At 41.6% G+C, this 144,179-nt stretch overlaps 1 protein-coding gene across 4 annotated transcripts; it reads left to right on the top strand.

Moving 5' to 3' along the window:
• Window positions 1–70,821: 70,821 nt before the first annotated feature.
• LOC117559034 (pre-B-cell leukemia transcription factor 1) lies at window positions 70,822–140,617 on the top strand. Of its 4 annotated transcripts, none has more exons than XM_034235644.1 (9): window positions 70,822–71,405; window positions 72,197–72,270; window positions 122,700–122,947; window positions 125,810–126,000; window positions 129,419–129,554; window positions 130,936–130,984; window positions 133,154–133,266; window positions 134,112–134,201; window positions 137,660–140,617. In XM_034235644.1, exons 1-9 carry the CDS (start codon window positions 71,218–71,220, stop codon window positions 137,750–137,752), a joined length of 1,182 nt encoding a protein of 393 aa, XP_034091535.1. In that variant the 5' UTR covers window positions 70,822–71,217; the 3' UTR covers window positions 137,753–140,617. The 4 variants fall into 4 exon arrangements, with proteins under 4 accessions (XP_034091535.1, XP_034091534.1, XP_034091537.1 ...); XM_034235643.1 differs by having other exon boundaries at window positions 70,824–71,405; window positions 130,936–131,095; XM_034235646.1 differs by lacking the exon at window positions 133,154–133,266 and having other exon boundaries at window positions 70,826–71,405.
• The last annotated feature ends 3,562 nt before the right edge of the window (window positions 140,618–144,179 follow it).

Here is a 144,179-nt window from a genome sequence, read left to right as displayed (position 1 = left end):
ATCGTTCCCCGGAAGTTAGCGCCAAGGCTAGCAGAGCTGTAGAGTTGCAGCATAATAAACCGTTCTTGACGGACTTTTAAAGGTAAGAAGAAGTTTAAAGATTTATATTGCGGATATTATCAGTACATCTGATTCAAATTAACATGTGTATTAAAGGATGTCAGTGGATTATCCCTAAATTAGTAGATTTAGGGAACGTTTACAGATAACAGATTCAACTAGGATACCGAAGCAAGTTAGCAACACACGTTGAACAGCCTTTTAATTGTAAATTCCGTTCTCTTAATGTCTATTTGGTCCAACGTTGTTGAATTAGAGAAGAGGGTCTTCTAAACGGGATTGTATGCGGGGGTGGAGGGAGTTAAATATTAGATAAATATAACTTTGGTGCGTGTAAGAGTGAGTGTTTTTAGCAGAGCCATATTGTGTCCTTGTGATTATGTTGATTATTACCTGTCTGTATAATGTTGCAGCTCAGCTGATTTTGGATTGATGGCAAAGGGAGAGAGACTTAAGTGAGAGTGAAAACACAAGGTAAGTTTAATACTACTGTTTTATATAAGTAAGCATACTAAACATGTATTCTATCACTGTATTATATAAGTAATCTTGTTAGTAACCTACTGTATGGCAGGTGGAGGGGCAGTGATGTTACAGGTGGAGGAGCAAAACTGCAAGACTGCAAACTCACAAGACAGAGAAATCAAAGTTTGTTCTCCAGAGAAGAGGTTGATTTCACTTCAATTTTTTACTTCATATTTTCTAAAGATGTGGAAATGGCAACAAAAAAAAAACTTGAGAGCTGTAACCAAGACAACTGTAACAACATGAGTAGAGAGCCACCAAGGTTTTTCAAGTCCCTCTCTTACTCCATTTTGCCAACCCAAACTTCCAGGTACATGACGGGACACCTTGCTTGTTTTTGTTGTTTGCGCTCCTCTGGCTGGGTGCTGGCAGGTGGAGGGCAGTGATGTTGGCAGGTGGAGGGGCAGTGATGTTACGGGTGGAGGGGCAGTGATGTTAGCTGGGTGCTGGCAGGTGGAAGAGCAATGTTTAGTCCAAATATTTCCATTGCAACGGCTAATGGAAATGATTGCAGCTGTGGATCTGTTTGGGGGTTGCTGGATGTGGTAGCTTGGCTGATGTTGTTCCTTTTCACCTTTTTGGATTGGCTCTTGCTTCCAAAATGGCCATCTTTTAATTTAATTTGTTTTCTGTCATTTCTGATTTGTTTGGCCTCAATTCTCAGCCTCAGCCGTATGAATCTTTTTATGAGTTTTTGTTGTACCCACAGCATGACGGAAGCCTGCTGGAGAGGGCCTGAGCTTCTTTCTCCAAGACACCCACTGCGTTGGGGAGCTGCATGAGGGAGGAACCAGTCTTGGTCCTAAATAGTTCCTCAATTTGGTGAATGAAGTCAAAGGCTTCTTGGGAGGGACGACAAAGAGCACCTGCCTTGAAGTCTTTCAAGTCCACTAACAAGCTGTTGTCACCAGAAGGACTCTCATCATGGTGCTCTGTTGCAATTTTGCATTTTTCACAGATGCTGGCAAACTTGATGATTTTGTGGACGATGTAGCCTGCAAGATGGAAGAGAATACATTTCTCAGTTTTTGTGAGGTCAGGTGCTGCTGCTCTGTTCACCGCCATCAGCTGTTCCACTCTGACTGATGGAGTGATTTTTGGCTCCCCTGTGTCCAGGAAGTCTGCCAAAAAGCTACTGTGGTCTTCCTGGTAGCTCACAGAGCTGATGGTGGTGAGGAACTGCCCCACAGATATGATTCTCAGTGCATGATGGAATTCCACTGGAGTTGGGACAGGATTTTTAGACCTCACACAGCTGAATGTATTTTCAAGGCAGTCTTGTGTGAACCTTGACGTTAACACAAACCTGTGTCCTTGTGTAAGCATCTCCTCTTGTATGGCCAAAATTGATGTTGTTGCCATTATCACCCCTGTTTGAACAGGCTTCCAACCTCCCTTTTGACCTATCTTTATCCCACGAAACAGATGGACGATGTTCTGGAGGAAGGTGATGGCCTTTTGGTACTCCTCCATCTTGAGCCTGCTCAGGGCTGTAATTGGATGGCGAGATGACATCAGATCAAACCAACGATCAACCTGCTCCAGGAACCACGCTGTCCTCAGGTATGACAGAGGGCGGTTTTCTACTGAACACATTTAGAGCAAGACCAACCTTCATCTTATCAAAGTGACTTGGCTCGATGGCTGCAGCTGAAAGATGGGGAGCTATTTTTAAGGCCATCCCTTCCTGAAAGGTCAATAAGTCCTTAATGGGGACCACAGAAACCTCGTTAGAGGGGAGGTTCTCTCTGTTAACAACATCCTCAGGAATTATGAAGACCTGCCCACGGACAAGGGCACTTTTTAATTTTTTTACCAGATGTGGGACATCGGGCATGAAATAGAGCTGCCTGTCTGGTTTTGCTGGATGTGGCACCAATGTTTTATTTTGGTCCACCCCAAAGGATTTCCACATGGCTCGGTTAGGGCTACCCATGTCGGTGGTGACATCAAGCACATGTAGCCCTATGGATGCTGCCCTCTGTATTATATCAATAATGATTGGCCTGTACTCTGCTCCATTGGTAGAATTGCCAGTGTAATGATATGCCACTACTTGCTTCCACCGTGTTGTGTTTCCAGCCAACATAAACACACAAGCATGTGTTGCCACCCCTGTGTGACCTGGTAAAGTCACATCACCGTACAGTTTGCCCGTAATCATGTCTAACTCCACACTTGGTGTGATTGCCATTTCATCCAAGGTCAACACACACTCCCTTTCAAGGTCTGTCAATCTATCTGCCTTCAATTTTAGGAAATCAAAGACCTCTGTCAACACACCAGGCTCAAACTTAACACATTGCATCCTTCTTTGCAGTGTCCTTATTCCTGGAAGGGGAATCTTCAATTCCTGCAGAGTTTTGTAACCCGTTGGTCCGCTCGCAAAGCGAATTTTTTAAAGCCTTCTTAATTGTCTCATTGCTCCATTTCATCCCCTTTGTGGTGAGTCTGCCTAATGCCTTCAGTTGGTCTTTTGAAAACGTTTTCTTATATTTCTTGTCCCTAATTTTCATTGTTTTCTTGAGAGCTGCATTTTCCTTCCTGATTTTTCTTAGTGCAGCCTTTGCTTTTTTGGTGATTCCTTCTTGGCTCTTTAATTTTCTCTTTAATTGTTGTAATAGATCTGTTTGACTGGCTGCTGGTTTCCTCGTATGCTGACTGGCTGCTGGTACCCTCGTATGCTGACTGGCTGCTGGTTCCCTCGTATGCTGACTGGCTGCTGGTTCCCTCGTATGCTGACTGGCTGCTTGTTCCCTCGTATGCTGACTGGCTGCTGGTTCCCTCGTATGCTGACTGGCTGCTTGTTCCCTCGTATGCTGACTGGCTGCTGAATGAGTGGGTGGTGTCCGCCCTCCCTGTCTCTCCTCACTAGCCATGTCCTCTCTTTCTTCACCCTCACTTTCCTTTCTCTCAGTATCCTCATCCCTTCTTCCCTCAATCTTTGAGACTAATGTAAGTAGAAGACATGGCACTGTACATTTTCGAACATTTAAAATATTATACCACTTAAAAATAACATATTACTTTTGTTACTAAGAGTTCATACTTATTATACCTGTGTCACCTTTCACACTATAGCTGTGATCATGAGCTATGGGCTTTGTAGATACAGGTCCCGGGGTGAATCGTGGTGCAGGGGCCCTTCTCTTTTTGACCACAGGGCGATGCACGAAGATGGTGGGTATAGCCTCTGCTCTCAGCCTAGTCTTGCCCTTTTTTGTCTTGACAAACTGGTCTGCATCAAAATGTGCCTGCGGAGTGACTTGAGGTTACTTCACACACAGAACAACTGTGTCTGAATCTTGTCTGCCCACATACATATTCCATAGTGGTTGAATACACAGTATTAGGAAACACTTTATACTTACTGCTGGACATGTTATACTCATTACATACTGTATATAAAATATGACCAAGAATGTGAGACAACTTTATAGAAATTCATATCACATCTGTTACTGATGCCATTTGTCATACTTTGTTAAACTCACAAATAATAAAGTTCCATAACTTCAGTTGGGAACAAAGACCACACCTTATCTCCCCAAGGCAATTTCCCATCCAATAGGTGTGCTATATAGGTGTGTATAACCCTTTCTCCTGTCTGTTACTCCCTCTTTCAGCACAAGAACCAGAGGGGGATTCAATGGAGCCTGAATACCTGCACTGAGACCCTCACCCTGCACCCTGAGTCTCAACTCTGTGTTTTTCAAGCCTTTCCCTGTTTTTTTGTATTAAACAAAACATTAAGCTTTCCCAATGGTGTGGTTTTCGTTTTGTGAAAAAGTGCAAATGCAGTATATATTATATAATTAATTACATCACTTTTTTTTTTCTGTTGGTCGTGAAATTGCTCCTGCTGACTTGAGCCAGCCATTTTTTCCTCCGCTCTGTGTCAGTGGGGAAGCCGTACATTCGTACTCCTTTCTCGGAGCGATTTGAGCATCCCCAGGCAGCACAGCAAACCATGGTGGCGACTAGGAGGCAGCACAGCAAACCAGGACAACACGGAGGAAAAGGCACAGACAAACTGCATGATATGCTATTAAATGTTTATTGAATTCCATGTATTTGCAATGGATGTTCCTAAAACAACACATTTAACATCATCATCATGCTGCTGCTGCTGCTGCTGCTAGTCCTTTGATAGTCACCTGTCGGTCTCCTGTCCTTTCTGAAAGCCATAAAGATGACATTAGTCATTTAGATAACTTGTGTCCTCAATTACCATGGGATTACTGAAACTACCATGAATTTAAGAAAATGGTAGACATTAATCTAATCTGAATTTTAAAGCATTACTTTAGATCCCCTCCCTCTAAATATATCAATAAACATTAGAAAGTGATGCTCCTGACTACCATACAAGTTTAAGAAGATAATATTGGTTTTAAAGAATTCAAAGCTATAAATAAACAGCAACAGGCTCTTTAACCAAGGCACTGTTAGCCTAACATGTAAACTAGTTGTTCACACTAATCCTAATATTATCACTTAATATTAGCAAATTCTATTTTATTTTTAAAAACATATTGATGTAAATACATACACATATCGATTTGTTGTATAAATATTGCAAATCAAAACCTTTATTCACTAATAATTACTAAAAATCTTAGTTCTATCTCCTGTTATCAATGCATTCACATTGCCCGCCATGAACTTCCGGGGAACGATCCTCGTCTACATGAACCACGTGACGATAACCGTTTTTGGACTTCCGTTGTCGTAACTCTTCCATATGGCTCTGCTGCAGTGGAGACGCTGCGCACAGCTGATCGACAGCTGGAACACAAACCACCAAATACGAAAACATAATTCAGATCCAGTCGTCATGACTCCACTCCGGAGGGATTCCCCGTTCACTTCTTACAGTTTCTCATCAAGGGGGTGTCTCCTGTCCCCGGTACGAACACACTGCCTGAGGAAGGCTATGTGTATTGTTTTTGTCATTAACCTTTTTCGGGCCATTTATTTATTTATTTTGGTGACGATCCAACCTCCATGCTGCTACTCTGGTTCAAACTGCATCCACCAAACAATATGATTTATCTCCACCTCCCCAAAATAACCAAAATCTGACACGGTGTGAGATGTCTTTTTTAGCTGTTCTGTCGTCATTTCCTGCTATGTTCTTCATAACGTCAGTCAGAATGAATGAATGAATGGGCGTTTCTTTGACTATTTATAGGCAAATATGGGCGTTACGTGAAGCCCGCAAAAGCTGCACCGCATTTCGAGTCGGTTGTGATTTATAAAGGGAAACCGGCGTAGGAAGTGCTGTACGCACTTTCCTCGCCGGTGCGCAATGTTTGGTGAATCGGAAAATGTCGGAACATTTCTGTACCTATTTTTTGGATTTCTACTACGTAAGCAACCTTCCCACGTGAATCCTACGCAAGGCGTTATAAATGATTAAAACAGCGGGCCCAAATCCTGGATGGGCGGGCCCAAATCCTGGATGGGCGGGCCCAAATCCTGGATGGGCGGGCCCAAATCCTGGATGGGCGGGCCCAAATCCTGGATGGGCGGGCCTGGCCCCATGGGGCCCGCCCATGACACCGGATCTGTGCTTACCGCATCATTTATGAGAAAACATTTCATAACATTAACACAACATATTCGAGGTGGTTTTAAATAACATCCGTATTTATTTATTTCTCCAAGTTATGTGTTTGTGTGCACTGAGGAGTCGCAAACAGGCGTTTGTTTAATCATTTTAAGATTGGCTTTAATCAATGTTTGAAAATGAATTCTTCATATGATAAATGAGAGGTAACATTTTATTTATGGTATTATTTCCACATATTTCTCTCCATTCTTCCTTCTGCCAACGCGGTGTCGCAGTTTCTCGTCTCTCCCGTTTTTGTGCTTAGTGCGTACGCATGGGTTCGAGTTTGCGGGGAGGACCGCACATTTTCCCGTCAAGTTAGTATTTTATAAATCGCAAACATTGCGTAGAAACTGGCGTACGCCATTTTTTGAGCGTATATCCCTTTATAAATGAGGCCCCTGGTCCGGACTCAAGTCCAGAGGTTCAGGTTCAGGTCCGGACTTATAAGTCCGGACCTGAACCCATGGCTTGTGTCAAGTTGTGTGAGTAACTAAAGTGAACTTATTGTGAGCTAATTATCAATTGAAAATGAACTCATAATCAACTAAAATTCAAACTCGTCAGGTTTATTGTGCTCCCTTCCAACTTGTGTCTACATTTCTCTACAAAGTACAAATGTAAAAAAAACACTTTTTCTACTTACGGCCTGTCCACACAGCGGCGTTGGAAGCTTCTTCCAACGCTTCTGCCCATTCACTTTGAATGGGGTGACGTCACTTTTCGCCTAACTGCATTGTGGGAAGCAGAGCGGAGCTTTCCTGGCATTTCAGGCTGCAAAAGTTGAGCAATGTTCAACTTTTGAAGCTTCTGAAGCTTTCGGTGGAAGCGTCAGCCAATCAAATCATATGTCAGTACAAGCTCTAGCCAATCAAACCGCTGCTTGTGTGTCAGGGGCGAGAGATTCATGTGATTGGTTGTTGGTCGAGCTTCAGACACGCCCGCCGGCAAGCTTTTTCCAAAGCTGCTGTGTGGACGGGCCGTTAGTCTACAAATGACTTATGACAGCAGTTAAAGGTGGGGTAGGTAATTTTGGAGAAACCAGCTGGAGTGCGCTAGAATTTGAAAATACACAGCCGGAAAAAATCTGCCACTTCCAGAGCCCCTCCTCCAACACACACGAACGCGCACATGACCAATGAGGGCACGAGATAAGTTTGTGCCCAGATGGAAGGCTGACAGGCAGGTAGGCCATCCAGTTACTTTAGCCGGGCCGGCTAAAATGATTGGTCGTGCTTTTTACAGCGCCACGGCTTCCACAGATGACATTTTTTAATGGATTTTTTGTCAAAGCACTTAAGATATTCATTGCTATCTGGATGTTAAGAGCATTCCATGGAATATAACAACAAGTGTATCTCGAGCCGGTTTCTCAAACTTACCTACCCCACCTTTAACTACTACAAAGTTCAAACATTTATTTCATTTACCAAACTAAAGTAATCAAACAGTCCCTGAGCTGACTGAGCCTAAATCCCTAAAACGTTGCTGAAAGGTAGAGTGTAGAGTAGACTATACGCATTACACTGTTACACACCTACTATACAGTATACACTGGACTGTAGTCAGAGTGTACTGTACTGTCTGTACACCATGTCTTTTCCACAACTCTACATGTGTACATTATACAGTACATACTACATACATAGTGATCTACATACATACTGTTAGTTCAAAGTTCCGGTTAGCATTACCATGTGGCGAAATGCTACGTTTTCAAACCGTGAATCGAAGGTGAAATGACATGTGATGTTGTACACTGAGCACACTGGGATTAGCACTCATTTATTGACGCTGAATAACGTTTATCAGGGAATGTTTAAATAACCACAGACACCAGAATGATGTAATTTAGCAACAGAAAAAGGCAGGAATTGCATTGGACCCGCCCCCCGACGATGCCGGCCAATAGGAGAAGACCTCAGATGACAACAGGAAGAGCAAGCCAAGAATTGATCTAACTGGATTTAACTTCTGTTAGACAGCTATCATACTGAATACATATTTACTGTGAATGTGTGCAAAAATGTATGGCATATACGTCTAACAGAAGTTACATTCATTTCTCACTTATTCTGACAATGTACTTAACCCCAAATAAAAGAACCCAATAAAAAGAGTTGTTAAATAATAGTGAAGTCACGTTGTAATAGGGCTGTGCGATTATGGCAAAAATCATAATCACGATTATTTGGTCAATAATTGATATCACGATTATTTTGACGATTATTCATTGACCATTTATTGAACTTTAAAACAAATAATATTTTACCAATAAACAAGATCAATAAATGTGTTGGAGCGCACTTCCAAAACCATACTAAACATATATTAATATGATAAATAAAAATAAATTAGACCAAAATAAATTAAATCAAACATGTTGCAGTGCACTGTCACAACCTACTGAAAACTCCTTAACATATAGCCAACATTTTGGTAAAACATATTCAACATATTCCACTCAGTTAAACGTTGAAGGCTGGCCAACCGTCATGGTCCAGAAGTAACAGGAAATACATATTGAACTACAATTTAAGACCAAATAAAAATGTTTAGGCCACCATGGCAAATGCTGGTAGGGCTGCTCATGTCATCTCTTAAGATTTTTTGCAAGAAATACCAGCCTGTTTACATGGTCTGGTTTCAGAGATGAGCGCAGGCAGGTGACAATATTGCCACCTGTACTGAAGACCCTCTCTGAAGAGGAACTTGTGGCAGTGCTGCCACATATGACACAGGAAAAAAAGAAAAGACTCTGAAGAACCCTTTCTTTGCCATTATATTAAAATAGTGTTGCTACAAAAGTATAAATTAGGCTTACTAATAAGACAACTCAGATCTGAAGCTACACAGTAATCTGCTGCAGCAACAGTGCAATAAAAAAGACAACATTAATAGAATCAAACCCATTTTTTGTTGCATTTTATTAGAGTATAAAAATAAATGCCTTTAAAATAGGATGCAAGCAACACTAGTTTCTGAACTGATAGACTATAATCAATTTAAACAGAACAGATCTTAATGTTTGCATTCTTATACCATTTTGTACAATAATTATCATGAATAAATTCAAACAAAGCAAAACTTACAGCAGATTAATAACGGTATCTAAATTGAGTTTTTATTATATCAAAAACCTGTTGAAATGCTGCTGTTATTTTTACTGTCCCACAAAAGCGCGTCGCAGCCTCCAGGAAAGCTTCTTTCATAACTTCGCCGTCTTCGAAAGACTTCATGTGTTTCGCAAGAACGTGACTGACACGATAAGATGCTCTGGTAGCAGCCTTGCTCTTGTTGTTGGGCCTGGTGAAAATGGACTGCTGTGCATTTAGCTGTGCTCTCAGGCCCCTCCCCTTTTGGAGCGTAGGGCAGAATTAGGAGGGAATTCCGTCTCGTAGCGTTTGTGCAGTTTTGAAATGCCGCTCCTAAATTACCCTTCTTCGATAAAGCCACGCTCGCATTGCAGATGAGACAGATGGACTTTGAATTGGAATAGATACAAAAATAATGATCCTCCCACTTGGAGTGAAAATTATATATTTTGGGCTTTTTTGCTTCTGCCATAATTGCGGTCTTGTGTGTGTGCGGACTGTCACTCCTGTTGACCATCCATGCTGTTGACACGGACAACGTCAGCGAACTAGTGCACTGCTCACCAGCCACGCCCGGACACATAGGGTGAGGCCGGCCAATCACAAAGCTTTGATGCGTTCAAGTGGCATTATTCTGGCACGGGAACATTATGTTACAGGACATTAACGATAAAACAGAATATTGTTGTTCTATTTTTAGACACATCTCGCGATCGACTGGGAATCTCCCCCGCGACCCTTCTTTTAACTAGTTGCTGCTCTTGTTCTGACATCTTCGCTTGCGCTGAACACTCACAACACATGTCACTCCCACGTGGCCGAGTGGGCTTTAGGGAGGGGCGAAAGCGCACCCAGCAAAATAATCGTATTTTGTCAATTATGCTGTTTTCCTAATCGTCGCAAGCCATAATCGTAATCGCGATTAAAATACGATTAATTGCACAGCCCTACGTTGTAATAACAACGTAGGGCTGTGCAATTAATCGTAATCGAAACCCTGCTATCTTACTAGTTCTTACGCCTCTATCTCTCTCCTCTCTCTCGCTCTCTCTCGTATAGTCCTCTATCGCTATATGCGCTCTCTCTGTATCTCTCGCTCAGATCTCGATATGCGGCCTCTATTCTCTCGCTCTCTCTATCTCTGCTCTATCTCGATCTCATAGATCTCTCTCTCTCTCTCGTTTTCCTTTTGAGCTTTGCCAAAAGCCACTGTGTCAATGTTGTCCTACTTGGGATGCCGTCCGGCGCTGTCCAATATGGCGGACCATGTCGCACATGCGCACTGCAGATCGGGCAGAGCTGCAGATCGGGTAGTGACACTCTTCTACCCATGTCTTCTACCTGCTGACCTGGGCTGACGGGAGATGAGGAGAGCGCCTCCTTTTGCAATTTAATTTGTACTCCACCACATCTTTTGTGTTATTGAATGCTGTTAACTTTTATAAGCTTCCCTTGACTCTTTTCAGTCTCTCCTGCCTTCAGGGAGGTTTTAGATGGTTTAGAACAAAAAGGAGAATATACGTAAGTGCTAGTTTTTTTGCGAGTCCAAGTACCGGTTCCCGACGTTCCGGTTTTAACCGGACTTGAACCGAAACTTTTTACAAGTCCAGTACCGGTTCGGCGTACCGGTACGTAGCACTACCCACCAGTGACGTGCGGTGAGGTTCATGGCTGGTGAGGCACTGACTCTTTCAGAGTCAGATTTACAAATATTATATTTTGACCTTAATCTAAATATTCGGTTATTTTCAAAAGCTTTTTTAGTCTGATGCTTCGATTCATTTTAAACAGACCGTTCAACAAAAGGATACCCAAAATCTAAATATTGGATTGTTCTTTCTTAGTAAGACCCCATTTTCATTACAATTGGGGTCTTACCTTGACTTGAAGATTAAGTCCATGCTATCCTTCTGGACAACAATCTCCATTACATTTTTGTAAAAGTCCTCCTTATCTTCCTCTAGTTTCAAAAGTCTAGCTTGTTGTTTGCGTCTACCTCTGCGTAGAATAACAGTAGCAACAAGAACTTGTGGGCTCACGTTCGCCCCCTTCAGTGCGGCAGAGGTTATGGCTGCCTCTCCTGGTGCTTTTTTCATTGCCGTTGTGATGAGACCAGCGAGCCTAAATATCATATATACATGAAATAAGTTATTTAGAGACTATGGATGGCGAGGATAAATGTAATAAAGGGATCTACAAACATTACATTGGTGACATACAGTGAGATGGTGCAGGCATGCGCCTAGGGCCCGCTTTCCAGCCAGTTTCTGTGGGGTGACGCATTCTGAGTTGAGGCAGAGCATATCAGTGCCTCACCTCACTCCACAGTAACTGGCTTGAGCGCGCTCACAAAATAAGTGCCCGCGTTACATTAGTGCCCGCGCTCCAGCCAGTTACTGTGGGCTTACGAGAGGCAGAGCTCGTCCCTGCCTCACTTCTCATCACTACCCGTAGTTGTAGCGGAGCTCGGCAAATTTGCTGATTTTGACTATAAAAAGCGATTGGAATCAAACAGAAATCACACTTACAACACAGATCAGTGGAGACATTTCATTATTATTACTATTTAGTTTTTCTTTAGTTGTTTTTCCTTTACATTGGAGTATGACAGGTGAGGCTCTGCCTCCCCTGACTGCACGTCGCTGCTACCCACGGCCCTATCAGAAACGTTGCTATCAGAAACAATGCCCGACTGTTTTGGATGTAATATGGTCGGTGCATGTTTACATTAGTATCGCTAACACTCAGAGCTTACCTGTACTGCACAGAGCATGTGTGTGAAGAAGCAGGAAATAAAAAGGAACTCATTTTGTCGACTAATAATGAAGAAAATTAACACATTTGTTGCAATAGTAATTTATGCACTAACGTATTACTACTTGTACTACAACATTTGAATCATCAGTTCTTCCTCATTTTCCTCAATTGTTCCTATTTGGTTTATTAAAATAATGGTATTGTGGTCATTGTTAAAACATTTCTGCTATTATTATGAGTAGCCTATTATTATTTGTATAATGCACTTTCTGCCTTCCTGTCATTAGGAGTTAGAAATATTAGTAATACTGTAACGCGTTACTGTAACGCCGTTATTTTTGGCAGTAACTACTAACTAGTACTCTAACGCATTACTTTTTAAATTCAGTAACTCAGTTACCGTTACTACATGGTGCGTTACTCCGTTACTGCGTTAGTTTTTTTATATAGTCAACAGCCAGGCGAACAGAGATGAGAACTGTACTTAAGTACAGTACTTGAGTAAATGTACTTAGATACTTCCTATGTCACATGCGGAGACGGGCAGTGGGTGTGTTTGTGTTGTTTACTAACAAGACTATCATGGCGGAGGCGGAGCTCAAGTCTAGTTTCTCCACCTGGAGATATTCTCACTATTTCACTTTTGTCGAGCACAAAGAAAATAACGTTTCTGTTAAATGTAAGTTGTGTCTTGGCGGGTCAAAGAGCCTATCTACTGCCTAAACCAGTAATTCAAATCTCTTAAAACATCTGCAAAAACAACATGCTGGGACGAAGCTAGTAGCTAAGACCACAGAGACTCAGCCAACACTACTCCACCTCCACCTAAGCAACAGCGGCTGGATTTTAACCAAGGGACTGCTAGCCAGGGAAAAGTCGATAAAGCCATTGCACGGTATGTTGTAGAACACATGCAGGCTATTGCTACAGTGGAGTCACCCGCTTTCAGGGAGCTAGTTAGCATGATACCATGTCCGGGCGGCACACGGCATATGGGACGGAAAACTTTTTCCAACTACCTGGAGAAAGAATATACAAAAATGGAAAGCCAGCTAATATCGATGCAATCCAGATTGCATATAATGCATGTCAAGTTGATCAACAGATTGTATTATTCTCCAATGCAATAACAGTATTGAAATGAAGGCTATAAGGGCATTAATGGGAGCCCTTTTTTTAAGTAACTAAAAAGTTACTTTTTACAGTAACGCATTACTTTTGGGTATAAGTAATCAGTAAAGTAACTGAGTTACTTTTGAAATGAAGTAACTAGTAATGGTAACTAACTGGTTTTCAGTAACTAGCACAACACTGCTTGTCAGCATAGGTCGGCATTGATGTACAGAGCCGACAGAAGACCTTGTTTATATTGGCCTCATATTGAGAGGTGCAGCCAGTGACGCATCCTAAAACCAGGAAGTAAGCTGCTGGTTCCCTCGATAAAAAGCAATGGGATTTCTCCACAGGATTTTGGAAAATAGCTGGAAATAAGGTCTGTGGAAAACTAACCTGTTTGATAAATGCACGTTTTGTTCAGCCGGATAATCTCCACATGTCTACCCTACTTTTATAATTTTCGAATCATAAAACGAATCGATAGATTATAAAAGGGTTTTAGGATGCGTCACTGCACCACTAGAAGCCAACTCCATCGATCAAGCTGGCTGAAACGTTCTCTCCCTCTTCTTCTCATACTCCCTGTCACTCTCCTTTAACTCCTCCGGTGACTTTCTTTTATTTGAAGATTGTTTTTTGCACGACGCTTGGCCGGTTACCGCTGGTTTTAAAAACATTTTGGCGAATGGTGAGTAGGGTTGGGAACCGAAACTCGGTTCCAGATGAGAACCGATAAGAAAATGCCGGGTACCGGGTACCCGTACAAAATACACAATTTCGGTTCTGCTTAACGGTTCCTAAACGCGGTAGACCCTGTATTCCAGCGGGTCCGTCTGCACCGCGGTGCTGCAGTGACCCGGTGGAATACAGGGCGGACCTGGAGAATCACAGAACGGCCGGTCGTCAGCGGGCTGTTGACGGCCGGCTCGGTACGCTGACGGCCGGCACCGCCCTTCATTTTTTTAAACGGCATCATATAAATTGCGCTGACAGGCGACAGAGGTCCACAGTTGCCCCGCAGCGATGCTCCCCCGCCCTCCCGTAGACATTTCACGAGCTCAGTCACTTCATAACACCAAAGATAGGTCGCGGTAAACACTCTGAAGTGAGGCTCCACTACACTAAAAAAGAAAAAGAAAAGGCAAAGTGTAATGCCTGTTAATAGCTTGCCACAGGCATAGCTCAGTTAAAATAAAGCACAGCTATTGTGCAATACGTTTGTATTGCATGTATATTTTTTAGTAACAATTTCAGTTAAAGCTTTTAAGAATAAATATATTTTTGTTATCTAAACGTTTGACCTCTTTATTTTACAATTTTGGAATCGAAACGGGGAATCGATAAGAACCGGAATCGATAAGCAGAACCGGAATCGAAATCGGAATCGATAAATTTCAAACGATACCCATCCCTAATGGTGAGGTGGCGCGATAGTCTGTAGTGAAGGAGCGCGCTCCCGCTCACGGGAGCCTGCTCGCGCTGCGCTCCGTAGCAAACAGCTGTTTGCTTTTCACCCAACAACGACAACCGACTCACGGAACGCTATGTTGTAGCGTTAATAAACGAAACAAATTAACTAAATTGCTAGTCAAAATACCAATACCACAGGACAATTTTTTTAAAGCAATATTTTTAGTGGCCAAGTGGAAAGTACGTTATGCTGGCCCGGGGTGTCTAAATAGTGCTTCCGGGCCAGCGGGCCATTTAATGTCGAGCCCTGCCGGTTACCGGCCGGCCCACATTGTCTGACCGGCCCACTTCAGTACCGGCCCATCGGGATTCGTCCCGAACGTCCCGATGGCCAGTCTGCCCCTGGTGTACCGGTAACTCACTGCAGTGGCCTCTGGAAAGTATTCACTGTCTGACTGTCACACAAGCAGCTGATAAATATCCCCCATCTCCATAAGTTAATGTGTTTCAGTCTGAATTGATGCTGTTTAGCATCACAACGCTGTTATAAGACTATCTTGACTACTTATTGCTATCCTATTGTGGCATAAGCCTCTTTCTACAGGCACATTTTACCGGCGTATTTTTCATTAGGATTCTACTCGTGATAGTCAGACATGACAAACTGTGTAGTCCATGTATTGATTCCATCCGATAGCTGGTATAATACAAAACAACTGGAAAACATCTGCCTGCTCTCCACAATGATCAATAACAGCGAACCGATGGTCAAAGTAAGGTACAATAAATAGAATCACACTAAGCCTGGTTAGTGTGTGTTGCCTGACTTTAAAGTGTGTTTTTTTGTGGTGTGTGTGGTCGCGTTCTAGTCACTTTGCTCAGCGCTACTGCTTGTTAAAACTTTTATTTGTCTTACTCGCCATGAACTGTTATTGCTCAGGTTAATCTAGCCCCCCTCCGACGTAAGTGTGAAGTATTAATTCTTGGTTCTTGCCGGGCAGCCGAGTGGGGTCAGCTAAGAACCGGTTTTCGGTGCTTAGAGCCGGCTCGGCTGCGGTGGAAACAGGAAGAACCAGAGCTAAATCAGGCTCTAGCCCGGAACCGGCTTTGGAACCGGTTTGGTGGAAAAGGGGCAAAAGAGAGCCTGCGATAACCTGCAGATCAGCCACAATGAAGCAACTTGTTTGCAAACCAAGATAACACACACATTTCATTACTCTCTTAATATCAATAGTATTCTTAAGTTCGTAGGTGGAAAGTGCAAATGCATGTTTTTCATACATTTCACATTTTGTTTTTTGTATAGGATGAAGAGCTTCTGTATGCAGAAACAAGGTTTTAGGTCTCTCTGGAGCAGAATAACTGTGGACATCATAATCTGCACTGTGCCTATTTAACCGGAAGTTACCATGATTACTATTTTTCAATGTGTAAAAAGTAGTTGAGTAAAACACATACATATTCAAGGATAAACAACCTGTGGCCACCGAGCCAGTCATGTGTAGGGATGGGTACCGAGCCCCGGTATTAAACGGGCCCCGGGAGTGAATTATTAAAGACCCTGGTACCATTAAGCTCCGACGTTATCGGTCGGTACTGGAGGAGACATGTAAAAAATATATCTCATATGTATTTTTGCTACATAAACATTACATTGCAGTTTTAGTGTCGCCAACTCCGTTTCTAATACGCAAAAAGACTGCAAAATGCGTCTATGATTATTTTTAGTATTCTCGATCTTTCCAATCCAGTCGAGAGATCTCTCCCCCCCGCCTGCTTGGGAGGGGGCGGGGCAGTTTACACACACGCATCTGCTACATGCAGCAACACACACACACGGCGGAGATGGCGGAGAGAACTCGCTCCGAGGTGTGGTTAAACTTTACCCGTCTCGATGTGGACAATGCTCGTTACCAAAAGTGCAATAAGAGTTTAGCATGTAAGGGTGGTAACACGAGCAATTTGTCTAAACATTTAGCAAAAGTGCACCACATTCAGACGGAGAAATGCACCGGGTTCGACTGTCTTTCTAGTAGCGCTGTAGCCCCATCCACGAGTAACTTTTCTACGTCAGGTGTTATGTATGCCAGTTTTTGTTTTCACTGCTAGTTGATGCTTATGTTCAATTAGTGCATTAAACTGCACTTCATTAAAATCATTAATGAAGTTTCAGCTCAGACCCCCGCGTTTTGGCACTTTTAATGAGCACCACGGTCTCTGAACAAATGAGACACACTGGTTCTGTGCTCCCAGTGGGCAGGATGAACATGAATGAGTCCATCCACTCGGGGTTAAAAGCTCTGTGCTCACTGTCCACTTTCCTCTTCTTGGAGAGCGCCATGTGTAATTATTTGTCTCCCCCTGTCTGCCGCTAACACGCCTGTTCACTTTCCTCTCCGCTTCTCTCTGCCGCGCTCTTATCTCTTCTTCTGTGTTTCTCTCCCTGTATCGCTCGCTCGTCTCTTTCGCCCCCTGTCGGCGGCGGTTAAAATAGAATCGCCCCGTCAAAATGGAAATCCCCTATTAATGTATTGATTATAGGTCCGGGTCTGTATAGGTCGGCGTCTGGGTCCGGATCCGGACCGCGGTCCGCCTGTTGCCGACCCCTGATGTAGATGATGAACAGAAGGGGACCAAGTACAGAACCCTGGGGGACGCCATGATTGACGGGGGCTGTGGGGGATTTGGAGTTGTTAATGGAGATGAATTGATGTCTGTCAGAGAGATAGGATTTAAGCCAGGAGAGGGCAGTACTGGTTATGCCAATGGAAGACTGGAGGTGGTTGATGAGGATGGAATGGTTGATCGTGTCAAATGCGGCTGATAGGTCAAGGAGAATGAGAATTGAGAGGGAACCAGAGTCATTAGAGAGGAGAATATCGTTGGTCACCTTGAGTAGGGCAGATTCTGTGCTGTGGCGAGTACGGAAACCAGATTGAAAAGGTTCATGAAGGTTATTGCAGTCCAGATGGGATTTTAGTTGGGAGACAACAGTTCGCTCCAGAATTTTTGACAGGAAAGGGAGGTTAAAGATGGGCCGGTAGTTATTGAGGGAATCAGGGTTGAGACCAGGTTTTTTGAGTATGGGAGTGACAGCAGCGAGTTTCAGATCAGGGGGGACGAGTCCAGTGGACAGAGAGGAGTTAAGTGAGTGAAAGAGACATACTTGGTTTTTATTGGAGCGAATTGGTTGAGACAGGAGGAGAGAGCATTGTTGTAGGTGTTGACCAGGTCAGTAGGGTAAACATTCTGGGTGACGGTGGAGCAGAGTCCTGCACGGGTCTGATTATCAAGACCCGCTCCCGCCCCGCACCCGCGACGTGCAATACCGAACCCGCCCCGCTACCCGCACATATTGCCAATTAGTTCCGCAACCCGACCCGACCCGTCGGCACAAGATCCGCAACCCGACCCGAACCCGCATATATATGAGCAGTGAAAACGTGCAATTATTAACACACGCAGTTGCATATTTGTCTCAAAAAGCGTGGGATGTTGGTTATTTTCTCCATCTAGGAACCAAAAGCCTCCCAGACGTTGGATTTCGCTCTTGAGGAAGTGTTATTGAAAATGCTGTATTCTCCGCTAGAGAGCTTCACCTCAGCCATTTCGAATGTGGCACGCACAGCAGCAGATTGATGCGCTGCAGAGGTTATGATTATGCGCGGTCCCGCGGGGGAGAGGTCTGAGGATTTAAACATTAAACTAAATTATTATTATTTTAATATATTTATTATGCAATACCCGCGACCCGACCCGCATCATCTTTGTTTTACCCAGAACCGAACCCGGAAAAAAGCGTTTGAAAAAATACCACCCGCGAATCACCTTTTTTGCGGGTCACCCGTCGGGTCACCCGTCGGGTACCCGCGGGTACCCGACCCGATGCAGGACTCTGCGGTGGAGTCAGGGATGGTGTCACCCAGGAAAGGGAGGAGGGGTGCATGGACTTGATATTCCGGAATTGTATGGTGCGCTTCTGCTTGATGAGGGGGTTGGGGTTAGGATGTCCATGATGAGGGCCAGGTGATCGGAGATGGTGAGGTCATACTTAGGGTACTTAAGATGTCCAACCACATGAGTCTCATAATAACTGTGGGAATCTTCTATGCTGCTTACTGCCATCCCACATCACGTATAGGCAGCGTTGGCATTCATATAATTAAAAGGCTGGTTCACCAAAGTTACAAGAAAACCTATTTTTGTCTCCATCAGTCTGGGTATTTTGCTGAAGTTTTGAGATAAATGTATAAGAAATGTTTGCCTACACCCAACAGAGTGTTTTTCTCCAGTTAATTTCATTCCTGTAGTTAATTTTGTGTGCAGGTCACTCAGTTTGATCTTTTGTTTTTTCTCTTATTGTTACTCTTTTCAGAGAGCAAAATCCAATCTTACCAAGGTGACAAAGTCTGATATACTTTGCAGGTGTCCTTTTGTCCATATCATAATTAGTCGGCAATTGTCTGATAGGCAGAGAAGGCACTGAAAGCCATCTTTTGAAAACTCTTCCCACACATGGTATATTGTGTTTTCCTATGCCTCTGCTTATCTGACAAGTCATTAAAGATACAGTCAAATACAAAGGCATTTGTACGGCTCCATAAAGGCTGTAACAATACAAATGATTCTTTACATGCACCAGTATGGTACGACATCATGTAATGTTAAAACTATTGTGAAATTTATTTGTATTTAATTGTTTATTTGTTAGGGACAATGCACAGTAATGAACACTTAAAACATTAAAATGTATCAAGCTTTGAGCTAATTTCCATCCACAGTCCCTCACATAAAACATTTAAGGAGATTACATTTTACAAACATAGCAAAAACAAAATACATGATATGCAAAAAGTGCAAAAGAGCAAGAGCAGCATACACAAGTATTTATGACATGGTAATACAATATAGCAGCAACGACATATACAGTGCAAGAGAAGATACAAGAGCTACATAAAGTGCAAGAGGAGATACCCCTGTGTTAAAGTGCATTTAGCGGTGATTGCACGGATGTTTGTTTCTCAACCATTCTTTGAGTTGACCTTTGAAGCTATTGAGAGTAGGATATAATCAGGGCTGCACATGGTGCGCAGGCGCATTTGAAAAAAGGCGCATTTGCGCACCAACACACACAGAGAGAGAGAGAGAGAGAGAGAGAGAGAGAGAGAGAGAGAGAGAGAGGAGAGAGAGAGAGAGAGTGAGAGAGGAGAGAGAGAGAGAGAGAGAGAGAGAGGAGAGAGAGAGAGAGAGAGAGAGGCGTAAGAACTAGTAAGATAGCAGGGTTTCCCACACGTAGACTTTACTTGGGCCGCCCAGGTATATTAACGGCCGCCAAAGTATAATTCGCGAGCCATTTAGGTTTAATTTTTTTAATCCGTCCGCGAGCACGACGGCATCTGCGATCCCTCGCTCTACCCCTTGCTATCGTGTGAAGGGTCTGCTTTATGCGCTCCGCACAGAAACCCTGCTGCGAGGCACGGGCGAAACAGTTCATGAGCGTGCTCACTAGCGCACCCCCCCCCCCTTCATAAAGTCAAGTACCCCTCAAAAGGTCCGGTTTATTTCATTTTAAGGATGCGCACCAAGCAACATCTCCAGGTGCTCCTTTGAGTACCAGGGCAAAAAAGTTATGTGCACCCCTGGATATAATACTTGCGTACCATGCTGCGAATGGATCTGGCACTTCCTACATCCAGGACATGGCTAAACCATACATCCCAGCACGTGCACTCCGCTCTGCATCAGCCAAACGGCTCGCTGCACCCGCACTGCGAGGGGGACCCAAGTTCCCATCAGCAAAAACACGTGGGTTTGCTATCCTGGCTCCAAAATGGTGGAATGAACTCCCCATTGGCATCAGGACAGCAGAAAGCCTGCACATCTTCCGGCGCAGACTGAAAACTCATCTCTTTCGACTCCACCTCGAGCGATAGAATTACTAACAAAGCACTTATATACTAATAAAGGACTGGCTTATCTAAAGCCAGTTGAGTAGCACTTGAAATGATTTGGCTCTATGAAACCTGATGTACTTATATGATTCTGTTTTCTTCAAGTTTGTATCTTCTTGGTCGAATGCACTTATGTAAGTCGCTTTGGATAAAAGCGTCAGCTAAATGCAATGTAATGTAATGGGACAATCCCGTATCTTAGTTGGGAGGCTATTCCACAATGAGCTGCCTTTAATGGAGAGGACATTTTGTCCAAAAGTAGTCCGTCTACGGTGGACCTCACAGTCTCCTCTGGTTTCTGACCTAGTGCAAATGACAGAGTAAGTCATGGCCATTTCTACTGATCATAATTCCATTGTTGAGGTATACTCAAATAGATTTATACTGTGCAATTTTCCAACTCACATTGGTTTCTCATACAGCATCTCTGTATAGTATGTGCAGGGGCGGACTGGCCATCTGTAGAATCTGGAGAACCACAGAACGTCCGGTTGTCAAGGGCCGTTGACGGCCGGCCGGCCCTTTAAAAAACAATTGTTTAACGTCATCATTTAAGTTGCGCTGATGGCCGACAGAGGGCGACAGCGGCCGCTAATGCAGTTGTGTGGTTCTTATCTGTCAAATAATCACACACGAAGAAGAAAAAAGACCGGCCACACTAAGGCTGCAGTCGAATAGTCCATTAAGCTTAGGAACCTTCCTAACGGAGTGAAATGACCCGGAAGTCCCTCAGTGGCAGCCATGATAAGTGCCGTTCGAATTCTCTAGAATGATAGGAAAGGAGGTTTCAAACTTCCTTTATAACCTCCTTTAGCTTAGGAACCACTGGACCTCCCTAACCGAAAGGAGAGGAGAAAATGCTGCCCCACAATGCCTTGCAGCCGCAGCATTTGACGTCACACAACAGTCGGCCGTTCACAGAAACAATCGATTATGACGGAGAAATGATATCATGAAAGTTACGGTGCTTATTAAGCTTTTTAAAACGTATGTGGTAAGTTGTGTTCATAAAGCATAACACTGTTAACACAACAGCATCAGAGCACGGTGCAGAGTCTCTAGATGAGTTTACAGTAGTCCCTCGTTCTTATTAAACATCCATGTTGTAGTCCGCTGTATAGAAACTGTAGTTGCCATAGTTTCCCCACAGCAGCAGACGCACATTCATGACGTCCGCTGGCGCATCATAAACACGTCGGATAGTGAAAGTGCATTCAGATTATCTAAAGTACTGCAGTCTCTTCTCCTAAATCCTTTTGAATTCTCCTATCCACTATCCCTTAACCCCGTGATGTTTCACTCAGAGTGGTTTGGGATTGGGCCGAATGTTGCGGTCAGATAGTTTAAAAATCTGCTCCTAAATTCTAACCCTATCTCCTATCCCTTGACCTCTGAATGAAACGTCACGGGGTTAAGGGATAGTGGATAGGAGAATTCAAAAGGATTTAGGAGAAGAGACTGCGGTGCTTTAGAGAATCTGAATGCACTTTCACTATCCGACGTGTTTATGATGCGCCAGCGGACGTCATTTTGTGCGTCTGCTGCTGCTGTGGGGAAACTATGGAAACTACAGTTTTCTATACAGCGGACTACAACATGGATGTTTAATAAGAACGAGGGACTACTGTAAACTCATCTAGAGACTCTGCACCGTGCTCTGATGCTGTTGTGTTAACAGTGTTATGCTTTATGAACGCAACTTACCACATACGTTTTTAAAAGCTTAATAAGCACCGTAACTTTCATGATATCATTTCTCCGTCATAATTGATTGTTTCTGTGAACGGCCAACTGTTGTGTGATGTCAAATGCTGCGGCTGCAAGGCATTGTGGGGCAGCATTTTCTCCTCTCCTTTCGGTTAGGGAGGTCCAGTGGTTCCTAAGCTAAAGGAGGTTATAAAAGAAGTTTGAAACCTCCTTTCCTTTCATTTGGAGAATTGGAACGGCACTTATCATGGCTGCCAGTGAGGGACTTCCGGATCATTTCACTCCGTTAGGAAGGTTCCTAAGCTAAATGGACTATTCGACTTCAGCCGAAGAGAAGGGATTAGACGCCGCGGCAGACAGGGAGAATGAAAAAACATGGATACAAATCAAAGAAAACGAAAAGAAAAAGGTGGGGCCGAGAAGGCAAGAGAGAAAAAGGTGAAGTCACTAGCAGGTGAAGCATATCTATGTCGCAAATTGACAGACATTTTTGGCAGCAGCGCTGCTACAAGCACTATCAGCAGCAGCTTAGAACAAGTGCAAGATGATGAAGAGAATGATGAGGGCGCGAGTTCAGATATACAGCCAGCCTCCTGCGTTCATGTTGAGGGACAGAGTTGAGCTGGTGGAAGAACCAGCTCAACTGGCACATGTGCAGGGCAAGAGCAAGAGGTGGGTGAGAATTATCCCTTGAACTCAGTGGCGTTTTCTCCTGGAGGCCAAAGGACAACACATCCTCACTCCCAGGTCGGCCTATGTTGACGTTATGTCAAGTCCTGTGTCGGCTTTTTCCAACGCAAGGGGGGGGGCCTTAGCGTCCATTTTCAACGCAAGGGGGGGGGCCTTAGCGTCCATTTGCAGCTTTCCGGGATGTCCATATGCTTCTATGGACGCTCATGGAAGCACGGCGTTCGTTTGTGTCGGCTGCCCTTAAAGGCAATGTGAGCGTCCATTCACATTGGATAACGGAGAATTGTACACCCGGAAGTAAGTATTCCCCTTACTGTCGATTGATTTTACAGTGATATCTGCACTACTCATCGACTAAAAAACACCAGATTATCCTTGTTAATTACACAACATTGATTGGTTTAAATTGTGTGCAATGCTTTTGTATTTTTCCCCTTCGATTCGGAGAAACAAATATTTTTTCGGAGTAAAGGATGGCAGAAGACACTACACTACCCAGAATCCCCAGCTATCGTTTGGACTACACCATGTGCTCTGTTTGACAAACCCCGTGATAGTCCTCAAGCTCTGTGATTGGAGAGTGTGCTCCGAGGGTTACGCCGAGCCTCGAACGGCAGACTGTCCAAAACTGGATTTGAACGGGACCACCGCGTCCCCCCCCCTCCCCGTCCCTAGAACTACACATGCTGGCTATTCTGTTTCGCAACATGTTCTCTATCTATGGCACGTCTCTACTGGGAGTTGTAGTTTTAAAAGACGTTTTCGTATTTCCCATAATAAGAAGTTGCCAGTATTGAACTGTGTACATCCCTGGAGGTTTAGGGGATAGGAAACACTCACATTTAAAACATATAATTTATAAATGGGTGAAAATTGCTTGTGCCCATAATGGGCAGCATTATACACACATGCCAGCTAAGGTCAGAAGAGCTTTATTTAACAGCTGGTCTTATATTTGTGACCCCTGTTGTTAATTGATAACATTACAGTAATTGATAAGCCTGAAACATGCACTTGTCAAGGTTCAGAGGCACATTTTGCAAATATGGCAGTAGCCATCGATCAGCTTAAGATAAGATATACTTTATTGATCCCAAGTTGGAACATTTGCGTTACATCAGCATGTGTAACAGTTAAATATGCAGTGGTGTTTATTTGTAAATCATTTAGTATAATCACACAAATTCTGTGTTTTATATTCAACAATTCTGTGTTCTTTATTTATTGATTGTTCAATACCTGACAAGGTCGGAGATGAAATATCTACATACATCTTATAAGAGTATAATACATTATGTATAATATCAGTTAAAATAAGTGCTTCAACATAGTTAACATTGCTGGAGGTATGCACAAATATTGATAGATGTCTTGTAATGCACTATTGAGGAACCTGCGACCCAAGTTTTTCATTCAATGCAGAACTACACCATAGTTGTGTAGGCCTATATGATATGTCAATAAACCTTAGAAAATCTTGAAATCTTGAAAGGGATGTGCAAAATAGTCATTATATACAGTCTTTAATTAACTATTAGTAGAGAATAACGAGTAATGAATATACTTTATAGGGATCCTATTAATATCTAATAATAAAAATAATGAAATTCAATAACATGCTTTAACCACTAGGTGTCCCTTTATATCAGCTGTGCACCTTTATGGTGTAAATACAGCCTATCTACCAATTGGATCAAATATAAAAGTCAGCCGAATTAGTGTTGATACTGCAAGGAGACGTATTGTGTGAAAAGAAATGTAAGATGTTGTTTAATGGCTGATATATTTATGATCCACGTCACGTTTTCAGTTCCTCATGTTTGCCTAGAAGTCTTCTCATCTTCTCATAAATACAGAACTACGGCAGATATGTAATATTTAATACAGCCGAACCGTGTATTACAATGCCGGTATGTGATGACTTTCAAAGAGAAAAGCAAGCACACTCGGAATAAAGTATTATTTTATTTTTTTTAAAATGTTTTCGGTCTGTTTCCGGTATTTGTTAATAACGATGTGCTCTGAGATGTGAGACTGGAATTGCACAGGGGGAAATAACGTATCTTTAGATGTGGATTTTGTTAAACTAATATGTTTGCGCTGTGGACCAACACTATACATTGACGGGGAAGGGGGTAGCAATAAAGATAACACCATTAAACAGTTACACAACATAACAGAAATAATATCGATAGCAGCGTCCCTAGCAACCACCTTGTAACAATGAAAACGTTATGGACGCAATTTCCTGAAGTAATCTTCGTAATAACTAGCAAACTAAAGATCATGTACATCCACTGCACACATAATCTGAAATAACAACTCATATTTCTCGCATCAAATGACATCAAAACGCATTTTAATGGCCAAACTAACTTTAAAATAGGCATTTTCCACCGAGAATAAAACGAAGTTCGGCCATGTTTTTTTTTTTCTGCAGGGAGAAATTTGAAGATCACGTGACGTCAAACAGAGCACATGGTGTAGTCCAAACGATAGCTGGGGATTCTGGGTAGTGTAGTGTCTTTTGCCATCCTTTACTCCGAAAAAATATTTGTTTCTCCGAATCGAAGGGGAAAAATACAAAAGCATTGCACACAATTTAAACCAATCAATGTTGTGTAATTAACAAGGATAATCTGGTGTTTTTTAGTCGATGAGTAGTGCAGATATCCCTGTAAACTCAATCGACAGTAAGGGGAATACTTACTTCCGGGTGTACAATTCTCCGTTATCCAATGAGAATGGACGCTCACATTGCCTTTAAGGGCAGCCGACACAAACGAATGCCGTGCTTCCATGACCGTCCATAGAAGCATATGGACATCCCGGAAAGCTGAAAATGGACGCTAAGGGCCCCCCTCTTGCGTTGAAAATGGACGCTAAGGCCCCCCCCTTGCGTTGGAAAAAGCCGACACAGGACTTGACATAACGTCAACATAGGCCGACCTGGGAGTGAGGATGTGTTGCAAAGGAAGCCAGGCTTCCCCTGTTTTTTTGGGTTGTAGTTATAATTTTAATAAATAAATAAAAACACTGTGTTTAGTTTCGGTAATTATTCTGCCGGCCCGTCTCTCCCCCATTCTCTGAGTATTTTACAAAGAGTGAAACAGCGCCCCTCTAGATGTTATGGTGAAACAGTAGATTGCACTCTCTGTTGCGAGAGGAGGCTAGCCGAAATTGGCTTCCCTTGGTGAAAAGAAATCGAGGGATTGACCAATCCGATGAGGCTCACGTCATGCCTCACAATCCAATCAAATCACATCAACTTCAGTTCGTACTGTAACTATCATCACCGCCCTTAAAAAGTAGCAAGCAACTTTTTTTTTTTGCAAGTGCAATTATGGAGGGTGGAGATTTGGAGTATTTCATCAAACATAATTTTACTAAACTTCCGCTACACAGCAGCAACTACAAATGGAATCTGATGACAGGCCAATGCCCAAACTGGAGCTGTGTACAGAGAGGAAAAAAGGAGCGAATCGGACGTAAAACTTTATATAATAAACAGCGGATTTCTAACATTTGACATGTCATGTGTTCTAACATTTGACATTTCACTGGGTCAGTTTCCAGGGCTGAATTTTAGTCCCAGTCCGCCCCTGAGTTTGTGTATTCACTCTCTGTCCTAAACGGCTTGTTGGAGCTCCTGCCCCCCCCCCCCCCCCCCCCCCCCCCCCTCCCTCCCTGTGAGCCCAGTGTGCTCTGATTGGCCGGGACGTTGAGTGGCTCGTTGCTGCGATCTGCTGCGAGGAGCGGAAGCCTGTCCGCTCCTCGCAGCAGATTGCAGCAACGAGCCTCTCGGCGATACAGCGTGAACAAGCTAAATTCATCCTGAGCACACACAAACACTCACAGCCGAAGTAAAAACAAGAAGTGTGGCTTGATATTGAGTAAGAAAAAGGTTTATAAGTTATAACGCTGTGAGAATGGGTCTGCGGAGAGCATTTCTCCGCCATCCCAACTTAGTAGCCCGAAAAACGTTTAGGGGAGAAGGGGGTAAGTTGAGCCAGTGGGTACGTTGAACCACCCCCTGTAACCAGGCAACGCCTTAAAGTTGTAATCAAGTGACCAGAAATTATGCAAGCTCCACCCATTTCTCATTGCCTGTGAAAGAGAGATACTCATTGTAGTCTGGTAAGTAAACATTTTTACAAAAAAACGTTTTTTGCTTGTCAAGTACATTTTCTAGATGTCAGCTGTATCGGCTGTCATGTCAAAAAAAAGTATCCAGGTTTAAACACATATATTGTATATGTTGATGTGTTGGCAGCGTATTAAACCATGTGAATCATTAAGCTAAAGATGACTCTGAATTTTAATGCTAGGCTATTTTTTCTAAAATGGTGGCTATGGGGTAAAGTGAACCATGGGCCTTGGGGTAAGTTGAGCCAGTTTTTCAATGGAGAAATGAATGAAAGTAGGCCAAGTTGATAATAAGAGCTCATTGTAGGCTACATTTAAAGTTGAATTTACCCTGTCTTTGATTGGTTAGATGTATGAAATGGTATCACCATTTGTATGATTACTCTTCTTTTTAACATGTAAAAAAAAATCAATCAATTCAATCGAAATTTATATTAAAAATATTTGAAAAACTAAGCTTGTATTTGGTTTATTATTTATTGTTTATAGTTACCTTTAAGATGTGTTGTAGGTATGCCCAGGTTTGAACAGGTATGCCCAGGTTTGAACAGTGGTTCAATTGACCCCCTGACCTGGATCAACTTACCCCTACACTGGGGCAAGTTGAGCCACAAGACTTTTTTTTTTTAGAAGTAATATTTTCACTGCCCTTGATCAAATATAAATTATTATCATTGCCATTGATAGGAGACATCCTGAATTATAGGTGTGTGTTTACTATGTGTCATTTCTCCTTGCTTAGAGGACAGCATAACTAAAAAATGGCTCAACTTACCCCACTCTCCCCTACCCATTTAAACAGTCGTGGTAGATACCTTGGTTGTTTTAAACATCATAAATTCACAAACAACAATGAATACTTACAGGTTGTGTACCCGAATCTCCCGCTGGTCCAAACAAAGTAGGAACAGCATCGTTTTTCAGTGCCCTACGTTGTGCATATCCGGCATGAATCGCTGAAAGGTTTGGGAAGCTTTGTTTCGTGAAAGGCTGGCAGCTGGCTCTGGGTATTCACACGTCAGAGCACCCAGTAAGTAAATGAGAAATCTCCAACGAGGCGTTTTGGGGAGGTCTTTTCTGTGTTAGAGTTCTACTCGCTACAGGGTGTACTTTGAGGGTTTTGACTCTGCAGACCGTTTACATGCATAAAAACCTTCATAACACACAAGAGGACGGGTAATAACCGGAAAAGCATGACATGGGACCTTTAACTAACTACCGTATTAACTAACTCTCTCACTCACTAACTAACTAACTTGTGTGCTCTCCCGAAAACACAGTAGAACTCTTTGCCTTGAAAAGGACTTTTCCCTTTTCATGTTCAGTTTTTTCCCAATCGTCCTTGATCTCTTCTTTTGTGGCCTTCCCAAACAAAGTACATTTTCATTAACAGACGAGACTACTATATTCAGTTCCTTTCATTGTACCATTTATAACACTTTTATGTCTGAACCGTAATATAAAACATTCTTTCTGAAGTGAGTTTGCCTGACCTAAATGTGACTTTTAATAATACCTTAATTTTTCAGAACGGTATTTTAGATCAATTGTTCAGTTTGAATAATGGCAGTTTCATCATTGCCTTTTGAATGTGACAGTCCACATTTAAACATTATCTTTGACACCATTGGGTCTCTGTATTCAAGTGGAATAATACCAAATCTGTTTCCTATAGGCAACAAAGTTTGATGCACCAATAAAATGTAAGGTGGTTAACAGACACATGTCAACCTTGGCGCTGAAAATTCTGTCCAGTTAATGTTTTTTCCCCAGTTGAAATAAATGTTGTGGAAATGCAGACTCCTGCCATATAACTGCTCATATCTTACTGATCAAAATGTGAAAAAATGCTGTCATAAACTTATATCAAGAAAAAGACTATCTACGTTATAATGGGGAAAGATTTTTCCCTATTTAAAACAAGACACTGCTTCTGCACCTCATTCAAACATGCTGATTATCATTTTTACGAGACACCTTCCTGGTAGGGTTAACTCGTGTTTTTAGGGTCCGGTCGCTCATCGTGAACCTGCTATATTTAGGCTGTACTCTAATATCAGCACAAATTAAAGTGGTGAACAGGAGGAGGTGTCTCCTGCAGCATGTGGCACAGCAGCTCAAGCTGTTAGCAGCTGAACAGCCGCAGCTGAGGAGCAGTCTCGGGGGTCTCAGGGGGCCGGCAGCAGTCTGCCTGTCCTTACCTATTTCACTTCTTCTCTGCTCTCTTTGGGGACTTCTCCTGTTAGTGTGGTGTTTGCTGTAAGAGACGCGTCTGCCTTTCCATCTGTGCCTAGTTTGAGAGTGAGCTAAACTGCAGTCAATGTCACACAAGAAGTTGCTGAATTATTAAGAGTTCCAGATTTGCTGTGCACTGCACATCTTTGATCCATCTGTTGGAGGAACATTCATATATGGCAAAGTGTACCTGCTGCATTTGCTGGCAATCTGTCGCCGATCAAAATGTGATGGCTCATACATTTGTTGTCACCAAAAAGAAGTTTGGATCTCAGCAATAAGCTCCACTCCCAAGGCAGTGTAGGTAAAATCCTTTTAACTCTGAATATTTGGAGTAAATTAACGGAAACACCATTATGCCACCTCCAGCAGCACTTATTAAAAACTGTTTCCTGAAACAATGAGAAAGAGATAATAAGGCGGACACACAGAGAGACAGAAGTGTAAAAATAGCAGCCCACTAACACCTTCCTAATCGTATGGCCCATTTCCTCAAGGTGAGACCGTATAAAGGTTAGAGCTGTGTTTCCTCACTGAGAGTCAGAGGACATTGTATCACCTCAGGTTTAATCATCACAGCTTCAATCAACAGGTTTTATTAAGAGAGCAGCCTTTGTAGGATAAGAGCTGTGGGGAAGGTCTCAGCTGTCTTAATGTCATCTTCTGACCTACATCTATTGTAAAGACAGTATGGAACATATAATATATACAGTAGAAAACATTAAACCTGACTGATAGTGCTTGCAGATATATTTGAAAGATATCAAAGATACAAATATTTAATATCATTCAATATTAATCATGATATTACTGTTAACGTATAATGTAATAATATAAAAAGAAATCAGTAAATCAAAATTAAATTATTGAGACAATTAAGACAGTATGACTACAAATGTAATACAAAAAAGAGTTTCTTAGTCTTGTAAAACCTTTTGCTATAAATAAGATTGAAATACATTTTCTGTGTGAGGACGCTATCAGTCATATTTTCTGTGTTCGACCTTAAGAAAGGTTGAGGCCTCTTCTCACTTCTGATAGATCTGCCAAACAATGGACTTGAGGAATGTCTGTAAAGTAAAAAAGTGAATACAGCAGCATGATTTACAGTACAGAACACCAGGTATAAACTGCCAGGGAACATTTTCTTCAGCTTTTCTATCACTGTCCTCAAAATGTGTCCTTTCTTGACCTCGGGATCAGGATATGTGAGAAAACTCATCGCAACTTAAGGTCTACTTTTTAATTAGATTATAGCTAAAAGTTAAGAAAAGCTTATAAGTGGACCTTACATTGAGAATAGGTGTTGTTACATATTTTCTTTGCCTATTGAATAATTATCTGGTTCCAATCCTGTCCATATAACACTTGTTTAAAGCAGAAAATACCATTTGCAAAAATGTAACTTTCTATCATAAACATTATGAGAAAACCCTTACAAAAGCAAAAAAACGTAAAATGTCATGTTTTTAGAATATTAAAATGAAGTAACAGACAGGACACGTTTCCAACATTTAACAATGAACTAACCTTTCCCTAAGCGTTTAAAACCCTTGATCTGCCACCATGCAGTGTGACCACATCTCCACTGCTTGGTTGCTGTACCAAGTGTCGACAACATCGTTGTCTAATGATTGACGGTATAATACAAACACTTTGTCTAACTGTTTAGGTACCACACAATCTGGGGATATCAGTTTTAGCCTTTAATGGGCAATGGCCAATATTTGGAGGTTTCTGGGTGTTTCTCAAACTCCAGTAAAGCTGCTCCAGAGCCACTATTTCAAGCATACTACGTCATCGAGTGCCGCCGAAGGACTGTTCCAATGTCCAGCATACTTGGAATTCTACCGAGCCCGGCGTACTTCGTAGCGAGACATTTCGAGGCTGCACATGTGTAGACTCTGCGGTCTTAAAATCCCCACAATGCTTTGCGCACGGACCAATTTCCCCAAATCTGTGGCGGAAAATGTAAGGCGGGGCCTCTCATATGACGCACACTTGCACACTTGCTCGCCTGTTCCACTCTTCCGGCCCGTCTACACTACAGGCGTCAAAAAATGCTTTCAACGCTTCGCCCATTCATTTGAATGGGGTGACGTAGGATATTTTCAAACTTCGCCGAACTGCATTGTGGGTAGCATGGCAAGGCGTTGCAAGCATCACGAGCGTCTATCGGCGTCAAAAGTTGAACAATGTTCAACTTTTGAGGCTCGATGCTTGCTCGAAGCTGGCGTCAGCCAATCAAATCCCGTTTTTGCAATTCCCGCCAGTACAAGCGCTAGCCAATCAAACCGCGTGCAAGCTGGGAGAGCCAGACCGCAGTTCATTTCCTCATATTCCAAACGAGAAATTACGGTAGCAAATCACCCGGTTCTTTCCGACCAGAACTATTTACCGGGATACAAACCGGAGGAACCAGGCATGGAGGGAGGTGGCAGAGACAGTGGGTGAAACTGGTAGGTTTTCGCCTGTTTGGGGATTTTATATCCAGTTTACTTTGTTTTAACATTGCTATTGCTTTGTATGTCGGGGACGGGAGATTCATGTGATTGGTTGTTGGTCGCGTTGCTCGCAAAAAATCGCCAAGCTTCAGACACGCCCAGCTTCAAGATTTTTTGATGCCTGTAGTGTAGACGGGCCGTTCGTTTTCCGAATGCCAGGAAGTATTCTTGCCTCGCTTCTGAAGCAAGTGACTCGGAAGACATGTGCTACCAAGCAAGCATACTCGACATTGAGAAACACCCTCTGTGTAGCCTGTGGGTATCCACACTAATATGAAATGATGATCTGCCGATTGCAGATGAGTTCCTAGATTGGATTTCGGCAAATGTGTTCTGACTATTTTAGAGTCCACACCAACAGCTTACCTACATCCAACAAAAGCCAACATAAAGTTGTTCAAAAGTAAAATTAGAACACACCAACATCTTCACAATACCTACATATTCAATGCATTCTTTTGCGGATATCTGTCTATAGTTTACACAATATAACTATAAGGAACCTGGTTTGATTACATTACATGTCACTTGTTAGACACTTTTATCCATAGCGACTTACATACTCAATCCCCACAGGAGCAATTTGGGGTGAAGTGTCTTGCCCAGGGACACAACGACATGCTGACTGCAGTGGGGTCTGAACACCAACGCACTACGCATAACCCACTGCACCACACGCCTCCCTGCCTGATTACAGCCAGTGATCATTGCATGTCGAACACTCTTAGTTAGTCATTGACCAGACTTTTGGATGAGATTAACTTCGGTCTAATCTTTGACTACATGGGGATCAAATTGACAACAGTGTTGAATAAAATATCAAACTGATTATATTTGTCATGAAGAAAAGCAAAAAGGATGATTATTGCAGCAGCTCTCCTGCTGCTGTCTCTGCTGCGGTGCTCAGTGTGTTGTGCTCGGTGCCTCCCAGGAGCAGCTCCTCACTGTGTTCTGTGACAGACTTTGTACTTGACATTTCCATGATTCATGCCTGGTGTGATGGCTGGCCTGGAGGCTCGCAGAACCTTTACTGAGACAGAACCAGGCTGCGTGTGGCTGCCCGGCCAGAGAGCTTCATCAAACCCCAGCGCACTGCTTCATCAAACCAGCACACTGTGTGCATGCACATATTACGACCACTGTGGTAAGAAATCTGGCTTTTGATGCTCATCAATGTTTAAAACCCAATTATGAAGGATCTGTTTTGATCCATGGGTAAATCCTGGAATGTATTGCTTGATTCTGGTGTCACTGTTAAAGTTGCACTTCCAGCTCATAGTGAACTTTTTTCCTTTTTCTTTCCAGAACTTGTGTTCAGAGTGGTATTCACTACTTTTGAGAAGCCCTCACAGCGAATGCTCTCTTTTCATGTTTTAGAGAAATCATGAAGCAGCTCCGCATGCATATGTTTCAGTGCTTTGGGGAAATGATAGTGGCTATGAATAACAAATAGATGTGAGTCAGTGCGGTTGAAAAGCCTTGGCTTTGTTGTCGATTTATTAAAGTAGTGGTAGCTGGAGAAATGGATCCAAAGTATGCTGTTGATCTTGCACGTGACCAGATATCAAAGCCTGGACAGCAAACGAGTGGTAAGTACTGGGGGACAGGGGGGATCCCTGGAGCAAACCAAGGGTAAAGATAAAGGGATATGGAGGAGATGAAAGAGGGAGAGGCAGCGAGAAAACATAGGAAGGGAGGGAGAGAGCCTGTGTGCCTTTGTGTGTGTCTGTGTACCAGTGTCTGCGAGAGGAAGGACTTCAAAGACCCAGCAGAGCAAAGGCTGCTTCGCTTTTTCACTTTTTTCTTCTTCACCAAAGCTCCTCTCGCGTTGGATCCCCCCTCCTTCCCTTTCTGGTTATTCATCTGCCTCTGCTCAAAGGCAGCCAGGCCCATTGGATTCTGTAGGGCACCGCTGACATGAATATTTCTGCTGCATCAGAGGCGCTCGCTGTCGTTGCCTCGCAGTGCTCCAGCCGTAATTGAGTGCATGTTACCACCAAGTTTATTGACTGCAATATTGGCTGCATTATACACTGCAATGCTGATGTCTGGTGTTGCCACTAAAAGTGGAGCCTCTGTGCTAAAAAGGATTTGACCCCCATATTGGAAGTATTTTTGGGACTGTCGCTTTTGCAGGGAATATTCTCCACAGCAAAAATGGGATTAACAAGAGCTTTAAAAATAATGATATTGAACATGCATTAAATAAAAGCTTCTATAAAAGAAAATATGACTATTATAAACTAAATTGTTAGTTATGTGTTGTAATGAAAATACTTTAAATTTCTGCTTATATTTGACTTCAACGGGTCATCTATGTTACATAAACTGAAGTGGGTTTTTGTTTTCAGAATAACAGGCTTTGTGTTTAATACGACTTTTTTTACTAACTTATTTTTGGAATACGGGCCGTTGTAGCTAGTTAGCATACGACAACAGATCAACAGCTAATGCTAGTTGATTGTTTTTGTTTAATACATCACAATAAAAATTAATCAACCTTATTCCGTCTTCCGACTTTCAGACCTAAGCAGCTTGTCTGATCACTCTGTGAAACCCAAGCATTAGTTAGCATTAGCTCAGCAGCTGAGGGGGACACCTTTTTTAAGTTGACTCTTCAGTAAAAAACGAGTGTGTCAATGGGACCACTTTCTCATACAGTTTTCCATCTATACTGTACAGTATGTACTCATTTCTTTAGTGGTATTGGAAACAAAATGTGTTAAATGTTTAACATCAATCTGATTATTTAGTAGCAGCATTTACAGTATTGTTTGGATGTATAGTGATGACCCCCCTAAAAAAAAAAAATTGGCCTCCTTCCAGATAATCATGGTTAATCATTGGACAAACAGTAATTCTCATATATTTGAGCCAAAGTATTTTTTGTTTAAATACATTTGAACCGAACACATGATCACCTTAAGTTCTTTACTCTATGTAAAGAGTCACACATTTCTATGTTCATAATGGATTCATACAAAAAGGCTAATAGGTGACAGCCTTAAAAACAGGCCAGAATGCATGTTCAAGTTCTTAAGGGGGTTTACAGTCTAGCTGTTAGTGTTGTCTTTTCCGAGTATGTCAGTCTTCAGCTATGTGACTGATTTACTTTCCTCGGTCATGGAGTCTTTCAGATGCCAGAATACTGATCATGTTGCTCTTTGAAGAAGAAGAAGCCTCCCCGGAGGTACAGATGGCTACGCTCCTTCTTAGATTGTGTTCGGGGAGATGAGGGGCGACGGGGTGGAGTGTGTTCTCGTGGATGTGGTACACATGGAAAGAGAGGGGGGTTACTTATGGGGGAATATGAGGGAAATCAAAGCTTTGTTTGTGCTTAGAGGCATAGGTGAGTGGGTACAACTAGTGCCTGCTGCTGTCATGTAAGGAAAGGCTGTCAGGGCACTGATGGAGCTCATGGTTGTCTAATTCTGACTGGTTCTTCTTTGCTACACACTCAAGAAGTATTTGTGTCTCCCTGTCCCAAAGCTTGGTGTCACTTTATGTGTCTCCTACTCTACTGGAGAGTCAAAGGGGTCTGCAAACCAGGACGTAAGTTGGACTAGAAAGGGTGTCACGACCAATTAACTTTCGGAAAGCCTAAATTCATTCATATGGGTGTTCAAAGTATCTGTTTTTGGCACACTTTCACAATTCTTAAGATTGACATTGATTTTATGGTATAATCCGTTATTTTAAAAATAATTTCATGGCTGGAGCATTGACTGAACAATGTTCTTTTGGATATTTTACGGTTGCATCAAAAGTCAGTTTGTATGGCAATAGTCACGCTTCCTACTAGTTCTTATTTGAGCAAATAATCAGCTTTCCCGAGTTGCAAAGTTGCTGAAGAGACGATACATCAGAGCGCCTCTTGGGCCTCTCAACACTGCCCTCGTCCAAAGAGTTTGACAGATAGATCCTCTCCCATATGTTTTTAGAGCACCCAAAGGACTTGGTTGACTTGTGAGTGCAGTATATTGGCCCTATGAATTTACTTTAGTTGTCAAGGTGAAACACTCGCGCCTCGTTACATCGTACGGCCTCAGATTGTTATTATATTACAAATCCATGACGATGGGGCTCATCACGGTGGCGGATCAACAAAGGGGACGCGCCGTATAGCACAAGTGCACAGTTGTTAACATTTAGAGGGGGTGAAATAGTTACGAGCATATAACATTTGATTGCCCCCTTTAGAGAACTTAGCAGCAAGTGTAAAGTTTGCACTCTGCGGGATCAATGGCTCCCTTTTTCTATTGTACACTATATCTCAATATCCGTCTGCTACTTCTCTCCGGTGGGCTATAGATGTGAGTTTGTGTTGAAGTAATAGCTCCCTCTCTTAGAAATACTGTCTTCTGATGCCTCATGCTTTAGATCCACATTGTATTTATTATGGTGAGGATGCTGTAAAATATATATTGTGGGCGTAGGGAAGACCTCTTCCGTGTTCCTCATATCAGCCCTACTCAAAACGTTAATATCAGTGTGTGAAATAACCATAATTCCCTCTCATTGTCTATAAAGTGATATCTATTTTATTTTATGGCGTGTACGTGCCACAGTGGTGAAGTATATCATTGCGCGATTGATAAACAAGGCCCTGGGGCTTTGTAAAACACACTTCCACATATTCAACCTTGGTGTGCCTGATTCCATACTGTGTATACATGCCCCCCCTCACGTGGGGCTTGTTAAGTTTTTTATTTGGAGAAGGTAGGACCGTAATTAGGAGTGAACACAAAGGCAGTTTGAGAGGGGGGCGACGTGTTAATGGGTTGATGTGTGGAGTGCTAATCACCGCTCGGCCGTTAACCACACGCCGGCACCACCGGGCTCGTTCCAGGGGTTAACTAAACTGAGCCGTGACACATGGCTGGGCTTTATGGGGTCCAGGCAGGGATAGGAGGCCCACGGATGACGCTAAAGAGCCCATAATAATGACAGCAATTACCACAATCGGTTTAAACAAATGGGAGCACGCTGAAACCTCATCATACTCTGATCTGATTGGCCCTAATGAGATAAAGATGCCAATTAATCCTGTGTTAATTGCTGCGGCGCGTTCTTGGGAAAAACACTGAAATATGCACATGCAAATGCAAGACTGGGCCTGCTGCGCCGTCCAGGATCCAAACTGCAAAATGTTGGGAGCATATTTACATAATGATTATGATGATGATGATGGTCGTGTGGATAATGATGATGCAGATGAGCATTCCTTTCTGGGCTGTATTTAGTGTGGATTTTGAATGATGACCTTCCTAAACTGATCACTAGCTGTTCCGCTAATCCGAGAGTCTCTATCACAAGAGACAGAGACAAACCCAAAGTCAGACTGACATTTGCATTAAGGTAATGTTTGGTGACTGATGCCATCTTCTAATGATTCAGAATGCCGGGTCGGGTAACCTCTCTCAACGCTGAGCCTGAACCCCAAAGTGCTGAGATGACACTGTACAGTTGGTGACCTCATTATCGCTATTACTGCAGTGTGGACATTTATAACATACATGTCTGCAATGACAAATTCTATAAATCACTGCATTAAGTCCTGCTCAGAAGTCCTCTGCTGTAACATTCTCCTCAGCGCTGATGCCTCAGTGATCCATTTTCTTTCATGTTCTCTAATTGCCCCCCTCATAGTTTTGCTCTTTTTCTTGCCCGTGTTGACGTGCAGTAATAGTCAGTCCATCCAAAGTGGCTGCGTTGTCGCTTCTGCCATTATACGGGCCATTTTCATTTCATCTGCAGAGGTCCTGGCTCCTCACCACGGTGACAGCATCCCCCTAAATCATCCTCATGTGTAATTGCTCCCTACTTACCCAAATGGCTATGGCCTTCCCTATCTGCCTAAGAGCATTTACTCAGGCTTCTCAGGAATCCGTGCTCCTGGTTCAATGCTCTTTGACTAGTCCTTTATGCTGAACTCAGTGTCAGGAGCTTCATTACTATCACTCATTGTAATGTCAAACGTAATGGGTTGTTTTGCATGATGTGACTGTTGAGATGAAAACCTTAAAATGATCATGTCTTACCTTGAAGGATTACAAGGTCCTCTATGGTTAAGTGACTTCTTTGTTGACCTTTAAGAAAAATAATCCTTTAGGGAAAAACTGTTTTAATTACAGTTTTATTTTTGTAACTGCAAACATCCGTTCTATCAGTTGAAACACTAAAGGTCCAGTGAGCCAACAAGCATGGGCCATAATGTCTCTAATAATGAACAAACAGGAGTTACAGCAGCGGCAAGATGTCTGGAATGTTTTTATTGGACAACTTTGTAATTTCACCATTCTCCATTGTTTGTTACCAATTCATTTGACGCCGCAGACGACTTGTTTTCAACTTGACTACTTGTTTCTGTTGACCTGTTGGACCTATTCTTAGAGATGTTTTAGCTATGACACATGAAAAACATGGTAACTCAACATTAGCAAATGTTTTCCCCAGCATTGTTCAAAATGCACACATGCACCATATTGTCTTTCGCATTTCGTCCAGTATGTGCATGCATTGTTTTTTTTATTATCTCTTGTTCCTTGGCTTGTAGTCAGATGATCAACAAAAGATGTCCTTTATGTTTTCCTAGCTATTTTCTTTTACCCCGATGGAAGATGTCACGAGGTCAAGGAAAGATGTGTATTACAATTCTTAAGGATTTAGAAAAAGACAAAGGTGATGCTAAAAGAACTCAACTGCACTTTCATTGAAAATACGTAATCATGCGATGGTCGATGTTATTGATGCCATAATGGTGCATCTATACGTGTTATATTTATATAGCTGTATATCTATACTACCTTAGCTAAGGTTTGGGACCACAAATGACTTGGTTCTCTGGTTTTGGTCACAGCCAACAGCAGCCTCTCACTTCCCAACACTTGACCCACCCATCAAGCCTCTCTCTGCATAAGGACCTTTTGGCGTGCTGTTGTTTTTCTGGCAGTATAGCCGCAGAGGAATGCAAATTCATTGAATGGCTATTGCGTAAAAAATGCCAGACATGAATAGCATCTAAAATTGGATTTGATGTAATGAAAATCTTAAGGATTATTGCTCCTGTCAAGCTGACATTTTGGAGATTTTGGCCTGACAGCAGTGACATTTCTCTTGTATTTGTATGTATTCATTCGATCAAAGGTGACACGAGGGAAGGGACAGAGATGACCCCAACACACAAACACACTCAGGACATGCACTGGCACACACAGCAGCTGGAACATTGTGGCCACCCCATTACAATGATAATAGCTGTGACCATTGTGATGTCCCACTTTTTAATTTTGATTTCGGGGAGGTGATTGAAGTCATTACGTTGCGGCCCTCGCTTGGTTTTTATGAACAATCCAATGCCCGAGAGACTTTCTCCTCTAAACACAAGCAAACACATGGACAATAGATAAGCACACACACACACACACACACACACACACACACACACACACACACACACACACACACACACACACACACACACACACACACACACACACACACACACACACACACACACACACACACACACACACAGCGAGTCAGTCCCCTTCCCCCCAGTGATTTGCCCTGCCATTAGGCCTGCGAGTTCCAGAGGGTGGCTGAGCGAATGGGGTGTCCCAGACCCACTCAGCGTCAAAAACACATCACTTAACCCTGACGATCTGCCTCCACTCTGCTCGGCATGAAAAGCCAAAAGCCTCTCCAGTTAGGCCCTGCCTGTCTTGCCTCCATCGATTTTGTGACAATGGGAAAAGTCCAGCGTCAAATCAAGAAGCAAATCATTGAGAGAAAGTTTCAATTGGGTTTTCTTTTTCTTTCCACTCCTGAAATTAAAGGCCACAGAGGATTCGGCTCTGTCCTCCTGTCACCCGTAATAGGCTGATAGGCAAAGGCTACACAGGGAGAGGGAATAAGCCCACGGGCCAAAGCCTTTCCAAAAACATGCCTGAATATGTGAATATAAAACTTGTGTGTGCAATATACCCTTTATTTGTCTTTCAATTCATTTGCAATCTGTCTACATTAACACCTATTTCAATGTTTTTATGGTCCGATTTTTTTTATAAATATACTTCTACTTAAGTTTTTTTTACCATCTGTTATTATTTTTACTCATTGAGTTTTTGGATTATTAATACCGTATGCATCATTTTTAATATAATACGTAAGTCTACTCTTTTTACTCAATCTGCACTATACTCTTGCTGTTGAAATACCGTAAATGTCCCAGTTTCGGGACAAATAAAGGAATTATGATTCTGAATAGTGTCCGAAACTCACAGCGTTCATCAGTGAAGCAGCCAACAGTCATTTGCACATAATTATAATTATATGTGTAATCTGTCACAAACAAAACAACCTAAAAATAAAAGCAATAGGAACTCATGGCATTGAATATGAAAGAACAAGATAAGTACAAAATAACCAGTTTAGATATGCCGTGTCTGCGATTCTAAACCTATTTGTGCACATTTGATTATTTGTCACACTCTGGTGTAACGGCACATAATGAGGAGTGTGGGTTCAGCCGTGATTGGATTAGTTGAGGTTCCACATATTTTGACTTCTGCATACTTCTAATGGAGATGGAGCTGCCTTTAAAGTGATTACTGTCTTATTTAATCATTTCAGGAAAAATGTGTTCTAATCAATTCACCGAGTGTGCATCCAGATGTTTGGAGTTTCTATAATTGAGTTATTTCAGTCAGACAAACAGAGACGTGTTTGGTCTAATTAGACTCCGTTGTCAGGGAAATCAAAAAATCTTCAAGCGGGAGCTGAATGCTTTTAATATGCTATTGAGTGATGTATCATTTTTAGAATTAATTTCTGATGCAATAAAAACTTGTCTGATCTTTGGATGTTCCTGTTCATCAAGAGCTGTCAGTTATTTCTGTCATGATTCTCTCAGAACAAACTGTTTAGAAAGTACATTGTTTGTCTCCGTCTGATCTTCCCGGAGCAATCAGGCGGTCACGGATATTTATAGCGCTCTTCCTCAATCTTGGATGGAATTAATATTCGTGCAAATGAACGGGCTCTCTACTTCTGTCAGCGTATGTTGGGGGGGAATGCAGATGAGTTGTGTTGTTGTGATGTATCTGAGCATCTGATGGCGTTCTCTCAATTCATCCATCTATACATTCAAGGCTTTGAAGAGAAACCGTCTTTATTTGGATTGCAATAACGGCTGATTTTCTTCCTGGCAGCCCTTAGCCTGTGTGACTTCATTACCCCCCCGTCAGGCCCGCCGAGCGCATTGGCTAATTACTCAGTCAGTCCAGCATTGGCAGGTAGTTGCACACATATTGATCAAAGTGCTTCAGGCTGGACTCTCAAGCAGAAATTAATCAGGCATTATTTTTTGCTGAGGGAAAATGTTAAATCTCAACCACGTTTGATGCGAGGTGGATGATGTAGTGTTTACAAAGCAATATTTTCCTACTGGACCAATGTCCCGAAGATGAGATGACATCAAGGATTATGAATACAATGACATGGAGACTTGCAGGGCAAAGGTGTGCTCTGATGGCAGTCCAGTCAGTAGAAAACATACTCACATTGTTGGGTAACTTCAATATGGGTCTTAAATATACAGTTAATGTCATGATTTTTTTTGCAGTAAAACACTACTAGTTATAAAGTGATAAACTGATTTCAACACAATAAATCCAGCCTGTTGTCCTTCAAACTATATTCCCATTCAACAAAGTGGCATTGGCAATTACTTTTAAAGGGAAATGTATTTTTGTCCTTGATCACAGTTGTCTTTGACTTATCACAAATTAGTTTCTAAGTAGTCCAAACCCATGGATGTATAGCCTACAGAGAACTGGCCAGGCCTAGGTTCAGGGGCAGCGCCAGGGGGGAGCTAGTGGGTGCTGAAGCACCCCCCAGGATGGCCAAAGCACCCCCTAAGCACCCTCAAGAAATATGTGGTTTTTTTTCTTTCGAAAATTATTATTATTATTTTTATTAAATTAAATCTGAAAAATTATTGATTACATCAATGCAAATGTGAAACAAACAAATGTTTGACCAAAAACATAAAGCCAACACAGGTGATATGATTAGGCCAATGGCCAGCACTCATTAGATTTTTGACCTACCCATAGGCTAAATTACTTTGTGACACTTGAGTGACTTCCTGTTAGCTGGAGCCCCAAATTATTTGCTAACAGCAAAGTGACAAATGGATCGTTTTTTAGTCCTTAAACATCCACGTGTGGTCACTCAATCAAAACCACCTGAAAGTGAGAGGGATTCTGCACATAATAGCCTCCAAGTAGCTTACTTCTGGGTCTCTGTGTTTCATTCAAGCTCTGCTTTGTGTGTGTGTGTGTGTGTGTGTGTGCGTGTGTGTGTGTGTGTGTGTGTGTGTGTGTGTGTGTGTGTGTGTGTGTGTGTGTGTGTGTGTGTGTGTGCGTGTGTGTGTGTGTGTGTGTGCGTGTGTGTGCGTGTGTGTGTGTGTGTGTGTGTGGTGTTGTGTGTGTGTGTGTGGCACGAGCCATTTTGTGTGCGTACGCAAGCGAGAGAGAGAGAGAGAGAGAGATGGAGGAGAGAGAGTACGAGGGAGAGGAGATGAGAGGAGATGAGAGAGAGAGAGAGAGAGAGAGAGAGAGAGAGAGAGAGAGAGAGAGAGAGAGAGAGAGAGAGAGAGAGAGAGCGCACCGGTGGGTATCTACCGGAGATCGTTGTGGTTAGCATCTGGTGCTAGCTAGCCAAGACAACAAGGTGGAGGGAGAACTCTCTCCTGTCAGACTGAGAGTCTCAGATAACCTCAGCTCAGGTGAAGTAAAGGACTCAAAGTGTTTAGATAGTTAACTTTAGTCTAGTCTCAGTGGGTCTCAAACGGCTTGTTTTAAAAGGGGAGTGATTTGTAAAATATCTATAAAGAAATAGAAAATCTGTTTACAGTTCTGTTTCATATGTATGTTGAGAGATACAGTATATCCATGGATCTCTTCATTTAGCTCTCAAAGTGCACCAGATTGATGCTTTTAACTTCAATATTTAAAAAAAAATCGACCCCACTAGAGGAGGTGAGGACCCTCCTAGAGGAGGTGAGGTCCACTCCCCACTTGTAAAAATAGCACTTTACCCCTGCTTACACCTATATGCCGTGAGCTGATTACCGAGCCTTCATTGTAACAGTCGCGGGTGCACTGTGTGTGCGTGTGGGGAGTGTTGCAGTAGAAAATTCAACTGTAGCGCTGGTGCATTAATGGGAAACCCTTATGTTTGAGCACCCTCTATGAAACATCAAGCTACCCCACAGCACCCCCTAGAGAAAATCTCTGGCGCCTCCACTGCCTAGGTGCAGTCAAATTAATGGAGAGGTAAAATAACTCAGAATTCGGCATTTAGCATTTAAAACTTGAATTGAAGTGCTGTTCAAGTGATCTTACTGGGTAGTTGATTCATCTCAAATGTAAGTCAATGGGAAAAAGTATTTGTTGGGCCCGATGACGCCATGGACTGGCACGGAAGTTGTAGTACCACTTTTTCGCCACTACAAAACTTTGTTTCAACGTCCGGAGCACTTCCTGGGGGCTTTTCCAAAGCATGACGCAAGTAGTTTTGTTGTGTATTGTTCTGTTATGTCTACAACTGTAACCTAAAGTTAAACTGCATAATCCTGTACAAGATATGTTTCCGTGGGCAGCCGGATAACTCAATGGTTAGAGCTTTCGTCAAAACGTATTTCAGAATGTATTTCATTTGTATTGGAACGTAATTTGTAGAAGACAGCGTATTCATAAATCACATTTATGTTAAACAATACAGTTGGTCTAATTTTCATCCTTCCAGTAACTGGTTTTAAAAATAAACGTTGTTACCTGGTTGTCAAACCTGATAACATCTCCTCTAATAAGGGGAGGGGCTTTAGTTGTGGCAGGACACAATGTAATTCCACCGAACATTATCAGCATCATAGACATGCGATTTATTGCAGGTCTGATCAATGGGATTGAGCTGGGAGGGTGTTGCTAATAAACCTGTAAATTATTTAATAGTTTACTGCCATGTTATCCTTCCTTTGTAGGATCCATAGAGAACACACAGAAGAAAAACACATCTAATCATGACAGTTGTATACAATGTTATCTTAAGTCACAAAAGTAATTTCATGTATTGTACAATTAAATAAAAATAAATAAGCAAACCCTGTCTCCTAAACATATTCATTCCCTTACAGCTAACTTTATTCTCAATTACGTTTTAGGGAAACTTCTTTCCCAAGATTACAGTCGCAGTTTTAAACGCGTTGGAAGTGCTGTGAATTGAAACAAATACAAATAATGGAAAAAAAACTTAGTTTGGTCCCAAAATATTGGCTTAGATCCCCCTGTCATAATACAACTGACACTAGCGGTCTGTTGTATGGGTATTGCATTTTGAGGAGTCCAGGCAGGAAATGCAATGATTCTTTTAATTAATTAACATTTTATTTTAGTGTCGTAAAATATGTGCAATATATTATTGTCCTCAATGTAACAAAAATACCTAGTTTCCATGTACTATTGACTTTTCTTCTACTAATATTCCTATAATGCAATTTGTTTGTGGATGAATTAAAGTCACGAAACACTAAACCATAAGCATGGTAATATGATAATTTGTTTAACAGATGAAAACTAAACAGAATTTCCCTTAAGGGGGCTGTTAAATTATATATACTCACATTCCACGTGTAGTTTATGGTCAGTATCATAATTTGTGTGCGATGTGCATCTGTCCTGATAAGCAAAATGATGAGTTTTAGTGCGTAAGTTTGCCTGGTATCTGGAGTTCAGATGGAAGAATCTGCTCTGTGGCCCCCGTGGATTTATCTGATGTCATTTATGTAGCTTGGTGGGCTGCCAAGAAGCCTGGATTGAAACGTACGTCAGCAGCGTGATTAACGGATAATGACAGACCCAGGTGTCGATATGTTCTGCTCTCAGATTTGTAGTGTGGGCTCACAGGCTCAGGCCCAGTATATCATCCGAAGGGAGAGCAGCGAGGTGGGAGAGCTACAACTGTTTTAAAGAAGAAATGAAGAGAGAGGATTCGAGGCTCCCTTGCTTTGTGCCACGTTGGACTTTTTTCTCATTTCCGTGCACGGACAGTAAATACCTTGCTTTCTGCGCGCGCTCCTGACCTGAACCTGTGACCTGCCCTTGGTCTCTGATGATTCTCCCATGGTCCCCTGCTCAAGGCTGCCGAGCTGCCTGGATCCAGGCCTTGTAATTCACAAGCTTCTAGATCGCCTGCCACAGTCTATTGATTTTTGTTTCCCCAATCTCCAGGAGAGAGGCAAAGAAAAGATTAAAAACACTGTCAGTTTGGAGTTGAATAAGAATCCTGCACAGGGAAGATACCTTGGAGAGCAAGGGGTCAACGCTGAGGTACGTATATCTCTTTAAAGGTTTAACCCTTCCTCGGCCTGCAATCCAATCACCAGAACACAACAACAGCATAGGGTCAAGAATGTTGACCACTATTATTATTATCTACATGTTGTACATTTAATTTAATCTAGCTGTAATCTAATATTCTAAGGGCTATACAGCATTAGTTAATACATTCTCATTACACCAGTTATGATGGTTATCACGTGAATGTATTCATTAATCTATTTAGAGGAGCATGGCGGGAAAATTTAGATATGCTTAAAGTATCAGTATCAATCATAGAATTCTGTAACTTGTGAGTATATCAAGCACATGTTTTTCAATTTTCCCTGAAACACAATGCTGCGACATCCTTGCCACTTAGCATCAAAAATCTGTGTTTTATTAAAGTCTTCTACGGCCTACACGGTTGATATGGATCCTTTTAGCTACCGTATGTAAATAACCGCACTTTCAAGTAACTGTAATGTTGAATGCTTAGTTAAGATTGTTTTGAACATCCTTTTTGTTTTCAACCAAAACCACAATCTTTTCCTTCCGTACTTTTGTGGCTAAATCTAGTGATGCCAAGGACCAAGTATCTATCTATGTCAGTGACGTGCGGTGAGGTTCATGGCTGGTGAGGCACTGACTCTTTCAGAGTCAGATTTACAAATATTATATTTTGACCTTAATCTAAATATTCGGTTATTTTCAAAAGCTTTTTTAGTCTGATGCTTCGATTCATTTTAAACAGACCGTTCAACAAAAAGATACCCAAAATCTAAATATTGGATTGTTCTTTCTTAGTAAGATCCCATTTTCATTACAATTGGGGTCTTACCTTGACTTGAAGATGAAGTCCATGCTCTCCTTCTGGACAACAATCTCTATTACTTTTTTGTAAAAGTCCTCCTTATCTTCCTGTAGTTTCAAAAGTCTAGTTTGTTGTTTGCGTCTACCGTCCCTGCGTAGAATAACAGTAGCAACAAGAACCTGTGGGCTCACTTGCGCCCCCTTCAGTGCGGCAGAGGTTATGGCTGCCTCCCCTGGTGCTTTTTTCATTGCCGTTGTATGATGAGGCCAGCGGGCCTAAATATCATATATACGTGAAATAAGTTATTTAGAGACTATGGATGGCGAGGATAAATATAATCTACAAACATTACATTGGTGACATACAGTGAGATGGTGCAGGCATGCGCTTAGGGTCCGCTTTCCAGCCGGTTTCTGTGGGGTGACGCATTCTAAGGTGAGGCAGAGCTCATCTGTGCCTCACCTCACCCCACAGTAACTGGCTTGAGCACGCTCACAAAATAAGTGCCCGCGATAAATTAGTGCCCGCGCTCCAGCCAGTTACTGTGGGCTTACGAGAGGCAGAGCTCGTCCCTGCCTCACTTCTCATCGCTACCCGTAGTTGTAGCGGAGCTCGGCAAATTTGCTGATTTTGACTATAAAAAGCGATTGGAATCATACAGAAATCACATTTACAACACAGATCAGTGGAGACATTTTATTATTATTACTATTTAGTTTTTCTTTAGTTGTTTTTCCGTTACATTGGAGTATGACAGGTGAGGCTCTGCCTCCCCTGACTGCACGTCGCTGATCTATGTGTCCGGTTGGGAATGACAACTGGTTGGAAAACCTGAAACCTCCTGCTGTAATGTGGAGGTCTGCTCAGTGGCGTGTCACCAAATGTGTTGTGTTAAGGCAGTGGTTCTCAAAGTGGGGGTGGGGCGCAGAGGCATGAGAGACCAGGAGGAAAAATGGTTATAAAAAAATAAAAATCATATTTTGAAAAATTATTGATTCGAAAATAATATGATGCAGTACAGTACTATTACGTTTGGGTCTCTGAGTTTCATTAAAGCTTGGCTCTGTGTGTGTGTGGAACGAGCCATTTTGTGTGCGTGCGCGCGAGAGAGAGCGCACCGGTACCGGAGATCGTTGATGTTAGCTTCTGGTGCTAGCGAGCTACGCTAACGGATATAAGGAGTTTTTTCAACAACAAAGTGGAGGAGAGCCCTCTCCTGTCAGACTGAAAGACTCAGTGAGCTAAAGCAGGGGTTCCCAACCTTTATTGTGCCAAGGAGCGGCAGATACATTAAAAATAAATCGCGGACCGGTTGTCAATTTTAACTGATTTTAATATTTACTCACCAGCAGGTGGCAACAGAGGCTAATTATTTAACAGCCTGAAGAAATACCAATATGCATCCAAAACATATTAACAATGTTTAAAACCAGGATACAATTAAAACAAAAAATTAGGACCGCTTTACAAATATTAATATAATATATAATATAATATAGCCTAATATAGGTGGCAACAGTGGCTAATTGTATGTAACAGCCTGAACAAATAATAGAACAATATGCATCCAAAACATATTAACAAAGTTTAAAACCAGGATACAATTAAAACAAATTAGGACCACTGTACACATATTGATATAACTGAAATGTCAGTGAGACCCCTCACCCCTGGGCTTGTTTACCAGCCATAATAACGTCATACCGGGGCGTTCGTTCCGGTGCACTCCGACAGCATTTAGCACTACATCGAGATTAAGATTAAACTAACTTCTTTTGGGAACACCCACCTATGGAGTTGGCCAGATGTGTGTAAAGTATTGTTCATGGTAATTTGAAAACAAATGCCGTTGTTGGACACACACTGAACATACACACACACAGCGGAGCTGAGCAGAGCACATACATATCATGCGCCTTTGTGACCGGACATTTCCTTCATACAACGAGTAATAGGGGGAATAATCGGGCCGTTCGATGTGTGTGTGTGTGTGTGTGTAGAGGTGTGTGTGGTTGAAACGTAGCAGCCTGCAGTGGAGAACACAGTGAAGGCGGTGTGTCGCGCTGGTGCTGCACTTCTCAGAGGCTGCCTCCTGATGCTGCAGCCATTTCTTGAGGTGAAGGAGGTTTTACAAATAAAAAAAATAGCTCTACACCCCTGGCCGCAATGTCCTTAAAATGAAGTCCGAGTTCGAAATATATCTCAAATAATGTATGCACTGCCATTTCCCCACATAAACATAACAGTCTGCGTTGAAACGGTTGTCTCCTGTGTGCTCCACTTCCTATTGGCGCACCGGTAACTTTCTCTGCGCACGAGAGGCTGAGACCTTATGTTAACCAAATAGAATTTTTTTTTGATAAAATATTTTTATATATTTATAATTCTGCAAATATTACGATAAACTCAGCTATTTCGCGGCCCGGCAGTAACACCTCTGCGGCCCGGTACCGGTCCGCGGACCGGGGATTGGGAACCCCTGAGCTAAAGGACTCAGTGTCAGTGTTATCTCAGTGGGTCTCAAACGTTTTGGTCACCATTAATGTAAACAATTATTTCCGAGGCACACGTTTATATGATCATTATAGTTATAAAAAAATAAGAGAATAAATTAAAAACAGTTATGAAATACTATATGACAGTAAAAAATGAATAAAGTTTAAAAGGGGAGTGATTTGTAAAATATCCATAAAGAAATAGTAAATCTGTTTACAGTTCTGTTTCATCTGGGTGTTGAGAGATGTATCCATAGATCTCTTCATTTTGCTCTCAAAGTGCACCAGATTGATGCTTTTAACTTCAATATTTAAAAATCTTCCCGGGGGAGCTTGCCCCCGGACCCCCCTATGTGAGGCCCACACACCACCTATAAAAATAGCACTTTACCCCTGCTTACACCTATATGCCGTGAGCTGATTATCGAGCCTTCATTGTAACAGTTGCGGGTACATTGTGTATATGCGTGTGGGGAGTGTTGCAGTATAACATTCCACTGTAGCGCCCGGTACATTAATGGGAAACCCTAAATGTTTGAGCACCCTCTATGAAACGTCAAGCTACCCCACAGCACCCCCAAAATAAATCTCTGGCACCGCCACTAAGCCTGACTATTTGTGTTGAGGGGGCCGACTTTTTTTTTTCTCCAAAGGGGGGGCCTGACAGAAAAAGTTTGAGAACCACTGTGTTAAGGTAATCTTTTACTATTAAAAGGTCTAAAACAATTATCTTTAAGTATTTCTTTATAGAAAAATGATTTGACCAAATTGGCTAGGGGCTCTGGTTATCTCTCAACATGATTCATGTGATAACATCATATGGAAATCTTTTTTAATTCACCCTGTCATTTTAACTTCTTAAACGGAAACCCAGTGGCAAAAGTCCATCTGATGACATTGGCACATACAACCCACAATGTAACAACACAAAGCCATTTTAAAATCAGGGAGGTTTTAGGGAAGAAGGTTTTATAGTCACAGAAGTAAGTAACAACAACCTTTTACCATTATTCAACAAAATAAATAGTTAACAATAACACATCATTAATCTTTTACCAGAATCAGAATTTGGTCTATTCAAGTAGGTTCTCACATGCAATGAAATTGTCTTTGTGTATAAAAGAGAAAGATTTGTGCAGTTTTGAAAGTGATAATATTGCTCAGAAATTAGTAAAATAGTTAGAGTACGGCACATACCCAAATACTAAACCCTAATGTGCGGGTTCCTTTTAATAGGTTGAAATTATTCCGAATATATATGGTAATATAAATACTTTATATCTCAGCTATGACCTATATTTTGGAATTTAAATCAAACGCAGGCTTAAATAAAAGGTTAGATTACTCAAACAATCCCATAAAACAGAATCATTACATTGATCCAGAGCACAGTGCCAACAGAGAGGTAGTCCTATCACTCAAATTACAGTATCACTATACACACAGTGTGTTACCATCTGAGTCAGTGTGCATGAGTGTGTGTGTGTTTTACATTCTCAGGACGGTGTGTGTGCTTGTGTGTCTGTCATTTTGATCAAGGAGTCGGGCCCCATTCATCTCTTTGGTGTTGAAAAGGCGCCTTATTGGCCCTGAACCTACATGAAATATTGTCTTATCAGCTGGGTATGAGTTGCCATAAGGCATTAGGGCTGGCACATTTCTCCGGCTTCCTACCGAACAATCCCCGTCCGCTGGAAGGAGATCACAAACACAGCGCTGTCACTGTCTGTCCACTCTGTTTACTTGATTTCTATCCATCTATGGTCACAGCAAGGATGTCAAATCAAGTCAGCCTTGATAGATATCTTTTAAATATTGAATATTTTAAGGCTTCCTTCTTTACAGATAAATTCTTCAATATCAAGTAAGTGAATCAAATGTATATCCACCCTGAGTTTTACAGTAACACACACTGTACTCGGGCATTACAATGCACAGGTGATAACTCTAATAAAAGATGACAGAAGACATAAGAAAGCAAATTACCGGGTGCCAATTTCCTCAGATGCTGTCACCCAAGGTTCAAATGGCAGGCACTGTGTTCTATTATTTATTGAGTTAGTTGATGAAATGTCATCTTTGATGATGTGATGTTCACAGAGAAGGCTGACGTCTAAGAAGTTTAACTGACATGCATCGCCGTAGCCTTGCCAAAAACACGTACTCTTCTTTAAATATTGAAGGCCTACATAAGGAGGAACATGGAGTCCTTTGTGCTGCCTGTCATTATTATACACATGTCGGCTGGTGTAAATTAATTGGCTGGATGGCACTCTTTCTTTGTATGCTGATTAAAGGAAATTGGTTACCTCTCAGGAATGGCTCCTATGTAGCTTCTACGTACACGGAGATCCCCAGAAACACACTGATCAATATTGTACACTGCTTTAAACTGTGCTGATGTTAAGTTGTTGGTTAAAATGATTATTTTACTTCTATTTGTCAGTCCTTTTGGCTAGGTAATTGGCCTTTAATATCTCATACCACCAAATATCAGCTATTACATTACACCATCATTTTATGGATTTTGTAGTAAATGTTATAAAAAATAGGCAGCAGAAGAACTCAAAGGCAATTGACAGGATAAACAGCACCATAAAAACCCTACATGATATTGTATTATGTATGTTATTCATAGGAATTTGCCCTCAGGCAACTTCACAAGCTTGAAGTCTAGCACAATATGCAGGGCCTCCTCAAAAGGCATATTAGTGTTTGCTGTTGCATATTAATTTAGCATCCAGAATGAGTGACTGGGTACAACCCACCAGGCTCCTTTATGCCTTCCTCTCTCACCCTGGAGGGCTTATATTGCAGGATTATGAGTCCTGTGTGTTATGTTTATACATCCCCCTCTTTCCACTCCTTTTTATCTCCAGCAATTATGCTTCTCACCCCATCAATCTGTCACTCAACATCTACTTATACCCACCACACTGTTTTGCCGGGAGACTTGTCTGTTCATTCACTGCTAAACACTCAACTTTTTTGATCAATCCTCATTTACTTCCCTTCACATGATCAGCTGTGGTTTGGAGAATGAAAAGGGAATTGTTAAAGCCACTGGAAACTTGGACTTGTTCTTATATTAGTAAGCTTCTGAAAATGAGGAATTAGTTTCAATCCAAATTTAAGTTTTTTATTTGAATTATTGAAAACTTTCCTGATTTGGGGTTTAAATTGAGGCATGGTTTTGCTTGGAAACTACGCAATTAATTTCGAGAACCTACTTCTTCTAAATCCATCCATCCATCCAACCAACTAACCACCCAACCAACCAACCAACCAACCAACCATCCAACCCAACCATCACTTTACTTATTCTCTCTGATCTTTTCCGATAATTTGTAGCTAAACTTACTAGCTAACATTTATTATTATGCTTCCTTATTGTATGGATAAATTGACTGGACTTTTCTTTGTCCTCTCTTTTCTGATCATTTGTAGCTAACCTTACAAGCCGTAGTGTAATGCTACCTTAATGTGCAATGTAATTTACTTGAATTATCCTCTCTGTGCTCTTTTCCGATAATTTGTAGCTAATCTAATCACACATCGTATACATTTGAACTGACACTTTTGAGTGGGGACACACATCTCCTTTGTCGCAAGCCAAAAGCTACCTTCAGCATTTACATCCAGCTCAACAGTGTCATTGAAGAGTTGTTTCTGCCATGTTGACGTGTCTCCATATGGCTAGGTGTGAGGGGAGAATATGTGAGGAGTCTATCACTACTGTACCGCGGCGGCGCTAGTTATTTCTGTTTGTCCCGTCCTCTTTGGTGGAACACGGGGGGCTCGGGGAGCGCTGAGTGGAAAACATGCGTGTGGAGGATCAATGGAGAAAAAAAAATCATAAAATGTGCATAACAGAAGACAAACCGCAAACAAAAACCACACCTACACATCACAGGCACACACACACACACACACACACACACACACACACACACACACACACACACACACACACACACACACACACACACATTATAAATACACAGCATAAGCCCAGGTGGATTTGGTGCAAGCTGTTTTCACTGGCAGCATCCACCCCCCCACACACCCCCATCCCAGCCCTGTTCAGCAAAGCTGTCACAGCGGCAGCACTCATAATGAAGGGTAAAATATTTTATTCAGATTTATTAATTTGAAAATGAAGCATGCCTGTCGACAGAGGGACAGTTCTTCTCAATCTGTCAGCCGGAGCCACTCGGCGCTGACACCGGGATTCATTTGTCTTGTCGGCTCTGACAGTCGGATTCTCCCAGTGCTCTACGGAGAGGGATCGCCCAGGGATTTTTTGAGCCGGATAAAACGCATTCCGACAAGGAACAGCCTCTTTATTAATGCAAATTAGGCCAGAAAAATTCCAGCAACAGCTACTTGGCTCCAGAGCCCTGGCTCCATTCTCTGTTATTTTTGTTGGGGGGTGGTGCTGGGGGGGGGGGGGGGGGGGGGGGGGGGTAGTTTTAATAAAAGCAGCCTCGGAGTGTTTGTGAGGATAGGGCCTCCAGGAGGACCTGTCACACCGCAGCTGTGACACTCTCCACACACATGGGACCTAGACCACGTTTTGGAGACTTTCCTGCACTTTTAGGTACTACATCTCACGTCACAATATTTCTACCAGAGTATGTTTTAGAGTTTAATATTCACGCGCAGATGAGCATTAATCAGGGTTAACCTATTGATTTGCTTATGCTTAGTCCATATTAGTTAAACCCATTGCCTTCTACACTATTAAAACTGAAACGTTGACGTTATTTGAATGTATTATGTCAACAGATTACACATGATTAGTTGAAAGCAATACTACTAGGATTAAATCAAACATTAGGTTCAATTTAATATTACTGCTTTCAACTAACCTAATACAGTGACGTGACATTTGTTGACAAAATACACTTAATTAAAGTCAATGTTTCAGTTTTTTCAGTGTTTTATTTTTTGCATTTGGATTTCTTTCTTCTTCTTCTGTTGTCTTTTAGTGCAGAGGCCAGGAGACTCACGAACTGTGCCTGACTTGTGCCTGCCTGGATGAGTGCAGGCGAGTTGTTGTTTTATTTTGCCGAGAGTCCTTTGACATTTATCTCTCTTCACCTGCTCCGTGATGGTGATTCCAAGTGACAGGGTCTCTTCTCCTTCTCTGTCTTTCTGTCTGTCCTTTTCTCCCCCTTACTCCATCCCTCCTTCTCTTTATTCTCTCCCCCTCCAAGCTTTCCTTATCCGATATATGCATCCTAACCCCGGCCATATTGGCACAGCACACGGTAAATTGAAGCTGCTGTGCTGTGGGAGCCTTAAAAAGGAAATGCTGTCAGTCAGAGACATTTGACTGCAGACAGCACGAGATGGATTGATGCTGGCTCCTTTATAATGTTGTAAATGGGATGACCTTTCCAATCCTTAAATTACTTAAATAGACGGGATAGGGAAGGAGTGCTTGCTGCCACTGTAGCTGCACTGTAGCGCTCAGATTAGTTAATTGCCTATCCTCTGGAACAAGGTTGTATTTCACTCAAGCAGACAGGAGGCGTCACTTATTCAGAGTCTTCCCACTGTCAATATACTGTAACAGAGACAGGCTTCTCTCCGGCCTCCTGCGGTGTGGTTTACTCTTGCTGGAAGATGTATAGCACACATGTAACCACAGACTAGCTATTTCTGTTGCGGCACACATTGCTGCAGAAATCAGGAGAGGAGGCTGCTTTAATACGTTTTTATCCAGGCAATGGCCATCTCTTATGGAAAAAGTCACCTTAATTGCAACTGGCTTCAATACTTGACCTCACCATCAGTTTATTAACCCGACAATAAACGAAGCCCTCATTCTGCCGGAACTGCACCCGCTGTGCCCATTTGAAAACCATCTCACTACCACAGCCCCGTTCCCCCCCCCCCCCCCCCCCCCCCCCCCCCCCCCCCCGCCCAGAGTAAATGCCCGTGCTCCAGCCTCCCACTTCATCAATTGCCTTCATAATTTTAAAAGCCTTTTTTATGTTGTTGTTTTTCTCTCATATAGTAAATGGAGCCATAATTTAATATTTTAATGCATGTTAATGTGTTGTTTAACCTTCTAGCAACAATCAGGCGTCTCTAAAAGGTTAACCTTGAACGTGAGCCAGTGCAGACAGCAGCACAATAACGCGTCAATCTTTGAAAAACATCTCTGTCTAATGGATTAGTGGTTGATTGCACAGCCCCATCTCGAGGTAGATGCCGTATATATTGGATAGGCATTAAAACGAGCATTTCTCAATTTTCTCGCTGCGGCCCTCAGGGTCAATGGATCGCTAGGGCAACAGAACGCTGAGTCAACGCTTGCCTCTTAATTTATCTTGGGGTTTGATTATAGCTTCGTTTAAGTCTCGGGCAGCCCACCAGCACAAACACTAAACAGGTTGGATTTAAAGGCAAGGAGGGGTCTGTTCAAAGTTCAGGTAAGAGATATTTTCCCTTCTATAATAGCTCACTGCCTGGGCTATAAGGGGCTGTGAAAATATGCCCAGCCTGCACTGACATGAGAGGTAAACAATGTTGTAAGAAATATGACAGGTGGCTGAAAAAAAAGTAGTGAATGAATGATAGAAAGGGCAAGCAGCTACTGGTGTGTGAAGGGTAACTAGACTGTCAGTAACCTTTATGTGATGACTTGACATTGTATCTGAGGATTGGTCAGGTGGAAAAGCAGTGATCAGGCACAACTTCATGTCAGAATTCTATTTCAGTTAATCCCAAGACCTGAGGTAGTTCTTCTAAAATCTCTGCACTGTATTTCTAATTAAATCATTTGAGACAAAGGTCTGCAAACTTTTTGATATGAAGCACCATTTATTTGATGTTCTTGTAATCAGAGCGATATATCATTATTAAGCATAACATCAACATTAGGACAGCAATCAACCATCAACTCTAATACAGTATATTTGTACTCATTTGATCCATATAATTAACATACAAAGCACAATTTATATTAGAAAGAATATGCTGATTCTGCTGCAAAGTACACAGGTTCGACATTCCTCTCCCTTTCAGCACTGTGTCGCTAATAAAGGCACTCTGGCCCAAAAACACATTTCTCCCATAATCAGGACATTGTATTTATATATGAGAGCACTATACAAAGAAGTTGCCATTCTTATGAACTAATTAACATCTGAGTTAAATGATAACCCAACAAACTTCTTTCACTGGCTGTTAAAGACATTATTTGGCATGCGGATGAGAGTGCATTTTAACATTTCCAAAAAATCTTCTTGCACACTTATTGCTATATGTGTCAATGGTTAACCACGTCCCACTTCCTAAAGTTGCGGACCCCTGTTTTTGGGCCTGCTTCAAAGGAAATGTATGTCAGATCCATCAGCGAGAAACCCCTCTTTCCTGAAGTTGAATACTTTCCAAAATGGACCATCCAAAGGTTAAGCTCTCTTAATGCAGCGATGAACCAGGTGGGAGGAGGTGTGGTTTGAAATGTTCATTCTTCACACGACTAATTCTTCCCTCTCATGTGTACACCTAAGGGCATCACCGCTAAAATACCATCATTTGTATCTATCATCTTCATCAGGTAGCTTAATAGGCCTTTAGTTATTATAGAATACATGAAACAAGTTTGATAAGTTAGTTTGGAGAATACTTAAGCCTTAAATCTTCCTCTCAAGTAGATTCCTAGAAACAACTTTGGGAAAAGCTAATTGTAACTACTGTAACTACATACAGTAGTCTGTAATAGTTCTTATTTGCACATTTGATTTAGCTAAAACAAGTGTTGGGCAAGTCATTTAATATGATGATGACATTAACAGTGACATTCATTTCCAATACTCAGCCCAGCAGAATCGTGTAGAAGTAGAACACATGATTTGTATTTAAAGGAATAGTCTGATATTCGAGGAAATGCTCAAAATAACTTTTTCGCTGAGTTAAAGGAGAAGATCAATACAAGTCTCTAATGTCTGTATGGTGAAAATGAAGCTACCGCCAGCAGCTAGATTAGCATTAAGACTGCTAGCCTGCTCTGTCCAAGGATTATGCTTCGATTACCAGAAGCTCTCAAACAAATGTATCAATTTACTGATTGACTGGGCAGCGTCACAGTGACATAGGCAATATTTCCCAAAATGTGAATTATATAGTTAGCATATTGTTTGGAGGAATTCTGATTAAAACCTCGGCTCCATTTGACTACATTTCTGGTAACAGGTGCTTTTGTTGATACTGTTTTCAACTGCAGATAGTGCCCCTCAGGGTAGGTGGGTTTATTAGCTCATTGTCACTGTGAAGCTGCATCGCTTGCTGGATACTTAGATTAGATCAGCAACCAAACAGAGGAATGTCTGTATGTGTTCACTTGACCATGGCGTTATTAGTTGGGATACCGTATATTTCTAAAGTGAATTTTTTTTAAAAGCATTGTAGGAGACCTTACCACAGCAATCTGGGTCCCATTTATTTGGTGTCAGCTTGGTTCAGTTGGAACTTTGGCTGAGTTGGTACGAAAAAAAGGTACCAGATACCACTCAGGCTACTATTCACGTTTGCTAATGATAACACCAAATAAGAAAATGTTAAGGCAGTCGAGTCGAGCCCTGCAGTGACAATGCAACAACTGTACTGTATCATGTATCTACTGATACATGATACAGTACAGTGAACTCAATGCACTTGTGTACGATGTACCTTCCCAACCTTTGCTTAAACAGACTTGCATTTTATTATAATGAAAAAAGACAGTTGTATGAGAACCGTGTTAGCCGAAGTAGCTCAATTTGTCACAGGAGTAGTTTATGTGTCAATGTTGTGTCCCGAGTTGCTTCAGTTTATACACCTGTCCTCACATCTGTCTTTATCCTTGTTGTGTGAGATGCATGTGAGATGCCGGGGATCCACTGCTGTGACAGTGGCTGAGCAATGGGCCTGTCTTGTTCTGGGGCCCCTGCTGAAGCACATCCTCCTTGTTCTGTGATGTATTGATCCATTCAGGCCTCCTCCCGAATGTACTCCACCAGTGCTGCTCTGCTCAAACCGTCCTGTACCATGGATCTTCGTGTAGTACTATCTAACTATCTGTCGTAGTGCACAAGTCATTTTCGAGGCCATTTAAACAAATCTTGATCAAGTTTTTTTACAATGTGGTTGCTATTGACCCTAGCTTGGCTATTTACAAAATGTCGGGTTTGTGCGGGATCACCTATGTCTCGCAACGACTGACCTTCAGTAGGGCTGCACGATATTGGAAAAAACTGACATTGCGATTTCCCCCCCCTGCGATATGAAAAAATACAGGAATTGAAGAAAAGATCGTTTTTTATTCCTACAAACCATCCTTTCTTGAACTTTAATGCTATACAATTGGTATTTTCTAACTATATTTAACCGGATGAAGGATTTTAGTCACGGACGTCTGGATCTTAAGTTATCAGAGCAACAAGCTGAGCTAGCTCGGTTAGCAGCGCCAAACTGCCCTGGAGAAACACAGGAAACTACTTTATTCAGTGTTTTTATCTTTAATCATCGGGTCTGTTTGCTTTGGAGATTTGATTGTGATTGGTGGTTTGCTGTGCATGCAGAGCCTGCATGTCACTCACTCAAGTACCCCTGAGTTTTCCTTTTGTAGCAAGCAGCAAAAGAATTGTAACATGACGTGTTTGAGTTAATTTGCCTACTTAATATCGCACGTCCTACATTTTTTTTTTTTATTTAAAAAATGTTTTTTTTTAAATCGCACGTCCTGCGATGTGAATATCGTGCATGCGCATATCGCGATTATTGTCACGACACGATATATCGTGCAGCACTAACCTTCAGCAGTCTTGTAACTCTTGTACAGGCTAAGCTAGCTTGGAACCTTATCTGAAGTGGAACTAAAAAGGTAGCAGGTACAATCCACAACTTTTGCCAATAGAAAAACCTAAAAAGAGCAAGGTTAGTAGAGTTGCACTGTAAATGTGGCATTAGTCTATTATAGAAAAAGCTTTAAGGGATTATAAATTGTGGCCAAAGACATACAAGGAAATATTGTGGATATTGGCAGGTCACTCATAGTTATCTTTGGCAGCCATAGTGAATCAAAGATTGTGTAAAACAGATGCCATTTTTTAAATGCATAAAGTAAAACAGCAAATACTGTAGCTGAAGAGCTGTCTCCTGCTTTTTCCATATAGTAGTTATCTGCTGTGACTGCTGTACATATATGCTGCACTGTATGTTTGGAAACAGAGTGGACGTAGAGCTCCCATGCATTTGCTTCTCAGTCCAAATGGATTAGAATCAAACAGAGGGTTATATGAATCCATTCCATTAGTGCTGCCTCCACACAGCCTAGAAGCCGTGCAGGATGAAAGGGAGGATTTATCTCCACAGCCTCATCACATGTTGCGACCCCGGGCCTGGAGTAGAAAGGTCTTTCTCTCAGGTGCCATGGAAACCAGCCCACCACCGGCTGCTGGTCCCGTCGTCCTCCAGCCGCCCTCTGTGCTCTTCCTGTACAGATATCTGTCTAACGCTCTGCAGAGGATCCCCGCCTGTTGCATGTCTGGGTGAGTTTCCAAAGAGATTATTCTGAAATGGTGAGAACTCGTGCTTCTATTGATGCCCTGCAGAACTGAGATCTGTGGAGCCTCTCTGTGGTCACACGGTAAAAATAAAACTGTGTGAGAGAACAGATCTGTTAACCCTGCCTCAGATTCACAGAAAGGCTTATCATTTGGTTTCAGGATGTGGTATTGTACATTTACTGTATAGTGAACTCAATGAACTTGTGGGCATGGTATCATTTTAATACCATACGGTAATATACAGGAAGTCCATCTCATTGCACGTTGAAGAGAGTTTCAAGTCAGTGACCATATTACTCCCATACAGTAGCCAAGATCAGACTTACTTATTCATTTATATGTTTTAGTTTTTAGTTTTACAACAGGCAGGGACTTTTCGAAGATCATTCATTGGATTCACCAAAGTGTTTGTGTTAAATTACCAAAATTGTATTTATTTTTAGCAGACAGCTTCAGATGCATAACCACCCCCCTCTGGAAAGGGTTGGGGTTGTGCCTTCACCAATTACCGTGCAAGGCATCTGGATTCTCAAATATCACACACAAGTCTATCTTGTCAGGCTTCAAACAATGCGTTTATGCATGCCCGGAACAGCTCTACAGAGAGGGCATGTGATTTAAATGGGAGGGCCCACAAAGCCGCCATGTGCTGCGGCACAATATAATTTAGATAACATCGAACAGCATGGCCAACAGCATTGCGTAAAGACTCACACCAATCACAAATACACACAAATAAAGAGCAACATAGAAACCACTTTTGCAAAATTGTGTGTGCGGCGGCACAAACACTGGTAACACAGCACGCATGAGCAAGGCACACATTGACAATAAAAACATGACAGCAACAGTTTGCTTGGGCCTTAAACTTGGACAACCGCTAACCCAGCAGCAAACATATTAACATAATAATATTAACATAAGCAGCAGCAGTACCTGTTGGAGTGCTGCTAGGTAGCGTCTGAGGAGGAGGAGGAGCAGGATGCTGGCAGGTGTGTTACTGGGTGTGGCAACGCTGGTGGTGATGGTATAGCGGGACAAGGAGCTGTGCCTCGGAGGAGAGCGCTAGTATTGGCTGCCTCGATGGGTCAAAGATTGGATGCTGCTCTAGCAGGTGCAGGATCACCACCATCCTGCAGCTCTTTGATCACCATTTATTGTTAAAAAATCCTTAAACCTACTAATGGATTTAAGCCAATTTATGTTGTACATTTTTTCATTTAAAACAGAAATGGGAGGCTACAGAATGCAAAGTATAAACAACTCCAGAATAGTCGGCATAGCAGTGTGACGCACAACAACTTCATCTGTTCTGAATAGCGATTGGTCTAAATGTGGGCTAATCACAACTAACAAAAGACCGTATTACGTATTACTCTATGTATTTTTTGAATTTGACTTATCACATACATCGTAGTATTAAAGTGCACAGTTATGAAAAACTAAAAAAGAAACAACGTGTTCTTTGGGGGAGGGCAGCATTGTCAGATGGGAGGGCCTTGCCTGCGTTTATGTTTGGGCAGCCAGTGTCCAGAACCAATCAGAGTCCTTCATGTCTGTGAGGCAAGTCTATTTGCACCTTTCAACCCCCTACTGCAGTGTTTCTCAAACTTTTTCATACCAAGGACCACTTAACCAATAAAAAAACACTCGCGGACCACCTAACTCCACAAATATCCCAAATCACATAGTTTTTCTAGAACAGATTACAAATCGCCTGAAAATGGTACGAACAGATGGCAACATGTGTGACGAAGGTGTTGCGCTGGGCTATATCATGCAATAGAAAGTGAAACATAAGCTCGCTCCATTGCGGAGATATTCCCGCGAGAGTGCGGAAAACTTAAATGTATTTATTTATTTCAAATGTGAAATGTTACCAATATACTCACGGACCACTAGGGGGCACTCACGGACCACCAGTGGTCCGCGGACCACACTTTGAGAAGCACTGCTTGAATGGCCTAAAAAACGACGGCTCCAAAAGAGGCTCAAATTACTCCAGAAGAAGTTAGCTAAGATGCTACATTAGCATTACTTATATCAGAAATGGGTGGATTGTTTGTATTATAAGAACAACAATGCCCTAAAGGATTCTCTTGGTGAGAAAGAGCTCAGCAATGCTTCAGCCTTTCTCTTGAAAAATGACGTCTTCCACTGCGTATGGAGATTCAGAACACAGATTCTTGCATTACCGCCATCTGCTGGACTGTCCCTTGTGCCTTACCAAACTGCAGGAATGTCATGGGATGGGTGAAAAGGCGCAGGAACAAACAAATACAGTATACAGTAGGGCAGCGGTTCCCAACCTTTTTCAACTCAGGGACCACTTAAAGGGATAGTGGAAATGGAACCTCAAATAGTTTCGTTTTAACTTATATACAAGCATAATTACGTACCAAAACAATCACACCTGATTAAAAATATATAATAATTGCCTTACGCATGTTAGAAGCACTTTATTGCAGCTTCCCCGAAGTTTTTTAGAAACGAAATGTTCGACTCAGCCAAACCGGAAGTGACGAAAACTTAGGAAGACGATACGATAACAAACCATGGCGTCTATGCAGAATGAACGTGGAAGGGCAAATATACCAGACAAAGAAGAAGGATTGTACGAGGTATCCAGTGATGATAGCGAGTCAGAAACATCCTCTCGGCTTTCCTACGAAAATGTCGTTTTAGGAACTGAATCTGAATCCGGTTCAGTAAGCGACGATGGTGAGAATATTGAGCCAGACGATGGACCATTACGTCCTTATTTGTTCGAGCCCGAGCCCGAGGTGATGGTTCACGGCATGGGCAATGGCGAGGATGACCAGGACCAGGCGCCAGATGATGCACCCCTACGCACAAATAATCTTGACTGGTAGGTCCCTAAGCATAGCTCACGCATCTTAAGATCACCTGTAGCCTTTACAAATATTAATCATTGTTAACCAGTTAAGCCCGAAGGTCCCCCCAGTGGACCCCTCCCACAGTTTTTTTTCTCTCACATGTCTCAGGGCTTCTTAACATTTATGAAACTATTAATGTTTCATACCCTTTTAAAGGTAAGAAACTCCGCTAACTGACAATAAGATCAATTGTTAGCTAGAAAAAACACAAGAGTAATACCAAGCCTTTGAATTAGCATTGAGCGAAACAATGCTAACTAATGCTAACGCTTTTTTACACACAACACACGGTAGAAATGCCCTTATTACTATCTTAACTGCACAAACAAGATATACGATTTAAAGCTGAGACTCCACAGATTCCACACATGTAATGTCATCACTGTAAGACCTCGAATTCCTGGAGCTATCGGCCAGAAAAGAGAAAGTAAACAACATCCGGTTCCAAAAATATTACAATAATTACGTCTTACCTTTTTTGATTTGTGATCAAAAGTTGTGTTCAACGGAATAAAAACGCATCTCAAGGTTAATCCAATGTCGTTGTGTCACGTATAATTTTTTACTGATAATCAATCATCATATGGCAATATACTCGGTATAAAGTATTGCCGTCTTACAGTCTTATAGTATTACCTATAGTGAAAATTCTAAGTAATAAAATGATTTTTACAGTGAAAAAGGTCAAATGGAACTGTTGGTTCCCAAATTACCCAGAGGTGAGTCCGCTTGGACTTTATTTTTCTAAACCTCTCTAAAAAGGTCAAATTTCACTTGCTATTCACATGCAAATGCTATTGAATGTCCGCCATTGTTTGTGCCCGTCTTCCTATGCTCTCGTCATCACCCGAAGATTCCCGACGATTCCCGAAGTATTTCGTTTCATTGAGAGGGCGCAGTAAAATTGAAAATAAAATGAAACTAGGCGCATGAAATTAAAAAAAATTGTTTATTATGCTTATTTTTAATAAAAATACATAAGTTAAACCCAAAATTCGCAGATTTCCACTATCCCTTTAAGATTCTAAAAAATGTTTGCAGCCCACATTCAACCATAAACAATATGGAGGCTAAATAAAGTTCTCAGAGTACTTTTTATTTTATTTAGAAAAGGAGCTGGCCATCAGTAACAAACAGAAATTTGTATTACACGGTTTAGTTGAATACTCGATTCTGATCTGGTCAATTTAGAACATGTGACACGTTGTTAATCCAGTAGTACAGACCGCTGTCAAGGACTGTTGACTGTCTTACATTGACTGTAATGACCGTTGCTAAGGAGGATCAAGAAAGAAAAAGGAAAAGAGGTTCAAATAAAAAAAATCTTAATAATGAAATGTTTCCACACAAATCATAATGTTTTGCAAATTATTTGGTGGCCCACTTGCAATGCCTTCAAGGCCCACAGGTTGGGAACCACTGCAGTAGGGCATTTTGTGAATATTTAAAATCCCTAGCGATGCCTGAAAGGATATCAATTGACTGGGGACTGTTTGAAAGAGGCATCTGATCAGTCACAAATAAAGGAGGGACAAGCCATTTAAAGGTTTGGCTGCGTAGTGTAAAAAATAAAATAAAATAGAGGGATAGACAATATGTTGAATTAATGAATTTTTTATGTATGTGGTCGTTTTCCAGTCTGGTTGTGTCCACTGCTCAGTGCCAGTGTTCTGGAGGATGCTGCTGTTCTGTCCCACACCTCTGTGTTATATTTGCCACTCCTGTTCGACTGCCTTTTTAATAACTGTGTGACTGTATCACAGAATCCCACTAATGTGGAAGGGACTCAAATTCATGTATTCTGCACCCAACTCTATAATACATCGCTTACGTCTCTAGTGCAAATTGAGCATTTTACAGGACCTCTCTAAGCACTTCCTGTTTTATCACTAGCGATGGCTGATCATACATCAGCTGGCAATGAATGGATGAAGATCACTACCAGCTCTGTGATTTGTTTGCTTTGCCATGTAGCCTGAAAGTATCAGGATATATTTAGATTTCTAAAGGCTCTGCTAACGTAACTTAGCAGATGTTGGAGAGTCATATGGATGTTGGTGTAACAGAGACCCCCTCAGGTATTCTCATTATTCTACTACTGAGCAGATGGCAGGGAAACTTACGACACTTACCATTATCCATCATACATATTCTGCTCCCAATTTACATAGCCGCTGCTTCACAGGAGCTCCTACAGGGAGAATACCTAGCTCCAGGAATGCACCGCAGCTCCACCTGAGGCTCAGGAAGACAGTCTGAGATGTCACTGCCACTGCACCTCAAACTCAAATATGCTAATGGTTGTACAGAGGAATTCCAGTGGGTGCATCCCAGTTGTATATATTGAATTGTGAGGAGAAACATTCTTCAGCTTGATGATTTTTAAATAGTGTAATATCAAAGAGAATTTATTTTTTTCGCTACAAAACCGCCTCGATAAGATGGTTATAAAGTAACTTTTATAGCAATTGAGCGGTTGTATTTTCAAAAGTGTCTTAGCCTCAGTTATAACAAATTAAATGTACAATCAAGACTTAGCAATAGCTTTCTGCTGCAGAGCTCCTGGCTCAGCCCTACCTCCGGAGCTGGGACCAACCTGCATTGCATTTTGGTCTCATTTGTGTTATCACGTGTTACGGTGGAAAAAAGTGTGTTCATCAAGCTTATTTACTGTATCAGCAAAATACATGCAGCTGTATTTTAAAGCGCAATGTATTGTTTTATTATATCAGGTCTATGACACATAACCTTTACAACCTTAATTTTTCTACATGACTATAACTCATCAAGTGAGGTAACTTTAACATAACCAGAAAACATCAGCCGTTAGCTGTTAGCAGTTAGCACACAGAGATCACAGCTCCTCATATCTGTTCAGAAACTAGTACAAACCACAGACTGTCTGTGTCATGGTGAATACAGTCGCTGGTTTAGTTATGTCTGTAGGCCAGTGGTTCTCAAACTTTTTCTGTCAGGCCCCCCCTTTGGAGAAAAAAAAAAGTCGGGCCCCCCCCAACACAAATAGTCAGGCTCAGTGGCGGCGCCAAAGATTTATTTTGGGGGTACTGTGGGGTAGCTTGACGTTTCATAGAGGGTGCTCAAACATTTAGGGTTTCCCATTAATGTACCGGGCGCTACAGAGGAATGTTCTACTGCAACACTCCCCACGCATACACACAGTGTACCCGCAACTGTTACAATGAAGGCTCAATAATCAGCTCACGGCATATAGGTGTAAGCAGGGGTAAAGTGCTATTTTTATAGGTGGTGTGTGGACCTCACATAGGGGGGAAGATTTATTTTTAAATATTGAAGTTAAAAGCATCAATCTGGTGCACTTTGAGAGCAAAATGAAGAGATCTACAGTATGGATACATCTCTCAACACAGAACTGTAAACAGATTTACTATTTCTTTTTTTATTTTATGGATATTTTACAAATCACTCCCCTTTTAAACGTTATACATTTTTTAATGTCATATAGTATTTCATAATTGTTTTTAATTTATTTATATTAATGGTGACCAAAACGTTTGAGACCCACTGAGATAACACTGAGAGAGTCCTTTAGCTCACTGAGTCTCTCAGTCTGACAGGAGAGGACTCTCCTCCACTTTGTTGTTGAAAAAACTCCTTATATCCGTTCGCGTAGCTCGCTAGCACCAGAAGCTAACATCAACGATCTCCGGTACCGGTGCGCTCTCTCTCTCGCTCGCGCACACACACAAAATGGCTCGTTCCACACACACACACACAGAGCCGAGCTTTAATGAAACACAGACACCCAGAAGTAATAGTACTGTACTGTATCATATTATTTTCGAATCAATAATTTTTCAAAATATGACTTTTTTATTTTTTTTTTTAAATCTTTCTTTTTTTTTTTTTAATAACCATTTGTTCTCCTGGTCTCTCGCGCCCCCCCTGTCATGCCTCTGCGCCCCCCTGAGGGGGCGCGCCCCCCACTTTGAGAACCACTGCTGTAGGCCGTTGTTATGAGTGTGGAGTGAGCATATACAACGTTAGCTTAGCCTGGTCAACCCAATCTCCATTCAGAAAACAAGCATTTTAAAAGGTTTTTCGCCTGCCGTCTTGTCTGCAGACTTTTTTTTTTTACTAACCGGTATCAGTATGTTGTTACTTCGGCATCATTTTGAAGCGGGTATTACAATTTAATCACGGTAAAATATGTTCATTTTGTTGTAGTTGTAGCTCCCGAGCCAGCGCGTCTTGTTTGAATGACGCGAGTAAACACAGCTGGCAGCCACGGTGAAACTCGAGCGATTAGAGCGAAGCGAATATTCGCATCGCGTCCGGTGTGAACGCAGCATAATAGGGGTAAATTAATAATCTTTTTTCTCAAAGCAATGATAAACCTGTGAGTTGGATGTAGAAAAGGCAGAATCAATATAGATGTTTTTTTATTTTAAAGTAAATGCAGATTGAACATAGTAAAAAAATGTAAATGAATGAAAAAACACATTACTTATAAAAACCACCCTTGAATGATGATTTAGTAGACTAAAAGCTTTAGGAATCCCTGTATCAAGATTGATGCAAAACATGTTAAATCTTAACTTTTTAGTGAGATTTAGCCAAAAACCACACTTCTGGGGACACATTGGATTAACCCTTGTGTGGTGTTCGGGTCAAATTGACCCGATTTCCATTTTCAATGAATACAAAAATATATAAGGATACTTTCGTTCAACCTGAAACTCAATGGCCGGGGCTTATTTATTGTGAAGGACATGTGGAATTGTTTTTATTTTTTCCACTTGTGAAAAAATGCCCACCCGCATTTATGTCCTTCATAAGAGGTTCGGGTCAATCTGACCCGGATACAATACCAGGACAGAGAGACAGAGAAAAACACACAGAAACACACAAACTAAAGACACACAAACTAAAGACACACACACACACACACACACACACACACACACACACACACAATTGTATGCATAGAGAAGCTTTTCGTTTGATCTTTACCCTTTGTAATGTGTACACAAAACTATCCTAGAACATTATAAACATTTTAGATCTTCCAGAAATGTATAAACATTTTACATTTTCTCGCACTGTCCCCCCTCGCACCTGCACGCCGGAGGAGGGACTAAACAGAGACATAACCTCAGTATAGTAACAGTGTAGTGCAGAACTACAATTATCTACCAACAAAATGGCCAAAAGATATTCTGCTCAGAGCCTTGGAGCTAATAATGGATGAGAGTGAGTGGAATGCATTAGAGGAACACAGTGAAGTGGAACAGGAAGACATTTCTGAAGATGAGGATAATGTGGAGGTAAACTCAGAATTTGACAGCAAATTGGAAGATGAACTTGACTCAGAGCCAGCTGCTGGAAGACCCCCACAGCCAGCCGCAAGAAGACCCCCACAGTCAGCTTCTGGAAGACCTCACAGCCAGCTGTGAGGTCTGTGGACCCTCAAAGGACTCAAAGACACAGACTACATGCAGCAACTGCAACAAGTACATCTGTGCTATACACACGAAGAAGTTCTGTACATCATGTGTTTCCTAAACGGACTTGCCCATTGACTCACATGATGTTCTGCAGCGTCACTTCATCAATATAGTTTTCGGATATACTGTATTTTATGAATAGTGACTGTTAATTGTTTTTATTTGCTTTGTGTTTATATCTGTTCTATGTCATTTATATGGATGTTTCATTCCCTCTATATTTCACAGCCAAATACTTTTGGATGTGTGGTTCTTGTGTTCCAATTGCTGCTAAATTGCTTTATTTCCTTCAGGGCTTTGATTATTATATGACAGATTAAACATAATAAACATTAATGGAAAAATGTTTCATTTACATTTGTCCTAGAAAAGCATGAGCAAAATGTAAACTTAGTTTTTATTATAAAAAACTAATCATATATTTAATGTATATTGTTGGGGAATGAGTTAAAGACAATATATATATATAAGGAATTGTGCATGTTGAATTTAATTCTGTATTTTTTTTAAACCCTGAAATATGTCCCAGGTCAATTTGACCCGAACATTACCAAAGGGTGCGAAATGTGAACATAACACAAGGGGATTAACCTTCAGCCGCATTTTTATCGTTATAATGCCATTGAACACAACCTTTGATCAGAATAACAGCTAAAGGTGAGCATATCTCCGTGTTTTGCTGCCTAAAGCTACGTTGTGTGTTGTCTGTATTTGCTTCCCCTGTCGCGAGTTCTGATCGCTCAGTGATGATCCTTATATTTCTAGAATCTGTGGAATCTCAGCTTAATAGCTAAGCTTGTTTGTGCAGATCCGATAAGTATATCGATCGATTTATACCTAGAGTTCTGTGCTAAGTGCGTTAGCATTTTTTCGCTCAGGGTTCATTTAGACGCTTCTTGTGAGACTTGTGTTTTGTTTCGGTAAAAGTTGTTCATATAATCAGTTAGCTGAGTTTCTTCCCGTTAAGTGAGTATGACACATTAATAGTTTAATACATTTTAAGAAGCCCTGAGCCACAGTGGCGAGGTCTTTGGGGCTTAACAGGATAAGGCACTAACTTTATGAGTTTGCTAATGTTAGCTAGCTATGCTGATGTCGCAAACTAAAGTGTCCAAAAGCGCAATGGGAAAAATATAAATGTAATGTTCTAACTCTTCTTACGACATTAGCATGGCTACCAAACTTGATCAAAAACATTAGTTTAATACAAGTTATTTTCTACTGAGCTTAACCTACATTTATAAGTTACAGTTATTATATTACCATATTGTTTACATTGGTGTTTTGATGCATTCGGTGGAGGTTTGAGTGGCTTATTATTCAAACCATGGATGCGTGCTATCTGATGATGAACATCTCAGGCCCGAAAGAAAGTGAGGGAGAAGGTGAAGGCTTAACTTCTTCAGCCAGACCCTTTTCCAAAGTTTTGCAAGAGATGTTCAACTCTTCATAAATAATACCTAAGGATGTTTTCTTAGCCATGAATATTTAAAGTTACATTTCTGATCCTAGCTGCACTATGTTGCCGTGTTCCTACAAGTGAGTCCCTGCTGTGTTTGTTCTGATGCATGCGCACAATACAGGGGATGTGAGACATATCTCTGCCAGTGGTTTCTATCTACAGATGTACAGGTGTCTGTAACTTGCCAAGAAATGCAGGAGTGTAACAAGAAATGCAGGGAAGAAGACAACTATGAAGTAAACTTGCACATAAAGAATGCCGTTTTAAAAGAAAAATACACACTTTTTTACATCATAAAGATAATGTATACAAATGTAAAGCAGGTTTCCAGGGGCTTTGATTGTTTTCAACAGGAATTTAAGGAATTTGTTCTCATTTCAATGTACAGTATTTCTAAGCAACGCATTGGTTCAGCAGGATTTATTTTCCGCTAAAATGGATTAATATCACAGGTACCGGCCATTGACACATTTAACTCTGGTTTGAATTGAATCTGCTCACAATACAACCCTGTGCCACTCTTGTATTTACATATTATGTGTGTCACACATGTATACATGCATGCTGATGATTTGCACAGCACTGTTCATACTTTAGTTCCACACTGGAGCTCTATTTCTCCTCCTCCTCCTCTTTTCCCTCTGAATGGCTCTCAGTGGCGGAGAGGAGCCGCGGCAGCGAGGCAGCTTTGGGCCTGAAGGGCACTTTTCAGCCTGGCCAGACACACTCGGGCCTTGCTGCTTGGCTGCGCAACATGGGTCACCGCCTTATATTAGGAGGACCCTGCCAGAGCCAGCCAAGCGCAGCCCTGCAACATACCTGAAAATGAATGTCTCTGCTCCCATTCCTCCTGCAACAAAAACAAGCGTGTCTGATTGTGCTCAGAAATGAAATACAAGCATCACAAAGGTGCTTTCCATAAAGATGGCTCATCAGAGGATGGATTTCCAGCCATAAATCTTTAATCACATTATCTTTGTAATGATTATAACAAACTACAGGGCTGGCCATAGTTTGGGTTATATCTTGGCACAGCGTGGAGATGAAATGTTCTCATGTGGAGCGCCGAGGTGCATGGCTGGATCTAGAGGGGGGGGGGGGGAATGGTGGCCAGAGCCCTGTAACAATGAGCTTTGACCCCCTGTAATACAATTTAGCATTGTGCTATAACTAGCTGAAGTTATCTGGAATGTATTTTGTTTACCGTAATATAATTTAATACAAAATTAACTACTTAAATTATGTCACTAAAAAACCCACCAATGATATTGTATGTGTTGTTTTGTGCGCTATGACGTCATACAAATTAAAATGCTGAACACTGTCACTGTCTCTTTTGTCCCTCATTAAATGTACACTGACAAAATGGATATGTTGACTTTAATTAAATGTATTATGTCAACAGATTACACATAACTCTATAGGTAAGTTGAAGGCGATAATATTAAGTTTAGAAACAAAAATATTTGGTTCAACTTAATATTATTGATTTCAACTAACCTACAGTTGTACATAATACATTTAATTAAAGTCAACGTTTCAGTTTATCAGTTTGTCCCTCGTAAAATAACCGGCCCCAGCATGGCCCCACAAGTAAAATGGGTCTTGAACCGCCCCTGCCTGGGTGCTCCTGCTGGGGTCAGAGGGGGGGACTGGAGCAGACCCTCGGTGTCAGCTTCTCTTATTTATTTGGAGTTGAGTCTCTATTCATCACTCCGTAGAGTCTCCCACATCTCCCAGCCTCTCCTCTGCATCCACCTTTACTGTGCAATGATCGACGTTTCATGAGAGGCACCTCAAGGTGGGGCTAAATGGTCTGATATTCCCAATCATGTCGCGGAGGCGGAGTCTGCCTCATGCTCCTTGTACTGTACATGACAAAAGCAAAAGGGGGATGGAGTGAGTGAAATAAATCCACACTTCTTATTTCTCACAGCCACTTTTTTATTGTAATTTGGCAGGAGGAGCGGGATCACTGCGTCACATTACAAGAGAAACGTGTCCCAGTTCATGTTCAGCAGCCTCTTTACGCACACCCTGCTCTCAGTGAAGGCAGCAGCACTTCAGATCAGATTTCACATTCTGCTCCGACCAGCTGAGAGAGAGGCAGCCAGAGCAAGAGGGCTCGGATCTCCGCTTTCCCCCCCATACGCACCCCCGCGCCACAAGCAGCGAGGAACCACCGGGAGCAAATATTTTGAACACCACTGGGATTTTTTTTCCCTTTCTTTTTTGCCTCCTTTTTATGCATTTTTGCAGGATTTCAGCAGCGAGAGCTCCACTGAGAATTAGATAAGAGCGAGGAAGAGATGGACGAGCAGACGCGGCTGATGCACTCTCACTCCGGGGTAGGCATGGCAGGGCACCCCGGCCTGCCGCAGCACATGCAGGAAGGCACCGGAGGGTCGGACGGCGACGGGAGGAAACAGGACATTGGAGACATTTTACAGCAAATTATGACCATCACGGACCAGAGCCTGGACGAAGCGCAAGCCAGGTAAACAGGTCCATCCGGGGAGAGGCGGCAAAAACTATGCGCACATTAAAAAAGAAGGGGAAAGAAAAACTAGAAAATATATTTTAGATTTTTTTAAATCTGCAATAAAGTGGATTGTAAATGGGAGTGTAGAAATAATGGGTTTGCAGAGCGTTGAGACGATTAAACTGACGATGGCATGCCCGCACACTCCACAGGAATAAGTCGCTCCTGGAAGAGAACATTTAAGTAAATTACAGTCAGATGCCAACGTGTCGCCCACGGACCGCATTTTTAAATAACTTTAATAAAGTCAAGGTGCATTCACAAAACCAAAGAAAACAATTTATTCTAAATTTGAAATATAATTACTGACTTTAAAGTGTCTTTACGCTTGTTTACAGCAAATATATTCCCTTATTTTTGATACTCAATTATTACATTTTGTGTAATCCTCTGAATTGAGTAAAGCTGACATTTCAAATATTATTATTAAAGTTGGTCAAAAAAGCAGTAATCTATGCATTTTTTTAAACCACAGAACACCAGATATATCTAATGAAAAGGGTTCACTTGGAGAACATGTGAAGATGTTAATAAACAATTTGTATTTATTTATTATAATTTGTATCTGTAATTGTACTTCAGCATTTATCTAAAATGTTTTTTAAAATGGTTAGCATACAGCCTTGTCCATAATTTAGATGTTTTAGATGTAGTGTGTTTGTGTGTATGTGTGTGATGATGATGATGATGATGATGATGATGATGATGATGATGATGATGATGATGAGGCCACTCTTGTGTTGCAGGAAACACGCTCTGAACTGTCACAGAATGAAGCCAGCTCTTTTCAATGTCTTGTGTGAAATCAAAGAGAAAACAGGTACGTTCACATTCATTCTACTCTATAACAAGAAATACCACACTGTAGTAGAAATACTCCTTAACAAGGTGAAACACACACACACACACACACACACACACACACACACACACAATTCCTCACTAATGGTAGCTAGAAAAACCCCAGCAGCGCATGTGGGCTAGTTGACCATGAAAGGGTCATCTGCTCCTCAGATCTGAGCAGAACCTGGTGTAGGATATGCCGCCACAACACAATCCAGAATATAAATGTCCCTGACACGTGTTTCCTCCTGTAGCTCATAAAGTGGTGTTTAACTATTTCACTAAAGGAACTGTGGACAATTGTCAAAATAAGAATGACTTTTTTTTTTTTTTAATGCTATTGTGCAATAATAGAGAAGAAAATGGTCACAAGCATGTTGATGTCTCCCCTTGTGAGCTAACTGTCAAGTCTGGTGAATACGTCTCTTTCTATTGCGCATTGTGTCTCTCTATTAAAGCGGTTGTGAGGGAGCGTGTCAGCAGAATAATTGCTAGGAGAGAAATAACGTAACACAGGAGGCGAGGCGTAAGTCATGTTTCCAAATCAGTTTCCTTGTGACATTTCTGAAATTGGCACAGATGGAATTCAGTGCACTTCAGACTGATAGCTCGTCTTTTTATTTCCTGTCTTTAGACTGATAGGACTCTTCAGAAGTTACACTGCTGAGATATGGCGTTGCTTTCCGCGTGTCTCACACTCATTAGCATGTGGAATCGAGTGGTGAGGATGAGGATGAGGAAGATGTTGCTTCCTCTAAAGTTGCTCTTCATACTTGACCTTTGTTGTGTTGTTTCTGGTGCTTCATGGAAGCTCTCACTGAAGTTTCCATGGAAGTTCATATTGAGTCGGCCCCTGCCTCAGGAGGGAGCGGAGGGGGGCCTTTTGAAGCCCTCTGTTGTCTTGGTAGGTTTTTAGGAGGGGGAGTGACACAGTTATGCATAGTGTTTTACTCCCTGGCGCTCCTCGGAGTTCATCCAAAGTTCGGCTCTGCTGAGAGTACAAAGTAGCCTGGACCCTTCCTGCCTGTAAGCCATTCTTCTCTGTTTCTGCTGGCAACCTATAAATACTGAGGTGCAGCTCAGGAGCGTTACACTGGAGATCTTCTGTCCTGTTTGTGGAGACTTTATTCATCTGCTTTGTTCTAGTGAGAAACAGTTCAGACACTTTCACTTAGTTTGGTTTACTTCAGAGATGGAATGGTGCAAGTTAATAAATACGCAAGGTAAAAAAGGAAGTCATTGCCAAAAGCATTTTATTCATCTGTCATTTCTGCAACAAAAGGGCGTGCAGATTAAATATTTGAATACAGTTGTTAAAGCAGCTTCTACATATAGAAACCCATTATCCGAACCCAAATATATAGTTTAACATTTACTCTATGAATTAATTTTAATGTTAGTATTGTGTTTTACCTTGTGTGAATCTGTACTGTCCTGTTTTTCACTCTCACTCTGTTGCTGCTTTAACTCCTGAATTTCCCCAATGGGATAAAGAAAGGTCCATCTTATCTTACCTTATTATAAACCAGCAGGACATACATAGAGTTTAGTGTTGATGTTAGGATGTAGTATTCATGAGTTGTTATTGGTTACTAAAATATCTAGATGTTATTTCTTTGTTAAATGTGTGTTACATTCATTTGTGTTAAAGCATTGGCTACGGTAAAACATATCTCTATAAGTTGTGAGTGAAAACACTCATTCAACCTTTTCCATACCCAAAGCGGTGGCTTTGCTGTCACTGCCTGTAAATACTGTTAAAAAGATCCAGGTCCACATGTATCACGTCACTCAAAAAACACAACTTCTCGCGAAAAAGTCATGATATGAATGTTGTGCTTCATAAGGTCCACTCCTCCCAGATAGAGCCTGATAAGGAATGATGAACATGTGACCAGCACCCTCCTGCTGACCTCAGGGGGCTGAGGCTCACAGTCGGACGTTGTCAGTATTGTTTTGCTCATGTCTCTGAAATAGTTCGATATGAACTGACTTGTGTAGAATGTGTGTAACATAGTCGCAGCTTGTTGCTCCCTCTTGTGGATTGCTCTGCTTTGGGAATTGATTATTATCTATTAAAATGACTGACGAGGATAAAACCTGTTTATTCTCATGTGCTTTTTACTTTAAGTGTTATGGATGTCTGGAAGTTAAATGACAGCTGTGAGGGTCAATGGAGGTTCTAATGATTCTGATGGTGGGAAGTCGGTTCTATCGTAGTATTGGTAGTTTTGAAGTTTGCTGAAACTAACGGTTCATTTTATTATTGTTGATATTGTCTTCTTGGTTTGTAAATACCAAAAATATGTGTGCACAAAAGTGAGTTGTTTTGTCAGTCAAACTTTTTCAAGTATTCATTTTTTCAAGAGAAAGCTGTTTTTGTGGCTGAAAACAGCTTATTCTGCCTTTTTCCATGAAAATAATAACTAAAAACTGAACTTTATTTAAATGACTTAAGATTAACAATTGAAACAGTGGCCAATACATCTTCTGTGGATTCACTTATTTGTATTTAATGATGTCTTTATTAAACAAGGACCATGCATAAAAACACATTATTCTCAAAGAGAGAAAATATGCTATATTATAGCTAAAAGATCCTTTCCATCTGCAATGGTTGCAGTTCTGTACTCTATTATTATATAACTATATACTGACGTTACATCAAGGCTTTGAGAGATGGCTGAAAGAAGCTATTGGAATTATAACGGTATTTGAGTGATATAACCTGGTCCGAAGAAACAAAGCGTCCTGTCCTACCAGTGTGTATCCTCAGTGTGTATCCTCAGTGTGTATCCTCAGTGTGTATCCTCAGAGTGTATCCTCAGAGTGTATCCTCAGAGTGTATCCTCAGAGTGTATCCTCAAAGTGTATCCTCAGTGTATCCTCAGAGTATATCCTCAGAGTGTATCCTCAGAGTGTATCCTCACAGTGTATCCTTAGTGTATCCTCAGAGTGTATCCTCAGAGTGTATCCTCACAGTGTATCCTTAGTGTATCCTCAGAGTGTATCCTCAGAGTGTATCCTCAGTGTGTATCCTCAGAGCTGCTTGTGTATATTTTCGGCCCCACAGCGGCTGACAGCACCTGCAGGAACAATGCCAGTGTTGATCTAGGGCTTGAACTCCTGACCCCCTCTGTGTATTTTTACTGGGCTGGAGTGAGGGATGGCCAACAGAAATATTGTGCAGTATAAACAAACAATGGTGCAGCAACACTCGAGAGGAATGAACACTTTATTTAAACCACGCTCGCTTTTTTAAAATTCTTATTCTGACAGAAACCGTCTTTGCCCGGTTTCATTCCAGGCATATTTGGATTGTCTTTTTTACTTCAAAGGAATCCTGTCAGACACCGTGCGTGTTTGTGTGTGTGGCATTCCTAAGAAGAGATGAAACGTAAAAATATATAAAGCATATTAAATATTGTCCAAAATGTGGAGCAAAGGTAAAAACAGTGCGGCTTGTTTTGTCGGTCCCGGCAACGCTCTGTTAGGAGACGTTCCAAAAATATATCCAAACAATTTGACTCTGCTGCTATTGGCCCGTGAAACCTAACCCTTCCACTAACTGAAGGTAACAGGCTGGTAAATATCTAACAACCTAATCCAAGTTTTCTCTCTATGTGTAATATATCTTTGTAAAAACACTGATACTTTTAACAGTTTTCTCCTCACCATCAGTTTTTTTATGATTGATGAAAAGGCTTCTTTAGATAAGCAAATGCTTGACAAACTGATTTGGAAAATGAGCCGCCTTGACCTCTGTAAACACTTCACCAACATCATAAATCTCGGCGGTGTCAAACAGAACCACTCCTTGACTGAGCGGCTCAGTAAATGTGCTGCTCTGACTTGCTGTTTAATTTTTTCCCTCTCAACCTCAACAAAAGGCCGGCTTTCTTGTGGCCCCGTGTTTGTGTAGTGTAAGGTTTCAGACCTAAGGGATCCTCCATTTATAAAAATGACTGGCCGAGTGATGTAATGTTATTTCTTGAAGGGTGAAAATAGGGTGTTTTACGGAGGGCAGCGAGGAGTGTTTGACAGATGAAATGAGCCAGAGGTCTGATTATGGAAGGTGCTTGGAAGCCTTCACTTCATCGACTCGTCAGGTAGCCCACTGGTCAAACAATTATCCCACTAATTCATTTGTCTATTGACCTAAAATGAATCCTTAAAGTTTTGATGAGTTATGATTAAAGGAACACCCTTTTTGTTTCTGGCTCTCTTTGCTGTATATCATTTTAAACTTAATATATTTTGGATTGTAAATCAGGCTGTTAACAAACATTTGTTCAATATCGATTATTTTTGAAAATTATTTTCCAGATTATTAAATTCATGGTTTGGTCAATACATTATGAATAACTGTGGAAAATAGTCACCACATTGAGAGGAGAACTTGTTTTTTGCTTTAACTACCAACTTCTAAAAAAAGGACAATAATATTAAAGACTTTTGAACTCTGGAAATGTGTGATTGAGATTCACATTTCAAGAAAAGTCGCCAATTCTCACTTTTAGGAACCTGGTACCACATTTAGTCATTTTTGCTTTTAAAATAACACACACACAAATATTTTAAATACGTAAAAATGTGTACATTTTTTCAAATAGTTTTTTCTGTATCAGTTCAATTCAAATTCCTGCAGTTTAAAGGTGGGGTAGGTCATTCACTTCAGAAACACTTGTTATATTCCATGGAATGCTCTTAACATCCCGATAGCAATGAATATATTAAATGCTTTGACAATAAATGCATAACATAATGTAATCCGTGGAAGCCGTAGTACTGTAAAAAGCACGACCAATCATCTGAGCCGGCCCGGCTAAAGTAACTGGATGGCCTACCTGCCCGTCAGCCTTCCATCTGTGCACTAACTTATCTCGTGCCCTCATTGGTCATGTGCGCGTTCGTGTGTGTTGGAGGAGGGGCTCTGTAAGGAAGTCTGAAGGAAGGGGCAGATTTTTTTCGGCTGCGTACTTTCAAATTCTAGCGCACTCGAGTAGGTTCATTCTTACCTACCCTACCTTTAACACATTTTTTTTAAAGAAATGTCCTTTGGACCTTTTGAAATTGTAATTGACTTTCACATTTAAAAGCGATCAATCAGCTTGACATTAACAACTTCATTGATATTGAAAATAAACATTAAAGAAACATTGGCCAATAATCTGAATTATTTTCATGAATAACTGTTACCATCTACAGTGTCCAAACTTATTGAGAAACTTAAAAATGTTCACACTTAGAATTCCTCAAAGTCAAAGCTGACTTCTTCGAATGAGCGAAAGTGTAAAACCACTGCCTGGATGTTGTGATAGAGGATGAAAGGAATCCTAATGTAATTCAAAAATCCATTTTATGAGCATGTGCTGATGTCCTGGGCTTGTTGACTCATTGTCAGACAGTGAAGGAGTGTGTTAGCTGCCTCTCGGTGGACACACACACACACACACACACACACACACACACACACACACACACACACACTGATACGTGGAGCTTTGTCTTCCTCTTGTCCTTCCTCCTCCGTGCTGATACAGCAGGCTCTCGGCCACAGCTGTTTCCCCAATCTCTGTCCAATCAGCCACCGAGAGACAGCGGACCTCTGAAGTCTGAGTCTGCTCTAGGACCAGGTTTAGATTCAGCCGGTGAAGCAGGACTGTTTGATGCAGAATCCTAATCACAGAATCATCAAGCAGTGACAGCATTGTAAATGGTGTGTTAATACCATTACAGTATAGAACAATGTGCTTACATTATACATTATGCAAATTGTCAGTCGCCTAATTGATACATGTTAATCATATTAATGAGCTTAATTATAGGAATCTTACTGTGCCGCCATTTGTTAATTAACCCTGACATCATAAGTATGTGAAAGAAAGAAAGTGATCTTTTTTTTTGTCTTTTCCGAGAGAAGTTTCTGTACAGTGAAACTCCCATCCTCCCGCTGCATTGTTTTTGTATTTTTAACTGGTATATTTTCAGAGTTTCCTGAACTGATGAATGATTTTCCCCCTCTTGGCTGAAGGCCACTGGAATGCACCTTGTAGAAAAATTACATTTAGCTGTGAGCAGCCCTGCCAGAGTGGAGATTACAGAACGAAGACGAGATCCGAGTAGACTCGTAAAAGAGCGCGGGGCTCAATCTTTTACCTGCACGTCGACTCCTGTGCGACGCGCTGCTTAAATATCAGTTCTGCCATTTATGTTCCCGTTCTGTGCAATCTCACCCGCTGCAGGCACACAGTTCTTTTTATACACGGCCCTCCTTAATATGTTACGAATTTAATCAAGTCTGCAAATTTGTTATGCACGTTAAATTGAACATGCAATGGCACATTTGGTTGTGGTTGCCATACCAACCCCCCAGGAGTTCATTTTCCATAATGTAGTGTTTGGAATCTCATTTCCTCCACTTTCCCCCGCTGACGCCACCTCCAGGCTCCGACTGTACGGTGTGTGTGTGTGACGGAGGCTCGGCTGCACGGCTTTCAAACACTGTGAGGGAGAGAAAGAGACGAGAGAGGGGGGAGAGAGAGAGAGAGTGGCCTCTCTCCACGTAGTGGAAATGACACAAATTAATATACACTACTTAAACCAGACCAAGATTAATGGTTCCCTTTCGCTGCAGCTTAGTCCCACTGTCAGTTGCCGGGTGCTCGTTGGACAAAATCAACACTAATCAACATTTATTCCACTTTTGCCCTGGGCTCTCAGGAGTCAGGCAGGACTGCACCCCCCCCCCCCCTTTCCCTCCCAGCAATTCACCCCTCCCTTCGTCCATCTCGCTACGCTTTTCACCTCTCATCCAGCTCCTCCATACATCACCCTCCTCACACCGCTCCTCAGAGGAGAGCGCCCCCTCCTATCAGGCCACATTAGAGTCATGATAGATTTTCTCTTTTCATTTGCATCTGATATTTAACACAGCAAAGCAGTTGCTCTGTCACTTTACAGTACAAGTGTGTGTGTGTGTGTGTGTGTGTGTGTGTGTGTGTGTGTGTGGTGTGTGTGTGTGTGTGTGTGTGTGTGTGTGTGTGTGTGTGTGTGTGTGTGTGTGTGTGTGTGTGTGTGTGTGTGTGTGTGTGTGTGTGTGTGTGTGTGTTCTTTAAACTGCCTGTAATCTTATCTCAACTGCATCATGAGAAACAGGATATGTGTTCACTCTCCACTTCAGAGTGTGTGTGGCAGGTAGTGTATTTATACAACATGTAGTATTTTAACATAACCACAACTGCAGTCAAAGGTCGTGAAGTTATCACATGAGTATTTTATACAATGTTTAATCCCAGTCCAAATCTGTGTTTCTTCAGTATTCCTTTAATTTCTCTAACTGCCAGCAGCGGCATCTATCCACGAGCTGCTGACTCTCCTCTCAGCAGCAATCCCCCCCCCTCACAGAGCTACATTAAGCATCCCGCCAAGGCTCATAATTGGCCGAGCTAATGCTAATGCAGCTACTCATGTCTTTGTCATTCCACCGGCTGAGATGAAAACACAATCTGAGGGACGATTATAATGAAGAAATGCCAAAAATGTAACAGTGTCTATATCCTCACTGTAGATGTAGTTCACACCATTCATTACTGTAATGAACGACTGCACTACTGACATCAACTGCTGTTGGTTATGTAGGACAATATCAGTCTTGTTATATTGCTGTGACTGTGACAGATATTACTCACTCAAGCTAGCTTCAAAATGTGCTCGTATATCCTAATTTACGATTTTTTGCTGATACTCAGAGCTGTGACAATGAGTTGAATGATATTAATTGATAGACAAAGAAATGATCTCCAACTATATTGATAATTGACTAATAAAGTAATAAAGTCATTTCTACGCAACAATTGGAGAAAATGCTTTTTTTTAGCCTCATTAATATTGAGAATTCCCTTGTTTTGGTTCTTTATCGTTAAAATGAATATCTATGCTTCTGGAGATATTTAATTAACCTTGTGCTTGAGAAACTCTGGTGAATATATATATTTTTTATTATTAACAGATTTATTGATAATCAAGTTAATAGTTATATTCATACTGAAGTACAAATAATTCATAAAAGGTTAAATAAAAATGCACATTTTGTATCATATCTGATCCGACTGTTTGTCTATTTGACCAAATGTATATTATATAATTATATTATATATTACAAAATATATTATTTATATATAAATATTCAATCTGTAATAATACTTTAAAATGCAGGGTGTGTGAATGCAACAGGAGGTGTCTCTACGGTTCATTATTGAAGCTCTTTTCCACTATTCAGAGGTCTTCATTTGTCCAGCTATTGCCTTACCATGTTATTCTTATAACTGGAGCTAGATTTGCTGGATGTATTCCCAGCATGCATTGGGCTGAAGCCAGGTTAGCACCCGACCTGGGGAACAGTCCATCAGAGCAGCTCAGCTTTTATTAAACTCCAATAATCTGAGGTGGATCCCTCCTGCAGCTCTCAGATTTAGAGATTGTGTGTTGCTTTCTCTCTGAAGAGGAAATTGTGCAAACAGCTGATGCCTCCTCTGAGTCTTTGCCAAGAGATTGTGCGTGGTGTTGTCCATGTTGTAGCTCTGCACGGCCAGAGGCATTGTTATGGCACCAACTGGCCTCATTGAAGTGACACCGAGTGCTTTGTCAGCTTTGTGTCTCAGGTGCCAACCGTGCGCTTCCCAAAATAAACTGTCATGCAATGTGGCAGCACAGAAAACTGTAGGAGCATGTTGGGGCCCCGCGCCTCCCCGAAAGGAAACAAATGTTCCATAGCAGAAATGCATCGTGGTTTTTGGACGCCTTCCCAGCAGCGACACCAGCGACATGGTGGGGAACTTAAAGCGTGGAGAGTGATCGTCTGGGCGTCAGCGGGGGTCCCAGCAGGCGGGGGCACCGAATTTGGAATTTCTCTGCATTGGAGCCTTTTATTCATTTTTTAAGCAATTTGACTTCACTGAGGACCTGAGAGTTTGACAGCTCTTTGTTACTTGTACACATCCTCCTCCAGAAATAGCTGATGTTTACTGTAGTTTGCTCCCCTTCCTCTTTTATAAATGGTCTGTCATTCTCTCTCCGCGGTGCAACCGTAACCCAGAGAGTTAACGGAGGATGTGCACTTGGCAGAGGTCACTTTCAGGGTGGAGAGGGTGAGCATGGGGAGAAGTCCCACGCAGAGACGCCTCACTGACCTCCAAACTGTGGCCGGTGTCCGGGTCTGGCCCTGAGCGTGGGATTCCTGTTAGATCTCAGTGTGGTCTGTGGTCTATAGCTGCCATGACATTTTTATGACTAGTGGACTCAAGGTGGGAGTCACGAAGGCTTGAAATGGAAGTCCAGGCCTCACCTCCGTAATGAGGAACCAGGAGCTAATCATGCGGACAAAGGGAAGGCTCCTGTAGCCTCAGACGTGTAATGATGTTTCACCAAACACGACTGAAGAGCACAGGTGGTGATATGATCGGTGTTAGAGACTAGGAGGGGGTCAAATGGAGACATTACTATTGTTCCACGGGGTTACGGCTCCATCCAAGTGGGGAAATAAGCAACAGTCAAAAACCACACAGTGGTACAAAAGCATGCTATAATAATATGAGACTGACATTAGAAACAAAGACCTGCTGAGGTCCGACCAAGGACCCACTATAGAAGCTATATAGAAGCTCCGCCTGTATATAATATTTGAGGAATCAAGATAGTATTTCCCTTTGATTTACCAGGGCTGAGACTATATATATATATACAAGAAGTTCCAATGCAAATCCATAAAACGAAATTAGCAGTTCAAATAAGGGGCGCGGAAGGAAGTGACTTAGCACACGGATTCAGATGGGTTGATGAGTCAAACAAACTTTTAAACGTGACTTTGACACAGGATGAACAGTTTTACATTACGTCTTAACATTCTGCTGTAATGTTGATAAAGTTTATATGATCTAAAAACTTAAAGCCTGCTATAGATCCTGCCATTCATTGTAATTGGCATAATTAAGGGATTTATTGTCACAAAGATCAAACCTTAAATACCAAGCGTGCTACAATAGTCAGACATTTAGTTGATTTATTGTTGGACAAAAGTGTAATCCATAAAGATACTCACTCACTTTGTGTTGAACAAAATAAGCATTCTAAAAGCATCAACAATGAAACAGAGTTATCTTTTGGAAATTCTTTGCACAAAACGAAAATGAATCAATCAAATCAATTAATTAGGAGATAATTTATAGTCACACTAGTCATTAGTTTCAGTTCTAGAAGCCAACTGGCCACCCTGACATTGTTCTCCTGCTGATGAATGCACATGGCTGCTGTACAGAGATTGTGTTGATAAGTTCATATTCCGACAACAGAGATGAGATAAAGAGGTTTTAGGAGTTTGGAGGATAGCGTAACCTTGATAAAACGCTCATCTCGGTGACATTGATTTTCACCATCCATCTTCATCTGATATGAAGTATGCAAATGGTGGCATCGGCTGGGAGTGGAGTACAGTGCTGTTAAATGGCCCATTTCAAATGTTCTTTGTACTATGCTGACTTCCAAAAATGTCACTGACAGCGCGCTCTGCTCATGCTGAAGTCTTTTTGGAGACGCTTTTCCACCTCAATCCCATATATCTTCCCATTTATCCCATGTCTCTTTAACCCCCCCATCTGTTCCCATCCCCTTTACTTGCGTGCCATACAAATTAGGTATATACTGTCAGTGTCAGAGTGGCTACTCATGAAATATTAACAGCTTGTAGAGAATTTTACATAGCCACATTTCTCTTCATTTTTAACTATGTCAGCACAGGCTGCGGAACATTTATTTGTGTGAGTTTAGGTGGGCCATTACCAGCTCTTTTTTTGGTATGTTTCAGATGATATCCATCAAGCCTCCATCCACATGTATGTAGTCTATCTCACCTCAAACATCCTCCCTCTGCAAATGGAAGCGAGGCAGTTTTCCAGCGCCCCAACCCTGGACATTTTCAAAAAAGCCCTCAAAACGCACCTTTTTACCAAGGCTTTCGCCACTGTATAGTTAGTTTAATAGGTTTATTTTTCCGCTACTTCCCCCCCCCACCCCCTTAACCTGTCTGCCTTTTTTCCCCTACTCCCCCCCCCTACCCGACTTGTAAAGCGACCTTGGGTTTCCTGAAAGGCGCTATAAAAATATTATATATTATTATTATTATTATTTATTTGCAGCTTCCCACCACATCCTGGCTACATGATGTCCGGATACAATCTCCTGAATGTAACAAGGTGTTTATTGCCTTATGAAAGTGGTAATTATCCCTTTATGAGTCAGATAAGACCAAATAACGTTGCATTAAACAACATATGGGGAGTTGTTAAAATGCCTGCGTGGAAGGAAAAACCCGAGCTGACTGTGATTAACAATGAGTCCAATTAGAATTCACCTAGGATCAGTATTCCTCGGCACAAAGCGGGAATGTGTGTCATTTTTTCCCCCCATTTGTCTTTAAGATGGGTTTTTTTATATTATTTGTCCAATCTCTTTTAACCGCCGGTCTCCATTCAGCCCAGTGGGTGGGGATGGCCTTTTTGTTGGATGGCCCCTATAAAGATGGAGCTGTCAATCATCTGCGGGCTTCCTGAGTCCTGAGAGGCAGCATCAGCTCTCTGTGAGGGACTGGAACAATGACTTTTGTTGTGACACATGTGCGTTTCTATTGAGCATTCTGTGGACAGAGTGTTACCCTCTAATTAAATTCATCCCTTCGTTCTGAATGAGGCTGAAGGGAGGCGCACAGATGGTTTTCCAAATAATGATTGAATGTAATAATGCAGAGGGAGGTCATTTAGATCCTGGGATTTGGTTTGAATGCTTTTTTTAAAGGATCATTTTGGTTTATTACAACTACCTCGGCCAAGGAAGTAATGCCTTTGGTTCAGTTTGTTGTTTCATTCGTCTGATTGTCAGCAGGTGTTAAGGAAAAACTACTGATCCAATTGCCATTAAACCTATTGGAAAGGTTTAGCATCGGCCAAGGAAGAAACCATTTCATTTTTTAAGCAGAACCGAATTACGGGACGGATAAATGGGTAGGCGCTCAGGAAAAATAAGTTTTAAAAGAATAAACATTACACAATCAGCTAGATTAACCCATATTTTAATATCATTCTTTATTTTAATCGTTTTTGAAAATATATCCAGGTTAATGGATATAACCCTAACCCTAGTTGTGCAGATGCGCTGTATCCTAACCCTTCAACCCAACATTAGCTTTCATCCAGAATGGTTCTTTGTTATATGATGTTAACCCAGCAAGTATTTTCTGAGTTGTTGTTCAGAGTTGAGGGGATGTTCACACATTTTCTGGAACTCTTTGTTGTCATTCATCCTGACGCCAGCTAAACGCAGCACAAATGTGCTCATGTATACAAATGAAAGAAATGCCTGTATCTGCCCTGTGATTGGAATCTTCTTGGAGTTCTTCTTGGCCCATACCAACAAGTTTCATCAAAATCAGACCCAGTATCCTTTCATAACATAACTTCCTTGGCAGTATATGTGTTATGTTTAAAACAAGTATGTAGCAATTTTGATAAAATGATACTGTCCCCCAGTATATATTGTGATCGCCCAATCCTATCCGTAGACGGCTCCTTTAAACAAAGCGAAGGTGAAGGTGTTACATATTTCTTCTTTGATTGTTTGCAAATAAATAGTGTAAAATGAGTTGATGAGGTGTATCCTCCTCTCTTATCACACAGGGCTGGGACTTGCTCTCCTCTTGACTAATGATGATGTGGGGTACAGGTAACTGTCAGCGAGGCATGATTAATTAAAAGGGAAACTAGGCCAATTAGTCACATCTTTCTAACTGTGGTCAGTGAGCAAGGCGAGTTGATGCCTCCACACCCTCCACGGTTCCTCCATATCCATAACGTGTTGGGTTCTGCAGCTATTTGTGAGAAGTCTCATCCTCTCCAGGGGAGTTTTCTTTATCAGCGTCTCTGCTCAGACTGCCTCAACACAGACCTGATAACAATTAAGTGGCGTCTGCTTTCGAACGGGGCTCAGAAGTATGAGCTTGCCAAGCAGGAATGACATAATGAACAGATCCGCCGCGCCTATGTCTGCTGAGTTTGAAGTCTTGCCACTAACACACAGTCGAAGCTGCGTTTGATTTTCTGTGTTTGTGTTTTGGAGGTCCGACCATGCAAAAGTGATTAGCATTGTTGGGGAGTCAGTGGCTCACAGCGCTGCTTTCAGTGCCTGAGGCTTCTCAGCTGCCAGCTGTGGGCCTCGCTGCAGAGCCAGTGAGGAGAGCAGGAATCTTGTTTGTGTTGGACTGCAGTGTTGCTCCCAGCATGCAGCCTGGCCGTTGTCAGCGGCCCTGTCATTTCTGTCTCAGGCCTGTCCCGACAGCCTACCCAGACTCTACCGCGTCACAAAGGCGGGCTCGTCCTGGGAGAGACAGGTGTCGGCAACTCGCCACCCCCCCTCCTCGCGCTCGCCGGGCAGATGCCTGCTGCGACGGAGCCACATATTTGAAGCTGAGCAACTGAGAGAGAAGGGTCATCTCTGCCACCCATTCACAGTCGCCACATCGCAAGAGACCCTGGGTCCATCATCGTGAGAGGGCGCTCATGTCAGATATGGAGCATCCACCAGAGTCCCAGTCCAAAGCATTACAGACCGGGCTGCGTCCTGACTGACTGACACGCTGACTGACAGCTTTATTGTGTCCTTTGAAGAACAGGGATGAAAGGCTCTCATGAAGAGGCCTTACAAACACAGACCACACTCAGCCGTGCTTGGAAAGAATTACTTGTTCCTTTGTACGCATTGTTGTTTCTTTGTATAGAGTCCACGTCTTTTAGCTGACAACACTCTTTTTTTAATTGTGCAAAAGCATTAATTGAAGCATCTGACATGTTATATTCTGACTACAAAGCTTCAGCCCCAAGGACTGGGGAATCAGGAATTTCACGAGGAATTCTTCTGATTTTATCTTATTCAATAAAATTTGTGAAATGATAGTACAGTTGATTTTTCGTTAGTGCAGAGCCAATGTACGTCACTATAAACTATTTGTAAAATGGATCCACTGAGAAAATAGCACCAAATAAGTCCAAATCTTGTTGTGTAGACCTACTCTATTTAGCAATTACACTGCTAACAAAGTACTGCTTACATCAGGTACAGATTCATTCAAGGTTTAAAGATCTCGGTCTGTTTGACTTTTTTGACTAATCCAATCTGAAAAAGCTTTTCTACTATGCACTAAACAAACCATTTTGAATGCAAAGTAGGCAAAGGAAAACTGGCCAAAATGTGATCTAATAGGACTGTCAACAATGAAGCAATTGAGAGCACCTCCTGATCCAGATAACCAATGGCCACACCAGAACCCGCTGAAAATGTGCCCGTTGCCTCAAGAGGCTATATTGTCATCAGACCAATAGTCAATGGCTTCCTAGATGGTTAAGTTAGTAACGTGAGCATGAATGCCAGTTACAAAGCAACATCAACATTAGAAACTGTTAGATACTGTTCACACTAGTCCAAGTCAAGTCGGTTTTATCGCTGATTGATTCAATTTTCATAGTTAAGAAGAAGAATGTGCTATTTAGTTTTAAAAGTCTTTAACCAGAAAGCAATATAAGTGGAACATTTGGGAAGAAAGTAATGAGATCTGCACCCAGCTCTGTTTAGGAAAGCATTAGAAAATGATGCTTTGTTTCTAGTTAGCGGATGTGTTGAGCCAATGTAACACCTTGTTAATGCTTCCAAACAAAAAATGGCTTTTGGATTTTTAAAAGTCATTGTCTTTTAAAGCTTGGCTTTACAACTGACTAACATATGGGATACAAAGAGAGGGAACGATTCAGAGACACATGCTTGAGTTCTGCCATCTCAGAAGCAAATGTGTCCATTAGTTCCTGCTCTATCTGCCGCTGCATGACATTTATATTCAAAGAAATAACAGGAAATAGTGAAAGCCAAATTACTAATGCACCCTTCTCTGTCTCTCCTTCACCCGTGTCTCCTCTCTGTGGCTAGCATCCCTATTTTCTCTCCGTGTTATTTCTGTAGTCATCTAAATTGATCCACGGTGAAGCCAGACAAAGATTGCTGTATATTTAATGTCTTTCAGCAGCCACATTAAGAGTGCAATGTGTGTGTGGGGGGGGGGGGTGCTCTGACATTAATAATGTAATTGCAGCCGTGTATCTGAATGCTGCAGGAGCGCCAAGTGATGGATATTTGTAATGATATGAAGAGTGAAGCTCAGGAAAGATCAATGCAGGCACGCACACACACACACCACACACACACACACCACACACACACACACACACACACACACCACACACACACACACCACACACACAGTGTCTGTCAGTGTGGATATATGGTGCCAGGCGAGTATGATTGTGCTCACACACTAATATTGTTTTGGTCCAGAAGCCGTCTGCTCTGATCTTCGGGGCTGAAGGTCTCCGGCCTGAATGACTCTGTCCCCTTTTGCTGGTGCTGTCAGAACTGACAGTCCTCATGTTTATTTCATTTTGCGTCCGGCCTGTCTCGTTTCCCTATCCTCCAATGTCATTAACGCTCGGAGCCAGGACCCTGCAGTGGCGCGCCTAATGAATTCCTCTGCGGCTCCTCACTCCCCACCTAGTTACCCCAGCTCAAGGTGTCAAATTAAAACAGCCAGGGAAAAGAGACAGGAAGCCGCTCTTGTTTGTGTACGGTTGTTTCACTGCATGTATGTCCCTCTGTTGCATTATTTAGTTTGTTTAGAGCAGCAATTTGTTCTAAGTGGTTGGGGTTGAGAGAGTGTAGCTTTCTGCCCCAGACCATCTAGAACAAATGAGCAAAATGAATCTCTCAATTAGTCAATAAATAGAAAAACACATCTCTGCTGTAGAAATGAGTTTGATCCAGATCTGTCTCTGATGTCAACATGCTGCTTTAACCTTCCTTTTGGTTTGTTATCAGTGAGATTACTCTTGATGAAGCATTGTTGCCTTTTAACATTTGGGATCTCCATGATGATTTGGGGAATGAAATGAGCAGCGGTGAGGATGCCTGGCTGACTGCTAATTGTGGCTTATTTAGTTGTCAGTGTGATGAGCGTAACGAGGCCAGACATGTTATTGAGCTGTGAGGCTGCAGTGGGGAAGCTGATTTGTTACATTTTCCCCACATTGATGGAGCCTTTGTGATGAGCATGTTTCAGGGAAGTGTGCAGTGTGGATAACAGTCTTATTGATCCTGATCAATTTGACATTGCAACACATGTAGCAAGTAGAGATGTCGGCAATGTAGGGGTTGATACAAATACCAGTAAAGTTCCACAATTATTGATACCACGATTGAAAAAAATCCAATATTCTTTTCAGTTCATATTTCCCGCTCATTTTATATTGCTTATGAAGAATCTCGTTTACACAACTGCATTCATTCAAGTTGCTCACCAAAAGCTAAATGATACTCGATAATCTTTTAACAAATTATCACACAAATATAATTGACATTTTAATTGAATAAGGCTTAAAAACATCATAAAGTGAACTAAGGGACTGTTAGCTTGATTGTTTAAAGCTCAGCACAGCTAACGTAACTAGCTTGTTCTGCTGTTTTCAACATCAATTTGTTGACATTTTACTAGATAACTTTTGAACAAATAATCATCCAAATATAATCGACATTCACCATTTTCACTGCATAAAGCTTAAACGCATCATAAAACAACTTCTTGGACACTCTGTTCATGTTAACTGTTAGCTCGGTTGTTAAGCTAAGCAGCTGTAGCTCACAGGCTGCTCACAGCTAGCGTAACTAGCTTGTTATGCCGACTTCAACAGAGGTGTATTGTGTTGTACAGTGTGTGTCCATTTGTGCTGAGCCATCAGAAGTGACCACAGTGCTGAGTGTCAGAGGAGCAGCCCCCGTGTGGTGCTCCCTCTCTTTCTCTGACAGCCCTGCAAGATGGGAAATGGTGTCAATCAATTCATCAGAGCAACACGGGTGGATGTGCTGAGAGGAGAGCTGGGGGCGTGTTAAAGGCAGCGTGCAGGAGGAGCGCAGCACATGATTATGGCTTCCTGCTGCAGTGCCTTAATGGACCGACTGCCTGTACACCCCCGGTCCACAGCCTACAGATTCCTGTAGAGCGTCCTTAGCAACCACAATGGCAATGTGTTGTTTTGAAGGGCCTCCTTCCCCTACATGCTCCACAGTGTGTCGTGTGTTCAGACCCCACAGCACTCAAAGTCCACGGCTTGTTAGACTGAAAAAATGTGCTGCGTTAATTAAAGATGTGTAAATATGCTTGAATGGGTCACATTAGCAAAGATTTGCGGAATCCTCTGTGATATATTTTAATTAAGGATTAATACAAATATAATGGGGGTTTTATTTTGCCTGGCAGATTGGATTTGGACATGATTCTGGCATCTGCTGCAGGCTCATCAGTGGAATATTGAGCATCTCGCCTGCTTACAGGAGCACAGGGAGCCTCGCAAGGTCTCCTGAAAACAAAAGCATGGCCCTCTCCTCTTTGAGGAAAAAAGAAAACAGACATTTACTGTGGGAGGGAGTTGCCAACGCGTTGGTTTAATTACATTTTTTCCACCCCCCCTTGTATTCACCCTCACCCATCCTCTTCTCTCTTTTTCGGCTGGCAGAGCAGCAGAGTGGCTCTGAGACACGGAACACTAGTTGTGCTGGCAATTATGTTAATGGGATGCTATTAGGCCATGATTCCGTATGAGCGATCGGGGAGAAGAAGAGCCCCGGCGGCAGAAAATGATAACGGAGCGTGCGCCTCGTTGATACCGCTCCGGCAGGATCATTTGCATAATGAACCCTCCCCACTAACGAGGGGTGTGGCATCGACACTGAGCTACTTAGAAGGCTCCGGAGTCGCAGCGTGAGGCGAGCCGACACTGAAAGCACAAAGTGACAAAAAGATTCATGGACACAAGTCGTTGCGAAAGCCATCTTGGCACCAATGTAACTGTGGCATGCACATTCCTCAGTTGGTGTCTTAGGAAACTCAGTTTACAGCTTCTGGTTGGTGTTTCCTTTTATAGGGAGACATGACAATGCAATTTCTTTGTTGTGCGCTCTTATCCTGAAATATGAATGAGAAAATCTCCATATGTCTGCCTTTGTGGTCTAATTTAGTCTGGACTGAGTCATATCAAAGGTGTGTTGTTGCTCCTGTGTAGTGATAGGACATACAGTAGAGTACAGCACAATGTTATTTCAGGGAAATACATGCTAAAATCTCTTTGGCTCCATAAATACTTACAAATCAAATATTCATTATGCTGCCATTTTCAATTTATTCATTTTCAACTTACAACCTCTCGTTTCCCAGTCAACATTTTCCACACATGCACACACACTGACACAGTGCAGATTCACTAAGCGTTAAGAAGGAAACTACCTCGGGGCACCAAAGCCCTGGAGTCCCTCAGCAGCTCAAATAAAACAAGCCGAGCAGGGATTGCTCCACTTCATTTACACTGCTGTTGGCTTAGCCTTTTCCCCCACTCTGTACACAGCTAAGGGTATGCACTGCTGCTGCTATTGATCCCAGTCCCAACTATTTATTATTCATTTGGCCGCAGAGCGCACCATCTTTATTAATGCACAGCTCCTCTCGTCTTGATGTATAATTTGTGTGTCCACGCAGCGTGCGTGTTTTTTTCCCTGCCTGTCGTCTTTAGACACGGCCTCAGGATTTGATTGGAATGATCCTAAGGCCCACGGGAACACATTAAACACCCAGAATGCCCCTCAGGCTGCTCTCCCCTCCTCTCTTTCTCAACCTTAATGAGAACTCCTCCTAATTATTTCAGTGGCTGGAGCGCGGGGACACAGCCAGAGTTAGATCCCCTGCGCTCGGACGTGACTGCTATGCTGATGAAGGCGGGGGATCAATAATTTAGGCTCTAGCCTTAATGGTGGAGTGAGGAGAAAGTGATACATCTGAGTGAGAGATTACATTTGAAAGGCGCTGCCCCGAGCTCCAGCCGGAGTTAACTAGAAGCGTCTGAATGTAAGCAGCTGACACATTTATGTTTACTGGAATCCTTATCGCTCTTCCTCTAAAGCTAAGTCTGTGTCTAAGTGCTTGTTTACCTTGTTTTTGTATATCCCACATTCAATTATTGCAGTCTGCAGAGTCACTCTGGAAATGTCTTGCTTGCCAAATGATTTGCATTTGAAGTACATGGGGATATAATTGATTTAGAGGCATGAATATTGATAGTATCTTATCAGCTCTGTGCCCATCCCTCAAAGCGCTCTGTGGAGAATAATGGTCCTCCGAGCATTTTTCTGGTCATCTCGCCTTAGCGGATGCACACATAATCTTTAAGTGTACAGAGCCTGGGCTCCATGAAGCCCTTCCATCTCCCTCTGGGGAGGCATCCATGCATCTTTTAAGGACTCGTCACATCAAGAAGGCCTGAGCAGAGTACCCTGCAGTCTCCCGCTCAATTATTAAAGCTGGGATTTTCATGCTCTGTTTTAACTTAGCCTTGGACGCGGAGAGGAGAGACACATGCAGAAGACAGTAGCCCAGCCAAGCCTCACATCCCTCCCCCCGAAGGGAGAGAAGGATGGTGACAATTTTCCACGGCAATTTATTAGGTTTTTTTCATGGAAACTTGGAGGTTTTGAAACATTCATATGGATTTCATATTGCAAACATTCCCCCTTCAAACAGAATGATTCACTGTGGGTCGCATTACAGTTTCCCAGCGCCCGCATACACTGGCACTGCGCGATAGAAAAAAGGACTGCATCCAATTATAACACGGGACACATGTTTTCTTTGATTGATGCGTGAGGGCTGTGGTCGGATATAACAAAGTCCAAATGGCTCGGATTGAAACGTCACTTATTGACTCAGCCTGACAAACAATAACATCAGCGGCAGACGTCAGTGTCCTCCTCCAAACTGGTTGCCATAGAAGTGGGAGAAAGGAGTTATGAATCAACTAAACAGGAGACAGAAACCAACATAATTCTCACGGTGGCTTGTAACATTAGAATATTTAGGTATCGCCTACTTTATTCCACTTGGCCTAGATTTGATGCTGTTCATTTTTCTATTTAAGTGCAAAATAAGTCGTGCAAACTCCACAGTTGCTTGGCTGATGGCTATTTCAACTCTATCCATTGTCTCTGTGAATTGCAGCTGCATTTAACTCTGATCAAATATTGATACCCATGTAAACACTCGTGCCATATTGAGTACTTTATTCAGAGTCAGCCTCCCTCTGCAGTGTGGAATGGGCTGCTGCTACTCGCTTGAGAAATAGGCCCATTGTTTCTGGGCTCACTGTTGATTTATGGTGACAAAATAAAGTGTTCTGACACCGAGCTGAAATTAAGGCTCAACCGATTTCCATCTAAGGTGTCATGAATTTGAATAAATCCTTGTGCGGGCGCGAGTCCACACGCGTGTCCTCGGCTTGCGACACACATGAAGCTGCGTCGGCTGTCGCAGTAATTTAATATTGTCTTCGACAGGCATAAATATTCTCTGGTTCTGGAAAGGCAGAGGATTAGTACAGCCTAATTGATAATTGACAAGATTTATTCAGCATCCACAATCAATCAACGCAACACTCGGTTCGTTATATGGAAGCCACTCGTATCTGTGATCATTTGATTTGCACAAGTGTGGGCCAAAGTATGCTCTGCATATAAAAGGGATGTTAACCTGTTTGTTTTTTTCACAAAACTGTGTCTCAGGGCTTCTTAACATTTAACAACCTATTAATGTGTCATACCCACTTAACGGGAAGAAACTCAGCTAACTAACGATACGAACCATTTTTACCGAAACAAAACACAAGCCTCACAAGAAGCGTCTAAATGAGCCCTGAGCGAAAAAATGCCAACGCACTTAGCACAGAACTCAAGGTAGAAATACTTATACTTATCGGATCTGCACAAACAAGATATTAGCTTGCAAGCTGAGATTCCACAGATTCTAGGGGTCTAAGTCACTGAGCGATCAAAACTTGCGGCAGGGGAAGCAAACCCATACAACACACAACGTAGCTTTACGGAGCAAAATCGGGAAATATGTCTTGCCTTTTGCTTTTTCTGATCAAAAGTTGTGTTCAATGGCATTAAAACGATAACAAACTCTGCTGAAGGTTAATCCAATGTGTCTGTGTCACTTTGAAATTATTACTGATAATCCATCATCATATTTATGTCAATAATGGAGATTTCATATTAGCTGCTACGAGAGTGTATGACAGCTTCCGGTTTTGGGCATTCTGGCAACGCATCACTCATTCACCAATGGGTAATGTTTAGATGGATTTGAGGAACTTCCCCTCGATTCCATTGGCTCTGACGGTTAAAAAGAGGTGTCAATCATCAAAATCGACCAAGGGGGGCCAGAGATATGGAAAATAAACCCAAACGACCCGAGGTGTTTTTTTTGTGCTAAATCTCACTAAAAAGGTCAAATTTCTCTTGTTTTGCATCAATCTTGATACAGGGTACTTATTATATGTTATAGTTTGGATTCCTAAAGCTTTTAGTCTACTAACCCATCATCCATGGTTTTCACTATAAGTAATGTTTTATTTTTGGACGGACACTATAATTTACATTTTTTAACTATTTTCAATCTGAATTGACTTTAAAATAAACAAAATCTATATTGATTCTGACTTTTCTACATCCAACACACAGGTTTATCATTACTTTGAGAAAAAAGATTATTAATTTAACCCTTTTAGAAGGGAAGATATAGTCATTTGTTCTGGGAATGTCATTTTCGAGCCTGAGACCTGAAAAACAGGCTCAGTGCTTAACAGGTTAAAAGATGTGTACATTCATTTATAGGCAGCTCAATGGTAAATATGCTGTCTGTAAGCAAGCAGTAATACAAATACCATAAATCATCATGGTAACACTTTATATTAAGGTACACAAATTAACCATCAACTAGTTGTTAATTAACATGCATATTAGCAGTATATTGGCTCTTTATTAGTCATTATAAAACACTTATTAATGCCGTATTCTACATGACCATATTCTACAAGTAATAAGCCATTAGTTGAGAGTTTTTCCGCATTAACCCTCTAATTAGTGCTTATTTGTTGCAAGTAAGGAACTTATTGTACATGAGTTTTGGTCTTAATATGCGCTGCTCAATATGGGCCTAATAAGGCAGTAGTACCACAAGAATAGTAATTCTCCCATAATAACACTTAACAAATATAATCTATTCTTATGTAACAAGACATGAAACTACAAGTGTTAATTAAGTCTAAACAACTCAAAATTAGCTATTTATATCTAAGAATATGTTCCCTATTCTAAAGTGAAGTCTTGTTCATAACCAATAAGCTATTAGTTTGACTATAATTGACCAGAACAGGTTCCCTATTCTAAAGTTGCCTCCTCTTCACACTTTGTAAATACATTATAGCACACAACTACTGAAATTAACCTCAACAGTACATGAACAAAGTAGGCACACGTTGAAATATCTGTTATATTATTGAACCACTGAAGAGAGGTTCAGACACATACATGTACCAAAACATGTCAAGTTTCTCCAAGGCTGAGAACATATATGCAGCCTGTACTTTTTAATAAAAACTGATTTTTAACAGAGTTTATATATTTGTGATCATACTGTGTGACCTGCTTGTATGTTCTTACACAATAGGTGTACTGTTCTCTCTCTGTGTTGTCTCAGTGTGAACATAGATTAAAAAACCAGCCAAACTCTCTTGAGAGCCAGGGAATGAGCAGCCATGCTCCTTTATTGACTTATTTGCAGTCCAGTGACATTCAAACGGAGTGAAACTATAAAAAAAGAAGTTACAAGGCACTTAATGATCTCATACATGCAAGTGTAACATACACAGATGAACACATTAGGACCGCTTAGTGTAAACAATGTAAATATAGCTAATGCTAGCTGTACAATAAGCATGTATACAGGCTAGTATGGCTAACGCTAGCATGTATGCTAACGCTACCGTGTATGCTAACACTAGCGCGAATGCTAACGCATTTTCTCATTGAGTTTAAACATCTCCACATGTCATCACATAAACACAATACATGTTACTAATCTTTACAGTGTAAGTGTAAGGCTCACACTTACACTTACAGTCATTGCTTTCTGACGGACTTGACCCTTTTACTCTTCAGGTTGCAAAGGGAAAATTAGTAGCAGTGTAGTTCACGTTCTCCTACTTCCTGTACCCGGGTCTAACCTTCAGTACACATTTTACACAAATATAAATGGGAAAATATGAAACATACAGGTCAATATCACCTTGTTATTGGTAGCTGAACTGTCAATACCCCAAAACATATTATAAGATATAAATACCTAATTTTGAGTTATTTAGACACAATTAACACTTATAGTTTCATGTCTTGTTCCATAAGAATAGATCATATTTGTTAAGTGTTATTATGGGAGAATTACTATTCTTGTGCTACTACTGCCTTATTAGGCCCATATTAAGCAGCGCATATTAAGACCAAAACTCATGGACAACAACTTCCTTACTTGCAATAAATAAGCACTAATTAGAGGGTTATTGAGGAAAAACTCTCAACTAATGGCTTATTACTTGTAGAATATGGTCATGTAGAATAAGGCATTAATAAGTGTTTTATAATGACTAATAAAGAGCCATTATACTGCTAATATGCATGCTAATTAACAACTAGTTGATGGTTAATTTGTGTACCTTAATATAAAGTGTTACCATCATCATTATTTGCAAAGTATTATCAAGTGCAGACAGAACTGGGCAGAGAGGAGAGCTATTCTTAATATTTCCTGCATATTTTGCCCCAACTTTATGTATATACACGACATATATATATTTATACAAATAATACTTAATAAAATAAGTTCCACAGTGCAAATTCCATCAGTTCGACATCATCATGCCATACTTGCCACACAGTTTCCCTACTTCTAACATTTTATCTTTTTATTCACTTATTTATTCCAGTAGCTTCTACTTCTACAGGAGTGTTTTAGTCGGGGTTAGCATCATCAATGGAACGTAACATGTCCTGATCAGAAGGTTTCAAATTAAAAGCCTTTCAATGATTTCAAAAGCATAGTCCCATCCATTTTTCATACCTTTCGGAACCCATCTGCTATTAGTCCGACAACGATAAACCTCTAGGGGAAACCACCAATAATGATTTGGTTCCGTTATAGTCACAGAGTATTTAGGCCAAGACCTCCCTTTCCATTAGCTGGTCACTGTTTGAAGTCCAATTAGCATCACAGAGTTAGGAGAGGACATCTACGACAGGATAGTTTTACAAGTAACCAGTTTGCACACACATTTTAAGCCATTTATAAATCTGTGTCAGACATTTGCCAATGGGTTTGGAGATTGCATTTCGACCAAAAATGTGTACCTCCATGCAACCAAACCCTGTTCAACCGTGACTGGTTGATTGAGTTTCATTGATAGAAGTTAGTGATCAAAAATGGCAAAGTACTTCTTACTTACTACTTGATTGGGTTGTTGTTATTGATGCTCGGATCCTTCCAGTAGCCCAAAGAGAAGAATCCCAACTATTCCATGTTGAAGGCAGTACAGGAAGTGTTGGATTAGTTGACAGTATAGTGATCGGCAAAATGGCAAAATAGAAGCAAGTGGGTATAATTAGTGAAAAAAGAACACAGAGGAAATAAATGCTGCCATTCCAGAATTAGCCACTGGCTTCATGTGATCACGTGATAATGCTAAGACTTGGTCATTGTCTGAATCGCTGCCTTTATTTTAGAATTGACTGTACTCAACCATCAGGTAAATTGAGAGAGGATCTGGGGACACGATGATTCTGGGATGCATCTGCAGATTAGCTTGAGGCACAGCAGAGCTCACTACCACCTGCGCCTTTCATCCTACGCTGCAATAGTTGCCACATACTGAGATAATACTACTGCAAGGGGAGACATTTTCTCCCCTTCTCTCTTTCTGTTTTTCTCTCTTTGTCTTTTCTGTGAATAATAGATCTCCTGCCAGCACACTTTCTTCTTTTTTTTTTCTCTCAGTGTTTGCCTGATATCTCAGGGTCAACTCAATGGATATGTGAAATAGAAACATTATGGACTCTTTCTGTGAGATGTGCATACAGTATACCATGAGCCGTGTCTGAAATGCCATGCTCCTGGGAGAGGGGAAGCTATCCCCATATAAGAAATGAATGAGGTAATGTGCTGGGAGGTAATGGCTTTATGCAACATACTGGAACAGAGAAGCTCGTTAGGAGACTGGAGCCCTAACCCCCAGTGCTGCCTGCCTTTACTCCCTTTGTCATGGCAGACTGCTGGAAGCCAGGGAATTTAGTGCTGGAGGGGGGGAATCCATTTTGGGAGGTGGAACTCAATACTGGGAGGCTTTGCAGGGAGGCACAGGTGACTTACTTTATGTATGAAATGGCCTGTCTCCAAGCAGCAAACCAGCCATGTCGCTTCCACTGGCGAGGCAGCACAAACAAAGGAAAGCTCTCAGTATTATTCTAAGGTAGTGACCTATATGTACTGTTAAAGTTGAAGGCAGTAGTGATTCAAAAGTCAATCCTAAAAACAATTATTTACGAGGGCTTGGTTTTGACCCTTAATGGCTCAGTCACATGTGCATGAATGCAGCGTGTTACCATAACCTGCTGGAATGACACTGCTCCGACAGGTCGGGGTGCTTGGTTTTGGCGTGACTGTTTCCAACATGGCGGCAGGGTTGGATACAGTGTGGGAGGCGGGGCCCTGTTCATTCCTATGAAAGTTGCACAATGGCCAAAATGGCCTGACCCTCACAATAAAAGAAAGTCACTGATTTACAGACTTTTTAGGCCACATGGCGCCTGGACTGACATGGAGGTTGTAGTACAACTGTTTGGCAACTACACAAATTGTATACAACGTTCGGCCCACTTTCCTGGGGTTTGGTAACAACTCTTCTTTTACAACAGTTAAACAGTTCACATATATTTGTTTCTTAAAACCCTGCAATGCAGTTACAGGTCTTTGATTCGTATCAGCGCTTAATGTGGGATGTGCTGTGGTGAAGAAAACATGTCCTTGCTATTGATTGAGACTGCGACTTTTACTATTTAAAGTTAACCAGTGTTTAATTCCAAGCAATGCAAGGATGCTGTTTGCCTTTTCACATATAGAAGTATAGAGTAGAAGTGAAAGGGAGGTGAATATTTACCAATCTTACCTGAAAACACCTGGTTCCAACCAAAATGCGTCCAGAGTGCCAGAACAAACAGCTGGCCTTGGAAGTTTCTACATATTCTTTGATCAAATAGATCTCAAACTGTGTGGCTATTTGCTGATTATTAATGTACAACCATAATAATTCAGGTTTACAGTTAACTGTCCTCAACTTAAGACATTCTAGTCAAATAATCAAAAAAATGCTTTTCTCTACAAGGAATCATGCAAAAATGAACACTTTGAATCTTATATTTACCAGAGATGTGCTCATAAGTTTCATGTCATATACATCATTCTGCATTAAAAAAGGACAAATCCACCAAATACATTTGTGTTGACTAAGACCAAAACGACCAATTGACAAATGGGGGCAGTCCCTTATAAATTGGTGCCTCTCACTATTGATCTGTTGTATGTGCTATACTGTATTTTCATCATCCTTTTGTTTATGAGATGCTCCAGGTAGTGAAACATTTCATTATGACTAGTATTGTAAAACATTTCAGTATCATACCCAATTGTATTCTGATTTACTGTAACTTTCAACCTCACATCCCATTCAGCCACCACAGAAACATCCCCTGTCTTGATGAGGATCGTGTTGTACAGCGAGTGTAGTGTTTTGTCGGTAGCTGCACACCCCACGCACAGAGAGTCCACGGACGGGCTCTGTGCCATCTCCAGCGTTATCACACATGAGTGGACAGCACATCAGCTGACTGAAGTGTGCTGCAGTATCTGCACACTTCACTCAGTGATGGTGTCAGCATTATAACTCAGTGAATAACATGCTTGGATCATGTTCGGTTTGTATGATTGAGACATGGTTGGGGGTTGTCTCTCTACAGTGCAGGGTTTGTTTGGCAGGCAGGCAGGCATCACCAGGTTTCTGGCCCGCGCTGAGGCTGGCTTTCCGGTCTATTTCCAGCGCTGCGTGTTCATTCTAGGTGACTGGGGGACTGTGTGTCATTAAAGGCCCGTCCTCTGCCTCTATCCAAGTGTGAAATGCTGCGCCTTGGAGATGCTGGTCTGCTTTTGTTTGTTCCACCAGTTTGTCGCAGCTCGGAAATCCTGTGCAGAAGGTCAACGGTGCTTTTAGAGGTCAAGAACATGCTGCGCTTTTCTGCTTTTATGCATTTTTACTTCTTTTTACATGATCAACAACGTGAGAATGTCTATTTTTTATATAACATAGATATATTTTCAATGTTTAGACCTATACACAGGGGTGCACACAACTGGTACGCAGGTACGCATGCGCGGCAAAAATCTGAAATGCGTACCGTCACTTGTGTCACTAAGCGCCTTTGCGTACCGACGTACTTGTGAAGCTTTTCCAGAAGGCGATTAGATCACTGGACGACAGAGTCGGTCTCCGTGTGCACAGCTGCTGTTAACGTCGGTCTGTACAACAGCCCCCTTTTTTTGTGCCAAAACTACGGCAACCGGCTGCGGAGGGAGACTCCCCTGTGCACATTCTGTGCTCCGCGCACACACTGGAGAACTGTGCAAAATCAGCTGATCACAACGTTCACTCCACTAGCACCTCCCGGCTTACTAAAGACTACAGTGTTCAGTTTTCTCATTTACTGTCAGGAAAGAAAAATAAGCCTGTTGGGACACATCACCATAACAATAAATGCGCTCAATTATCTCCTTGTTGACAGTTTCCAAACCCTTTTGTATAGTTGACTCAAAGATATAAAACGTTATCGGATAAAAAGATAGGGGACGGAGCACTGTATGGTTTCCTTGGCTCCGGTTTACTATCTCTATTATAGGTCCTTCATGACATTTAAAACTTTATTGAACAGGACTTAGAAATCTGGGGGCAGTATATAAAATGAGGAATTTATGAGACTTTGTGGCCTTTTGTGTAGGCTGTGTTTGAAATATTGTACCGCCAGACAGATGAGCTCAGCCTGTGTGGTTTTAATGTTGCGGTAATGATGTGCAGTAAAGAGCAGGTAACAGATGCCAGAGTAAAAAGGAGCATGATATTTCAATATTTAGCATAACAGATGTGAGGTGGCATTTTATAATGCCAATAGTCCCCAGCTGACCCTGCAGTCGGTAACAGATGAGCGATTTAACAATATAGGGGATCAAAACACCCTTTTTTATGTTTATTATTTCAGATACATTGAAAAAACTGGAAGGTTGATTTTATTTAAATGTATTATGTCAACAAATGTCACATATCTGTATTAGGTTAGTTGAAATCAATAATATTAAGTTGAATCTAATAATTGTATTGCTTTCAACTAACCTAATACGTGATTTGAAATCAGTTGACAATACATTTCATTAAAGTCAGGTTTTCTCAGTGTACAGGATTTCATTTTATTTCATCTCTTGGCAATGCGCTAATATGAGGTGTGCATCTCCTGCCCAGAGGATGATGTTCTAGATGCGGTTCACGAAAGGCTATAAAAGTGCCGCGTTAAGCCTGAGCCGTTCTCTTCCTGAGGCAGGTGCGCATCCTCAGCCACGAGAGCAGAATTTAAAAGGAGCCGGGGAGGTTGGCTCTGCGGGGAAACAAAAGTAGGAAGTCAATATGTCCTGAATCTTTTATGAAGGCAGAGGTATTCAGATCACAGCTCTGCTGACAGAGAGAGCAGCCTGCTGCTTATATGAGGAGACAGAGAGTGGTGGAGGGTCTAAATCTCTCCCTGATTTACCTCAATCCTCATTAATGCAGGAGCTGCTGCTCGTTACGCCTCGTGCCTCAGGAGGAAGAGGGGAATGTATAGTCTCATTCTGATGGAATACAAGAAGAAATGTGCTAATAATAAGCATTTATTGATATTTTCAGTTGTAAGTTCATTTGGGTTCATGACTACTTGGTCCATGGTTTTATGGTTTGTCCATTTCTATTGGTTTTTATAAGGCGTGGGCTGCTACTGCTACTTTCTTAATAAAATAGTTATAAATATATATATACCCATCGCATTTTGTAAAGCCCAAAGTGTCATCTAAAAATGTCCCCTTTGTCCAACCAACTGTGAGAAACCAAAAAGATCTTTAGTTTACTGTGAATCCTCACAAGCTTATTCAAAGGAATGTTGGGAAGTTTAGCCTAAAAAATGATCAAACAAGGATTTCATTATATATTGGCAAGTTCTGGCGACACATCATAGTCATGCCACAAAGTCAGATGGGGCCAAAAATACCAGCAGTCAGGCGATGCTATAAACAAGCCAGCAGTTTACACAGATGATAAAAAACACATAACTTTGGGCTCAAACTGGGAGTAAACACCCAAAATGATACCTTTGTGCTTATAGCACAAACATCAGGTTGAATTTAGAACTGTATGTCGATTTATTTTACAAATGAGTTAGGGTTAGGGTTAGCTAAAATTGAGATTCATTCTCACCTAATTGTCTGACTGACATTTTTACAAATTGTACCACATTCCGTCATCACAGTTTCTGACACTGTGAGTACAATGCTAGTACGGGAATATGGAAATAATATAAAAGTCGTAAAGAAAACCAATTAATATAATTTAAGTATAGTAGAAATAAGTTAAATGAATGTCTTTAAGAGAATACTTAACATCCTTGCCCATACATTTCACTAAAGGCACCATTACTTCCTGTTTGGTCTAAGCCTCTTCACTTAAAGCCGCACTAATCAATATGTTTATTTTAATACTGGATCAAATGAGTACATAAACAGTGGAGGGAGTCACATTAAGGCAGTGGTTCTCAAACTTTTTCTGTCAGGCCCCCCCTTTGGAGAAAAAAAAAAGTCGGGCCCCCCCAACACACATAGTCAGGCTCAGTGGCGGCGCCAGAGATTTATTTTGGGGGTGCTGTGGGGTAGCTGGACGTTTCATAGAGGGTGCTCAAACATTTAGGGTTTCCCATTAATGTACCGGTCGCTACAGAGGAATTTTCTACTGCAACATTCCCCACGCAAATACACAGTGTTCCCGCAACTGTTACAACGAAGGCTCGATAATCAGCTCACGGCATATAGGTGTAAGCAGGGGTCAAGTGCTATTTTTATAGGTGGTGTGTGGACCTCACATAGGGGGGTCCGGGGCAAGCTCCCCCGGGAAGATTTATTTTTAAATATTGAAGTTAAATGCATTAATCTGGTGCACTTTGAGAGCAAAATGAAGAGACCTATGGATACATCTCTCAACACCCATATGAAACAGAACTGTAAACAGATTTACTTTTTCTTTATGGATATTTTACAAATCACTCCCCTTTTAAACTTTATTCTTGTTTTAATGTCATATAGTATTTCATACCTGTTTTTCTTTTATTCTCTTATTTTTTTATAACTATAATGATCATATAAATGTCTGCCTCAGAAATAATTGTTTACATTAACGGTGACCAAAACGTTTGAGACCCACTGAGATAACACTGAGAGAGTCCTTTAGTTCACTGAGCCTCTCAGTCTGACAGGAGAGGACTCTCCTCCACTTTGTTGTTGAAAAAACTCCTTATATCCGTTAGCGTAGCTCGCTAGCACCAGAAGCTAACAGCAACGATCTCCGGTACCGGTGCACTCTCTCTCTCGCTCACGCACACAAAATGGCTCGTTCCACACACACAGAGCCGAGCTTTAATGAAACACAGAGACTCAGATGTAATAGTACTGCATCATATTATTTTCGAATCAATAATCTTTCAAATTATGATTTTTTTTTTTTTTTAATCTTTTTTTGTTGTTGTATATAACCATTTTTCCTCCTGGTCTCTCGCGCCCCCCCCCTGGCATGCCTCTGCGCCCCCCAGTGGCGGCGCGCCCCACACTTTGAGAACCACTGCATTAAGGGAAGAACTGCAGAGAACTAGGAGGGCGCTCAGAGAGCAGGCAGATGCCAAATACCCTCTTGCAATTTGAACAAAGGTGAAAAAAACAATTGTCTGTGTCCACCCTGTGATTGGGATCTGCTCCAAAATGTAAATGGTTGTTCCGAGGACCATGTGTGAGCCTTCCTATACGTTTCAGGGTCAACAGGCAAGGGCTTTCCTAACATGGTAATATCACAGGAACCTGCCGTTTCCTTTTGTCATACAGAGCGTTTAGAGCCTTTCAGCACATGGTTTTGGTTTTATGGCGCACAACTTTACTGATTCGGTTCAGTTTCACCGCTCTCTTCAACTCCTTTTCCGGAGAATGTACCAACTAATATGTCGTAGCTGGTGGAGACCAAATCAGATCCAAAAGTAGAGTGAATATTGGTCAGTTGGAAAGAAACATGGCTCTAAATGGATGGTAATGATGCACTAACTTTATAAGAGGATAAAATGTCAATGTCAGGATCAAGTGGCCAAAAAATCAGTGACTGCAAGCGAACAAGTCAACGTCCACTAAAACTAAGAATGAGATGAGGTATTCCTTGGCTGTGAGATATGAATATATGTTCATATTAACATCAGTCTTTTCAACACACACAGTCCCTGAAAGACTCAGTTCATCATCTGCGTCTGCTGTCCTCACGCCACTCAGACTCTCACAGAGCGTCTGAGTCAGTGGCGGTTCTAGACCAATTTGACTGGGGGGGCCACTGGGGGGCCAGTTATTTTCTGAGGGGGGCACAATAAATGCAGGACGAAAAAGAGAACTAGACAGTATGAAGTAATTGCGCATAAGAAAACAATGCAATCCAGTTATTGGTATTTGTTTCAGTACACTTATTTATTTCAGATATATCTTATAGTCATTACTGTTAGCTTCAGCTTAAGTTATAGTACAATTTTTGCACTAACACCATATCATATTTATATAAAAATAAAGGCAATGAACAGTTACATCTCTACTTTACATCTACAATTACACGGATACAATAGTTTAAATCACCTTCAATTATCGTGGTAGTCTCTCGAAACGTAGGTTTCAATCAGTCTTTCTTGGATGCAACAGCCTCTGATGATCCGAGATGAAAAGTGTTTGTTTTTCGCACGCTTCAGCCGGACAGTGAAAGTGAGTGCACCGCTCTAATGGGTCCTGAGTGCACCGCCTGGGGGTGCACTCAATGGGTCCGACTAGAATGACGAATAACGTTAGTTCCGTCTATTCCGTCATTCAATAAATCGTGTAATAAATCATACATTTCTCATTTTTTTCACTTTTCATTTTTAGGGGGGCCACAGGGGGGTCAGAGGTCAGTGTTAGGGGGGCAGTGCCCCCCCCCCCCCTAGAACCGCCCCTGGTCTGAGTGGCTCTTGTTTACAAAGGGGAACGTCTGGGGAACTTTCACTTTGTTATCGATCAGGGAGACAGAGTGCGTCTGAGAGCTGATGTGTTGTGAAGCATCGGCCGTTTGAATGGCCGCCTTGTGTGTTTGAAACACTGAAAATAGCCCATCAGAGCCTAATCAAATGAATGCACACTTACTGCTGCCAATATCTAATTAAGCATGCTGGGCACAAAGACACCAAATGACATGGGATGAAAAGGGAAAATATTCATTTGAGTGGGAAACAAATATCCAGCGGAGCTTGAATAAGAAACGTACCACAGACCTGCTGGCTCACAGGAAGCAGCAGGTGCGGCGCTGGGAGAGGTCGAGGTCGCTCTTTGTGAACGTTGGCTGGGACATGTCCACAATAACAGATCTTTTTGATGTCCTTTTTCTCTCCCGGAGATGCTCCGCTGGCTCTCATTGCAATTAAAACCAAGTGTCCATCAGAGGCTATCTGCACTGTGTGGCCCATATGTTTGGGTGCTGATAGAGCGTGGATTACTCTGTTTGGGACACAGATAACAGGCTGTTTATAACCTTGGCAGAGTCTGGGGCCTAATCTGGCAGGAGCATATTTCCCCTTGCTACCCGATAAAGGCCTGTTAGCAGCTTTATCACACGGGCAGATAGAAGTCGAGCCAGAGCGAGACGAGCACAGCACAGAGCCCAATCTGGCACCACACACACTGCTGCTACTGCTGCTTTATTTTTAGAAGCCTTGTCACCCCATCAAACACACACACACACAGACACACACTCACACACACACACTCACCAGCCCAGCTCCTTATCAGAAGGAGCAATTAATTTCTACATATGCCTTCTCTAGGCAACACAAGGACCAACTAACAAATTAAAAGGACAATGTTCTCATTCATCATTAAAGCATGTGGAGTCGCCTGAGGAATGAAGGCAGGCCTCCTCTCATATCCCTCTTTATGTCTGATACATATAAAGGTAATTAGCCTGAGCCTGAAAACACAATGTAGGTTTTGAGCAATGAATGGGCATCTCAGTATTTTTGTCATGAAACCATCCTTGACTAAATGAAAGGAAGGTTCTCAGAGCTGTTTTCCTGTGAGCTGCTCCTGGATGCGTGCGAGCCTTCTCTGCTATTTTCTGTATCCCCGTCTTGATGGCTCTGCGTAGGCACAATTAGAGAGAGCACTCCTTTCACAGCCGGAGAAAATTGCCGTCCTCTGTAAATTGCTTTTGCCGCAGCTTAAAGAAGATCTCTTGTTACCCTCTCATTCAGTCTTTTCTCACCGCCCGCTCTCCCTCCTCTTTCGGGAAAATTGCTTTCTCGCAATCAACAGATTGCTTGCCGCACTTAGGGGTAAATACAGGTAGACTAGAGCATTAGCATAACATTATTCAGACAAGTGTGCGTGTGTGTGTGTGTGTGAAGACAAGTGTCAACCTCCAGGCAGTCACCGCTGCATCTGAGCTCAGTGTGAGGTGAAATGAAGTGCTGCAGAGTCGGAGGAGATTCTCAGAGAGGAGCTGGAATTTGGCAAAAGTGCAAAAAGATGATGTAAAAAAAAAGACCGCAAGTAATCTAAAAAAAGGATTTGAGCATGGAGATGTGACAGCGCATGTTGCTTCAAGGTGACTGTACAGTGTACTCCCTTCGGATGCTGTAGGTCAGAACGACCTCATCACAGAACACGCCGGATGGGCAAGATGGGAAGCGGCTTTATTGGTGCGCCGGTGATATATGGTGCTGTGACACCAGAGCGAAAACAGAGCTTGATGTTGGATCCTACAGAAACAAAATGTTAATGCTTTTTCGCTCGCGTCACTTAGCTCAAATTAACCTCACAAGCATGAGTCTAATTAAGTTTCCTCATTGAAGCTTAGCAGCGCTCCCCTCTGCATATGATTCGATCCCCTCCTCCCTCCTCGGGGTGAGGAGATCTCTCACACTCTCTCTTTACTTACTCCACCCTTTGTTCTCGCCTTCTTGATTGACAACAGGGGTTCCTTGTGACCTACATTTGCATCTGCTCCCTGACCCAAATAGGACCCACGTAATGAGCCGCTTGGCCATTTATTTTTTCCTAGCCGAAACTAGTGAGGTTTTATCCTAGCTTCAGGGGGTTTTTTTTGTATCCGTGTCCCCGGGGCTTTGTGTCTGGGGCCGCACAAAGACACCGTCCCACTCGGGCCATTCCAGGTCATCTGACGGTGATCACTAATCAGCCGCTTGTGTTAATGTGCTGTATCACCGAGGCTTAGGGCCAAATCATCAGTCAGATTTCAATCTTGTTTGTCAGCTGTGTCATCACTTCACCCCAAATATGGCAATAAATCCAAAATCCATTCAGAGTCTTATAGCCGTGCAGAGCGTCGGGCTGTAATGTAATCTGACTGTGCAATGAGCCTGTTATTGTTTCCTCCCAAACACCAGCAACAGTCAGCAGTGGCAGCAGCGTGCACACAAACACAGACAGAACCCCCCCGGGAGCCCACCGTGGATCCCCCAGCCAGCCTGAAAGACATGCAGCCATCCCAGCGTCTAATAAACACAATCACCGGAAATATGAGAAAGACGCTTTGTCAAAAAAACTAGAGATAAGATTCAAGTGCATTTAGAGTACAATCACTCTTTTACCACCCTGTCACTGTATGTGGGCTTCAACAGAACTCCTCAGTGTTTCACAGTAACCCTTATTAAGTACATCACACACATGCATGTAAACATACATGGACTAGAGCCAGTGGAAGAACAAACACACTTTTATTAAGACTGCCACCTAGTCGCATGATGCTATTTTGCTCGTTGTGTGTATGTTGGTGTTATTGTATCTTATTTGCCAGTGCCAAAGAGACATTTCCATTATATCTACAATAATGAACGGACAATAAGACATTCTGAATCTGAATCATACATATGAATTTAGACTCTCAGGAATAACTCTGGAACTTGTTTCCTGGTTTCATTTCTTGTCTCTTCGACGTGTGTTTCCTCTTATCAGCAAGTGTGATATTACGTGAATAATCTCATTTTCCTGCAGCTTTCATAATGACAATATCCCATAGTGCTGATTTTGATGAACACCTTTGCTGCAGTATCAGTGTTACAGTTAGATAAGAAGCGCCCTGTGAGGGAATGGAGTGAGACATATCCACAAATGGCCTTTCTTCTTTTCACTCATTCCACTCCTACTTTAGTCCACCTCATTTCAGTTAATGCTGCTCCCATCTGTGCTGAACAATCAGGAAGGAAAGCTTTTCTGGCGGCTGCATTAGATGGCCTTTCATTTTCCTTCAGCCCATAATGACATGATGTTGAGCCTCTATCTGTGGATCCACTCTCTTCTTCCTATAATATAAAACACCAGATCCTATTATTTCTCCGGCTAAATAACACCGCTCCCAAAGGCGTTGTGTGATGTTTTAATGAGCGCTCCGATTTCCCGACGCTCGACGCCGTCTTCTCTTCTGCATTTCCTTAAACTGCCAAGTAAGAGCCCCATTAATAATTCAGCTCATTAAAGTGTGTAATTAATCTGGAGCTGGGTAACAGGGAGAGACTGAGGCGCAGGGAGAAAACTCCGGGGGGGCACAAGAGAAACATTGGGCGAAGAGAAACAGCCCCCCCGATGTGATGGAAGCAGCTCCCCGGCACACGAGCGGTCCTCCTGCATAATTTATCTGGCAGGAAGAAGCTACACACACGCACACACACACAATCAACAATACAGCGTGGGTACACACAGGGCACTGGGGCTGTGTGTGTGTGTGTGTGTGTGTGTGTGTGTGTGTGTGTGTGTGTGTGTGTGTGTGTGTGTGTGTGTGTGTGTGTGTGTGTGTGTGTGTGTGTGTGTGTGTGTGTGTGTGTGTGTGTGTGTGTGTGTGTGTGTGTGTGTGTGTGTGTGTGTGTGTGTGTGTGTGTGTGTGTGTGTGTGTGTGTGTGTGTGTGTGTGTGTGTGTCCTTGTGGATGTGGGGAATCTGCTCTGGTGTCTGTTTACTGTAGATATTGAAGGTCAGTTTCATGGTTTCTTGGAAGGCTGTTTTAGATTTCCTTTAAATGAATACATGAAAATGTAAAGACTCTAGAATGTAATCATAGAACTCATCTTATCCTATTTGTAATATATTGTCAGTAGAGCCCCAATGACTAATATCTTAGGCTGTTTTTAGCCCCCAAATATGGAGATTTCCTGTTATTCTCCGAATTCTGAGAAAATATATTTAAATGTCTCTCTGACAAAACATTTCAAGACACCACCTTTGAGGAAAAACTTGGATGTACACTTTTAGTATTTTCAGACATTTTGTAGATTGAACAATTAGAAGATTAAAATAAAAGAATCTGCAGATGAATCAATAATAAATATAATGGTTAGTTGCTGCCCTAGTTGTAATCCAAGGGCAATATTCTTAATTCGTTTGATTAAATTCGAAAATGTTCTATTTTGAAATGAATATACATCAGCATTTTTTTTACATCACTTAAACACATAAATATGGAATAAAAACCTACATTCTAAATCAGGACTCCAAATGTGCTTAGTATGTTAAATAATAATAAAAAATGATCTGCTTAACGGTCACTTTTCAATAAATGTATTTGTATTCATACAAACTCGATTCAAAATGACTACATTAGGCATCAGCAATGGAAAACTGAATATGTTTTAATATAAGTCAAATATGTTTTCAGATTAGTTGCATCAGTATTCACTGATCCTCAGCAGGTTTAAAGAGGTTAATATTAGTTTCTAATAAACACCTTTCAGTCAAACAAGGTCACGCTGACGTTTAGTTGGCTTCAGTATAAAATATATCAGGATGGAATTCAGCGTGCTTATCGTCATATAAACATGTCACTCTTATTGTAGTGCACTAATATTTTCCGGTTGCAGGATGCCAAATCTTCTCATATTTGGGTTCACATTTGGATATCTAATAACACCAGAGCATCTGTTTTGAGGCAGAGTGATGGTTGGAGGAGGATATATTGCCCAGTAGTAGCTTCACAGATATATATATATATATATATATATATATATATATATATAGTGGTAGTCCAATAAGTGACTAGAAATGTCTGCACATAAATACTAAAGATATGTTCAAGGAGATCCAGAAACAGTGTCTCCATTACATTGTTACTTATTTTTTTTGTAATAAAGTGAATATTCATGACATCAGATTTAAAAATAAATCTTTCAAAATATCTGCTTGATTCTCAAAATCCAGAAATTCTTCACTCCATATTGGCCAGCAGGTCTAACCGAACAGCTTAACACAGCATGAGTAGTTGCAAAAAAACACACACTTACAGAACAATATCACAACAATTATACAAACATTTATGATGAATGCAGGGATTGAAGCAAATAAATAAATGACAATTGAATGCAACTAATCAGTAACTTCCTTAACTGCCATTACACGTCTATTGCTTTTTGTAGCCCTTATTCAAACAGGTAATCTTATTAAGACATGTAGTCTCAATCTCAAGGTGGGACATCTACAGGAGATATTTGGTGGCCATGAAGTGAATTTTGCTTCGTCAGGTCATGGTTTATTTCCAGTTTTTGGTCATTTGTGACAGAACTATAGTAAGGGTCTCTGCTCTTTAGAGGCTCTGTCTGACACAGAGCAGTTGAGATCTGTGCTGTTGGCTTCAGAGGCTTCAGAGGCTTCAGGTGCACCTCCGTCAGCGGCGCTCTCACTCAGCATGCCTGCTGCCACTCCGGAGCCCTCAGCTGCTCCAGATGTGGCTTAATTTACTGCGACTTGGCTAATCATGGTGATTAAGGATTAATTACTGTTAATCACTTTTACATAAACTGGATGGCAGTGGGAAGGCTGTGCTCCGGTGAAGAATACCACACAAGTGAGCGTAGTCAGAATGGGACGCAGCCATAAGCATCCAGGCTCGCCATTGTGGACAGTTTATCTGAAGCTCTTGAGCTCATGAGCACACCATTCCAATAAAGTTAGCCTCTTATAATTCTGCATCAGTTAAACAGCACAGTATCCTGACAACATGGCTTTGAGTTTCAGCATTCCTAAACAAGAGCCAACATGAACATATTTCTTGCTGACAGGAGAGACGTTGTCAATATTCGACTCAGCAGTTGTCTCCTGGTCAACCGAGGCTACACACACACACACACACACACACACACACACACACACACACACACACACACACACACACACACACACACACCGCTGGGCCATGCTCTGCCCTGCTGCAGGAGATAAGAATGTGAAGGAGCATAACCACTGTGAGTTCCATTAACACAGGCTGACAAGGGAATCACAGGGACATCAGGGCGTCCGGGATGAGGCTGACAACAAAGTGCTCTAACCCCCCCCCCCCCCTTCCCTCCCCTCTCTGCACTAGCTGAGGGTGGCAACAGTGTGGTCACCTTCCCTCCTTGGCCTGGTTTCACACTGTGACATGCTCGTCTGCTCTCCTGAAGAAATGGCTTTAATAAGGTGGAGCGGATCAAGGCGACTGTTAATGACATGACAGGCCCAGCCACACAGCGCCCGGGGCCACGGGGCCCCGTCTGCTGCATGCTGCCGGACGCTCACTGGCTCATGTGGGACACACAGGACACTGGTGTGGATGCTCTCTAACTGCTACCCATCCTTTTTGTGGGATGGGAAGTGGAATGAACACAACTGAGCTTCACTGAGAGGGTAGCTGGTTCTACTGCATTATAGGCCCTCTGCAGAATATGCGAAAGAAAAATAATAATACAAATACAACTTTACTTATATAGAAACCTTCCGAACAGTGTTACATTGCGTTTCGTAAAAACAGAACACATTTGAATACAAAGAATGAAACAAACTAGAGCCCTTGTAACACGCAGGAAATAAAAGCTAATTTTAGAAACTGGGAATACCATAAATCTAACTTGATTTTGAAATTATTTTTGGATTTTGTCATTAGGCGTTGTCTTAATTGCAAATTTGGTCAGTAGCACCTACAAAGTCTCCTTTAAATTACATTCCCATGCAAATCAAAAGTCACAATTTGAACATGTGGATTACAAATGTCGGTAGACATGAACAAGACAAGGCAGAGCCAGAGGCTGGTGGTGTCACAGTATTAAAGAGGCCCTAATATTCAGGTGTATATCAGTATGTAGTGTCTCTACTTTAAAGAGTCCTCTCCTGATGATGTTCAGGTGTATATCAGTATGTAGTGTCTCTACTTTAAAGAGTCCTCTCCTGCTGATGTTCAGGTGTATATCAGTATGTAGTGTCTCTACTTTAAAGAGTCCTCTCCTGCTGATGTTCAGGTGTATATCAGTATGTAGTGTCTCTACTTTAAAGAGTCCTCTCCTGCTGATGTTCAGGTGGATATCAGTATGTAGTGTCTCTACTTTAAAGAGTCCTCTCCTGCTGATGTTCAGGTGTATATCAGTATGTAGTGTCTCTACTTTAAAGAGTCCTCTCCTGCTGATGTTCAGGTGGATATCAGTATGTAGTGTCTCTACTTTAAAGAGTCCTCTCCTGCTGATGTTCAGGTGTATATCAGTATGTAGTGTCTCTACTTTAAAGAGTCCTCTCCTGCTGATGTTCAGGTGTATATCAGTATGTAGTGTCTCTACTTTAAAGAGTCCTCTCCTGCTGATGTTCAGGTGTATATCAGTATGTAGTGTCTCTACTTTAAAGAGTCCTCTCCTGCTGATGTTCAGGTGTATATCAGTATGTAGTGTCTCTACTTTAAAGAGTCCTCTCCTGCTGATGTTCAGGTGTATATCAGTATGTAGTGTCTCTACTTTAAAGAGTCCTCTCCTGCTGATGTTCAGGTGTATATCAGTATGTAGTGTCTCTACTTTAAAGAGTCCTCTCCTGCTGATGTTCAGGTGTATATCAGTATGTAGTGTCTCTACTGTGACACGTCTCCATGCTTTAATGTTAAAGCTCTTTATTTTTCTCATACTGCCTGTGCTGCAGCACCTCTTTTCACCCTCTGTCTGAAACCAGAGCCCAGTCTGCTCTGATTGGTTAGCTAGCTGGCTCTGTTGTGATTGGTTAACGCTTAGAGATGTCCCGCCCCTTAGCCTATCAGGTACAAAGTGCTTGAGCGCTAGCCAATAGAAGCGCAAGTGTTACATAGTGATGTCACTATGTTCAGGAAGTAAACAAAGGAGTCCAATAGAGTGGCGAAGTCCCTCCCCTTCCAGGGGACCTCCATGGGACCTTATTTCGGGAACAAGTATGTATTGAAGTCAATGGAGAGAGAAAGATTATCTTTTGATCCCATTTAAATTGTGCAACAAATTACACATATGATGTTTGTCAATTTAAAAGATAATTTTGCAAGTCAACAAAATAAAAATGTGCCGTAAAACTGTGAAGTAACACATTTGTTTGTGTGAAGCGCTCAATGAACTACAACTCTGGTCTTGCACACGTCACCAACACCAAGATGGCCGTCACGTTAGCACATTTCACCTCTTTCTTTCAGAATAAAAGCGAAAAGTATTAAAAGAGGTGAAAATCACTACAAGTCTGGCCATGTTGAGAACTGTACACACACAAAAGGGGAGTTAGTCGGTTCCAGCATGCGGGACCGGCTTTACAAGGTTTCGGTGAGTAACACGAGTGTAATGTGTAACGTTAATGTCAGCTAGCTAAATTCACTTACGCGACTCTGGGATTTGTAGTCTTTCTAGTTGCGTATTTTTCATAGTCTTATATTTCAACAGTTTTAAGACAAACTGTGACTTTTTTGACATGGAAATGATTTTTTAAGATTGACAAACATCATATGTGTAATTTGTGGCACAATTCAAACGGGATCGAAATATAATCTTTCTCTCTCCATTGACTTCAATACATGATTTTTCAGAAATAAGGTCCCATGGGGCGGAAGTAGATGGGCGTGACTTCGCCTCTCTATGGAGACGTTTCAGGCAGGGGGGGGTGGGAGTGAGTGTGAGAGAAACTGACTCTGGAGGGAACACATTTTAGACTTTGCAGACCATTTACATGCACAAAGACCTTTACAAGTAACCTTTGGTCAAGCATACCATTTTTTTTAAGAAAAAGTGTCAGATAGAAGTATTTTATAAAAAAAACAAAGCTTTTTATGTAAACATTAATAAGAAGTGCAATGTTCACTATACCATTATGTGGTTTCTAGTGACCCGAAAGTGTTGGTGGACCTCATTCCAATGACCTTAATCAGTGGAATCTGCAGACAGTGTGTGTGTGACTAAGTGTTTCCTAACAAAGGCTCTGCTTCTCTTGAACTGGTGGCTACAAAGCGGAGGGGCCACAGAGAGGATGAGGAGGCAGCGCTTCTTTAATGTGAAGGCTGTCAGCTCCACTCCCATTGCTTTCACCCTCTGAAGAGCACGAGGCCTTATCGCTTTAATTGACTCTTTATCTTTTTGTTAATTTCCCCTTTAGTGCAATCGCTCCCTGTCTACCTTTTGATATGTCATTTTACATTGGTTTTGCACGACTTACAGGAAGTGGCTGTATAGATTGCCATATTTCTTAAAATATATGTCTTTTTAACAACACTGTTAAGGAGCTCCGTTGCTTCTTAATTGTCTTCATTGCCCATTAACCTCTTTGATATTGTCTGTTAACCTTATTCCCTTCAAATGAATGACTGTGAAAGTAAATGCAGTAAAATAATTTCATTCTTTACACATCCCAAAGCTCTTTTTGTGAATAATAAGTCATGTCTGATAATGTTATATTGCTGGCAGGAGTTTAAAGACTGGAGCCTGTACAAAGGCAAACAGAGGAGACTTAAGAGGAGCAGGATTTAACAGTTTGATGCCTGTCGTCTTCCTCCTGGTGTATGTTGGTTCTCTTTCCATTCCACTACACTTGCGACTGTATAATGAATTATGCCGATGTTGAATTAGCATGTAGCTGTCGCTTCGGCGCTAGTGCCTGCCTTGTGACAGGACCACCGTAGCACAGGCTGGCGTGGAGAGAGGGGGCTTCTACTGTGATTTATTAACTGCTGAAGCCACAATGAAGTGTGCCCACTGAAGCACCAATGCAAACAAATAGGGCCAGGCCTGTCACTGTAAATTCAAGCAGACAGGCCGACCGCAACCTGACCAAGAAGGGTTAATTATGCAAAATAATTTGGCTTTCAACAGACACACTGGACTGTTTGGAAGGATGGACTGATTATTTCAGGCAAGATTACATCATGACTCTGTTTGGCCCACAGTATGACTACAAGCTGATTTTAAACATTTGAGATCATACACTTTTTAAAATTGTATTTGATTTGATTTGATTTGATAACTCTAAAATACATTACCATGATTTAAATATCTTATGCTGTTTTTTTACTTACACAGGATGTTGTTAAAGCAATACTCATTCAAATATGAGGATAACATATTTGTAACAGCTAGGTAATGCACTGGTGTCAGCACTGCATATTTTACCATTTTATTTGTGCATATTCTAAAAAAGCACAATATAAATGAAGAAAGATCCTTGTCCCTTGCAAATTCCCTTAAAATTGAGCAGTGCCATAGCTTAAGAGAATAAACATGGAATTATGATATTATGAGTCTTATATAAAGAAACCAATGAAGTTAATTACAGAATGGCTTTTACACTGGTATATTTTTTGAATACTTGATTATTATTTCTCTAAATTAAAGATACTTTGTAAATGTCTGATGTCATTAATATAAATGACTATTAGTGAAAAATACTATTGTATATTTAATGTCAATTTATTTCCCTTCGGTATTAACTCTTGTATGTAAAAGGGAATTACATTTTGGAAAAAAATCAAGTTCAACCAAATTCCATCCCACGCGTAATGAACCCATTTTCTGAACAATGTTGTAGCCTTACCTTAGATCCATTCTGCCTCACTGTGAGTGACAAGCTAACGTTGCTATTAGCAGTTGCTTTAAAACAGCTTCACCATTAGCCACTATTTTACGTCTATTTTGGAATCCTTAATCTTTCCTCTCATTATGTTTTTGGTGTTGTAATTATATGACTAGCAAGGCCTGCTAGTGTTCACCATTGTGCGTTAGCAGAATAGCCTAGCTTGTAAACTGCTAAGAGGTCAAACAGAGCGTTACAGATTGATTGTTAAATGTTTCCACATGTTTGATAGTATATTAAAATACAAATGTAATATGACAGCCTTGTTGGATACTATCCTGTTTTTTTTAGCAGTGGTGGTTGCTAACAATGCTAACAACCTGCTCTTCTCCTTTCCCCACAAATAAACCAATGTTGCTGCTCTTACAAACACAGGAAGAATCACTTCCTGTGCACTTGTTTCTTTTTTTACTTTGGAAATATCAACCTGACACATAAAAAGTTTAAATTAGCCTTCTATTGGCTGATTACTAGGCAACAGAACAGAAAACCTGACATGAAAACATAACAGGTTGTCACTTTAAAGTCTTGTGCCCTTCGCCTTTCTACTCTAAGAGCTCTTAGAAATGTCAAGCCGGGTGTTGTTGATGTGCCTGGACATGCTGTCACCTGACCGGCATTGCATGTCACTTTTGGCCAGCTCTCCCATGCTGCTGCTACCTGTGATGTAACACATGGATCACATGTCAGCGTGTGGGTGCAGAACGGAGGGCCTCCAAAGGTGTCTGCCAACTGAAGCACACTGGGTGTTTCTCAATGTCGAGGACGCCTGCTTGGTAGCAAGTCACTTGCTTCAGAAGCGAGGCAAGAATCCTTCCTAGCCTCGGAAAACAAAGAATTGTAGAACAGGCTAACAGATGTGCAGGTGTCCGTCATATGCGAGGCCCCGCCTTAAATGGAGCGCGATTTCCGCCAAAGATTTGGAAATTGGTCCGTGCGCAAAGCATTGTGGGGATTTTAAGACCGCAGAGTCTACACATGTGCAACCTCAAAATGTCTCGCTACGAACTACACCAGCCTCGGTAGAATTTCAAGTATGCTGGACATTGGAACAGTCCTTCGGCGGCTCTCGATGACGTAGTATGCTTGAAATAGTGGCTCTGGAGCAGCCTTCCTGGACATTGAGAAACACCCCCAGTCTCTGTCAGAGGACTCCATGTTTGACCGTCCATCTCGCTAACTTTGACAGAACAGCCCAACATAATTAATTAACCATCAGGCCTTCCCCCCCAATCACCCGATCGCCACGACAGGCTGCCATGCCAACAGTCCCTGTCGTCATGCCTTGGAAATCTAGAAGGGGATTACATATGGTAATGGTTTTTGACAGCCTGCCATTTGCCTCCGTTAATCTGATAGGATAAGATATCTGGACTGCAGAGCATGGTGTGCTGGAACTCTTTGAGTCTGATATTGTTACGCTATGAAAAAAACGGGATCATTTTGAAGATGCGAGCAGTGTCCTGGAAGAAACCTAATCCCCTGACAAGCTTTTGATACAATCCCAAATATTGTCACTGACTGAAAAGCGTATTTTTAGACCTGGATCTTGCTGTCAATTTGAATATTTCTCACATTTATGAACTTCTGTCATGTTTGGCGAGGCGATGTGCCAATCTGTAATGGACCTGGGTCCTTCCCTAGTGATAACATTACTCTGAAAGGCTAGTTGTGATGCTAGCCCCAGCCTGCTAACCCACTTTTAGTTTGCAATGGTTCATTCCCTTTCAGAGAGAAGACATAGTTTATTCTCTGATCTGTTTAATTAATACTCACCCCAAACTGCTGTGAAATGATGTATCTCTGTTGCTAGTAGTTCAATTAATATTTTAATACCCAGACCCATCTTCATACCAGGCCAAGCCAATCTTCTCGGATGACTAATATATGCAGAACAGAGCATGTTACACATGTGCTTGCTGAAAACAAGGAACGAAGGGAGAGAAAAAGGGGGTCTAGGCAAGCTGCTCTCCACCAAATAGGGACGTAAATCATATCCGAGCATGATATTCCAAGCTTATCCTCGAAGAGCCTCTTCACTCGAAAATGAAATGAATATACGCAGATAGACAACCAGACAACTTAACATCCACCTCTCCAAAAGCTGATTGCCGCTCTTTTTAATGTCGATTCAATTTTTAAAAGGCCATGTTGTGGAATTAATGTTATGTGCTGCCATACCAGTTTCCTTCCATTTTCTTGCCAGGTGTAAAACACAGAGCAGTAAAACTACCAACCAGTGAACACCCATTCTGGCCCAATTCTCAACTGGCATAATTTAGTGTGCTGTTTATCCGTTATAAAAAGACACCTATGTTTACTTCAGGTCTAATCTACATTATAGTTACCTTTGTCCTTAGTTTTTTTTTTTACAAGGTTAGATACTTTGCTTTTCACAATTAACTGTTTTTTGTATATCATATTTTTGATATATCAGAGGACAACTTAACCTCAAATAGAGATGGAGAATAACTCTGTGTCTTATAAATGTAACGGTGCTCCTGTTCTTGAGCCAGCTAGTATTACATTAGCTTATTGGCCAATCTAGATATTTAAAGTGAAATCGCTTTAACAACACCAAAACTTATTTGGATTGTGAATTTACTAACTTAAGGATGAAAAATGAAATTATAAAAGAAGTGCACTATGTAAAATAGATCTGTGTCACACTACATTTTGCAAGTACAGAACACATCCTTGCAGAGATGCATTTTAACTGTAAACACATGTAGAGGTTTTCTCCCAACACTACACCACATGCATTCTGTATGTTATTAGCATTGATCAGCAACCACATCCAATATAGGAGTCCCATCTTTGTGTTCCTATTAAAGCATAGAATAAAGTGCAGCAATAAAGCCCAGTGCATGTCTCCTTGGGAGAATTGCTTGTCAACAACAGGAGGGAGAAATAAGGCATCGTCTGACAACAAGCCATCTTTGAAACGCCTCCAAGAGGGAAATGGAATCCATTAGAGACATACAGAAAATGTGTGTTCACTGAGTGGGAGGTGGGGTGGGGTGGGGGGGGCAGATCACACAGACACACCGATTGTAATTGTTTATCCCTGGGAGAACCTTCAATGTCTGTCTGCGGGTGGCTAAGTAAGTTCACCGGCACTATTGGACAGGGAGTGCCCAGCAGACCCTAGGCTCGAAAAACATTAGGATGAATCAATTAGGCTGCCATTAGCCAATAAAGTGGCCCTCGCTGAGTCGTGTAATTATGACCCACAGCAAAGCCAATTTTATGGAAGCACATTATCCCTTTCTTTTCTTTATTAATTGTATTTGTTTGAGATAATCCCTCCATGGTTTTAATTATGTGCTTGCGTTTCATGGTGGAATAAATAAATCATAATTTCCTTCCATCACCGCAGGATTGTACGGAAACACCACAACACGAGACATTGTTACCGTTATGTCGGTCTTGGGATCAAACTGATTAGTCCCTTAAATTAAAAATGATGTATCATTTTACACATGAGCCACATTAACCCCACTCCCCATCAGATGGTGTGATAGCAGGCGGCAGGAAGAGCTGATATTATAGGCAGCAGCTACTTAGCTTGTTCTGAGCTCAGAGGACACTGTGTAAGTGTGACAATGTGCTGTCAATGAGGGATGACAGTACACAGCCAACATGGCGTAATGCATTGTTCCTTCCTGGGTCCCTCCTGACAGATGCTCTCTAAGACAGCTGGATCAGCAGCCAGAGTGGAGCAGGGATCTGGGCTGCATGTGAGCGAGGAGAGGAAGTGAAATGCTGCTGATTAGTGACGGTGTACACGTGTCAACAAGCAAGGCCCGTGGATCACGCCGGAGTTTGGTTTAATTACCAGTTTACCTATTTATTTTGAGCACAATCCCCCGCTTAGATACGCAGCGCTGTTGAATGCAGTCGTTTGTTTTCCATTACCTTTTTTTATTCCATCTTTCAAAAAGAAAAAAGTCAGTCTACTTGTTTTTTTTTCTCTTTACCTTCTGAGAGATCTCCTAAGAAATGACCTTCTTTTGCAGCAGCCGCTGTTATAAGACTGATGTAGAGGTGCTTCCAGCCAAGTAAAATAAACACTTCATGAATGTTAAGTTGGAACTTGGCAGACGTGAATCGAAACCTTTTATTTTTCTCTCTTCTGGACACAGGGAATTTTTGTGTTCCATTTTCATTTGACAGTCTAGACGTTTTATGAGTCTGGGAAGAAATCTAGCCTTGGGTTTTTTCAGTAAAAACAACTGACATGAGCTTCCTCCTTCACATTTGTGTGCTGGTTCTACTTTGTGCCATTGTATCCGTGTACCTTTGTATTCAGGTTGCAGCTTTTGTGAATCTTTTAAATCTCGTTCCATCACCTGGAAACTTAATGCAGCTTCTTATTGTGCGCTTTGGTGGAAATTGCCAGTTTTCTTTCTTCCCCTTGACTGCTATCAGCTGTTTTCCTTCTGAAAATGACTTCCAGAAAGTGCAGCTCATTTTTATCCTCCATGGGATATTGTGGTGTGCTCTCATTTTAACACCCACTTTAGTCTGGTATTTATGAGGTGGTAACTATAGAGAAAAGCCACCTCTCCGTTCTGAGTGTTCGGGAGCCGGGGAGCAGCGGGGCCTCGGTGATGTACGCTAACTGAAGCAGACAGGCGGGTGTAGAGTTTCTGATGAAGCAGGTCTGATCGGGTCAGAGCGCGGCTGCATCGCGGTGAGGTGGCGGGTGTGAAGCCATCCGAGGTCCCCCCCCCCCCCAAGCCTCGTCCATACACAGGCTTGGAGAGTAACAGATTACATGTAAACAGATTACGTAATCAGGATACAAAAATAAGTAATCAGACTACCGTTTCCTTCAAAAAAATAGAGATTACTTGCAGGATTACAGGGTTACAATTCATTTTTGAAATATATAGGTATACATATACTGAATTAATTTTATTTTTGGTTCATGTGTAGTTCTTTATTTTAAATACATTTCTGTTTGTAATGCAGTAGGTGGACACCTGATGTATTAAACAAAAATACAGTCTATACTTTTGATTATTGGATTAAATTTAAACAGCATTTGTGAACTATTACTATATGAACTATCTTGGTTTTTTCTTTTCTAAGGTTACATTGTTACACACACTTAAGTAAAAATCATCTTATTGTTATTTATTTTCTCTTGTTTTTATTTATTTTCTCTTGCATTTGATATTGAGGTAATCCAAAAGTAACGGAAAGTAATCAGGTGCCATCAGGTGACAGATTAGTTTACTGATTTTTTGTATTATTGTAATGGATTACCTTTTTTAAGTAATCCTCCCAACCCTGTCCATACATTACAGAGTGATGAAGGAGTCTGGGTAATGAGACAGGATGTTTGTACAGTCCTGCCATCCCCAGAGACCCCCTCCCTTATCAACTCTCCTCCAACTCCCACACTCAATCTACCCCCCCCCCCCTCCCCCGCTGAGCCTGTGGCCTGAACCTCTGACCTCCTCCACTCGCCAACAGTTGCCATATTTGCATTTCCAGTCCACTCAAAAAAACAGGGGGGGGGATTGCTAGTACAGCCGGCCTCATTCTCATCCCAGTGACCCCCTGCCCAGGCCTACCACCCCGGACAGCAGTCTGGGGTTAATGCACCAAGCACTCCCATTGTCTCTGAATTAATGAAGTGCTCCTGCCTGTCCCTTCTCATTCAATGACAACGAGGCGGATGACAAATGGTAGCGTTTTAAATGGCTATCGACACACGTCGGGCATCAAGTCTCAGATCCACAGCTCATGTCGGCGGAGGTAACGATAATGCAGGCCGCAGTCGATCCACTTTCAGCATCCACTCTGGGATTAATTTGAATGTAGCAGCAGCACGCTCCACACAGGAGAAGGTGCTTTATATTGAAATGGATGGTTCTCAGATGGAGGAGGAAGAGTCAGAGCCTGGGAGTATTTGCACCTCAGAAAATGGAAGGTTGAACTCAAGTCTTTTAAAGAATGGCAAGGGAGACCTCTAGTGGAAGGCAGTGGTACTCATCCAGGCTATTGTTGGAGAACATCCACATTTGCTCTGAGCTGTAAGGATAAGGAGCATTTAGTTTCAAAGGGTCACATCAGGTCACTTAATACATTTCATTAAAAAAAATAGTTGCCGCCCTACTGTATTTCTGGAGGTAAATGACTCTCTAGTTCCCTGTATTATCAGAATATTGTCATTTTGCAAGGGATCAGTTTAAGTTTCTCAGTGTTAAGGCCATTCTTTCGTTATGTATAAAGGACCAAATATTGTCACCTAATCGGGACCGCTGTAGTCCAGGAAGTATAAAAGACTACAATTCCCATGACGCTAGCCCTTCAAGAGACACAGTGATGGGCAACCTATGTTGAAAACGCTGTCGAGACACCGTTTTTAACCGTTATTATATTAACCTTAACCTACACTAAGAAAAAGGAAGAAAGATGATCTAAGTTGTTTATTATTTTTATTTGAGTTTCCTCTTAATAATTCCTTACATTTATTATAGTGCTTTTCCAGATGCTCAAAGTGCACATTACACACATGTAACGGTCATGTACTGTGGACAATACCCACAGAAGCAAATTCAGGTGAAGTGTCTTGCCCAAGGACACAACGGCCTGACGCAGTGGCGGCTGGGGCGGGTTTCGAACTGGAGTTCCCCAACGCCACCCTTGATCTGATGATCAACGCACAGCCCACTGCGCCACTCCGTCCCCCTCTTGTGGTTTTGACTATTGGAAAAACCTCTTTTCTTTGTTGAATGTGTGTGGAACGTTTTTTATTATATTTTGATCAAACGTGAGTAGCACAGCATCAACACATCATCAGAAGATGTAAAACTAATATATTGAAAGATAACGGGTTAGAGCTGTCTGTTTAAGGCGTCAAAATGGCGTGATGGAAACAAAGGAAGGAAGTGTTGCTCCAGTATTTAGCCACATCCTTCCTGTACACAAACTACACTCTGCCTGTGTGTCTTTCTTCGCTCCACCTTACTGCATCACTCTGAGCTGCTGGATCTGACAGCTTGTTACGGAGCGTCTCTCCGCTGTAGGTGTGACCTTTCATGGCTGACCTCTGACCTTCTCCTGTCGTTGCAGTGCTGAGTATTCGCGGCGCCCAGGAGGAGGAGCCCCCGGACCCCCAGCTCATGCGCCTGGACAACATGCTGCTGGCGGAGGGCGTGGCCGGGCCGGAAAAAGGGGGGGGCTCGGCGGCGGCGGCGGCTGCAGCGGCGGCCTCAGGAGGGGGGTCGGGGCCCGAAAACTCAACCGAGCACTCCGACTACAGAACCAAGCTCACCCAGATCAGACAGATCTACCACACCGAGCTGGAGAAGTACGAACAGGTGAGGCACACACACACACACACACACACACACACACACACACACACACACACACACTTCATCTCATAGAGCAGTGTGTGATGGGCTCAGGGCTCATGACTGTTTTAATCATCTTTTAAAGGGCAGAGACAAAGAGAACAGGGTAATTTTTCCGCTTCAGCTTCTTAAATATAAAAGTACTAGAGAAAGCTGAAACACTGTTCACTGTTTGTTTCACATTTGAGACTTTACTCAGCAATTTACTCCAAAATACACATTTAGTTTAATTAATTAGTTTAAATGTTATGAATTTGTACCTCTGGATTTCTCCCAAACTCATAAAAACTAGCATTAGGTAATGCCTCATTTGCATATTCAAACTAAACTTGTACATTTTAACTGGGTAATATTTATGGTGATGTCTACAGTTTTTACCTGAAGATTCTCTGCTTAAAACATTTAGACAATAAAATGTCTAAACGTCCCCTTTATCACATTTTATTCACCGCATCACGTTAGGGTTCTTGGTTTTTATGGATTTAGATTCTCTCTTTGGAGTAAAAGCTTATTAAATACAGCTGAAATAATCACGCTGAAGAAAAATGATCAGCAAGTACTTTGATAATTATTTAGTAAAAACACTGAAGGTTTGTTCATTTCAGCTACTCAGTTGTAAGGATCTGCTGCTATTCTTTGTCTTATTTTAGAAGGTTACATTTGACTTAATTGTTAAGGAAATTATTACAACTTTCACCGACACGAAACATTTTTCCAATACTTTTCTACACCAACTGGTACTGAACAAGGAGGTGCCATCTGAACACCGACACACCCTGGTAACGTCTGTGTTAGCGTTTATTTCACAGACTACACGGTTTCTATCTGTTGAGCCGGTCCATCTTGTTCTCTTTAACAGACTTAAAATCTTCATTGAAGCAAGGTTAGCCAGTTTAAGAGCTCTCTTGCTGCTGTCACATTTTACTCACTGTGGCCTCGTTTCCACTGCAATATAAAAGTCCATCTCTATGGAAACGGCATATCATAGCTAGAAGTAGAGAGATGTCAAAAAGCTCTTTTGTTGAGGATAACAGATTAATACTGGCATCCATCATACAAACATTTGAAAAAGGTGAATTTCTTTGATTTAATTTATCCTACAAAATTGGAAGTGTTACTAATATTAAATAAAAAGGATTCCACATGCTCTACATATTGAATTATTATGTGTTTTACAAACTTCCCTCAGCAGAATCATTCCCGGCTTCTGATGAGTGCAGAACTTAAAAACACTGTTTATTGCTGTAAATTCTTAAAGTTCGACATATTAAATAAAGTCATTTTGATAAAGGAGGGCCCGGATGTACAAATCTGACCATATTTGATAGTTTTACAGTTTTTCCTTGATCAATGCCGAATCATTTTTCGGTAAGACTTTTCGCAGAATAGTCCAGCACATGCAGTATGTTGTGTGTCTCTGTGTATTCCTCATATAGCCTCGAAAAAGTGGGGATGATTTCCTCTCATTGCCTTGATACCCGATGTATTCGTGACTATAGCATGGCTCTCAGATGAATGTGCTGAAGACAGATGAACATGCAGATAGACACACACAGACAAAGCCTGACACGACTAAACCCAGAGAGAGATCCACGGGAGGAGAGGAAGTAAAGAAGAGGAGACAGTAGGAGACGCAGAGCCGGAGTGTAATATGGTGGCAGATTCACGCCTGGTGTCACACGGGGGATAAATGAAACGTCGTGGCGTGTTCGTTTCTCAGGGCGGCGAGGCTGTGAAAGTGTGTGTCTGAGAAGGGAACAGCTGTCATTGGTTCCTCTCAACACTCTGCCATCACCACTTGTGTTAAAAATGAATTGTATCAGCGCTTATATTCCCCATGGCTATGTGGAAAAGCTTGCCCCAGAACTACAATAAGCAAAGAGCTGTTTCTTTTTTAGATGCATTTTATTGGTGACTTTTAAATACTGTGTGACATATTGTGTGTGTGTGTGTGTGTGTGTGTGTGTGTGTGTGCGTGCGTGCGTGCGTGCGTGCGTGCGTGTGCGCGCGTGTGTGTGTGTGCGCGCGCGTGTGTGTGTGTGTGTGTGTGTGTGTGATGGTGAACTTCATATTAAATGTACACAGTAAATTAAAGTAGAACTTCACCCTCAACCCTGTGTGACTTTGAATTCTAGAGGAAAATGTATTGATGAATTAAAGAGGCTCTATTATGTTTTGGTGTGTTCTATAGGTTTGTGTGCATGTAAAGGGTCTGCAAAGGCTAAAATCCCTGTGATCCCTCCAGAGGGAGTTTCTCTCCCACACATCCCCCCCCCCCCCCCCCCTGCCTGAAACACCTGCATTGAACTCCTTTGTTTACTTCCTGAACATAGTGACATCACTATTTAACACCCACGCTTCTATTGGCTAGCGCTCCAACACAGAGGACTCGTTAGGCTGAGAAATGGGACATGTCTTGGCGGTTGACCAATCTCAACAGAGCCGGCCAGCTAACCAATCAGAGCAGACTGGGCTCTGGTTTCAGACAGAGGGTGAAAAGAGGTGCTGCAGAACATTAAAGCATGCAGACATGTCCCAGTAGAGGCAGAAAATACGAACCTGGGAATGAGCATTATAGGTATAAACAAATCAGATCATTTGAGACTGTTTGCTGACTTTAAACACCCACCCATTTACTTCCATACTTTACTTTTTGATTCCTCATTAACCTACAAGGTATGCAAGAACAAATACTTTCTTAAAGAACACAAGGTAACTAGATGTGAGTAATTGATATTCAAATGGTCATTTCAGGGATGATTTATTATTTAAGTGTTTTTATATGTATTTGTTGATTCATTCCTGCATGTGCTCCCTCCTCTCCAGGCCTGTAACGAGTTCACCACCCACGTGATGAACCTGTTGCGGGAGCAGTCGCGCACGCGGCCGATTTCGCCCAAAGAGATCGAGCGCATGGTGAACATCATCCATCGCAAGTTCAGCTCCATCCAGATGCAGCTGAAGCAGAGCACCTGCGAGGCCGTCATGATCCTGCGCTCACGCTTCCTCGACGCCAGGTGTGTGTCTTTCTGCATTTTCATACACACCACGCAAGTGCTGCAAATAACCTCCCAATTGAACAACATGGCAACTCATCATGTGCGCCTCATATCCAAATGAAAGGCTGACGTAGGAGGCCTATCATGCCACAAACATGCTGTAACACATGCAGTTTGCTGCTCACCAGACATTTGGACCAGCATCCCCAGCAACACCGGCCAGTAAGAGTTCCCGGCGTGCTCCACAGCGCTAACTGTTTCCCTTTTTTAATGTAATCGCATGTTCCTTTTGATGCGTGTTTTGGATTGGCATACATTTCTCCGAGGATAAATGTCACTCCAAGTCTGGAGTCGGAGGCACAACATTTAAATGAGGCATGCGCTTCCTTACAAAGCTTCCTATCTATTCTCTTGCAAATGATGGTGGTGGTGCGGAAGGGTGGGGGGGGGGGCTTTCACTGGCTGAGAGGCACTGCCATGCTCGGCGCCGCTGATTAATCTACTGGCTGCTGGAGCTCATGCTGGGAGCATTTACATATTCTCAAGCAGGCTTTGGAGTGCGGGACAGATATGTGAGCAGAAATCTCCTCAGCGGTGGGTTCAGGCTCAGAGGGTTCAGGGTTCCCCGGCAGCTTAACTTAAGCCCTCTTTAGATGTGGCACACGCAGACGTGACCTGATAGGTGCAGCAGATATAGGGTCAGTCAACTCATGGGCATCAGCATGTGATATCTGTCTGCTCTACGGTGTGTGGAGAGTGGGGGGCTTCTGACTGGTTTTTTAATATTCGATATATTCAGCCTTGTTAGGATTTTTCTAAATGTTATTACATTTTCACTTAATCCTAAAAACATGTAATCAAACCCCATAATATTATATTTCGACCAATAATGTAAACAATGAATGTACTGACTGATATTGTAATTACATTTTTGCCAATAATGTATTATTGTTCAGGGATATTTTTAACTGATGATGTAATCATTTTAATGGACATGTTATACAATTTTAAAAGCATAGCATTTACATGTTCAATACTAATAATATATACATTAAGCATTTTGTATATTTGCATTAAATGTATTTCTATTTCAATTTAGAAATATGTTTAGTAATTTTCAAGCCAATGTTACATTATCACTAAATATGATATTACAATACCAGTCAGGACTAATTGTTACGATATGAGTGAAATTATTACATGACGAAGTTGTATTACATTTGATCACATGTCAGATGGTAAAAGCTTTTTTTCGATGCACGCTGGCATGCTAGAAGATATCATTTAGATTATCTTTGTGTTTATAATAACACAAAGTTATTCTGTACAGTAGTTGGCCCAGTAGTCGGCTGATCGTGTCCTGTGTGAAACTACGTCTGTAATTCAGGAGACAATAGGATTCCCTGAACACGTAGTTGTATTGCAATGTAATATTTAAGAGAAAGTGTGTTTCCAAACACAGCAGGCAGTTGTGTTCAGCAGCAAACAGGTGACACACAGGGACAAACTAGCTGGCAGACATAGCGGATGTGCTCTCATTATGTTTTTTGTTAATGTTTATTATGTGGATTGTTTGGAGCATGTGATGCGAAACTAACTTTATTCGATCTTAACTTATCAATCAAGAGACCAGAAACACCGTTTATTTCGGTCTGAAAATGTGTAAATAAACTGGGCAAACATGTTTTACAAAACTTGTCAATGTTGTGTTTACAGCTTGCTGCCCCCAAGTGGTCAACAAAGTTATTTATTATATATATCTATATATCTATATATAATATCTATAGCAAGGAGAAACAAAGGGAGAACATTTTGGAAGAACATCTTGAACGCTAGGCTGGAGTTAGTCAAACCTAAAGGACCTGTCCTGCAAAGACATTATTATTACTTCTGGTTAATGTTGTTTCTCATAGGGACCAGAGGCCTATACTACGAAGCTGGTTCAACCTAACCTGGATATGTTTGAGTTAGCCGGTTGGCCTAATCCAAAACATACACGCTCTCGCTAAACTGTACTACGACGCTGGTTATCAAGTGGATCGCTCAAGCCAGCCGTGTCCTATCTAGTTAGGTGCGCGTTCACATGAAAGGGGTGGTATTTGGAGCATTCGACCAATCACAAACATGGAGAAGCGTACTGACAGCGCAGCGTCATACTTCCTGAATGAAAAGTCAACTATAATATTAGACATATGAAGAAGTTAAACTTTAAACATCCATGACTTAAACACTTTATCCAGGATCAAAGCCACAGAGCTGCACCTGCAAGGTGAATACAGCTGGTAACAGAACAAGTGTTTGAATGCGTACATTAACAGGTTTATGATATCACTGCCCTGTCTAAAACACGATCTGACTTTAATTACATTTGACTCGAGTGTTTTGTCAACTTAATGTGTTGCTTAAAATAATACTTCTGCATACAGTATGTGACACTGTGAGTGTTGCACAGCCAGATACGGCTCAGCTGACTCAGATCAGGAGATATATGATACATTATGAAGTGATATGCCGCGGACTGTAGGCCTACTTAATGTTACTTTGATCCGGTTACTTATGTTGTGGCAGATATTTAAGTAAGCTTTCTTAACGCTAATGTTATAATAGTCAGATTTCTCTGAAGATGGAGGTGATATTCTATTCATGTTCACGTTCACACAGTCGGTGATTTTTGCCGGCCGTCTTTCCTGCGATGGCAGTTTTTCTGTATTTCCTTTCTCCTGTAATATGACTTGATCGCTTTAAACTCCGCACACTGAGCTCTGATTGGTCAGCAGGCGGTGCTTTCACTGAGTTGAGCTCTTAGCCTGCAACCTAACCTGGTCCAGGTTAGCCGCTAAGCATAAGTTACCATGGAGATCTAGCCTGCTAAAAAGAGAACCAGCGTCGTAGGACCGGAAAGCCGGAGTTTTCCCTGAAGTTAGCCCGCTAAGAGAAAATCCTGCTTCGTAGTATACCCCCCAGGTCAAAGAGAAGGTGCTTTCAAAGGTTCAGGTTTAAATGTATATTATTAATTATTTGAAATCTTAACTGACTAAAAGGAAATACAAATGTTTGTTCTTTTAAATAATAAAAAGACGTATCAAATAATCAAACGATGTTGCTTTTCAACCCCTAAGTGGTTTAAACTGTATAGGATAAAAGGAAAAAAACACAATGTTGTTTGAATGCTAAATCATTTAAAAGAATAAATACATTTTAGAGATTAAACATAATCAAAATATAATAAATTGTAAAAAAAATGCTTTGTATTTTTGAAACCCAAATAGTTCAAAAGAAGGGTAGGATGGGTAGAAATAAATCACCCCAGGGTTTGTGCTATCTAAAGAGACGGTGTGATTTGCATCAATGCACTCCTCTATCCTCTCTAAGCTGTTGTAATACACGTGAACTGGTTTCCTGTTCCTGTTTGAACTTCTGATGCTTGTTCTTGCAGACGGAAAAGGCGAAACTTCAACAAGCAGGCGACAGAGATCCTGAACGAGTATTTCTACTCACACCTCAGTAACCCGTACCCCAGCGAGGAGGCTAAAGAGGAGCTGGGAAAGAAGTGCGCCATCACAGTGGCCCAGGTACAGAACAGTGCACCCCCCCCCCCCCCCCCCCCCCTCACACCTGTAGTAAAACCACTGAGACAGTTTCAACAGTGAAGCAGCTGTAAGCGTCTTGGCAAGTAACCTAAGAATACATTCTGACTGTCATGAGAACAGACAGCTGCTCTGATCTCTCAGCAGCACCTTTCATTGAGACAACAAAGGGCTCCAGTAGAAATAGGCCGTGTCATGAGTTTGTTGTCGTGTAATTCAAACCAGACAAAGCTATTTTTGACCACTTTGTGTTTGTATTGAATTAACACAAGCTAAAACAACAGTGCTGTCATAGCTATTACCTAATCATATAGTTTTCCTATAATACACAAAATGTTCAAAAGTGAGCTGTTACCTAATCACTGTTTTTGATTGTTGAAATTAAAAGTAACTCTGACTTTGATTCATATTATTATAAATGTCAATGTTTTTTGGCTAGTCATCAAAACATTTGACAAAAATATGAATTGATTAATACAAAAAGATCAATATGTTCATCAGTTGTGAAAACATCAGCCTACAGTTTAAGGAAGTAATTACCATTAGCTCATTAGCTTCTGCAAAATTAGCGCTGCAGTCATTTGAGGCATGTGCAGTAAAGATTGACTATAAATCTTATAATAACTTACTGTGTATCTAAAGACACTTAAGATGTGTGTTCCAATACTGCTGACAAGCCATGAGAGATCAATATTTAAGCACCTTGCTTTTTTTCACCTTTGCTTTCTAGCGCTCAAGTTGTTTCAATCCTGTGAGAATTGATAATAAGCGAAGCCACGCCAAGGTAAACAGCAGTTTGTGTTTTGAATCCATCATTTGGGAATGGATTGTTTTCTCAATTGGTTTCATTAATTTATACCAAATGATTGGAGGATGCTTCTGGGCCTGATTGTGGAAGCTGCTCGGCGGCGGGAATGATTTGTCGAGTTTCCGTTTCTCGGCCATAATAAAGGAGAATGTTTACCTAGTCTGTGTATTGGAAACTTTGCAGGATTGATTTGGTTTTCATTTTAATGTTGTTTATCATTAGCGCTGGGATTACCCCCCTGGCTTCATCTGGGAGTCCATTAGCAGTAATGGGCGTTAGCGGATGTTGACTGATTGGTGCTTGCGTGAGTTCTGATGATAGCTGCAGTCATGGTGACATAATGAGACTGTTATTGGCAATCATTCCATTCTGGCACTAATGCAGATTCACAGCACCAGTCTATGTAGCCCTACCTCTCTGCAGTGTAACACATGCCATTAAGGCCATGGAAGCTAAAGACCACCATTATATCTCTGGATTCTTGCCCTCAGATGTGGAGAGGCTGTGTTTGTTCTGATTTGTGAGCATTAAACTACATTTTTTTGTTTGTCTGCTCAGGTTTCCAACTGGTTTGGGAATAAACGAATCAGATACAAGAAAAACATTGGTAAGTTCCAAGAAGAAGCCAACATGTACGCTGCGAGAACTGCCGTGAATGCGACTAATGCATCCTCACATGGAAGCCAAGCAAATTCACCCTCAACTCCAAACTCTGCAGGTGAGACAGGAAGTCCCTGGCTCTGATCAGCTACTAGACATGTACCTCCTCTCTGTGCATTACTAATCAAAACATTTCAGTTTATTAGTGTGAGGCCATTTCAATGCTGGTGCTGGTGATTTGTAAGGAATGAAATATTATGGACTAACAAAACAGGCAGTTCATTTACAACAGACGTGCCTATCACCTAGTAAAGCACCATTATTATATTGATAGGTTCATATTAACAAAAGCAACTACCCCATTAGAGCAAAACTGTGTCAGGGATTAGCCAACCTGAGCCCCATGCCAAGTCTCCATATGCTTATACTGTCCTGTTGTCTTCATCTCAATTAATACTATTCTTCATTTATGACTATTTAACTCTGTATCCATCATGTTCTACTGTACTGACATTCAAAGGATAGGTTTGGTAATATTCATTACTTCTTTCCTAATGTTGACAAATCTCATAAAAAGACCAAACTAACAATTAATTGACTCTACTAACAAGCAATTCCTGATATATCTTCTTCCTTTGTGCTTTGGAGCTACCTTTTTCTAAAAACTAGTGAAAACACATCGATGTTGCACCTCATTAACATGAACACACATTGTATTGTTTTGGGGTCAATGTCACATAAATCCCATGTGAAACTAGTGCTGCAACAATGATGCACTTGTGGTTCCCTCGTATTGAAGTCTAAAAAAAGGTCTGATGTTAACACAAGCTCAAAAGATTCTCAAGTTTTATGACATCAAATATTTCAGGAAATACCCCACTCTTAATTGTGGAATCTTGAATGAGTCTTAATAGAGGTGCTTGCTAGCAAGTGGCTAAATGAGACTAAGTACGTTGATGGAAAAATGCAACGTCATCATGCCTTTTTTAGCTTGGCACTGAGAACCACTGATAGGGCAGCAGAGTGAGAAAGTGCTTTGCCTTTTTATGAGACTTGTTGACAATGAACAAAATATTACTAGGTGTATCTTTTTCAAATATGGTCCATTATCATATCATCATATCAGTGCTGTGTCTCAATTCGGATACTTCTGCTAGTACTAAACTGTCTACACACAGAACTTGCATAGTCCCTGAATTTCTACAGGACATTGGTTTAAAAATAATACGGCTGATGTGCACATAATGACCATCTCCACTGTTAGCCAGCTAGCTAGCATTTGTGTTGTCGTTTACAGTACTTCATTAATATTGACTGCTGAATTTATATTTTTATTATATTATATGTATACTAGTTGCTTCATCCGACAACAGTAAAATTGTACCTAATTAAAATAAATAACACTCGTACCTTACAATTGTATAGAGATGTTCGACAGTGCTTGAGGGTGAGAAATGTCAATAGCGGTATAATCACACCATCTTGGTACTCAAAAGTGCATTGTATTTCGCCATATTTCTCAGTATGAACACACTCACATACTCAAAATAGGAAGTGAAAGGACAGAAGAATGCAAATTGAGACACGGCACGCAACAGGAAGCATGTTTAGCCAAGCATAAAACGCGCATGGATAGCCGATGCAAACACCTAGCTTAGCTTAGCAGAAATGTGGTGGGGGGAAATAGCCTACTCATAGACCACTCTATATCAGATTTTTTTTTTACATGATTTGACCTGTTGTACCAAGTAGTCACCAAATACATTGAAAAGCGCCACAAGTTTTGCTGGACATGCATTAGCATTTAAGTCAAATTTGACTCTTATTTCTCTATAGTGTTTTGTGCTAAGCTAGGCTAAACACATCCTGCCTACTTCTGTAACTGACCTCGGGTTGGACAGAAATAAAGACATTCGGAATGCTTTTTCAAGACTTCTCTTTTTTCCTAGTACCAGTAATATACAAATAACTTGCTTGTCCATTTTTGGATGTAAAGACTTGACCCAAACGCTTGCTGTGTGGGGTTACAGCTGTTTCTCTATTATCCATTAGTTTCCTGTATGGCTCCATTCCTCTCCGTGTGGCTGCTAGCTAACCTCTGCATGATGCTCCTTTGACTTGCTCCCCTTGCTTGCTCTGTCTCTCTGTGATGCGACTGCTCCGTCTCTCCTTTCAGGTTCTGCTGGCTCTTTTAACATGTCAAACTCCGGGGACTTGTTCATGAGCGTGCAGTCTCTCAATGGGGACTCGTACCAGGGGGCTCAGGTGGGAGCCAACGTGCAGTCACAGGTAGGGCTGTGAGCAGATTAGCAGATAAACAGGGGCAGGCCCACTTACCATCCCAGTAGAGTTTGACTTGTCATGCACAGGTGTAATTATTATCCATAATTCAACACATTTCAGCTGAAGTTTATTAACGGATTTGTTGATTTTGATAAACAATTTAGAGAGTTTTAGGTTTTTTCAAGCGAAAAGAGTGCTACAACTGCTATAATCTCTATTCTAGAATTTCATACTTTCACTTTTTCATTTATCATTGTAACCTATAAATATCTTTGGGGATTTGGACTTTTGGTCAAACAAACCAAGAACCTTTTGATGGCTTTTTTTGGGCTTTTTAATTGCTTAATTTTTTTTTATTATTTGAAGAAATATCTGCAGATTAATCAGAAATGACTCAACTCCCAAAACCACCTACATTTAAAAAATGTATTTACTTAATTTTTATTATTCAAAATTGAACATTTCTGAGGTTATAAAGTCATGTATTTGCGTGAAACTAAACGTATATTTTTTTAACATGGTCCTAATCTGTTTTCATTTAGAGCCATCATTTAATGCTATGATTAACTGCTGGTTTTAATAATATGGAAAGTTAAGATGTCTGTCGTGAAAAAGGACTATACTTGCCCCTCTATAGAGTTTCTTCACAAAGGCAGAATACTTCACCATGGGAAGGGATTGTCATTTTAACAAAAAAAAGCCAACGTTTTTATCATAAAAGTATTTTTTAGTTTGGTTAGACCTTGTCTTCTCCAGAGATGTCCTTGCAGCAGTGTGCTCCGTCTCGTCTCCTCTCTGTTCTCTGGCGTTGGCTCTGACCTTGCTTTGTTTGTTGTTTCTGAATGTTTCAGGTGGATACCCTTCGCCATGTTATCAGTCAGACAGGCGGATACAGTGAAGGACTCACAGCCAACCAGATGTACAGTCCGCAGGGCATCAATGTAAGGATTCTTTTTTCTCCTTTCACTCCCTACCAATTATTTCAAAGCCATAGGGCTCAGAATGCCACTTAGCGGGACTTGTCTCTGCTCCACCGCCACCCTAGTTGATTGCTTGTGTATCGCGCCCGCCATGGGCAGCGCGCTGTCCGGCGTACGCATGCATGTGGCCGGACACACACATGTGGCCGGACACACACGCAGGGCCGCCGTCTGAGCCTGTCACGTCGCATCAGGTCTGGCGGAGCACCTGCAGCCACGTACAGTCAGCCGTGAGCGAGCGGCACCACCAGGTGACACCTCCTGCCCCGGCCTTCAGATCCCTCTGACCACCTGACCTGTGAGCAGCAGCCCCCGTGGCCAGAAGCTCCCACAAAGACAACACTGCTAAAAATAAAACCTCACGCCACTGGGAACAACTCCTCACACTGGAAAAGGATAACAACATAATAAAAACAAGGCGTTTAGTTAAAAAACATCTGCCAATAGAACACGTGCTTGGTAAGATTTCTTGAAATGATTTAGATGGATCTTGTAATTAGCTGGGAAAGCGTACTTTTATTTGACCAGAATCTGGAAATGTTGTGTTACAAAATAAAGTGCTCAAAGTTATTTCTTGAAACAAGATCACCCATCCTTTAAAAATACCAGAGCAGCTAAAACACTTGTGTCATGCTTGTTTAATCTGAGATACAACTCAAAATAAGATTTTTTAACCTTATCAAGATACTTAAGAGGCATTGTCTAAAAACAAGACCTTCTACCTCACTGCATTGTCACTTCTTAAGTTGTTGCGTCTTATATCAAGTGTAAAGATTCAAAGGCTTTATTTTCTAAGTCCCAGTCTCCTCCAACACTGCAACATAAATATATTTAAGACATAAAACCTTTTAAAATAACAGTAAAATAGTGGGGGAAAAACAGAGTAAGATAAAATAGTGCATGGTTATCTTGCAAAACCAATGTGCAAGTAATGCAGAGGAAGCATATACATTAAATACAAAAAAATACAATAAGCTAAATGTTGCAGAGACATATTCTGACTAGAAATGAGTCAGATATACTTGGCAAGATTTCACATTTCTGCAGTGCATGTGCCATCAGGACGTGTTCCCTTCATGTTTGTGAAGAAGAGTCTGGGGGTAGAAGTGGGGGTTATCAAGCGAGGGGGGGGGGATTTTGCTCGCTGGCGGCTGCAAACAGTAGGGAAATTCACAGCGACAAGCCGTGTCGTAAAGGGGAAAATCGATAAGACAGACACAAGGAGAGCAGACTGTGGACTTGGGACAGCAATCCAAGCGCATTGCTCAGATCATGCTGCTGCCACGCTAATGGCCCTGACAGCGAGCCCCTGCTCAGAGCGGGGGGACGGTCCTCCGCTCTGAGCAGGGCGACGGTCTCCGCTGGCTCCGTCGTGCCTCAGCGGCCATATGATAATCAGATGAAATGTCTCCCATATAAAAACATGTATGTGTATTCAAATGGGCAGCTGTGAGCCCGGAGAGGCCGCTAACGTATTCAGGCCCCGTCCCCCCCCAGTCCTCGGACCTCACTGATACGGTTCTCCTTGGACGCCTGCCTGCTCTACCACATCTTACACTGCCACAATATGCTGTGTTATTCACTTTTATACCCTGTAAAGAAGCACGCAATGCATAATGTAAGAGCGGGGTATCTGTCTGCAGCCTGTTGGCCTGTGATTTATGTAGCCGAGCAGTACGTTAGGACTTCTGGCTTCTGCACTCTGCTCTTCACTGAGAGAGGGGCTCTGCAGTTTAGTTTAGTTACCTTTTATCTCAAGCTCTTTCCGGTTTGTTTTAGCTCCTAAATTTCATAGCAAAGAGATCCAAATTGATTATACTATGCACAGTGGCATAACAAGGTTGTGATTGGCCCCGGTGCAAATATTGTTTTGGGCCCCCCCCCCCCCCCATTGCCCCAAACATAAGCGCACGCTGATGCGCTCACACACACACGGATGTACACTCTGTCTTGTCGTTTCTCTTTTGCTGCCGAACTTGCTGCTGCTAGCTACAGGTTGATTCAACGGTTCGCTCGTCACGCAAGGTATCACATGACATGAAAGGGAGCAAGGTCATTGGACAGACAAATTACAAATTAATTTAGGTTGCTTGGTTACTTTGAAGACTGCGTGAACCGGTCAATGCCATTGGGGCCCCAAAAAATTATTATTATTATTATTATTTATTTTTTGCATGGGCCCCTGCGGTGGAGCAGAGACAAGTCCTGCTAAGTGGCATGGCACCGTCGATAGTTACACCACTGACTATGGAACTGATACTGTACATTTTAAAGTGATCTTGTGTCTCCACTAAGGAATATATCCAAAATATGCCAAGACATCAGCTTTAGAGGTCTCTTACAACCAGTGGTACTCAGATCTGGTAGTAATACTACAGTTTAGAAATACTTTGTTACAAGGGAAAATGATCAATAATAATAATAATAATATTAATAACAATAATGATAATAGTAATAATTAAAATAATAATGACATATAATAATAATTTAATTAAAAGGTACATTCATAATGGCCCTTTTTAATATATTATGTATTGTATTGTTGGATTATTACATTCAAATGTTCATTTAGTATTGCATTATTGCATTGATATTGAAAATGGTAAATGTGTTGCTGATCTCTTTATTACACACACTGCATGTTATCTTAAATGTCATTTTTTCTTAAATATTTAAAGGGATAAATAATCAATGAAAAATCGAGTCTTTGTCCGATGAAATACATCATTATTTGTAGATAGTATTTTGTATTATTAGTCAAGTCAAGTAGAACTTAAATTGCCTTAGTTATTGCCCTGCAGAGTCAAATGAAATATCAAATGCAAAATAAAAAAGTGAGTTGAGACATTCTCCAGTGTGACCCCCACTCACTGTCTGCCATCTCAAATAACAGGCTGGGAAATGAAAGGCTGTCGCAGTCTTTCTGATGGCTTTTAAACGTATTATTAATATCCTGAAATGCTCTTTAGCCGGCATGTCTGTGCAGAGGACGGCTCTCCGCTGCTCTTATTGTATGTTAATTCCTGCTGTCAGCGTCACAATTAGTGCAAATGACGTTGATTGCACGTGTTTTTGTTTCAGAGTTCTTTTCATACAATTCCCATATATTATTCATATTCAGAGTGAAAGTGACAGGCACTTATTTCAAGCCCAAATCGTTGTATGTTCTTCATTATGTGAATTTGAGTATGCAGCGCCTGATGGGGTACAGACTGTAATTCACTCGACTTCTGCTTGGTTGAAAACATGATTTTATATTTTTTATGTCAGTCTAGCTTTAGGCTAACATACAGTATTTCCCAGCATTCCCTGCTGCGCTCATACACTACCTCGCCCTCAGGACTCATGCATTGTACCTCACTGTGTTGCTGCATTGAGTAATGAATATGAAAGTAATACCTCCCCCTTGTTCCTCTCAGGCAAACGGCGGCTGGCAGGAAGCTCCGACCCCCTCATCTGTGACTTCGCCCACAGAAGGACCCGGAAGCGTTCACTCTGACACCTCCAACTGATCCTCCACCCCCCCACCCCTCCGTCCTTAACTTCCTCCTCCAAATCTCCTAAAACTTAACCCCCCCCCCCTCGGGGCTGGACGTACTGACTTTGGGGTCTGGGATGACATTAACGGACAAATATTTCACTTTTTTCCTATCTGGACCGCCGTGTAGGATGACTCATACCCTCCCTCACAGTTTGTACAGTTTCCACTCGATGTCCATGTTGCCTCTTTGTATTTCTGACAGTACACTCACACAGTAGGCGCACAGCTAGCAGAAAGCCCCCCCGTATGTAAATTGAAACACTCCCATACTACCTCGATTCGGAACATCAGAAAACAACAGGCTTCGGTTTTACTAAAGTGGTAGCACTTTCTATGACTTCCATGTCTATAATGCATTATTAATACACTTATAATGCAATATAACCTGCTTGTAAGCACTCTTTAATATTCATAATGATTTATAACAGCAATATTAACACATTATAAACCATTTTATGAAGACCTTTAAGGTCAAGTGTCATAATACTTCATATTTGCTGTTAATTCATGTATTTGCATAGATCATAGTGTATTGTTTTTCCCATTTGTTATAATGCATAATAATTGTTTTATAACGCATTATACTCTTTTTATAATGAATTGATTATAGGTTACTGTGATATGTTATTGTTTGCTTTAAAAGTTTAAAATAATCTTACATGTTTCGTATGTTCTTTAGATTTAATGATGTTTTTGTTCACAGTATTGAAGGCAAACAACGTTAGACTAACTTATAATCACATTATAATGCATTATCATAAGATATCCATTTAAAAATAAACTCTTATTACAATTATTTGAAGAAAAATACCCTATGATTCTTGCAAAAATAAAATGAAAGTGTTGTGATACACAACTTTATGAAATGTTGTTCATGTTAATATAGGATTACAAAGCAAATGTATGAGTGCTATTAACTATAATTAAAGAGTGCTGCAAGCAGATTCTATGTAGGTTTATAATGCATTACGGACATGCATAGAGAGTGTTATCACAATTATTTTTATAATTATTGAAATGTTACTGTACACACACCATGCCCTGTCTTTAATACTGTGTTCACACTTTTTGTTTCATCTAGTGCCAAAGTTCAACCCTGGAGGTGAATTTTGATCATGTTTTTCAGGTCATCATTTGTGAAGTATTATAATGTCCTGTCATAATAATCAGGTAATATCCCAGGCTTGATTTGTATAGTTTGTATTCAGAACAATAATGAACAACTGATTCCATTTTTTTTGCAACAAATAGATTCTGTCATGCTTGTTGGCGGCATCCACAATATTTATAGAAGAATTGACCTGAAACACTAAACGAATGACAACGTTAGAAGCCATTTGGGCAAAGCACAAGAACATGTAATGATTAAGCTCAAAAGGTAAATGTGTCAAAGAAAACAATGTTAGAATGTAACTATAGGAGTCATGTATGGAAGACAAAGAGTGCACGTTCATGATCAGACAGTCGGTGTGTATTAGTGAGGTCAATATAGCCAAATACTGCTGGTAACCAAATCCACAACAACAACTGTCATTCAGATGTGAAGGTTCCATGTTTGCATGACTTTTACTCTGAATTCACTTTTCATTCATGGGATTATATTTGTGTAAAAATCCTGATTGCAGGTTGGGAAATGTTGAGCAGATTTAAGGTTAAATTAAATTATTCTTTACACCATAAGAAGAATGTATTTTCTTTGCAAAGAAAATTGTACTCAAAATGTCGCATTGCTCAGTATTTTTGCACAAATGTACCTCCATACTCAGTCAGTTATTAACCCGTAACCCCTGTTTTCTCATTTGTTATTATTTGAATAACTTTATATTTTCCAAATACTTTTAGATTTCTTTTTAAAATGACACTAAAAACAACATATTGACACAATCCAAAATGTGAAACTAAATGTGTGATTTGTTTTCTTGTATGTACAGTATTGTATGTGGTCTAACATGTATACATGATTTCAATAGCATACTTTGATACCAAAAAAAGGCAGAATTGTTATCCTCTCCTCATTGGGATCAGCTTTATTGACATTTCTTTTTTTCCTCTTTTTTGTAGGATTTGTATTATCTACGGTACTAGTGAGCGTCTCATAATGCTCTCTGTATTCAAAACCAAAAAAGCAGTTGGAATACAGCAGTGTTTATATACATTAAAACGGAAATACCCTGATGGCACACAAATCCAGATACTGTTTGGATATATTTTTATGTCTCCATTTTGTGAATAACTATTTTTTTGTTTCATTTGATATTAGTTTGCTTTGCTACAGGTCTTTTTTATGCTACCATTATATGTGAATTAGCCCAAGAATGCTCTATATGTATGTAGATATGCACCTTTACTCTTCTTTTTTTTTGCATCTTTGAATTTGGACTGTTGTTATTTGAATGCAGCAGCCTGGTGGATTAAAGGTGAAATCCTTTAATGGCCGCTGTCAGAAGGAAGGTGACGTGAACAGTTGGCGTTACGTTAGCATCGGAGTCTTTGTTTTTAGCTCATCTGAACCCTTACAGAAAACTCAAATGAAATCCCGACATCACAAATACAGCGTGAGAACCACATGATTTTACTTTTTACACATGTATGAAGTCATGGATGTTTCGGAGCTGCTGTCAAACACGGCATGATGACACCAAACACTCATTTGGATCAAGCCCCCCCCCCACACCTCTTCGAGTCATTGGAGTGAACTGACAGCAGCGGCCATGCAAGGAAAGCAAGGAGTGTTTTGGGGGGGGGCCCAGAAGAAAAAAAAGGCTTAAATCTACTTTTCACATCGCCTGTCAAATATTATCGAAGCTTCATGTAATGACGCTTTTTAGTTTTTGAATATAAAAGGAAAAAAGACATGATGAAGAAAATTGAACAATTTGTAAAACATGAAATGTTTTATTTGTTGCATGTCTTTTTGTTCTTCAATAAAAAAATAACGTACTGCAGTGTTTTTGAATGTTAACTTCTTTTTTATAAGGATTTCAGAGTGAAACCGTGGAGCCTTTTTCTTGACAGGTTTGACCTTCTACGATCTCTGCGTATGTAAAAAGGGTATCAAATGGACATTCTAAAACCTGTTTTTTCTGTGGAGAAAAATTTGAACGCTGTAGGTTTTATGGTCTCTTAATTTGTACTGGCAATGCGTATCCCAAATAAAAAGTTTCTTTTGTTGCATACATTGCAGTTTGGTCATTTTTTGATGTCAAATTGAAGGTGCTCTGGGTTCTGATCCAACCTGGACACTATGTCACTATGTATGTCACTCCCCATGTCGCCATAATAAATGCACTGCAGTGAAAAAACTGAAATGTTGACTTTAATTAAATGTATTATGTTTCACATAACTGTATAGGTTAGTTGAAAGCAATAATATTAAGTTGATCTTAATGTTTTTTTTACTGAAACTTAATAATATTGCTTTCAACTAACCTGATACAATTATGTGTAACCTGTTGACATAATACATTTAATTAAAGTCAACCTCAACATTTTTTTTGTTGAGTGGCACAAAAAAAACCGTGTTTTAGGGTTTTCCACACATGGACGGCTGCATTTCAAACTTGTGTGTGGTTTCTCCTGCAGACTTTTGTAACAAGGTCAGGGTCAGGAGTCACTGTAGGATACGAGTTTACACGTGGCAGCCCTGTCAGCCCAACACCTCTGGATAACATCGCACGTCTCACTTCAACTACGCGGCTGCACGCAGGCGTTCATCAGCACTAACAGCGCCGGAGCACGGGGTGTGAAGGGGACATTTTCACAGTTTCTGGAAGTGAGTGAAAGCTGTGCGCTCCCGGCAGACACACACCCCCTCCCTCTACACACACCCTCCGAGGCATGGTTAATGTGAGTTCCCTGGAAGAGGCGGAATACACACTTATCTCTCTCCTGCAGATAAACCAGACAGGATTCTGCTCCTCCGATTCATGTGAAGAAAGAAGGAGGAAAGGGTTGAAACATTAAGTTGTGGATTAGGTTCCCAAGAGCATCTCAAATCAGAGAGTGTGACAGACACTGTGGGAGTGACACATGCAAACATGATCAAGTGTAAATACATGGAGGGGCCTTCTTGTTTCTATCAAAGACACTGCATGAAAGGCAAGGAGTGGACGTGTTTAATGTATTCATGCACTCCGACAAACAGGCGCATAGTGAGGCTCATTCAGTCATTACACGCTGAAAGGTGTAAATCCCATTCTGAGGGAAATCACTGTGTTTCTTTTGGATTTCTGATTCCTTTAACAAAGAGGCTGGAAAGCATGAATCGTGAAAAATGGAATGTAGGATTTTAAGAACACTAAACGGATCATTATCCACTTTAAACAATGAAGGGAAACTGATGTATGACAATATGAAATCTTCTATCAATACCATTATACAAGGTTGAAAAAAGGTAAATAATAATAAAAATACCATTTAAAAAACAAACGTTAAAGGTGGGGTAGGTCATTTTGGAGAAACCAGCTGGAGTGCGCTCGAATTTGAAAATACACAGCCAGAGAAAATCTGCCACTTCCTTACAGAGCCCCTCCTCCAACACACACGAACGCGCACATGACCAATGAGGGCACGAGATAAGTTTGTGCACAGATGGAAGGCTGACAGGCAGGTAGGCCATCCAGTTACTTTAGCCGGGCCGGCTTATGCCCCGGCCACACGAGGACGAAAACGGTCGTTTGCGTTACTGCTTAGTGTCATATAGACCGTTCGGCCACACGAGGACGACCATATACGGCACTAAACGACTGCGGAAACGATAACGGGTCCCAAGGTGGATAGAACGGCATACCAACGCTCTGGGGGGTCCAACGGCTCCGTGTGTACGCCCTATACGATCATTTTCTGATAATGATGAGGCAATAGCCCCGCCTCTCCCCACCTCTGCTGCTCACCCCGCGTCAAAGTAAACTGCACACTGAATTCAGATTATTTATCTTTCTCTCGATATGGACATACACGTGAGTGAAGTCTAATCTGACAGGACGGAGACACCTCTCAAACTACCTAAACTAGTTATAAATATGTTTATTTTTACTGTCGGCCGGGTCACTCATTACTGGATCAGCTGCTGCATGAGACAGACACTGGCGCTGTCCGAAGAGAGGGAGGAAAAAGAGAGGCTCCGTGTATTTTATTATTATATTATATAGGCTAGAGTCGTTATTCATTTGTTTTAAAGCTCAATAATGAACAAAGAAGACCTTTGACCGGCACTTTTATAATTGTGTCGGAAGATTTCAACTTTAATACACGTTGACTGGTGAAAAACTCTGCCCGGTTCCCTCGGCCCCCACCGCGGAGAATAAACAGAAGGGCAACCATGACAACCATGCTTCTTCGCTGCTTTTGTGGAGGAAGTTACAGCGCCACGTACAGGCTCCTGCATATGTACTGCAGCTTCTCCAGCGGTTGGAGCTAAACGGAGCTGTCTCGTGTGGATAGACACTAGAGAGGCTTCTCAATACTCAAATGTCCCCTCCTCGACTCCTCGGTCCTCGGTCCTCCGGTAGTGTCCCGGAAATGAATTTCAGCGCGCCATTTTGAAGGACGTCTCATTTCTCTAAATGCACACCGAGGACCGAGGATCGAGCGTCGAGGAGGCTCTCTGGAGGAGCTATAACCGAGGATACACTGATGGTTCCTCCACGGCTCCTCCGCGGATGCATTTCCGGGAACGGTGGAGGCGTGACGCACGGCCGGACTTATCTCAGCCAATGACAGCTCTGCATGCATCCTCTGGATATTATTTTAGAAACTGCTTTCATCGCGTTGCGATGTTTACAGTGAAAACAGCTGTGAGGTCCATGCAGAAAGCAGAGCAGTGTACAATATCACTCAGTATAACAGGCCTACATTACTCTCTCTATTTGCTGTAGTACAAAGAGTCGATATTTTTCTAAGACCATTTAGTGCGTCACATAATAAAATACACAACGGCTGTAGCCTGATTATGCTTTAGGAGCTGTAAGTGTGTGTTGTAGGCAGTGTGTATGTGTGTGTTGTACAGTGCGTAGATGCGGCGGACAGACGGGTCTCAGTTGGTTTGGTGTCCTCTGCTTACTTTTAATTTAATTTAATTTCAAATCTTTATTTATACAGATAAATCCCATTGAGATCATTGATCTCTTTTTCAAGGGAGACCTGCTCAAGTAGTTCCACATGAAACATAAAAACATAAATAGAACAACAAAAGGACATCATACAGCATCATTTACATAATTATCCACATAAACAGGTACCAATAGCTTCCGATTGAGTAGCATCCAACCGAGCTTTAAAAACATTTAGTGGCACCAGATTGTTCAGTTTCCATTTAATTTGCAGACTATTCCAAGACAGAGGAGCTGCACATCTAAAAGCTGTCTTCCCTAAGACAGTCCTAGCAGTTGGCACATTTA

The sequence above is a fragment of the Gymnodraco acuticeps genome, unplaced genomic scaffold (genome assembly GCF_902827175.1).
Source record: "Gymnodraco acuticeps unplaced genomic scaffold, fGymAcu1.1, whole genome shotgun sequence".
In the NCBI taxonomy this organism is placed as follows: Eukaryota; Metazoa; Chordata; class Actinopteri; order Perciformes; family Bathydraconidae; genus Gymnodraco; species Gymnodraco acuticeps.
The sequence above is the reverse complement of the archived record's forward strand: the minus strand, read 5'-3'. Positions and strand labels throughout refer to the sequence as shown.

What these genes read in the sequence shown, in the direction of transcription:
- LOC117559034 (XM_034235643.1), top strand. Translation starts at nt 71,218, where the DNA reads ATGGACGAGCAGACGCGGCTGATGCACTCTCACTCCGGGGTAGGCATG. An exon ending in TCACGCTTCCTCGACGCCAG is followed by an intron (nt 126,001 to 129,418) that starts GTGTGTGTCTTT and finishes TTGTTCTTGCAG; the next exon opens with ACGGAAAAGGCGAAACTTCA. An exon ending in ACAGTCCGCAGGGCATCAAT is followed by an intron (nt 134,202 to 137,659) that starts GTAAGGATTCTT and finishes TGTTCCTCTCAG; the next exon opens with GCAAACGGCGGCTGGCAGGA.